This window comes from Pinus tabuliformis, chromosome 5_1 (assembly GCF_031772625.1).
Source record: "Pinus tabuliformis cultivar Carrire ecotype Pingquan chromosome 5_1, CPIR1, whole genome shotgun sequence".
NCBI lineage: Eukaryota > Viridiplantae > Streptophyta > Pinopsida > Pinales > Pinaceae > Pinus > Pinus tabuliformis.
The window spans coordinates 769,330,829-769,463,420 of NC_142305.1; the positions used below are offsets into that span (position 1 = coordinate 769,330,829).

Below are 132,592 nucleotides of genomic sequence, written 5' to 3' on the forward strand. Positions count from 1 at the left end.
AAGGGTTCAATGGGGACCATAAGGTGGTAACATATCACATTCCACAATTCCCTACTCAAGGATAACATATGACATGGACTTGCTGGGAGTGAGAGATGGCATGCCATGGGATGCCATGTGGGCATTGTGTGGAGTCCATGTGGCAGGACCAGGTGACATGGTAAGAGATCACTTGGCAAATATTCAATCGGCCATATATTTCAATTTGTAAGTTAGATTCGGGTACAATTTGTATCATTAGAAAGGTCTCGGTGAAACAAACATGATGGTTGTGTTAATTTTGGTTTTTTAGAAGTTAGAGAAAGATAAAAAAATTACACCCCATTTCCATAATAGGACTTTTGATATTGGGTCATCATAGTAAACTCCTCCCACTACCCTTAGTGTGGGATACATATGGTAAGGGGTTATGTTACATTGGGAGTTTGTTTTGTCTTCATACCGTAGCCAAAATCATTTGCATTTCTCATTTTATGATCACAAACCATGTCCCCCCAAACTCCCCACTCTTATTACCTCTTGGTTTTCCTAAGAGGGCATTGTATCATTTGTACATGGTTTGATTAGTGGTAGCACCATTAAGTCATCCTTGTTCATAGCATCAAAGAAAATTTATCATAATCTCTCATGGAGTCTTTTTAGGATGACATTGAATCTTGTTACAATATTTTAGCACGTCCATGTGTCATACTTGTCTCGTATTACTGATATTTTACTTTAGATGTCTTGATCCATCTTTGAAAACCTTTTGTTTGAGTAATCAACCACCCCCTTAAAAAATTTTCTTAGACATTTGCAAGTAAACCTTAGATGTTATACTTTGATAAGGGAAGTTGTAAGCCCACCCATTATACCACTTTATTCCCTTCCATTGGTGTGAGTTTCTCTGAGTCACATTACTATTCATAGTGCCTTTATTGAAGACTCATCATTTCCTCAGCATTGTTGGCCCTTCCCTTATCACCTTCAACACATTTATTCGAAGAGAGTGGCTTAGAGGACAATGTAACTTCGATCTAGTTTCTTTATTACGAGGTGCCTCAGATCAAGCAAAGGGACACATCCTTTCCCTTTGGCTTGGTTATTTCCTACATGCTCAACTCTAGCTCATTATTGCATGAGTGAGAATCATATTCTTGATTATTGAGTGCTTCAACAGATTGTACAAGCATTCATTGGGAATGTTTGAGATGTTTCTAGACCTCAGGAGGGAGTTTCCCTTCAAGTAGTCCCCCTCATGATCACTTATCAGCAATTCATGATCTAGCCTCATATGTAGTTCAATAGATTTTCCTGGCTTGATTTAGGTCATTTACAGGGCCCAACGCATGAGTCTCATTTAGTTGACTCATTCAGATCTTCAAATTCCTTGTTTAGTAGGGATTCTCTAGTTGTGATCTCCCTCTCATCATCTTGGGGAAATTTAGTCCTATGTACTCAATGCAACAACATTCATTGTATCAAACATGGCCTTTTTATTATAGACACATTTATATGGGACTCTCTATATCATTGTATCATTGTCTGACCCATTGGAGGAAACCCACTATTTACTATACATTCTTTCACGTAGACATAATTTGTTGGGCACATTATTACTCTTTTTACTCAATTATCTCAGCCTCCCCCAACTCACTGAGATCATGTACACGCCACTTGTAGACTCTTGATTGACAAGTAGGTCTTGCCTCCTCTTGTTGTGTTTCTTCCCTTGGCTGAAGTGGGTTTCTCTCTCTCTATGGTGTCCTATTGTGTCTCGTGAAATGAAAATTACAATGTATTTCAGTCATATGATGTGCTCCTAACACTCATACATTGAGGGGTAATCTATTATTACCTAAAAACTGATCACCTAGCCACATTCTACTATGTTGATCGAAATGCACCATGTATTATGGGTTTTACACATTAAAACCCAATTTCACCATAGAAAATAATTTAGATACTAACTTTTCCTAAGTTATTTCAGTTTAATTAATTTACCCACATGAAAATAACTTAGAAATTCACTTGATTTCATGTTATTTTCATATTTACCCATTTATGTGAAAATTATTAAATTTGTTTTCACTCACACTTCCCATTTCCTTAGGAATAATTAAATAAATCATTATTTATTTATTATTCCTTAATTCTCATAACATTCTCTTGGGAATAATTTATTAAATAATTGTATATAATAATTATTTCTAACCCATTTTACCATTTCACCTATAAATAATTAATAAACTCAATTTGTTTATTAATTATTTCACCCACTTTTATTAATTAACTCAATTAATCATTATTTTTTGAGTTAGTTAACTAAATAAATGTTATTAACCATTTGTTTAATATTTTCCACTCGCCCACGGGGCTTTGGATTGACGGTGAATGGATGCGCTGTTAAGGCACTCCTTGCGATAGGTCACCGGTTCAAATCCCCGTGGGTACTTAGGTTAGTCTTAAACTAGAAAAAAAAGAAATATTTTCCACTCCCAAAAATAATAAAATATTCATAATGGTTATATCTTGCCTTCGTCTAGCAAATGTTTTACTATTTGATTATATTGAGACAAATCTAGCATTTTATTATATAAAGAAAAGTTTTTGTCCACTCTATACACTATGACCATTTTCATCATTGTTACTTGGATCCTATGATATTTGAACTCTCCACTTGAGTTCCCTAGCCTTCTTAACTGTAATTTTGGCCATTGCATACAAGAAAAGGAGAAACCCACTAAATCTTACAGGAGAGCAATACAAAAAACCCTCCCATGGAGGAGGACATATTGGTTTGTGCCATTACTTCTTCTTCTATAAGTTTTTTATTATAAAAATTCTTGTTCATTTGGGCTTACTGTTTTAAATGTGTTCCATTTTCTTTTACAGATTCTATACATCTGATGGGACCAGCCCATGACTTATGGTTTAATCACCACAATAATAATTAACAACAAATGATTTAACCAATGATTATGTGATTAGTTTGGTAATTAAGGGTTAGCGTTGATATTTTGGTTGCATTGGTGATTGTATTGATTAATCTATATGCTGAGAGGACAGTTGTCCTGGCCTCGGGTTTCCTTCCCGCTGTTGGACTAAAACCTGACCCTTTCATTCTTACTCTATCATTTTCGTTCTGCTTTGTTTGGTGTTGAGAGCTCCGCTCATCAGTTCTGTTGATGACTGTAATTGTTTCAAACCGATGCTCCGTTCATGCCATCCTTGGGCTTCTCTGTTGGTAGGTGATATAACTGTGCTCAATGTTTGTATTTACATTCTAGTTAGCTTGACTCTGTAATTTGGTTGTTGGCTTTGTTGTGAGGGTTTCTCTGCTCTCTCGGCGGTCTAGTGCTCCTCTGGTGTCACTATCTCTCCTTCATTCTTAAGGCCTTCTGCTGAGCTTTCTTCAATTGTATTTTCAGCTGTCTGTATGGCTATTTCATCATTTGATTCATCTGCAGTGTATTGTGAACACAGGTCATGGCCTCAAAAGGACCCTTTCCTCTACATTCACTCAACTCTGGCAAGGTATTAACTCGTTCTCTGCTAAATGTTGTATCCACAGTTTTTCTTGTGTGCTAACAGTTACTGCTCCTTGTGAGCAGGGTTTATTTTAATGGCTATGACCCAAATGTGGGTTCCTTCGTCCAGCGCTGACTGATGAACTGGTAAGTTCCCTCGGCTTCTCTTCCCTTACTGTCTGTCACTAATTTTTTTGTTTAATCTATAGTTCAATGATGCTAATGCTTTTGTATTGTCTCTGTGCAGGTTGTTGTGGCCTCTAGTCGGACTACTACTCGGCCCTTCCTCCAAACGGAACCAGTAGGGTCGTTCCCTATTGCGACTTGTTTAGTTGAGGGTTTCCTTAATCGATTCCTCCCGTAGTGTAGTCGGTCATTAGACTAGAAGTTGGGCCTCTGTTGTGTCATCGTCTGGTTGATGGAAAATTGGCCTTTGGGCTCAGTTGTATTTTGATTTCGTTGATTCTTCAGTTGACTGTAATGATTTCAGGGTTATAACCCTAACCCTCGTTTCTCTGTTCTACTCCTGGAGGAGGGTTTGCTCGGCCTTAGGGTCACTGGACTTTAGAACTTGTATTTGTATAGTTTATATGCAGATTTTGATATTGTAATGCTTTCAAAGATGAATGAAAAGAGTTTTTGATGTACAGGGTTACCTCTTTTATGAATGCTCTTCTTTGTGGTTGTATTTTTTTAATTAACGACTTTGGTTGTGGCGCACTCTGGTACTTCTATAGTTTGTCGATGTGACTCAAACTATCTGCTCAGTCTTCGCGTTGATATTATGCCTTTGTCTATCTTCGATTTTGAAATTGTATCTTTGCTTGTCACCTCGTTACTGGAACTTTGTCTCTGTTTATTCTAAAAGGATTTCTGGTAAATTATACAGTTGTCTTTAGTTACAGATGATAGAAATTAGTTAATAAAACAAGTATTGGATAGATGGATTCAGGAATGAAAAATGTCTCTCTTTGTATTACTCTTCTGTGCTGGAATGTCAAACCCCTTACACACTGTGGCACATTGGTTTTGCAATGTTACAATACGGTTATGCAAACTATTTACAATTGTTTCTTCAGTTACACAGTTGATAACTATCTTGCTGTTTTAGTTTTCTCATTCGGTGGAATACATAGATAATATATTTCTTTCTGTTATTCTTTTTTTTAAGTAAATAGTTATAAAATAAATAAAAGAAAGACAAAACAACAGTGTGGTTATAACCACCTCCAACTAACTATGTTGTCCCTAAATACCTATTAACTAATAATGAAATAAAACAAGTTCCTATCTTGTTTTTAATTAGCAAACATAAATGAAATCTAAAAGATGATGAAACTCTCCTCTTTAGCTGAGACCAACACCCAGTCATGGTGCCCTTAGCTGGATGCTCCTGCATCAAGCTCCCGGGGTAAGAAAGATTCATGACTCCCGTCCATGAGCTTCTCGACTGAATAGCCTACCTGCTGTATCTGTCTGGCGCTAAGCCATGAACTGTCCTCAATGGGACGGTTCTTCCACTTGACCAAATATTGTAGATATTCTTTCCACCGAGTTTGCTTGGCCACGTGAGTTTCAAGGATCCTCTCGATCTCAAGCAGCTGAGCGTAAGGCATTTGTCTCATCCAAGTCTCACTTCCTTCCTGTGTGTTCCGTGTAGGCCATGCAGTGTTGTATTCCTCTGGACTGGCAGTATGTGGAAACAGGTCTGCCACATTGAAGATGGGCGAGATGACTATTCCTGGTGGCAGTTGTAATTCATAAGCATTGGCTGAAAATTTCTGGAGAATTTTACAGGGGCTTATATTTTTGTACTTCCGTTTGTTGTATGCATCTCTAGGAAAACGTTCCTTGCACAAATGCATGAGGACTTCATCCCGCACATAAAATTGTACCTCTCGCTATTTCAAATCTTCCTACTTCTTATACTTTTGACTACTATCCTGCAACTTCATTTTTACCTGCTCGTGTATATCAGTCATTGTTTTGGAAAAATCTTCCCCATCAACACTTTGTCTTTCCTACTGTCTTAGATCTCGTAACTCATGCACTCTGCAAGGATGCATGCCATATAAGATCTGGAAATGACTGTAACCCATGCTACGATTAGGCGAGTAGTTGTAAGTGAACTCCACTTGGGCAAGTACTCGATCCCACATTCGTGAATTTTCCTCGATCAAACATCGTAGCAGGTTCCCCAAGCTTCTGTTTACCACCTCTATTTTCCCATTGGTTTTTGGGTGATAAGCAGAGCTAAAAATTAACTGTGTGTCCATATTCTTCCACAAGGTGTGCTAAAAGTGCGTTGTAAACTTCACATCCCTGTCAGAAAGAATGGACTTAGGTAGACCATGTAGCCTGATGATATCTATGAAGAACAAGTGGGCCACGTGAGTGGCATCGCTGGTTTTTCTGCAAGGGATGAAATGTACCATCTTTGAAAACCGATCTACTACTACCATCACTGAATCATAACCCCGTTGCGTCCTTGGTAGACCCAAGACGAAGTCCAAGCTGATTGAGTCCCATGGTCTACTCGGAATGGGCAATGGTGTGTAGAGTCCCATATTCTGACTGTGTCCTTTCGCTAACTGACACACTTTACATCTAGTCACAAATCTCTGCACATCCCTTCGTATTCTTGACCAATAATAAAAATGGCTAAGCTACTCTAATGTCTTGTCTATGCCGAAATGCCTGGCTAGACCTCCACTCTGCTTCTCCCAAATGATATTCTCTCTCATTGAACAATCAGGAATGCATAACTGTCCCCCTTTAAGCAATAACTTCTCCTGCGAGTTATAGTCCAACCATGGATTATTGCTTCTCAGAAAAGGATTCTGATAGGCTTCATAAGCCTCTTTGAAATCCGCATCAGTCTGATACAAGTCTTTCAAATGCTCAAAGCCCAGCACTTGTATCGTACTCTCCTGCAAGATCAAGGCTCTTCTACTCAACGCATCTGCCACCTTGTTGGCCTGCCCACTAATATGTTTCAACATAAAGGTGAAACTCTAGAAATATTCAACACACTTAGCATGCTTGTGATTCAGCTTATGTTGTTGCATTACGTATTGCAGTGCAGAATTATTAGAGAATAAATCAAACTCATTTCCCAACAAATAGTGTCTCCAATGCTTCAGTGCTTGGACGACAACATAGAATTCTTTATCATAAGATGATCACTTATACCTGCTCTCATTCAACTTCTCGCTAAAAAACGCAACAAGTTTGTCTTCTTGGCTAAGTACAGCTCCAATGGTTATACCGCTTGCATCACAACGAACATGAAAAATCTTTTTAAAATCTGGCAATCTCACGATCGGTCTTTCTGTGATCTTCTTCTTCAGTAGCTGAAAACTCCTCTCTGCTCCCTCAGTCCAACGAAAAGGCTGACTTGCCTTCTTTATAGTGTTCAACATAGGTGCACAGATTTCACTAAAATTCTTTATGAATTTATGATAAAAACTTGCCAGTCCATGAAAACTACGTTCCTCAAACAAACTTTTTGGAGATGGCCAGTTGACAATTGCTGCAATATTCTCTGGGTCCATCTTCAAATCATTTTCTACAATCACAAAACCCAGATAAACCAGTTCTTTTTACAGAAAAGTGTATTTTTTCAGATTTTTCAGCAGCTTATTCTGCTGCAATTTTTCTAGCACACTTCAAACATTTTGAAATTGTTCCTCCCTTGTCTTGCTGAAAATTAATATATCATTAAGATACACTATTACAAACTTTCCAATAAATTCTTTCATCATTTCATTCATCAGTCGCATAAAGGTACTGGGTGCATTACTCAGTCTGAATGGCATTACCAGCCACTCATACAGCGCTTCATTGGTCTTGAAGGCTGTCTTCCACTCATCCCCTTCCCTGATTTGAATTTGACGATAACCACTCTTCAGATCAATCTTTGAAACATATGCTGCCCCGCTCAGGCATTCCATCATGTCCTCCATTCGTGGCAGTGGAAATTTGTACCTGATTGTAATCTTGTTGATGGCCCTTGAATCTATGCACATTCGCCATTATCCTCCCTTCTTGGGGCGAGAACTGTTGGAACTGCATAGGGGCTCAAACTCTCCCTTATCAACCCTTTATCCATTAATTCCTACACCTATTTTCTAATTTCATCATTATCTTTAGGGCTCATCTGATATTCTGCCTTGTTTGGTAGCTTTGCTCCAGGTATATAGTTAATATGATGACTTATACTTCTCTTGGGAGGCAACTTATCTGGTATATCGTCCACTACTATATCACTGAATTCCTGCAGCATTTTCTGAATTTCTGCAGGAAAATCAGACACTTATGTGTGTAACAACACTATTTTTTCCCTTCTTACAATAGCGTAGTTCACTTCATTTTCTTCAATCTGCTTCAAAAACTATTTTCCACCCATTAGTAACACTCTCGTCCCGCTTGTTTCTGCTGTCTCCTCCTCCTTGATGGGCACAAGTGTGTGCTTGATCCCATCTTTAACAAACTTATAACAGTTTGTCTTCCCATCATGGACTACCTTCTGGTCATACTGCCATGGCCTCCCTAGCAGTATATGACATACATCCATTGGCATGATATCACAAATAACCTTGTCTTTATACCTGCCAATATGGAACTCAACTTCACATTGTTTGTCAACCAACAGCTGATGGCCATTCTGGAACCAAGATACCTTGTGAGGGGTGGGGTGTTTCAGCCGCTTCAAACCCAACTTCTCTACCATCTCTATGGAAACCAAATTATCTGTGTTCCCACTGTCGATAATCAACTTGCAGCATTTTCCGTGCGACTTACAAACTGTCTGGAATAATTCTTTCCTTTGAGTTTGTTCAGCTGTTTCTTTGGCTGGTTTCAACAATACTTTATTCAGCACTAAGGCTTCCCCTATTTCTAGCACATTTTCTACCTCCTGAGGTGGTGCCTCTGCTTCCTCGGGCTGTGCAACAAACGCTCCTCTTTGACCATCTTGTTCTGCTTCAGGACATTCAAAAGATCTGTGCCCCCACTTGTGGCACCTGTAGCACTAATAGTTAGCTCCTTTGCCTCGGCCATTCCCTCTTCCTCGCTGATATGGCCTGCCACCTCTAGTGTTGTCTCCTTTTTCTACTATCCTTGAAGTTTTGGAACTGCTGCCTTCTTCACTATTGCTAGCAGTTCGTCCTTTGCCATAAGACTGTCCTCTTCCTCTACCGATTCCCTGTCCTCTACTAGCATTTTGTTTTCTGGTGATGTTCTCCTCTGCCTTCATGGCACTCTAGTAGGCTTCCTCTATATTCTTTGGGGAAAGAATGTTGGTTTCATCTAATATTTCCAATCTCAAACCGTTTACGTACCTTGTTGTTTTCTCTGAGGTGTCCTTTATATAACCAGCTCTTAAATTTACCTGGTATAATTCTTCAGTATACTCTCTCACTATCATCCCTTTTTGTTTCAAATTCTGCACTTGTCGATGTAGTGTAATCTGGTAGTCTTTGGGCAGAAATCTGCCTTTCAACTTGGCCACCATCCTGGACCATTTCTTTATTGGCAACTTGTTCATCCTTGTTCTCTCCGCTTGGACACTGTCCCACCACAGGGATGTGTGTCCCTTCAGCTTTGTTGCAGTGAACTTAACTCTCTGATCTTCACTGACCTCTTCACACTCAAAATATTTGTCCAATTCAGTAATCCAATCCAACAGAACTTTTGTGGACAAGATACCGTCATAATTTGGAATTTCTAGTTTAGGCTTTCTACTAGCTAATAGGACCAACCTCAATAATCTCATTTCCGGCCCTTCTTCATCCGATCCATCTATTGTCACTACGGATTCTTCTTCGTTATCATCTCCTACCTCTGGGTCCCTTCTCCTTCCTACTTCAACTGCCTCCAAACGGGCAATAAGGATCCTGATTTCCTCTCGCAATCCTTCCTCTGCTACTCTCTAGGCACCTCTTCCATGACCTCATCTCCCAACCTCCATTTCTCAAGAAAACTCCAAATCCTGCTTTGATACCACTATGATGGGACCGGCCCGTGACTTATGGTTTAATCACCACAATAATAATTAACAACAAATGATTTAATCAACAATTATGTGATTAGTTTGGTAATTAAGGGTTAGCACTAATACTTTGGTTGCATTAATGATTGTATTGATTAATCTGTACACTAAGAGGATAGTTGTCCTGGCCTCAAGTTTCCTTCCCGCTCTTAGACTAAACCCTGACCCTTTCGTTGTTACTCTGTCATTTTCGTTCTGCTTTGTTTGGTGTTGAGAGCTCTGCTCACCGATTCTGTTGATGACTGTAAGTGTTTCAAACCAATGCTCCGTTCACGCCATCTTTGGGCTTCTCTATTGGTAGGTGATATAACTGTGCTTAGTATTTGTATTTACATTCTAGTTAGCTCGACTCTATCATTTGGTTGTTGGCTTTGTTGTGAGGGTTCTTTTCTCTCTCGATGGTCTGGTGCTCTTCTGGTGTCACTGTCTCTCCTTCGTTCTTTATGCATTATAATGAGCTTTCTGCGATGGTATTTTCAGTTGTTTGTATGGTTATTTCGTCATTTGATTCATCTGCAGTGTATTGTGAAAATAGGTTGCAGCATCAAAAGGACCCTTTCCTCTGCATTCACTCAACTCCAGCAAGGTATTAACTCGTTCTCTGCTAAATGTTGTATCCACAGTTTTTCTTGTGTGCTAATAGTTACTGTTCATTGTGAGTAGGGTTTCTTTTAATGGTTGCGACCCAAATGTGGGTTCCTTCGTCTAGCGCTAACTGATGAACTAGTAATTTCCCTCGGCTTCTCTTCCCTTACTGTCTGTCACTAATTTTTTGTTAGTCTACAGTTCAACGATGCTAATGCTTTTGTATTATCTCTGTGCAGGTTGTTGTGGCCTCTAGTCAGACTACTACTCGGCCCTTCCTCCAAACAGAACCGGTAGGGTCATTCCCTATTGCAACTTGTTTAGTTGAGGGTTTCCTTAATCATTTCCTCCCGTAGTGTAGTCGGTCATTAGACTAGAACCTGGGCCTCTGTTGTGTCATTGTCTGGTTGATGGCAAATTGGCCTTTGGGCTCAGTTGTATTTTGATTTCGTTGATTCTTCAGTTGACTGTAATGATTTCAAGGTTATAACCCTAACCCTCATTTCTCTGTTCTACTCCCAGAGGAGGGTTTGCTCGGCCTTAGGGTTGTTGGACTTTAGAACTTGTATTTGTATAGTTTATATGCATATTTTGATATTGTAACGCTTTCAAAGATGAATGAAAAGAGTTTTTGATGTACAGGGTTACCTCTTTTATGAATGCTCTTCTTTGTGGTTGTATTTGTTTAATTAACAGCTTCGGTTGTGGCGCACTCTGGTACTTCTGTAGTTTGTCGATGTGACTGGAACTGTCTGCTCAGTCTTCGCATTGATATTGTGCCTCTATCTGTCTTCGATTTTTGAAATTGTATCTCTGCTTGTCACTTGGTTACTGGAACTTCGTCTCTGTTTATTCTGAAAGGATTTCTGGTAAATTATACAGTTGTCTTTAGTTACAGATGATAGAAATTATTTAATAAAACAAGTATTGGATAGATGGATTCAGGAATGAAAAATATCTCTCTTTGCATTACTCTTCTGTGCTGGAATGTCGAACCCCTTACACACTGTGGTACATTGGTTTTGTAATGTTACAATACAGTTATGCAAACTGTTTGCAGTTGTTTCTTCAGTTTCACAGTTGATAACTATCTTGTTGTTTTAGTTTTCTCGTTCTATGGAATACATAGATAATATATTTCTTTCTGTTGTGTTTTTTTTTAAGTAAATAGCTGTAAAATAAATAAAAGAAAGACAAAACAACAGTTTCACTATAACCACCTCCACCTAACTGTGTTGTCCCTAAATACCTATTAACTGATAATGAAATAAAACAAGTTCTTATCCTATTTTTAATTAGCAAAAATAAATGAAATCTAAAAGATGATGAAACTCTCCTTCTTAGCTGAGACCAACACCCGGTCATGGTGCCCTTAGCAGGATGCTCCTGCATCAACATCTAACACTATTTTCTTATGAATTGTTATTTCTTTGTAGATATGTGTGTGGAACATTAACATAGTTACAATTAGTGTTTCATTATCATCTTTTTTGTTTATCCTAATTTAATCACCAAGAAAAATAAGAGATTTTTTTCTAACCTGTTCGCAAAATTCTAGCTAATAGATACATAAGGTTGTCCATCCTTAAGAACATATATATTACCTAGCGTCCCAGCCACTTTTTTTATTCCTTTTCCCAAGTATTCCTTCCTAATTCTACATCCTTAGAGTTTAATGTGACTTCATGTCCCTTTTCAACCATTTGACTTACACTTAAGATGTTATGCTTTAAATCTTTGACAGCTAGAAAATTAGCAACATCAGCCCTCTTAATATCAAGGTTGGTTTTTCCTTTTGCTATCACATTGGCTGATGTATCATTTCCAAGAATAAATCTGCCATGCTTTAATTCCTTTAGAGAGAAAAATATGCTCTTATCTCATGTCATATGATGAGATCATCCATTGTCTATATGCCATTGATCATATGCATCTTGAACACAAAATACTAAGTCACATTTATCTTGTTATTCTTTCTTTATTTTCCATATATTTGTAATCTAATTTCTGTTAATATTATTTTCTTCTAATTCCTTTTTATTAATGTAAAGGATTTGTTTCTACCTGGTTTTCTTTAAGGGATCAAACAACTTACTTCTACAGTCTTTTTCCATATGCCAAAAATTGTGACATGTATAGTATTTATATAATATGTACGAAGGGGGTAAATGAATTTTGATTTCTGAAAGCATTCTTACCATAACCTATATTTCTACTTTCATATTCATTAATTGATATCTCATATGTTTTTTTGTTGCTATTACTCGACATACTTGGATTTATTACATAATATCTACAACATATAGCCTTGTGTCAAAAATATTGCAAGAAAAGCAGTAGCCATAGAAAACTATTTGATACCTCGGAGTACTTTTCCTTTAAGAAGGGAAAGTTCTAAGTATTTGATTACATTTTATTTTAAGGGTATAAAATATGTGTTAATTTTTCATTCATTCTCTATGGATGTTCAAATTTTTGATATGAATTTTCTTTTGTTGCTGCTGAGTTATATTGTTGTCCTTTTCCTTTCTTTGTTACTGTTTATTTTTCACTTGTTCTTTGTGTTTTTTTGAATGGTTATTATAAAATTTCCCTAGCTAATAATGATTTCCTTTGGAATCATTTTTTTTAGGTCCATTGTCTACTTCAACATAGATGATTAATTCTTTATCTTCAACTTTCTTAGTGCTTGACTCTCCGTCATATCCCAAACTAGTTATGATGAGAGCAGATATTTAATTACTAATAATTCCATCTAGTCTTTTGGTACTCTTCTGATATTTATTTAGTTGATCATTAGCTTTTTTTGGATCATTTCTTAGTGAAACAATGTTAGCTTCTAGTTTCTCGCAATGACCTTCTCGTTCACTTCGCTGGTTAGTCACCGCTTATTCACTCTTTTGACTTCTTCTTGCCGAGACTTCATAATAACAACAATTTTATTTAATTCTTCCAAATCATGATCCTTCTTCTCATAATCCTACAAAAAATCCCTCTATCTTTTATTTTTTTAAGTGAGCCTCTTAATCTCCTCTAGACCAGAGATAAGTTTTCTTCTAAAATATATATCCTCATCAAGATCTTCTTTTGAATCCAATATCTTATCCATAGACATTAGTAGAATCCCTTCGTCATCACTACTAGAAGCACATCTATTATATTCTTTAGATGAAAAGTCACAAAAAATTTTCTTATTTTGCTCATGGGGTGTTCTCATAATTTCTAGATCTCCTTTATTACTACCATTTTTTGAACCTGCATATGAGAATTTAAAAGCAATATGATCAATTATCTTACAATTATCACAAAAAATATCTCACCTATGGATTGCACCGCATTACCATATTATTCAACTCAAGCTTCATCTTAAGAATATGAATTCTTATTTTGATCATCAATAGCTTGGGAACTTATGACAAGAGATTTTCCTTTATTGTCTTATTTGTCATTTGGGCAGTCAAGGCCTTTAATTTTTTTGGTTATTTTTTATTTCCTTATTCATATATACATTGCATCTTATAGCATTTTTTTTGCAATTTCACAATGTCTCACTTTATTAGAGTCTGAAATTGATAGTCCAGTCAAGATAGCCTTCTTGGCTTTTGCATTATATTCATTCTTCTTTCCATCTACTATAAGTAACCATGCATGCAAGAAAACAACCATTAAATACACATTTATTCTACCCTTCTAGATTGTATACCCAATTCATTAAATAATGGTATTCCCTCCCAGGAAAGATAATATTGATTTACCATGGCCCCTTGTGATATATTTGCTTCTAGATTAGGAGTGAGCTCATTTTGAAGATCTGCCTTAACCTCGACCTCATCTTCTAAATTTAACTTTTGTTCTTCTACATCTAATATATTGCTAGTATAATCACAAATTTTGATATGATATGTCTTCTTATCCGGTGACTTCTTATTACTGTTCCTTTTGTTTGCCATTATTCTCTAAATATCTTACTTTCAATTGTTAAATAGATCTTGAAGGAGTCTTTGATACCAATTTATGGAAATATGATTATAATAATAAGGGAGGTGAATCAGTAGAATGGTCAATTTTAACAATTATTATCAATTTACCATATTTCAAACCATTCAGCAATCTCACAAGTATACAACACATAAAACACTACATGTACGTGGAAACCCATAAAGGGAGAAAACCACAAAAAGTATGTATGAATGTTATTGTAGGTTATAACCTACTATTACATAATCTTTTCTAGTTCTAGGTAGAAGGAGACACCCATCCCTTGGATTTACAACCATCCACTTGAACAAAGCACAAACCCCTTTAACTTTTCAGACACCAATGTGAAAGAAGCATCCATTCACTGAACTTTACAAGAACCAACATGAAGGAAGCACCCATTTCCTAGTGTTTATAAGCACCACCCTGAAAGAATCACAAACTCTCTAAGGTTTATAAGAACCAACCTAAACGAAGAACCGACTCCTTATTATGTAGGAGCCAACCTGATTTTCCTGGCCAGTCCCTCTTTCATTAATTTTCAAACTCAAACCCACAAGATTTATTTCCATTTTAAACACTAGACTTGTTAGATTTATGTTTCGTCTCTCACTCAGCTAGATATTTAACTACATCTCACAAATGCTCAGACTATCAACATTTCACTAAATCACATCAATGGGCACTGTCTCTATTCTGCAGACACTATCTCTATTTTGCATCTCTTTTCTCTAGCCTATATCAAATCATAAGTTTTTAGAACTATTACGGCATCTCCTTTCTCTCTTTTGCTATAAAAACCTTGATATTGCATATTTTAACTCTACATGCATTCCATGTTCAGGTCACCTTCGAGGCTTCCTTTATATTTTATCTTATCCTAGATATGAACTATGGTCATTTACATCTTCAGTAGTACATCTTGTTAGCACTCACATATCACATTTCTCATAACCATAGGTTGAACCTTAGCTACCTTATTGTCATCTTATTTGATGGTTTTGGCCCTATGTTTACCATGGGTATCAATCTGTGGTTTTACCCATAGAAATTCTTCTGGACTATATCAACGATCCAACCTCCCTTCTATCCAACCTTTTCTCTCGACTACCTCCTCATTCACATCTCTTCACACGATCCATATTTGACTATATGATCGACTCCCTTGTCTAACAAAAAAAAATTGCAAAAGAGAAAGTGTTGTAGAAAGAAAAATGTCAAGATAATCTTCATAAAATCCTCTTTTGATATTGTCAACTAATACTATCTCTTTGAATGCTTGCTTTTAACAAGAGTTATTGCATATTTTTTCCACCCATTGTACAATTTTTTTTATGCTAGTTATTTGTCTTCAACATTAACTTTTGATCATCAGTGAGTCTATTCATTATTAGGCTAGTTAATCTACTAATATGAAAATGAAATAAAACTTTGACCATCCTCTGACACTTTCCAAGTTATAACAAAATGTGTCTTTAAACGTAAAATTAGTTTCACAACCTCTTCAAATATAATGAGTTAATTTTTCACATGAACTTAGAGAGAGAAAAATTCATATGCCACTCAATATGATAAAAATTAAGAGAAGAAACCAAAAACTGATAATGGAGTTCACCCCTCCTCAACTATGTGTTTGGGCCGTACTCCAATGGCTAGGCTGCTATATTGATTTCAGCAGCAAATGAGCACATTATAATTTGTTTACTCAAAAGTGTCTTGTTTCTCCTACAAAGAAACATTCTACTACAAAGAATTCTCACTTAAAAATATGACTCCCTACAACAATTCATGATGGTGTTGATGGTGCCAGACCTGCCAACATTCAAGGGATCTCCCCAATAAGAAATCCCAACTAGACCTCAAATCGTTTGGAGTAGGAATTCCTTTAATGGGTGGTAGTGTAATGCCTTGGCCATGGTAGCACACAAAGGTAAGTAAGATAACTTTGGGTGAGATCAAGTGTGTGACCCTATGGAGGTTCAAGTGTGATGCATGAATGTTCTAACACATGGAAGGGAAAAGGAAGTGTGCCCCTTAAAATCCTGTAATAATATGCACCTTGAAAGGAACACACGAGCATAATGACATCACAAGCTAAAATGTTGAATAGTCCACAAATAAAGTGATGGGTTAATCCAACAACATGCATCCCACAAAATTCATACAATTGCATACAAATTAATTCATAAGAAAATGCGCAAGTTAAACAACATACATTTCCAAAGCAACCAGAATAGTCGAACTACAATAACAACATATGCATGAAAGCATGTTGGCTCTCATATTATTATTATAAGTGAAATTTCCATCCATACATACACCATTGATGACCACTAGCCCCAATAGTGGAACATTACAGTCAAGAACACCTAATCCTCCAAAGAAGTATACTTGCTCCATGTTATGGAGAAGCCAGGGCTCATGACAATACTCCCAAGCCTTTTCTAAGCCTAAGCCTAGCCAAAATTGTGGCTCCCAAAAGCCCGTTCTATGCGTTATGAGGTTCTATTTATAACAAATGGTGGGGTGACCCGTGACATTCCCCTTTGTGACTCTTTGACTACTCTCATGATTGTTCAACTTCTTTACAAATAATTCATTACATAACATAATGACCTTTCACATTCCACTAATGACACTTGGAATTTCACTTACAACATATTTACAAATAATATTACATTTCCCACATGTAACCATGTAAAACAAAATAGGCTAGAGATATCCTAACAAGAAAAAACACTATGACTCCGAAGTTTTGGGAAAGATAAACTCAGCAAAATCCACTCGGTGCTTCTCAGTCACATACTAATGCCAATATTGGTATTGTGTGATGACGTCCCCAAACTTCTTGATGGTGTCTTTTTGATAGTGGACTCTTGCCTCCATAACATCCAAGTATATGGTCTTGGAACCTGTATCTAACTCGTCCTGAAGCATGCACAACATGGTGTTGACCATGACATGACCACCAATGTTCTTCTACATGTTATGTGCGCTCAACTCTAAGTTTTACCTAGTGGCTTCTCACCTTAGTTGTTCCTTGTACTCATCAATATCTAGTCAGAATTGGTTCTTGGGTCTAGCCTCAGTGAGGGAATTGATTAATGGGATCTTATGTGTTCTCACCATGAAATCTAGATTATTATACAACTGTGCATATGAGGCCTATATGTTGCTGAAAAATGGGGTGATCTTCTCAAAGTTATGGATCAACATCCAGACCTTTGCTTTCTCCATCTCCTCCTATGGCTTCATCTTCTTTGGCAAGTAAAGCAAGGCCCCTTTGTACTGCATTTTCCACTCTCACACATGAGCGATGGCAACATGTATTTTCCTGAGACTTTGAAAAAACTCTTTGCTTCACTATTGTAAGCCATGCATAAGGACAACTTCTTTATGCACGGTGACAAATCCCTCATAGAGCTTCCGCATGGTAGTATCAAGTGTTGATACTTCAACAAGTATCGATTTCCTCATATCTCCTATTGCAGAAACTACACTCTACACTTGAATTTGTTCTAACTCTTGCACGGCAGCCTCCAAGTTCTTCACTAGTTGTTCATTCTAGGATAACAAGAACTTAACATTTGAGTTTATGGCTCCTGCATAGACCAAGTTGGCATCGGCAAGTACAGTTGGATGCTTCCTTGTGTCTGACACTATCACCCTTTCCTTCATGAATGCAGGTGATGCATGATCACCTACAAAGTGCTTCCTTTGCACCCATACAATCTTCTTCTGCAACTCATCAAATGATAGATTCTACACATCCATGACTAGACCATCATCAAGGAGAACAACCTCTCCTTGCTTGCTTGAGACTAGTTCTAACAATGAAGGTGATGGATACTAGGAGATGACCTCCGACATTCTCAACATAAGGTTTGTGTCTTCATTATGTGGCTCTTGTTCCAACTCCATGTATGTCACTTCAATCAGTTGCTCAATCTGATGAGCAAGATCCTGATCTTGTATCTGTTCACCCTCTTCTTCAACTGTTGATTGTTCTGACTCCTCAACCTATATGGGTGTTGTTTGTTCTGTCATCGCACCTTGCCTTTAATCTTCCTCCTGTTTATGATTTTCTTCTCTTTCTCTCCTCCTCATCTCTTGCTATTCCTTCAACTTCTTCTCCATCTCCTACAACTTTAGTTCTACTTCCTACAACCTTTTCTTTACTCTCTTCCTTTTCTCTACTCTCTTTATCTGCTGCTCCCTCTTTGCCTCCACTGCCAAAGCTACTTTTTCCAAGAGAGGATCTACCTTCATCTTTAAGCTTTGTTGTGCCTTTGGATCTTCAATAACCTTCCTTTTTCCCTTGTCCTACACAATACTTGTTCTCACTATTGTTGTTGTTATTGCTTCCTGAGTTGTTGTTGCCAGCAAAGCAAATTTCCAATTTTTTTCTATACTAACTGGCTTGTGGTGTATGGGAGGATTGTAGAAGTACCTCAAAGGGTCCTCCTTGTGCCAGTGAAATGTCCCATGGATACATAGATAATACACATTTTCATAGTGGCTCTTGCAAATACCATCGGGATCATACAGATTAAAGTCTTTAGGTCCCAACTTGAATTTCAATATCTACATAGCTTTGGAATTTGCATCTTTGAAGCTCTTAATCTCATACAATCCAATCCTCAAAGGAAGAGTAGGCCATGGAAATTTCTTCTTCCTATGCAGTCCTACTGATAACCCTGTGGAGAGGTGATATGAGACCACTTGCATTACCATCTTGTCCATGGCATACCTTGGTAGAACATGGAGAGGCTTCTCTATGCAAACACTCTGATGAAGGTTCCACCAGGTGAGGCATACCAATCTAGAATGTTTAGTATCACCTCCATTTCTTCTCCTGACATGCAAGGTGGATCATGCTCAAAGATAAGCTTGTACAACAGGATTATGAAATGTTCAGTTAAACTTGCCATTACTCCTCGGTAGTTGCAGTCAAAAAGTAGCTTGTACTAAATGTTGACAATAGTTAATTTTGGTATCCATGTCCAGCTAATTCTAGGAAACTATTGCTGAGCACAGATTGCATCCAATAAGTATGCAAACATGTAGAATCTCACGTTCTCATCCTTGGGCGGATTCTGAGCCCTAGCCACATAGGTTTTCAACTAATGAGCTAATAAGTCCGAATAGTCGAATGGCCTTCCATCACTCACCAATTGGTCTAGTAAGACTACTCAACCTTCAGGAAAGGTTTTTGTTTTCTCTTTACCATATCTTCGGCATGAAAAGATGATCAAGAACTGATAAGCCTTCCTGAGAGACTTTGTCTTGTAAACATGATTGGGTGTCTATCTGAACTTAGACAGCTCTTTCACCCAACGCTTAATGATATCTCTAGTGTTCACAAACCTATGCGTGGCATAGAAAATGTGTCCATGTGCTTCAATGGCTGAGGTAAATGATACATCTTCTAAAATTTCTCCACCTTGAATGTGGAAATATCTATCCCGCTCTGATGTAGGTAAATTCCAAGTGCGGACAAAAACAAGTCCTCTAGCCCGAGAGAGCGAGTCTAGTCACAAATAGATAATCTATGGAAGATTTCCTTAATCTATAATCAATTAAGAGGGCCTACCTCTTAGAACACTATTTTGCTTGGTGATGATCCAGCTTCCTCACTCTAGCTATCCTTTGTTTCCTTCCTTCGCACACCTGAAACAAGCAAAAAAAAAACGTAATAGCATACAATATTGTATTGAGCCTACTTAATAGGTCAAGGAACATTAAGCCATAAAGATGTAAAATGACACTTCATGTAGGAAATCAATCCATATTTGCATTTATATAAATCGAAAAGAGATTACAACCAGTGCCTCGACATCACTGGTCTCCTCTAATGTACCCAGGTTCCCACACTTCTGCTAGCACTTCATGGACATCCCCAACAATAGATATTTTAAGGCCTCTTTCCCTCTAGTCTCAAATCACACCCAAGCACACTATTCTCCCTCAAACATACACTAGAAAACTTCAAACTATAGATGTCTTGCTGATTATTCTAACTCCAAACTAAAAACTAGCTTTTGCTTGGGAAAAAAAGAGTTTTTTATAGCTTGGATGGATGGGAGATGGTTCCTCTTCTCATGGTAGAAGGCACTATCTCTTGGATTAGTTCCATCCTAATAGGAGAAAGGATCCCAAACTGACCTCCTTGAATCCATCCGACCTAACCATTTACCAGACTTTTGTTACGAAGCTTCTAGAGCTGGAAGCTTCAGCTCCATATTTAAAAAACATTCCAAAAGAGGATCAACGTGACAAAGAAAAGGCTCAGTCGATATGATCAGTGCTAGGGATGGTTCTAATCCTTGCATATCGGTGCAAGGAGGACATAGGTCATTAGCGCCAGTCTTGTAAATTGGGGTAAATAGAAGATTTTTGGGAAATGGCGCAAAAGGGAATTGTTCTGCTAAGGAAGAACGATATAATGGGAGTTTCTTCATGAGAGGAAAGCATGTGGGGTTCATTGTAGAGGTCCTCCAGGATCATAGAACGGGGAGTACAGGGACAGTGAAAAAAATTTGTGTAACATATTCCCCCTAAAGCACAAAGGAAAAACTAGAGCGAGGAGTGAAATGCTTTACAAGTGCATGTGGGGAACTGGAGTTTGTCATCAAAGAACCTGCAAGCAAGCATAGATACATATACATCACTCAAAACTCTAAGTAATAATACATGAATCATGGTATGGACGTAGCCATCCATAGAATGATAATGTTAATGGATCCAAGGCATGGGCGCGACCATCCAGCAGAAAGGATCATAACGAAACCAAGGTATGGTCACAGCTATCCAATAATGAGAAGGATCACATATAACAACTCATGGTATGGTTGCAACCATCCATCTGAAAGAGACATGTATATTAACATGATCATGTCACATCACCTCACAACCTAGACTTGTGTAATCCTAACCCAGGGTCTTGTGCTCTGAATGACCCAATCAAAGTACAAATCCTAACATGTGAATCAATGTGTTGAAGTTGAACATGCTAAGAAGTTGCCTGATTATCGGTCAATGATGTGAACCGTTAACAAGCGCGAGAGAGACCACCAATAATGGCAATGGCTCTGAAGGTACTGGCAGCACAGTTCACAAAATGTGAATAAAGGAACTGATGTCGAACTCCCGGGAAATCACCCGATCTAAATCCAATGATGTAAACCTATTGTCGAGTGCAAAGAGCTTGCCATTAAGGCATGCAAGCTCTAAGGTAGTAGAAGGGAGTCTCGTGGCCAGCTTCCTGCATAATGAGCTAAAGTCAACAGAAAGCGACCATGTCAAAGGAGGGCCATGATGTATCCCACATCATCGACACGAGACAAAGGGATGCAAATGATTTCAGATGATACAGAGAATCAAGAGTAAGTGTAACTGCAAAAGGACTGACTCTTGAACATATCGTCAACACAATTCCAGAGTTTGGCAGTTGCTGGATCCATAGGATCAGTGGTCATGATGATGTGGAAGAGATCAAATGGAAGGAAAAAATGAGCAGCCCATCCTAGGAAGGTCAAGTGAAAAGGAGGATATCCCAACCTAACACGAAGCAGAAAGTGTCATGTTCAAGAGTGAGCTGCCGACACGACTAATTGAATTTCCAAATTTCCCCCCACCATTTCTGTGAGGTACCCCAATTATTTTTTATCGAAAACTTGAAGGGGATATCATGTGCTTTCACTGTAAGTTCATCCTTCAGACGAATCCGATCTAGTAAGTTTAATGAGCCCTAGGAAGGAGAAGCTCATGTTCGTCATGGTGACGAATCCGATGTCGTTTAATGTTTTAACGAGTCCAACAAAGGTGTAACTCGGTATCTTTTTCATGTTTAGAGAGTTTGGAAAAGACACAGAAAATAAAACTCCACATGGTCCCTTGTCATACATTTGTGTCTCTCGAGCCCAAAAAGGTAGAAAACGATACTTGAGAGAACCTCTTGACCATTTAAGTCAAAGAGTACCTTTTTCATAAATAGTTTATCCTGGCCTAAAAAAGGGGGTAAACATATACTGGGTAAATGACGTTTCACATCCTTTAACGAGTTCAAAATGACAAGAGCTTTGCAATATTTTCATGTTTAAAACATCGGAAAAGAGTTGAAAGGGACCTCCCCATTTTATTTTCTTTAACAAGTCAAAAGAGAAAAATACTTGGCGATATTTTCATTTGAGTTTTACAAACCAAGAAAATATCTTAAATGGGACTTGAGTATCATCATCAACAATCTGTCACCTGTTGTTGCACAAGAAAGGTAAATGCGTTATGCAGTTCTGAGGAAAAGTAGGTCAAAAAAACTTTTAAAACCCTAATATTTTCATAAAAATGAATAAAAAGGGGAAACGGTAATTATTTTTTACCATTTACCATTTTACCTTTGTGTGAAGAGCTTTTTACCCTTTTGTGCCCTAGTTTTTCTGGAGAAGATTGTAGGAGATCCGGGAGGTCATTCGCCGAGCCATCAAGTGCAGGTAAGAGCCAAGACCTTAAGCTCCATTTTCATACTATATTTTCCTATTTTTATCCATTTTTTTGGTTTCATGGGGAGCTTCTGGAAAAATAATTTCACCCTCGGTCGGCTGGATTTCCGGGAACAGAATCACGCTGATCAAGGGTGGCTAAAACTGCCAACCGTGTCATCAGTGCCACCATTTTTAAAATAGTCGCATTGTTGTCGTGAGCAAAAATTTACATGTTTTTTTCCAAATTTGACTACTTGGATCCAAATTTCTCTATCAAAAGATGATCATTGACATGATTAAATGGTTTTTGCAGGAAGAAAATCGTTGAAAATGGTGGATTGGAAAGAACGAGAGCATGAGGATATCGATACTAAAGCAATAGTTGATCCAAATTACTTCGAGGCTCTGAGGAACCATGGGCTCCTCAAGTTCTTTCTCACACCAGGGACGTGGGCTCAACCTGAGCTGCTACGATACTTGATTAGTCTTTGGGACATAAATCGGGAAATTTTTATCATCGGTGACCAAGAGCTGGAGTTGGAGACTTCAAATATTTATTTCATTAGAGGACTATCCTGGAGATGGGAACCAGTCAACCTATATGGGTCAAGGCCGATTGGGGCAAGTGTGTCCATGTTACTTGTTGAACATTGCCCAGAAGCTCTCAAATCCAAGAGCGGCAAGATCAAGATCACGACTGTTCGGGATCTTGTGTTGAGAGTGTTACAGTTGACCATAAACAAATTTGGTGGGTCCCAAGTGCTGCATGAGACTAACAAGTCAAAGTTCCTGTATTCTATCAAGTGCATAACACCCACTACTTTTAACTGGGTGGAATCTATGAAAATCAACATGTAGTGCGAGCTATCAAAAGCTAAGGCAGGAAACTTGAATTAGTTTTGCTTTGGGTCTGTGCTAGTGACCTTCTTCCTGGACCGGGTTCCACTGTTCCAATACCAGTTGACTGAGGTGGATCCGACAATACGACAAGACCCACGGATGGTCCGTTGGAGTGAGTTGATGCCTAGGGTTACAGGGGGCAAAACAGATGTCCTACAAGGCCGCGTTCTTCTCATGCCTACGACGATAGCTAATCATAGTGGAGGATTGGCCTCATAGTGGTATTGAATTCTTCAGAGATCCAGATATGCCACTCCTAGAAGGAGAGGATTTTGATGATGGAGGTAAAAACAAACAAGTTTTTAGTTTTTTGATGTTTTTACTATTTTTGAAATATATGTGTTTATGACACTTTGATTTTATGAATGCAGATGTTGGACCAGAACGCCCTTCCAAGATGTTCCCGATTTCCAAGCACTCATTCAGCAGTTTTACATCGCTCCTTATCAGGAGGGGAGTGACAACGAGGAGGAGATTGTGCGGAATCTCGAGGGTTTGACCCATGGGATCCTAGATTATGCTCGAATGGGTGATGTTCCATGCCAATACCAGAGGCATACAGTGGGGGTGTCACGTCGGATCCGCCAACTGTTGGCTCGCATAGTCCGAGCAGTTATATGCTATCATGAGCATCATGATGTTTAGTGCATAGGTCTAGCATTTCATATTTTTTAGACCTACGAGCCACCGAGATATTTCGAACACACATATTATTTTTTGAGGCTTTGATGTATGACAAACATTATTGACACACATATATATGCTATATTTTCCTACTTACTATGATACAAATGATTTGTTTTTTATTTTTACATGTTTCACAAATGTCTATCCAACACATAATTAGCTAATGCATCTGTCAATGTACTCATATGTCTAGGAATATGATGATATGTAATGTAACCAAAATTTCTCTCCAATAGACGAATACGTAGATAGATTCTCAATATCTGAGGGTTTCTAACGAAATATTGTCCGTTGAGTTGAAGGATGACAAGCTATGAATCAAGGTTGATAACTAAATCCCGGATGCCAAGAGCGATATATTCTAATAACAATTCGATAACAACACTATACTCGGCGATGTTATTAGTTGCTTGACCTAGACAAATCCATTGAAGATCAATCAACTCACCATGGAGGTCATAAATGGCCCATGCTGCGGATGATAGGTTCTGGGTACTTTGGCAAGCACCATCAACGAAACCGATGCGAGGAGACACTGACATATGCAAAGCATGCAAACACATAATAAGCAGGAAAGTTGCTTGCAAAACAACACACCAAACCACACTACACAAAAATAAATGACATGCTTATTGTACGAAAGTAACCATGCAAGATGACCTAAGCATATTACTTTTTTAGAGAAAGCCCATTACGGGGCTTGTCTGAGGGATTTCCCTAGTAGTCAATAAGCTCATAGGCCCCTTTTTGTAACATGTGTTTAACAATGTAGGGCCCGTGCCACATGGGTTCGAACTTGCATGCCCCCAGCTTATCATTAGCCTGATCATACAGAAGGACCAAATCGCCTTCGGAAAAAGATCGAGGAAAAACAGACATATCAAAATGGGATTTGAATCATTTTTCTGTGCTGCAATAACCAAAGCAGCAAGATGGTGGGTCTCATCCAGTCATTTTAAATACAAGAGACGCTCTTCCTAATGTGAGGTCTCAGGGAGAAGTTTGACAACTAGTTTAAGGGATGGAATTTCACTTTCAATCGATAAAGATGCTTCCAGACCAGAGAATATCTAGAATGGTGTAAATCCAGTTGCATCCTTGGTCGAGGTTCGATAATCCCACAAAGATGAAAATAGCATGAGATGCCAATTTGACTTGTGCATCCCATTGGTGCACTGAAGCATTGTAACCAAGACTTTATTCATAGGTTCAACTTGGCCATTGGCCTGACGGTAATACGGGGTTGATCCATCGTGGCACAAACCCAACGTAGAAGTCAATTTAGCCATCATGTAATCTCAGAAGTGTGAGCCATGGTCAGTAACAATGGCCTGAGGCACTCCAAACCTGGAAATAACATGATCGAATAGAAATTGAGCCGTCATTTTACCATATGCAGAGTATGTAGGCATTGCTTCAGCCCATTTGGTGAAATAATCCACAGCAACGATAATATAGTCATGCCCCCTAGCCGAACAAGGGTTACACGTCATATAGTCGATGCCCCATTTGTTAAAAGTACCAACGGTAATAACGGGGTATAGGTGAGCGAGTGGGGCTCGTATTTTTCACTAGTAAATTTGGTACTCATGGAGTTTGCGTACAGCAAGGATGCAATCCTTGAAGATGGAGAGCCAGAAGTAACCAACGCAAAGTATTTTTTAGTAGTAGCATATCCAGACATATGACTGCCACATGCCTCAGAATGGAAACCATTTAAAACTCTCTCAGCCTTCTCGAGAGTAAGAAATCAGTGAAGAACTGAATTGACACCGACGCGTTATAAAGTATCTTCAATAATATGGTAGGGTTGGGAGTGATGCGAATGCGTCAGTGATCATCCTTAGTCAATGCAGAATGGAAGGTCGACATCTGGAAATACACGATGATATCAGCGTACCATGGGAGAAGGGTGCTAATCATAAAAAGAGTCTCATCTGGAAGTTGCTCATTGGTGCCAGCAGGAAGAGATGCAGAAGGAAGAGAGTAAATTAATTCAGAAAAAACTAGTGATTTCTTATATTTGGCAGTTGTGAACACGAAATTGAACTCTTGTAGGATAAAAATCCATTAAGAATACTATCCCCCTAGCAAATGACAAGTCAGGATGTAGGTCATGGGGTTGCATTCAGAAATCATAGTGGTAGTGCATAGGAGAATGTAGTGTCAAAATCATTGAATAGCCTGGATGGCAGCCAAAGCCAACTTCTCGACATGAGCATAACGTGTCCCGGTGTCGAGTATAATATGACTAAGGTAGTAAATAACATGTTCATTGCCTTCGTCATCATCTTGTACCAACACCATGGCGATGGTGCTAGAGGCAGCAACGAGATAAATGATGTAATCTCGATGATAATTCGGCGAATGCATCAAAGGAACTTTTGTGAGAATAGCCTTGAGGTTATCGAAAGACTTTTGGGCAATTTCATCCCAAACAAAGGGTGTTCTTTGCTTGAGCAACCAAGTGAACCCTGAAGCTAGCTCAGCATAATTTGGTACAAAACAATGGAAGAAATTTGCTTTTCCTTACAGAGTATGTAGTTGGTGCAACAAAGACGAAGGGGTTAAATGGCCTATGGCCTTGACTTTAAGAGGATCAAGGTGAATGCCTACCTTAGAGACAAAAAATCCAAGGAGTCATTCGAATTCGACGTAGAGGACACACTTATGCAGATTGGGGGGAATGTTGTAGCGTTGAAAGCGAAGAAAAATTTGCTGGAGATGATCAGGGTGATCGAGGCGCTTACGAGAATGAGCGGGAAGGTCATCCAAGTAAGGCTAAATGATGTTGCAGATGTCGTGGAACGCATAAGACATCGATCTCTGAAATGTAGCCCCAACATTTTTAAGGCCAAACGGAAGCTTTTTGTACGCGAAAGTACCCCATGGACAGATGAAGGATGTCTTATCCTGATCAGATGGTGCAATGTTGATCTAGTTGTGGCGATAAAAACCATCCATGAAAGAAAAGAATTAATTCCCAGCACATTCATCAATGATTTGATTAATGAAGGGAGTGGGGTACTTATCCTTTGGACAGGCGTGATCATGGGGGATCCACTGGGGGAGAAATACCATACCATGTGGGTTCATATTGGGGGATATATATTAAGGAAAAAATGGCATAATATATTGGGGGATATATAGGGGGTAAAGGGTTTTTATATTGGAAAGTATAAAAAATGGAGTTCAAAGTTAATGAAAAAATGGATACCTAAAATATCTAGTGGAAGTAGGGGTTTTTTAAATTGGGAAGTTGCATTGGGTTTGTATTGGTATGGGGTTATATAGTATGATTTTTAGGCATATTTCCCAATATGTAGTCAAATTAAGGGTATTGTTTAGTATGCCACGAACGCACGTGATAGGACAAAGGTTCATTAAGTGAAGCCCCTATCGCGCAGGTGCGATTGAGATCATGATAATCAATGCAAACATGGATTGTGCCTTGCTTATTTGTCACCGGTACAATATTTGACACCTAATCCGTAAGAGGGATTGGATAAATGAATCCAACTTTGAGAAGTTTTTCAACTTCACCCTTGATGGCGACCGCTTTTCTAGGGTGCACTGGGAAGAACCGTTGTTGAAAGGGCTTCGCATGAGGATAAGTCGATATTTCATGCACAACTATACTTGGGTCAATGCCAGACATTTCTTCATATGACCATGCAAAAACATCCTGAAACTCTTGGAATAAAAGAGTATAGAGCTTGATCTCTTCTGGAGAACAAGTTACGCCGATATGGATATTTTCAACGACACTAGGCTTGATAGAAATAGAAATTAGCATCATTTGGGTAATGTTACCCATGTTCCCTTCTAACCAAACTTCATGAGTCATGATCAGTGTCTGAAGTGGTAGGGAAGGGAACTGAGAAGAGAACTCCTCGAGACAAGTAGAGAGGACCATCGGGCTAGGCAAGAACGAGGAACAATGATGAGTATTGTTCCAAGGTACTTCTTCTAGAGACATTACTTCCATGATACTCTCATCAGAAAGAAAAGTCTCGGCTAAGGGATCAGAAGACTCTGAAGCACCAAGCCATAGGGATTGAGAATACGCATCAAGAGATGTTTTTGAAACAAGATAATCAGAGGACACTGGAGGTGAAGCCGAAAAAATTTCCACATAATTAATTTCGGCGGGACTTAACGACATTACCTCACCCCATGTGTCAACAAGATCCGGAGAGGGAATGACCCAAGGATTAGACTTGACTGAAATCATGTTAACAGAGGCAACATGAGGAGGTGGGAGTGGAAAGATACCCATCAGAGCAGGATCTTTAAAGAGTCCTACCCCCACACTCTCATAAGGAGAACCGATGTGCTTGACATACGGAATATTGCCATTTGAGGAGGAGGAGGCAAAGAAGGACAGTTGTTCAATTGCGACTATTTTCCCTTGATGGGGGAAAAGAATCACGCGGAACAAGGAGGAGGCTACAACATGCATGGAATGGGTCCAACTTCGTCCGAGTAGAATATTATAATTGAGATTAGCGTCAACGATATCTACCTCGATGTGCACTATATTTCCCTCCAAAGTAATGGCAAGGTTGGGTAAGACACCGAATGGTCGCGAATCACACCCATCAAAAGCTTCCAAAGTGTTAGAGGACTAGTCCAGAGTAGGAGAACCAATTGCCTTCCAACAAGAAACAAACATGATGCAAGTGGATCCACCTTCATCAGTGATGGTTCTGTGAATGGTTTTCTCATTGATGATGACATGAATGAAAAAGGAAATATGATTAGGAAGATGAGGAACATGGTTTTCTAGATAAAAATGTATAAGACTAGAATCAGCAAGATCAATACCCCCAATAGCCAATAGTAATGATTTATGTTGAGACAGACAACTTTGAAGTACCTCGAGGGAAGACATAGCCAATGGCGCCTGAGCCAAATCCTCAACAATAATACAGTTTTGAGTGACGTGAAAGTTGGGATTGTATGAGGACTTTCGCAGCACACCTCGAGAAGGTGGTCGAACGACAGAATCAGGGTTAGGTCGCTCTATATGAAGAGGACCAAAACTTGACGGGGTAGAAGAAGAAGGGGCAACTTCTTTTTCTTTCCCTACCATTGGGGTAGGAGTTTAATAATCTTTTGATCTAGTAGCCACATTAATGGGTGTACTCATCATGAAAACTTGTGAACCTGAGGAAGCAAATGATTGAGGTTGGTCTACCATTTGGGTTTGTTGGGATGGAAATCGATCTTTGAGGACAGCTAGGGTCCCTTTGAGCAAATGACCAACTTCGGATCATCTCGGAAAATCCTTAGTATAGTGGTCCTCTTCACAAATAAGGCACGAATATTTAGGGTTCCATTGGAAAGAATCACCAGCAGATGACTTAGGAGGACCCTGTTTTGGGGTATCGAATTTACCTTTGCCTCTTCCTTTCTTCTTACCTTTTGAGGATTTGTCCACTACAGTAGACTGAATAATGTGGACCTATGAGGTTTTACTAGGGCTAGGTGCATTCTGAGAGAGACTATTTGAAGTAGTGTTTGAGGCCGAATCCTGTTTGGAAGAAGATTTTACAGGGGCATGGGACACTGAACCAATTACTCCATCAACAGGAGGTTTAACCTGTGACTTCGATGTCGTTGAATCAGGTGATGGTCTCGGAGTATCGAGTAATAACTCATACAAAGTCCCAGATTGTGAGTAAACGAGATCTAAGTACTAGGCACGAGCAATGGCTTGCTCCTCCATGACGCAACCACCCATAGCGATATCGCAAGCAAGCGATGAATGATTTGGTGAACCATTCAGTTAGTAATTGATCAACAATCTCTAGTTTGATCATGCAATGCCTACATCTCCATTCATGAATGTGATTAGAGATGTGGGTCGTAGTATTTTGCTTGAGCGATGTAAGCAGATAGGTGTTGGTTTCATAGCAAACCGACAATTGGAAATGCGTGAGGAAAGCCATGGCTAAAGAGTTGAATTCATAATAAGTACTTCGAGGAAGCTCGATGTACCACTCGGCTACAACACCTGTGAGAGCTTGTTGGAAAAGACGAGGATGAATAGAATCATCAACATAAGAATTCAAAGAGCATCAGAGATGATATTTCATCACATGGGCTTGAGGATCTTATTTTTCTTTCCCATCGAACTTTGCACAATCGCTCGGGATCTTGGATGGGACCGGAGGCCAGTAGGACGAATGAAGAATTGGATCATTCGTGAATCAAGACACATCTGGTAACTCTAGTGTAGCCAAGAATGGAAATTGAGAATTGAAAGGAATTGGAGGTTGATAAGCGGTTCCAACTAGAGGAGCCTATCCCTGCTGGTAAGGATTTTGTCCCCATAATGGAGGGTTCTGTCCACAGGGCATTTGATTTTGCCCCCACTATAGGTTACCTTGCCCGTAGGATGAATTTTGACCTTCAAAGCCTTGAAATTGTCTGGTCATAGGTTGTTGATAAGCTTCATATGGGTTAAAAGGCTATTGAGCCTGTTGACCTTGGACATATAGGTTTTGCACCTGCTATCCATGGCCATACGGGATTTGAACTTTTTGGCCACGACATAAGAATTTTGCACCCGCTGTCCTTGGAAAAGAGGATTTTAAACCTGTTGCCCTTAGACATGAGGATTTGGGGCCTACTGCTGCAGACTTGACCCTAACCTTGTCCTTGTAAAGGTTAACCGTTTTGATATGTATATAAGGTTTGTTGTTGCCCAGGTTGGCCTTGCTGTTGCGAGGGCTGATCTTGCGGCTGCAAATGTTATCCCTGCGGCTGCAGAGGTTGGCCTTGTGAAGACATAGGTTGGGAGGCTTGTTGAACATACTGCATTTGCAGCTGCATGGTTTGTTGCAAATACTGCGAGGGTTGCCCCTGCAGTTGTTGCAGTGGTCCTTGTTGTTGCATCGTCAGACCCTGTTGCTACATGGATGGGCCTTATTGCAACGAAGGTTGCCCTTGTTGCTGCAAAGGTTTTCCTTGCTGCTACAAGGGTACTTGGATAGTTCGAAGATTGAAACCTTGAAAATTTCCAAATTGTATCTGGCCATAGCCACTGGGAATGATGATCGGACCAAGCTGAATGTACTATCCAGGTTGAAGGACATAAGGTGGATTTACCATTCCTTGCGAACCATATGGAACATAAGGAGTTTTGTACTGAACCTAAGCCTCATAAGGCTACTAATACTAGAAATTGCTCGACTCAAACAGACCAATGGGATTTTGGACTTGTTTGTAATGGACATTGCTTGATCCAGCAGGACCAGCAGGGTTTTGAATAACACTGGAAGAAGGTTGGTTCACCCCAACCGTGTGTGCATACGATCTACTCACATTAGTTGTGTCTGACACCATAAAGACCTTCAAATTCTTCCCCCCAAGTGGTAGCACAACTTCTGTACTTACGGGAGGGATTGGAGGACTAACAGAGGTAAGACTCGAGATCGTCAGGTGCACTAGATAGGTGACTTGGATTGAAAAGACAAGAGGGTTCAGAATGGTGGGTTGCACCGAGACTGAAGTACTTGCAGAAATCAGTGTCTGTTGGGGGGTCATATTCTAAATGAACAGACCCAGGGTAAGCATAGTTCCAGACACCCAAATAGGATTATGATAGAGTGAAGAGGCACTAGGTGTACCTGAGACCACCTATGCTAAAGTCACATAATTAGGAGGTAAGTTCCAATAAACACTAATGGGAATGATTTCCGTGTAGGGGAAACCTTTAAGAGGAAACTAATCTTCTTCCTCTTTGACAATGTGTAGAGTGGAAACCTCCGAGTGACCTGGAGAGGAGACTGGAAATTCGCCTTCAGGTTCCATGGGTGGAAACAAGCGACAATGAACAACTGAGGACGTTTGAGGGGATAATTATAAGGGAATTCCCAGTTGATCGTAAAGACTGTATGAATGTTGCAGTGATATCACAACATGGTCGAACAAAGGATTCAGAGGATAAACAACTATTCCAAGCTGACAGTCAGGGGTCGGCTGACTCTTGGGAGTCTGGATAGGGTTATCCGGAGATTCCGGGACAATATCAGAAAGTGACCCAGTATTTTATGGAGGTGGAGGATGAGATGACAAAGGTTGAATGCTCAGAACAATTCCAAGTTCAACACCTTGGTCCTCAAGCGACTGCAGTAATTCAGGAAATGGCTCCTCAGACAATCTTTCAAACGGAGGAGAGGAAGAGGAAATAGGTGAACTGGACCATTCAGCCACGAAGGTTGTGCCTCAAATAACAAGAACAGAGAGATAAATTCCAAGGCTTTAAATGTAGTTTAAAATTAATACTCACGATTTGGTCTAGAAAAGACTAACAAGGATGTTATGAGATCATGGGCAACAATTTTTTAAGACACATAAACAAATTGGTGCTCTTTCATGTTTTAAGAGTCAAGACACAAGAAAAGGTGACTCTATCACTATCGATTGAAGTGAGCTCAAAAGGACAAGTGCTCGGAAGATCTTTTAAGCTTAAAGAGTCAAAAATATCAAATGACTACTCAGGATGATCTAGATAAAAAGGATTACCAGGTACCGTGAACTGCAGAATACCTCCTGGCGAACTGAGAAGTACGGGCAGGCAATCTCCCCGAATGTTGTGTTTGGTGTATCACGTTTACAAGGAAGCAAACTCGGCTTCCTATGGATAAAGGATTGTAGCCTAGTGGGGTCTCCCTTTATATACTTGACAGTACGGGGAGCACAAGTCCGTACTAGCGTTGTCTAGTGCCAAAGCGAATGACAACTACTAGGTTTAAAGATGTCGGAACACATATCTAGCCTAGACCTTCTAGATGTGATTGTTAGATTTCAAATGTGCCTTAGGTTAATTGAGTTAATTTTAAAGTTTATCTTGAATTATTTCTTGGTTTTCGGGCCTTAGCGATGTGACTCGAAAAATCCTATATGCAGCTAAATGAGACAAGGTCCTTTCAATTCGATGAATTGTTTACACTAGAGAGGTTAGAAAACACAATCAAATGCAAACAACCAAGCAACTAAAAGCAAAATGATTTTTTCACTACTTTTCTTTTTGAAAACAAAATAATGAAAAAAAAAAGAACTCTTCCCAATTCCTATTTTCCTAACAAGTGCACTTCAAGCGGTCCTTTCAAAGGTAGAGAGAATTCTTTTTCTTTCAAATAGAAATGCAACTCTAGTCTTCAATGATGCTAACTAACATAACATATTGATGAAGCAAACTACAATTGTATACTCTTCATGAAATGACAAAAATAATTTTTCTTTAAAACACTTCAATGAAAATGTTTTCGAGACAATCAATCCTAAGACAAATGAAAAGACACAAAAATAACTTCTTCCAAACCAATGACGCAATGACTCTACCAAAAACAAGACAAGCAATGTGATCTATTCTGGAAAAGAGATGTTTAAACAATCAAATGAAACTTTTCAAACTTGAATGATGGAGATCAAAGCAATAAGAGGACCACAAACGAAATGCAAGGAGTAAATTCACCAACAACTTGACTCACTGAGTTCATAATCAGCGGGATGGATGAGAACCTAGATGTCCTAGAGCCATTAACCATCCAAAGACTTAAGAAATCAAGTAAAAGAAGGAAAACCAACAAGCACATAAAACAAGCCAAGCCAAGCTTTCCGGTCAGGGAGAAATAGCCTAAAACTAGCTAAGACGCAAAATAAGGAGAGAAAGACACACTGGTTGAGATTTGGGGTAAACCCTAATCTCCATCTATAAGCATAGGAGTGTCTTCCAAACTGACAACATGTGCTAGAGTGGGGTCGGCATGACTGCTTTTGAGAAACTCGATTTGATTGGCGCAAATGTTTTAGAAAAAACCGCGCTAGCCCAAGATTCAAAGGAAAAATAAAAATTTCCTCAGGTAAAAACCAGACTTGCTAATGTAAATTTCACACTCAGAGCAATAAACTAGGCAAAGCAGAAAATACTAGAGGGAAATGGTGATACTAGAAAAGTTCACACAAAATCATGAAATTACAATCAATCAAACAGAAGGATTGGATCCCTAATGGAGTCACCAATTTGTGATGCACGTAAATTCTAAGTGCGGACACAAACAATTCCTCTAGCCTGAGAGAGTGGGTCTAGTCACAAATAGAGAATCTATGGAAGATTTCCTTAAGCTAGAATCAATTAAGAGGGCCTACCTCTTAGAACACTATTTTTCTTGGTGATGATCCTGCTTCCTCGCTCCAGCTATCCTTCATTTCCTTCCTTTGCACACCTGAAACAAGCAAACCATAGAAAACAACAAATGTAATAGCATACAATATTGTATTCAGCCTACTTAACAGGTCAAGGAACATTAAGCCATAAAGTTGTAAAATGTTGGGCGTGGGATCCCCCAAGCCAAGTTTTGGGGCTTAAAGCCCAGATTTTGACCAAATCTTATGTAAAGACTCCACGTTTTTTGGGCGTAGAGCGCGAAGATTGTAAATGAGTCATAGGGTTGTCCACACTCATTTTTGTAATGTAATGTTGGATTTAGAAATCTACCCATGGTCTGTGGACCATGGGATTGTATAAATAGAGCGAAGCTCTAAGTTGTAAATCAACGAAGAACCAATGGAAGTAATAGAAGAAGAATTGAGTCTTATCTAAGGGTAGAGTCGAGTCTTTGGGTCATAGAGTAGGAGAAGGCTCTGTAGCTGAGTTCGTAGAGGCCTCGTATTCCACAGCTGAGTGCACAGAGGCCTCATAGTCCACAGCTAAGTGCGCGGACCCCTACAACGGAGTGCACAGGGTGGGTTGAGTCTGTAACATTTGGAGAAGTAATAAAGAGAAGTTTTACATCATTTATGTGTATCTTTTTCCTATTTTATGCATTGGATGTATCAGATATAAATTGCACTTCTATTGTTTATTTGATGCGCGAACTTATATGAATGTGTTGATAAAGTGAATATAAGATAAAGTACCTATTTACGTGAAGATAACTAATTGTTATAAGTAGATAAGTAAGCTATGCAGTGTAACTTGGGGAAGTAGCATAGATCGCTGCTAGGATAACGTGAAATAAACTCAGCTCCTGGTGAGGGTTGCGCGAATGCAATTATAACAAATCGTGGAGGCCTTGCAGGTCAAGATAGTGCACAAAGTGACCTACGCGAAGGTATTTACAGTTGGAATAAACTGACCCCTCAGACATCTCAAGGGTGCGGAAGCTTGATTCCAGCATCCACCCATACTGCTTCGGGTGAGACCTCAGTCCGTGCTCCATGGATTGTTGCCAAAAAGGCAAGTAGTATAGGGAGTTTTTTGGCTAATTAAATATGAACCTGGGTCAGGCACCCTCAAGCCAACAAATGCTTCTGTTGCTGGGACTGGAATCTGCATAGAGATGTCTGATGTCATATCATTGGAATCCAACTAAGAAGGAAATTGAAGGTTAGTTGGACAGAAGAGTTCACGAGTTCGTGGCGTAGGAGAACAAGAATCCGCGACTGACAAAAGAAGAGTGATTAGACTGCTACCTGTACACAGAGATCCACGAAATATTTTTGGCATCTTTCCCTACTAAGTTGTATGAGTGGATCGTGAAGCTAGAAGATAGCCAAGGAAGGTTGAAACTTGACAATCCTATTGTGTGGACCCCAAGGTTGGTGCATAGATTGGAAGCATCAGAGGATAAGATCATGCATGTTGTTGATCACTGGCTCGATCGAATTATAGGAGAATTCATTATTGAGTTCACGGTAGATACTTCAGCCAGCTATAGCGAAGTGGAGTGACACATTCTCAAATGACCACGAGGTAAGTATGTAAAGTCTCTGAATACTTGCATTAAAATTCTACTTTGTGAAAATAGGGTTATGTAATTACCTTGATGTCCGGAGCTACACGAATTGGAAAAACCTGCAGAAACAAAGGAAGTAACGGACCAGAGAATAGCCCTTTGATTTCACCTTTGTGAGGGGACGAGGAAGAGCTCGCGAAGGTATCGCCGTGAAGTGCGATCAATTTGATAACGCAGAGGATTACATGCATACCACCCCCACCCACACCACCACTAGTTTCACCCCCTTCACCTCCATCTTCACCAGTACCATCTCCACTACGACCGTGAGTCAATATGGAAAGCGCGATAAAATTGCCTGTGTTGAAGGGAGTAGGAAATGAAGATTTAGACCAGTTTTGGTTCATGATAAGAGCCATATGGGAAGTGCAGGTAGTTAAAGATGATAATATAAAGAAAGCAACACTGGTTAGCGCTTTACAGGATCACGCGTTGACCTGGTATGTTAAGCATTTTAATGACAATCTGAATGCGGGAATCACGCATATCCAAATTGCACCAAATAGAGAATTTAGTAGGCTAAAGTCAAAAGCGGAGTCGATCATTGGATTCAAAGAGTTCACAATGCTACCAGGTGAGACTCCTTGGGAGCTGGATTAGAGACTGAAGTGTACGATTTGCGAAGCTAATATGACTTTGGCAGATGGACAACACTGCGAGGTTTGTAGCATTGCTAACGCTGCATTTGAGGAATGTGTTGTCGCAACAGAGGTTAATGACTCATGCAGAGGCCTTGGAGATCATGAAGAGGCTGCATGAAACCCTGATGTAGGATCCTAACTTGGGAGTTCAACAGAACCACGCGCAGCTGAAAAAATTATGCCTAGAGATGCAGAGATTGAAATAGGACAGGATAGCCTGACTAGAAGTGCGCGAAGAGGTGTGGTGCATAAAATGCAAGGGTCAGGGTCATGATAAGGACCACTGCCCTATGTTCACGAATTACCTCATAGTAGGAGGACTAATGTCATTAAAGCTAGAAGTGCAAGTAGGACCTAGTACGACACCTACCTCGTGGTGCACAATTTGTCAAATAGGAGGAAAGCATGCTACAGACAACTGCCATTTGTTACAGAAGTACATGCATAATTCACAATGGTTGTTCTATAATTTTTGTAGATTGGTTGAACACGATGAGTGAGCTTGTAGAAGCTATGAGATGATGATGGATAGAACTCCCACCTATAGATTTCAGGCTGAAATATGGCCCCTAGACCACAGCACAGGAGTGGTGCGAACCAGATTTCACGAGCGCAGACGAGGCCGATGTGGAGGAGGACCTGGAAGAGGTTGCGACAGCTGATATGCTACAATTATGGAGGGCCAAGACATTATGCCCATGATTGTATGAATGCAACGCGTCCATCATGTCTATATTGTACCCTGTTTGATCATGAGATAGAAGATTTTCCTATGCTGATAGCTAGGATATGCGGCAAGGGAGCGCTACCACCTCCCCCGACTCAGAACCTACAAATGATGAGGTCTGAGCTATGCAAGGAAGATCCAAATGTGAACATTGTGCTCCGAAGTGGAATCGTGATAGGAGATGGTAAAGGAAAACAACCCAAAGATATTACTTGGGTTCATAAGGCTCTAACGAAAGAAGCAGAGTTTGATTTGGAGCACGCTAAGGAAACCTTCATGGAAGCTAAGAAGAGCTTCACTGATGTCTCCACTTCAGAAATCAAAGATAAACCGGAGTCGGAAATGGACCCATCTATGCTTATGACATTCCTGGAAACATGCATGAAGCTACTATGCGACAGTAAGGCTGTAAAAGGATTCAAGGAACTCATTAACAGATGCGTTGGGACTGCGCCAAGAGAACCATGCGTAGTCTGGAAGATTGGAAAACACAAGACTAGGACAGGGAGAGAAATGAGGCTAACTGCGCAGATTGGAGAATATGAGATGGACCAAGTAATTCTGGACTTAGGATCAGATGTGAACGTTCTGCTGAAGCAGACATGGGAGTGCATGGGGAGGCCTACACTGTAATGGTCTCCTATTCAACTATGAATGGAAAACTAGCAGAAGATAATACCCATGGGGTGATTGCAGGGAATCACCATGGATATTGAGGGAGCGAGTGCACTAGTAGACTTTGAAGTAATAGAAATTGTTGATGACAACAATCCCTACCCTGCACTCTTAGGAATTGATTGGGCCACTGACATGAATAGTGCGATTAATCTAAAAAAGCGCAAGATGATTTTTGAGAAGAAGTCTCTGCGCTTAGTTATACCCTTGGACCCCACGGAAGGATTGTGCTACACTGAGTCAGTGAGCGACTATGAAAGTGACGATGATTTTGACTGCATATACAAGATAACTACGTGAGAGAAAGATTGGGTAAAACCCACCGCGGATGGATGGATCTAATCAGACTGCGAAAGCTACTATACGTCGGATTCGGATGAGGAGATAGAACGATGGCAGAACGGGTTACATGAGGTAACCATGCTGAACTATAATATGATGACAAGATTATTGCACTGCATATCAACAAAAGTAAGGGATCTGCCTACTTATGATGGGTTAAGTGAGGTAGATATTTTCCTAGATAAGTTTGAAAGGGAGGTGTCAGAAGAGCAACGTTTCCAGGCCTTGAATTGGGTATTTCATGCTATGCCTGTGAGGTGGTGGGGTGCACACAGAGGGAGCTTTGAGGACTGGTGCGAATGCAGGATAATGGTGCACACATGGTTTGGGAAGCCTAGAGTACGATTGACAGATAAATGCAATGGGCAGGATAAACCACGTGCACATCTAGCCAGATGGATGCCGACATATGGAAAACAACCTATGTGGATTCACATGAGCTTCGCGTTGGGAAATATGGTCAATAAGCATGTGTTGTTGGGGCAAATGTGTGAACGACTCCTCAAGTTAGAATGACAGACTGTGGAGAGAATGAGTGCACAGAAGCTTATCCACGTGAAAGCATTTAACGAGGTGTGCAGAGTGCTGAACAAGGTATATAATGCGCAGCGAAGTGATTGGGACCTGCGCGTACCAGCAGTTTTATGGGCTTACAGGGTGATGTGGAAGAAACTGATAGACAAAATGCCTTCTAGGCTATCCTATGGAGTGAACATTGTAATGTTGATGGAGTCTATCATGCCTCTTTTGCGCATAGCAGTGCCCACGGATATGACGGATCGTGGAGCCTTGGAAGAAGGGATCATGTAGCTGGACAAATAAGAACGCTTAGGACCTGATGAAGAGATCCAACAGGGTGATCTTAGGCCTCAAAAACTCATGAAGGAAAAAGTTCAGTTGAGGGAGAAATGTGCCATGGCGAAAGAAGAAGTTAAGAAGCTTGAGGAAGGAATAAGGAAGGACTTTCTTGATAAGAAAACCATGGTGATAAAATAGGATGTGCACGATTACATTGACAACTTTGGGGACTACTACCAAGAGTTGATCAGTGTGATGCCTTGTATTAGGCCATATACTACTAAAGGGATGATCCAGGTGGCTCTAGAGACACACATAGGATAAAGAGGGCTTATACAATCTCAAAAGTAAAAGTGTTTGGATTATGCTCGAACTAGGTTCATGTTAAAGATCTCGTCGTCATGATCGCGGTGGTGTGAAAGGTTCATCAATCCTAGTCCGGATGAGGAAGATAGAGGTAGTCAAACTTTTAGTTGACTTTTGCTAACTAGGAAAGTTAATGGAGACACAATTTGGACTTTTTCTGGCAGACAATATCCAACCAACTCCGGCCAGATTCTAGGTGAAATTTTCGCCTTGTTAGAATGACTCCTTCGGCCAAATTTTGAAATTTTGAAATTTTCCCTTATTATATTAAAAAATAAAATTGTATATATAAAAGAAGGGGAGGTGGTGGGCCACCACCCCAACCACCCCATGCCTCTCCCTCAAACCACATAACCAAATTAATATTAAATATGGCTTGGCAGCCATCACCACCCCAAGCCTCCAACCGACTCCCGCACATATATCATATGGTTAACATTAAAGGGACATTAATGCGGAACACAACATAATGGTTATAACTTGAAACAAACTCCACAAAAAAAAAATGCACTGCCTCAGATCATTTTAACAAGAACCAGTTTTCGCAGGGGCGGGATTTGATCCCCCAACCCCTACACCTCCATTTGTCCACCTTAACCAACGTGCCACAAAGGCACTCTTGTTAAATCTACCACATCTATCATACAAACTGATTTCATTTCTGCAGTATAGGAAGCATGGAGGAGCAAGATCACAGCATGGATTTAGAGATAGAGGATGTAGAACTTTGACATGCATTTCGAGGCAGAATATTATTTGACGCTTGAAGATTCTCCGGGGAGGTAAAAATTCCTTTATCATAGTGTAACCAAGTTTACAGTCAATTTTCACAGATTTTTGCAGGGAATGCTATGGGGAGGTCAGATTCACCTTTTGAGCAACAGATTTGCAAATTCCCATTAGAGGAGAATCTTTGAGGGAATCTTCCAGATTCCTTGGACGTTGAAATTCGCTAGAGTCAGAATGTAGCCAACTTCATACTCATTTTTCTCAGAATTCCACAAGGAACCTAATGGCGCAACCAGAATTTTGACCTGAGCAACAAATTTCTAGAGGACACGGAGGAGGGAATCTTTAAGGAATCTAGGGGGAAATCTAAAAGATTCCTTGAGCCCCAGATTCACACTTTCTCATAATTTAGAAATTGGACAGTCGATTTTGCACTATTCGATGCCACAAATCTGATGGTGTGTTCATATTTTTCATTTTCTCATTCTATTTTTTGGTCACTTTTCTAAGTGGAATGTAGGTGTCAGCATTCATTGCGAGCAGCCATTTTCATGCGATTAGATGCCATGAGATCGATGATCCAAGCAACTTCAGCAATTTGACATCCACTTATTTAGATGGCCCTTGGCTGTGATGATTGATGTGGGATCCTGTTTCTTACTCGTTTTCATGATTCCTGCTTGATGTGATGCAGAATCATATGTGGGATGTACTTGCTGTCATGATTCGTCATGTTGTGTTTTGATATCACTTTGTTGTATGTTGATGGGATACTCATGTGTCACCATGCATGTTTGCATTGAGATCCCTTTTATGCCATGTTGGCGAGATGCTTATCTGGCATGAGTTTGTGTCATACTGTTAGGAGTCCTTTTGATTGAGAGTTCATGTAGCGGAACATATCTTGGAGACACTCCTGTGTGAGGGAATTTCCTTGTATGATAACAACATCACCTCTTATGTACATCATCACTATTTACAACACTTAATGCAGCAGCTACACCATCTTGACACCGGGGCCTAAAGACGTAGTCCCTCTTGGATGACCTCCATTATTAACGTCTTGTTATTTGATGTGTTGATGATTGACATGTTCCTCTTCTTTATAGCATGCACATGTATTCATTTATGTTTCTTTTAAAAATGAAATTTAACACATCACGAAAGTAAAAGGTCTTGGAAGAGTCCTTTGTCACACCCAAACCTGGATCAAGTGGTATCAAAGCGGTCTTTGCGTGGATGTGAATTGCAAGTGTGAACAATGGAACATGCAACGACAAAGGATGAGAAAGTGATGTATGAGACCATGCTCAAAAATTCCAGAAGGGTAGAAATAACATATGAAACTCTACAAAAAGAGATAGAGGAAAAGGAGCGATTGCAGCTTCAGTTGCAAGCCATGGAAGAGACCTTGGGAGAACTGAAGCAAAACAAACATGATATTCAAACAGAGAATGTTGAATTGAAGAGGCATCTACATGAAGAGAAAGAGGAGAAACATAGTTTTCTACGACAACTGCAAGTAAAGGATGAGGCCTTGGAAAAGCTATAGTGTGACCCATGTGAGGTAAAATGTAATTCTCTGAATTGGTGTATGTTTCCTGATGATGATTTTGCTATTTTTGAAAATCATACCACAGGGATTGGCTCTAAACTATTGAAGAGAATGGGGTATGAAGGAAAAGGCTTGGGCATTAATGGCCAAGGCATTTTCAACCCCATCAAAGTAGAAGAATTACCCTGTCAGGCAGGACTTATGTACGTCAGAAAGGAAGTTGGGGAATGCGCCGAGACAACTAGCGAACGACCACCAACAAATGATGAGAAGCCCTCATCAGTTCTTTCCAAATCGACAAAGGAGGTAAAAGATGTTGATTTCCTTTCGGTTTCATCTTCACATAGTATTATTTCTATTGGGGATTTGGAGATCCCAATTACAGGGACAAAAATGAGGCTCCTTACAAGGACGAGGCAAAAGGAGGAAAAAGAACTCGGTGTTAATAACCAAGGCATAACTCAACCATTAGAGGTTATGCAAAGAACTCAATTTGCAGGCTCGAGATACACTAAAGGAGAATGCTCGAAGGTGTCAGATTCGTTTGAGGCATCGTCGAAATTTTCGAGGAAAAAGAATGATGGGAAAACATCCCCATCATCCCATGGCAGTTTCCATTGCAGGGAAAGAGTTGAGGCAAGCTCTCATTGCCATACTTACACCAAAGACAACAAGGAAAGGTATAACCACTCTTGACATGCGAATGTTCATTTCAATTATGATCATGTTTCTAATGATGAACGTAAAACATGGCATTGAAAAACATGTACCTTTTGTGGATTACATAACCATACATTTTCTAAGTGTTGGAAAATAATGGCAGCACACAAAAGGATGAGGCATGAAAGACCCTCTCAACAGCAGGTAAAGAAACATGTTAAGCAGATCTGGAGTAAGAAAACCTATTTCAGTCATTGTTATAGAAGTTGCCATCAAAGAGCCACATGTTGGAGGCTCCATCCAGAGCAGTCCCTTAAAGACAAAGCGTCGATGCATGAACTAGGTGAAGCAGTTATTTGACAAGAAAAACCGCCACAAGGAGGTGACCCATTCACATTGATAAGTGAAAAATGGTTTCTAGATATGTTAGCTTGTCATAATCATGTTTTTGTAAATCATTTGTTGCATTTTAAAATGTAAAGGTGATAATGTGTTTTCCATCACTTGTTCAGCAATAATGATGTCTGGTCTTATTTCGAGTCGCATGATAAACTCTGGAAGTGATGTCGTGTTTCCATCACTTGTCAGAGAAAAAATAGTGTTTGGAATTATTATTGTAAATCATATGTTGTAGTGAGGATGTGTTTTCCATCACTTGTTGAAGCAAAAATGATATTTCAGCCTTGTTGTCATAGATGGAGTATTGTGTCCATCTTGGTGTAAACTTGACCACTGAGTATTTTTTATAAACTCATGGCAAGTGTGGGATGCTTGGGTCATTAATTGGTCATGAAAGTCAAGCATGTAATTTGAAAAACAATTTACTATAGGTTGCATAGGTTGCAAGTGTCGGCTCATCGCTTAAGGCTCCGAAGAACAGAGGTGAAGGAGATGGAACCGAGGCCTTTCAGGATGCTTGTGATGCAGACAAGGTACATAAAAGTTGTAGATTATTTTTCATGATTTTGGAGGACCAAAATTTCCTCAGTGGGGAGGATTGATCCAGGTGGCTCCAGAGACACACAAGACAAAGAGGGGTTATGAAAGCTCAAAAATAAAAGTGTTTGGATTATCCTCAAACAGGTTCATATTAAAGATCTCGTCGTCATGATCGCAATGGTGCAAACGGTTCGTTAATCTGAGTCCGAATGAGGAAGATAGAGGTAGTCAATGTTTTGGTTGACTTTTACTGACTGGGCAAGTTAATGGAGACACAATTTGGACTTTTTCTGGCAGACAGAATCCAGCCAACTCTGGCTAGATACCAGGTGAAATTTTCGCCTCGTTAAAATGATTCCTTTGGCCAAATTTCAAAATTTTCAAAATTTGCCTTATTATGTTAAAAATTAAAAAATATATATAAAAAAATGGGAGGTGGTGGGCCACCACCCCACGCCTCTCCCTCAAACCACATAACCAAATTATGATTAAATGTGGCTCAGCGGCCATCACCCCACCGAGCCTCCAACCCACTCCCACACATATATCATATTGTTATTAAAGGGACATTAATGCAGAACAAAATGTAACAGTTATAACTCGAAACAAACTCCACCAAAAAAAAATGCACCACCTCAGATCGTTGTAACAAGAACTAGTTTTGGCAGGGGCGGGATTTGATCCCCCGACCCCTGCGCCTCCATTCGTCCACCTTAACCAACATGCCACAAAGGCACTCTTGTTAAATCCGCCATGTCTATCATATAAACTGGCTTCATTTCCGCAGTACAGGAAGCATGGAGGAGAAAGATCGCGGCACAGATTTAGAGACAGAGGATGAAAATCTTTGACACACATTTTGAGGTAGAATATTCTTTGATGCCTGAAGATTCTTCAGGGAGGTAAAAATTCTTTTGATTAGAATGTAACTAATTTTATAGCCAATTTTCACAGATTTTCGCAGGGAGCGCTATGAGGAGGTTAGATTCGCCTTTTGAGCACCATATTTGTAGATTCCTAGTGGAGGAAAATCTTCAAGAATCTTTAAGGGAACCTTCCATATTCCTTGGACGCTGAAATTCGCCAGAGTCAAAATGCAGCCAACTTCATACTCATTTTTCTCAAAATTTCGCAAGGAACTTGATGGCATAGTCGGAATTTTGATCTAAGCAGTAGATTTCCATAGGACACGGAGGAGGGAATCTTTAAGGAATATAGGGGGAATCTAAAAGATTCCTTGAGCCCTAGATTCACACTTTCTTCGAATTCAAAAATTTGATAGTCGATTTTGCACTATTCGATGCCACAAATCTAATGGTGTGTTCAGATTTTTCATTTGCTCATTCTATTTTTCGGCCGCTTTTCTAAGTGGAATGCAGGTGTCAGCATTCATGAGCAAGCATCCATTTTCATGCGATTCGATGCCATGAGATCGATGGTCTGAGTAGCTTCATCAGTTTGACATCCGCTTCTTCAGATGGCCCGTGGCTATGAGGTATACACAGTGTATTCATGTACTTCTTTTTTTATGCATTGTACTACATAGATCCCTGTTTGATGATTGATGTGGGAGATTTTTTCTTACTCGTTTTCATGATTCCTACTTGATGTGATGCATAATCATATGTGGGATGTAGTTGTTGTCATAATTCGTCATGTTGTGTTTTGAGATCACTTTGTCATATGTTGATGGGATACTCATGTGTCGCCATGCATGTTTGCATTGAGATCCCTTTTATGCCATGTTGGCAGGATGCTCATCAGGCATGAGTTTGTGTCATACTAATAGGAATCCTTTTGACTAAGAGTTCCTGTAGTGGAACATCTCTTGGAGCCACTCCTGTGTGAGGGAATTTCGTTGTATGATAACGACATCACCTCTTATGTACATCATCACTATTGACAACACTTAATGCAGTGGCCTACACCATCTTGACACTGGGGCCTGGAGACATGGTCCCTATTGGACGAACTCCATTATCAATGTCTTGTTATTTCATGTGTTGATGATTGACATGTTCCTCTTCTTTACAACATGAACATGTATTCATTTATGTTTCTTTTAAACATGCAATTTAACACATCACGAAAGTAAAAGGTCTTGGAAGGGTACTTCATCACACTAAGACCTGGATCAAGGGATCACCGATGGTGGCACGATACAAATGGAAAAGTTCGCAATACTGATAGTAAAGATAAAAGGCAGACTTTTCCCAAGAAAATTGATTGATAGTCTGTTGAAGCCATATACAAGTGGCCCGACCACTTGACTAACTATGGGAAGCATAGTCTTAGCTCTCCAGGTAGCTAAAAGGAGGAATGGGACTATAAACAGATGTAGGGAATGCAGGAGCAGATACAGGGAAGAAGTTTAGCTACAACAGTCTCTGAATGATGCATCCAGGAGGCACAACTGGAAACTTCTCAGTGTGCTGCCGATCTTGCATCAGTTCAGAAAGAGTTGGGAGGTCTCCACGCAAAGATCTCTACACCAATAGAGTGACTAGAGGGTGAGTCACAATGTTTATGTTGGGGGCCCGTTGGGTGCGGGATCCCGCAAGGTAGTTTTTGGGGATTAAAGTCTAGATTTTGACCAAATCCGATGTAAAGAATCCGTGTTTTGTGGGCGCTGACTGCAAAGATTTTAAATGAGTCATAGGGTTATCCGCCCTCATTTTTGTAATGTAATGTCAGTTTTAGAAATCTACCCATGTTCTGCGGACCATGGGATTGTATAAGTAGAGCGAGGCTCTAAGTTGTAAATCAGCAAAGAATCAATGGAAGTAATAGAAGAATAATTGAGTCTTATCTAAGGGTAGACTCAAGTCTTTGGGTCGTAGAGTAGGAGAAGGCTCTGCAGCTGAGTGTGCAGAGGCCTAGTAGTCTGTAGCTGAGTGCGCGAGCCCTTACAGCTGAGTGCGCAAGGCGGGTCGAGTCTGTAACCTTTGGAGAAGTAATAAAGAGAAGTTTTACATCATTTCTATGTATCCTTTTCCTATTTTGTGCATTGGATGTATCAGATATAAATTTTGCTTCTATTGTTTATTTGATGTGAAAACTTATATGAATGTGTTGATAAAGTGAATATAAGATAAGGTACCTGTTTACGCGAAGATAATTATCTGTTATAAGAAGATAAGTAAGCTACACGGTGTAACATTGGGAAGTAACGTAGATCGCTGCTAGGATAGTGCGAAATCACCTCAGCCCCTGGTGAGGGCTACACGAAGGTGATTATAACAGACCGTGAAGGCCTCACAGGTCAGGATAGTGTGCAAAGTGACCTGCGTGAAGGTATTTATAATTGGAATAAACCTACCCCTCGGACATATCAAGGGTGCGGAAACTTGGTTCCAACATTCCCCCATACTGCTTGGGTGAGACCTCAGTCCATGCTTCATGGGCTGTTGCTGAAAGGGCTAGTAGTACAAGGATTTTTTTGCCTAATTAACTCCAAACCTGGGCCAGGCTCCCTCAAGATAACATAAAATGACACTTCATGTGGGAAATCAATCAATAGTTGCATTTATATAAATCAAAAAGAGATTACAACCGGTGCCTTGACATTGCTAGTCTCCTTCGACGTATCCAGGTTCCCACACTTTTGCTAGCACTTCATGGACAACCCCAACAACAGATATTTTAACGCCTATTACCCTCTTGTCTCAAATCACACCCAAGCACACTATTCTCCCTTAAACATACACCAGAAAACTTCATACTATAGATGTCTTGCTTATTATGCTAACTCCAAACTAAAAACTAGCTTTTGCTTGGGAAAAAGAGAGGTTTTTATAGCTTGGATGAATGGGAGATGGTTCCTCTTCTCATGGGAAAAGGAATTATCTCTTGGATTAGTTCCATCCTAATCGAGGAAAGGAGCCCAAACTGACCTCCTCGACTCCATTCAACCTAACCATTTACCAGACTTCTGTTACGAAGCTTCTAGAGATGGAAGCTTCAACTCCATATTTAAAAAACTTTCGGAAAGAGGATCGACGTGACTGAGAAAGGCCTCAGTAGATTTGATCGGCATTAGGGACAATTGTAATCCCTGCATATCGGTGCGAGGATGACATAGGTCATTAGCACCAGTCTTGTAAACTGGGGTAAACAAAAGATTTTTGGGAAATGGTGCAAAAGGGAATTGTTCTGCTTAGGAAGAAGGACATAATGGGAGTTTCTTCATGAGAGGAAAGCATGTGGGGTTCACAGTAGAGATCCTCTAGGAACATGGAATGGGGAGTACAAGGACAGTGAAAAAATGTTGTGTAACACCCGCGAGCACTAATCATTGTCATAGTCTTTGGGTCTATGTGTAAGACAACCGAACTGATAATGTATGCACATGGGAATGCAGGGTAACTACATGCAACCTTGTAGAAACCTGACCATTGAATACTGATATATACCTGTTAGTCCTCTAAGTTTTCCATGAAGTCCTATGCAAAGGTATCCTTGATTTGCTGCCATGTCAAATTTGTGCCTTTCTCAATGAACATCTGAGTGTCTACATAAACTTGTAAATCAACTGATACCTGCTCACCTACTTCCCCAGTATCACTCTTAGCAGTTTCCTTTAATGCAACTCTCTTGGATGCCATGTTATCTATAACATCTAGAGATATTCTCAACAACTGTTGTACCTATGGAACAAAGAGGACACTCATGGAAAGAAAATGTTAGCTTAGAAACCAAAGCAACTTCAAGACAAGACCAAGCAACAAACTTGGCTCAAGATGGGAAGGAATGCACAATTATGGTTCACAGACATCACTGGCTTCCTATTGGAACTATCCATTGCACAGTCCCAGCAACCAATGGGAAGGCTTGCTGACTAGAACTGTGAAATGTGCAGTTCATTCTGGGCAAAGGTCGGGAGAGACTGCGCATTGTGCAGTCTCTGTTGCCAAGCTAGGAGGTTGGCTCCTGGAAGTGTGCAGTGCATAGTTGGAGTTAGGACAAGACAACCTCTACACAATTCCATAAGCAACGATAGAGGCGTTGAGTTCCCATAATGCATATTGCATGCAAGGAAACACAAGATCCAGGCAAGGGCAGCCCAAAGCTGCCCAAGGGGAGTGTGAAATCGAGTAGATATGAAGGATGGTGTGAGGCTGAGTGCAGATCTGACTAAGTGATTATGCATGCAAGTGAAACAATTGTAGGAATCAATCAAACCAAAGGAAAATGGAGCATGTGAAGGGAGTCACCCCAACAACGACCATTTGTGCAAAAACGGGAAAATACATGCGACACTTGGGAAAGGCAATCTAAAACTTGGAACAACATGTCTACAACCTAAAACAAGTCAAAACGCCAGCATTCATTCAAAGAAACAAGTGAAATGACACTCTCACAAGCTAAACAAGAAAAAGTGAAAGAAAAAGAACCAAAAGAATATAAAAGGAAAATTTACCCGAAAAAGCGATAACAATCGCACAGAATGTTCCTTGATCTCCTCGAAAATTCCAAAGCTCCAAAATCAAATGTGAAAATGAGGTCTGGCAACATCGATTAAACAGATTTGGTCAATTAAAGAGTTTATGACACTAAGGTCAAAAATCAAGGAAAAAGAGACACTTGGCGGCAATTTCCAAAATAACTCAAGTGCCTCCTTTGGCTACTAAAAATAGATCCCTATTTTTTTGGGATGTTTTTTTCTTTTTGCTATCTTATTTTTTCGGGGAAAGATGACATGCATTTCCTAGAGAGATTGCACAGTTAAAAATGGGAGGTAGTAGGGGGATTTTGAGGTGTAAAATGGGCCTCTTAAGGAAATTATAAAATAATAGTGGACATAATAAAATAAGATTAGATTCCATCATCAAATTTTAGAGGGAAAAAAGAAAAAACTATTTTTTCAACTCATATTTTCAACTTACCTCCCTATGGGTTTACTCAAATTTTGAGCAGCAACACTCATTGAATGAAAATTTTGATTCCTCATCCAAGGAGTAGCCATGTTGCATACTTTTGATGGACCTTATTACATGCAAAAATAAAAAATACATGAAAAAACGTTATTGCAATCACATTTTTCGTGTATTTCTCATTTTTCATCTAGCTGGGTCCATCGAAAGTATGAAACATTGGTATGCTTTGGATGAGGAATCAAATTTTGCATCTAATGAGTACTCCTACTCAAAATTTGAATAAAACCTTAGGGAGATAAGTTGAAAATACGAGTTGAAAAAGTAGTTCTATTATTTTTTTGTTTTTTTAACTTCTTACATTTTTACTCCAAAACTGATGAATCATCTCCCAAGGTTGAATTTATCATCTTGAATATTATTGGTTCTTATTAAGTTTATTTAGATCGTACATTTTTCTTAGGAGGCCCATTTTAGACCTCAAAATCTCCCTAATGGACCGAGAAACTCTCTACCTCATCCACTAAGCACCTTCTGAGCATAAGGGAATCTGCGCAATTTCTAGTCTAAGTGGCTTTGGGCTGCCTCTCATTCTCTATGCAATTTCCCATCTCAAGGTTGGTTGTCAACTAGCACTGTGCGATTCTTGAGCTCAAGGCTCACTATCATCTTGCATTGCGCAATTTCCGAGAACAAGGCTGGTTGCCCTCAAGGATTGTGCAATTCTCTATGGCAAGCTTGTAATTGGATGAAAACCAAGTCAAGAGATCGAATTGTGGGTTAGACAGTAAACCAAGTAAGAAAACACAAGCTAAGATACAAATCAAAGCACAAGTACCTAGATCAGTGCAAGATGAGCTTTTGTGATTTAGAAGGTAGGCTTCAAAACAAAGCATGGGAAAACTTTTGGAGGGTGGTTGTAGCTGCTACAACATTGGTGACACACTACTGGAACTCCAACTTTCAATATGGACGTTGTCTCATGCAAAGTGAGTCTAACTCTTTCAGAAGTATTGTTCAGTTCTTCAATTATCATAGCTTCTTCACTAGCTTGAGTTAAAGATGTAGTCCCTACCATTCTATTTATCGGAAACACACATACCAAGCCAATTCAAAATGATTTGTTTCGATTGGGGATGAGGGGTATATAAATGCACAAGAAATATATACTATCAGAGTTTTAGTTTCATCTCTGGTGTTTCTCCCCTATCAAGAGGCCTGAAAAGTACCCCGACGGAGTCACTGCAAGACGATAAGCATCACTCCACTACCAATGAGTCTGGACAGTACCCCAGCAGAGCTACTTTCTTCACCTCTCTGTGTAGGAATCCTTTCTCTTCTTTCACCCTTTATTTTTTTTTTCATTTTTTTCATTTTTCAAAGAACTATGCATAAGGACTTATTTATTTCATGAGGCGGAAGAGGGATCTCGACTTATTGGGAGTAGAAGAGGTTTCCCCTTTAGATCAGGATATTTATATATACCTTCGACATACTTGTTGAGGTTTCCCCCCTCTCGTTTCTCTACTTGACTGAGTTGTCAAGGGTTAACCAAATATAGAAAAATAATTAGAATATGCGGTACTATTAAGAGTGCAAGCATTGTGATTCCACCATGACTCTCTCAAAAAGGAACATATCTTCCATCAAGGTATCATTGACTAGAAGAAATGCAAAATTCACATAAAGAGAGGGAATAGATAAATAACCAAGTGTTGATATTTGTACAAGTTCCTCTTGTATTTCATCCTGCTTGTCTCAAGAATCCAAACATGGCTTCATGCAGAAAAATAAACTACAAGTACGAAATTAAATGATAAAGGAAAGAAGAAAGACAAATAAAAACAAAGTAATCAAATCAAGAAACAAACATGAAAGAAAACACTACTACTAATCCTAAACTAAGTAGAGGATAGGCCAACTGACGTGAAGTGATACTTTCAATGTATCCATCGGCACATTGGTTTGCCCATGTAGGTGGGAGCATCATTGACAAGAAATATATGCAAGAAAACCAACCAACACGAAGGATACAACAATGTAAACCAATACTTCGAAGCTGTTGAAATGTGGCAACAAGAATATTCCAATTTAATTTGTCCTTGAATTAAATTGATAATTGAAATCGAATTTAGTCTTAATAGCTACTCTGAAATAATTAATTTATTTATTTTAAATTAATTAGTTGGAGAAATTCAAGATTAGAAGTCTTTCTGAAGTCATGCAAGAGTTATCCCTTAAATTAAGAAGATAAGATTGAGTTATATTTGAGTTATAATTAGTTAGCTCAGTTTACTAAGTTAAGTCCAGTTAAATTAGTTCCAAACTGTTTGAGGAACTAATAGTGAGTTAACAATCAATTGATGCATTAATGCACTCAACTAGTGCTACTCCAGTTAACTGAAGATTCCCTCATCATAAACTCATGCATGTCTATTCTGAGAAAGACCCAATTGAGATAAATGTTCAAGGATAGTGTACTATCAGTTGTATGTGTTTCCTCATGGAGAAAATGCAGTCAACGATTTATCCTTGAGGATTGCACCGTTTTGAAGAGGTTTTCCACTTGGTAATAGGTGAATCATCCACAAGGAACATCACAAGGAAGTAGGAGCTTGGAGGGTAGAGAGGAAGGTTGGAGAGAAGCCAAGACTTCCTGTGAGCATCTGTGAGGATTGTACTGAGAGCTGGCTAGCTGTGAGAGCTAAGGCTTTGTATAATTCCTATGTATTTCCACCATGTATGATAATACAATACTGTGGGGTTTTTAGCTAAGGCTTTCCCCATAGTATTGTCATGTGTATTGTGCATTGGTTCTTCTTCTTCTAGTTATATTGTTCAGCTCGATCCTTAAGATTCCGCAAATTGATAGTAGAAGTAGGTTATAGTATTCTACTTTGATTTATATTGCATTATCGGGTTAGCCTATCATATAATTTTCTACATGGTATCAGAGCTGGATTTGCAGAATTTTCTACATGGTATCAGAGCTGTGAACAGTATACTAAGAAGAGAATTTGAAGTTTCAAGTTCAGGGTTGTAGGTGCAAATCGAATTCATATCATACTTCAAGGTTGGCCAATGGCATTCTATGGATTGAGACTTGAGTATGCCTTGGAAGGTAGCTTGAATGGCATAGCATGGAAAGATAGAATGGAGGTTGTATTAGAAGACAATGGATTGAAGGAATTCATTGATCAAGAAATCCCAAAGCTAGCTTCAACTAATGCACAAGAGTTGGCTGAGTGGAAGAAGTGTGTGGAAAATGTGAGATAGATCATCCTTGAGGGAGTTCGAGACCATATTGTCTCGAGTCTCCATGGGAAGGATACTCCATTTTCAATGTGGAAGACATTGAAGGACCTCTACCAGATCAGTAGCGACCAGAGGAAATTGGCACTCAAGGATAAGCTTCGAAGAATCAAGATGGAGAAGGGTGATACTATTTCCACATATCTGAACAAGCTCACCACCTGTAGAGATGAGCTTGGCAGTGTGGGAATAACTACTGCCAATGATGATATGGTGAGACTCGCTCTCCTTGGTCTTCCAAAGAGTTGGAATAACTACCAAGACTCTGTGAATGGAAGAGAGAAACTACCCGATTGGGAATGACTGTGGTTGGACCTTATGTAGGAGGAGATCAAGAGGAGCACATGAGATGGTTCTTCATCCAAGGACGATGATGAAGAAAATCTGGCCTTAGAAAGTAAGGCAAGGAAAGGGAAGGGGAAGGCTTCCCATTTCAAATCAAATTCTTCTCACGGAGGGAAGAAGGGTGACATGTCCAAAGTAAGATGCTTTAATTACCACAAGATGGGACATTATGTTACTAATTTCCCATAGAAGAAGTCCAAGAAGGGATCCTTGGAAGGATCGGAAGGTGAGGCATTAGCCTCTGAGTTCGAAATGGACTTAACCCTCATCACATGCATGGTGTCATTGATGATGAAATGTGTTTGGTATCTTGACAGTGGAGCCTCATTCCACATGACCGGTGATAAAAAATTATTCAGTGCCTTGGAGGAGAAACACCTCAAGATACGCATAGAGATGGGTGACAATGGAAGGTATAGTGTTTCAGGAGTGGGCACGGTTGCTTTTCAGAGGGAGCAAGGAGCTCCTCTCACCTTAATAGATGTGATGTATGTGCCTGGACTAAAGAAGAACTTGGTATCGGTCGTGATGTTAGAGGAAAAAGGTTATGATGTTGTCTTCAGTAAAGGAAAGGTGTTCCTAAGACACATAGTCACAAGTCAGAACAAGAGGATAGAGATTCGATTGAATAATATCCATAAACTAGAGGGAGATGATTGTGTAGCATTGATTACGAAAGAAAAATTGGTGCAAAGCCAAGACATTGGCAAGTTGTGGCACAGGCGGTTGGGCCATTTCCATCATGGGGCTTTGAAGATAATGCATCAGATATCTACAGGACTTCCAAAAGGTAAAATTGAGCAATTTGACACATGTAAAGGTTGTACCTTGGGAAAGTACACCAAGTCTTCCTTTCATGATCGAGACAGTCAAGAAGAGGCTATCTTAGAGCGAGTTCATACTGATTTGTGTGGACCATTCTCGATGGCATCCATAGCGAAGCAAAGATATTATGTGCTTTTCATTGATGACTATTCTCGTAAATGCTGGATTTATTTCATGCAGAAGAAAGACCAAACTTTCACAAAGATTTGTGAGTTCAAAGCTTTGGTCAAGAAAGAGTCGAGGAAGAAGATCAAGGCCTTGAGAAGTGACAACAGTGGAGAATATGTCTCTCAAGAGTTTAAGGACTTCTGTGCAATGGAAGGAATTAAACGAGAGTTGACAACACCTCATAACCCACAATAGGATGGGGTGGCCGAGAGGAAGAACATAACTATTGTGGGGGAAGCATGGGAAATGCTACATGACCAAGGCCTACCACTTCACTTGTGGGTTGAGGCATGCAACAGAATGGTCTATTTTCATAATAAAAGCCCACATCACATACTTGGGATGAAGACACCAGAGGAAGCTTTCTCCGGTAAGAGACTAGATGTGGGTCACTTCAAGATCTTTGGCTCATCGGTATATTGCCATGTGACAAAGGATGCACGGAAGAAGCTTCATCCAACAGCAGAGTTGGAAATATTTTTGGGGTACACTGATACACCTTACAACTATTGGGTATGCTTTCCTACCAGTCGGAGGATAGCGGTTCACAGAGATCTCAAGTTTGATGAGCAGAAGGCCATGCGAGTTTCCCTTGAGAGGGAGCTCCCACTACAGGCTATGGAGGAACTATTGGTTCCTAAGGAGGAGGAGCCTTAGACTGATGTGGAGAAGCTGCATGCAGAAGTTCCAGGAGTGGAGACATCCACTCAAGCAGAGTCTTGCAGCGACGGATGGAAGCACACAAGAGAAGCTGAAAGATCGTTGGAGGATGCAAGAGAGAATGTGGGAGCACCATCCGCTTAGCACAGACAAAGGAGGTCACCTGATAGGTACACTAGATGCATGGCCCTTGTTGGAGAATGTGTTGAGACTGAGCCATCTTCCTTTGAGGAAGCAGTGCAGCAGTCGATTTGGGTTGATGTTATGGTGGAGGTGTATGACTCCATAGTTCATAATAGTGTCTGGGACATGGTTCCGAGACTGAAGAATAGGTCAGTTGTGAGTTCTCGTTGGCTTTACAAGTTAAAGCAAGCTGTTGATGGTAGTGTGGAGAAGCATAAGGCAAGATTTGTTTCCAGTGGCTTTCCACAGGTTGAGAGGATCATGTTGCTACAGTATATTTCAACAAAGGAGCAACATGCTGGCATTTTGACAAAGGTATTGTCAAAGTGTAAATTCGAGTTCCAAAGAGACAAGATCGGGGTGGTAGATAATCTCTTTCTTGTTGAGAGGGAGTGTTGAAATGTGGCAACAAGAATATTCCAATTTAATTTGTCCTTGAATTAAAATGTGAATCAAAATCGAATTTAGTCTTAACAGCTACTTGGAAATAATTAATTAATTTATTTTAAATTAATTAGTTGGAGAAATTCAAGATTAGAAGTCTTTCTGAAGTCATGCAAGAGTTATCCCTTAAATTAAGGAGATAAGATTGAATTATATTTGAGTTGTAATTAGTTAACTCAGTTTACTGAGTTAAGTCCAGTTAAATTAGTTCCAAACTGTTTGAGGAACTAATAGTGAGTTAATAGTCATTTGATGCATTAATGCACTCAACTAGTGCTACTCTAGTTAATTGAAGATTCCCTCATCAAAAACTCATGCATGTCTATTCTGAGAAAGACCCAGTTGAGATAAATGTTCAAGGACAATGTACTATCAGTTGTATGTGTTTTCTCATGGAGAAAACTCATGCATGCAGTCAAGGATTTATCCTTGAGGATTGCGTAGTTTTGAAGAGGTTTTCCACTTGTTAATAGGTGAATCATCCACAAGGAACAACACAAGTAAATAGGAGCTTGGAGGGTAGAGAGGAGGGCTGGAGAGAAGCCAAGATTTCCTATGAGCATCTGTGATGATTTTACTGAGAGTTGGCTAGCTATGAGAGCTAAGGCTTTATATAATTCCTATGTATTTCCACCATGTATGATAATACAATATTGTGGGGTTTTTAGCTGAGGCTTTCCCCAAAGTATTTTCATGTGTATTTTTCATTGATTCTTATTCTTCTGGTTATATTGTTCAACTCGATCCTTAAGCTTCCACAAATTGATAGTAGAAGTAGGTTATAGTATTCTACTTTGATTTGTATTGCATTATCGGGTTAACCTATCATAGAATTTTCTACATAAGCTTGAATGCATCCATAAAAAAGTAAAGACGAAAAGCACATGAAAGGCACTCTGCAGGCATACCATAGTGTCATGTTACATTGCGCATGAAAGACAATCATGTACACACCTTTGAACTTGAAAAACGAGAAAACATAAAGAAATAAGAAAAATTTTGTTTCACAACAATGTTTTCTACATATGAATCCTCCAATGCATGAGCAATAGGATCGTGTGATTTTTATGGAGGATGTGAAAACTGTGAAATATACTGATTTTCAGTGTAAACAATAGAGTGATGAGGAGCATGAAAAATTTCAACATATTTCCAAGCAGAAGTGGAACTAACCTTAAGGCTACGGGAATCTGACATAACCATCAGCTCGGGTTGAAGTGCCACGACAGCTTGAGGGGTTTCCACTTCATCAAATTATGGATCATCAAAGACTGGTGGCTTAGAAATATCAACAACGAGCAAATCAAAATCATGATCGGATGAATGAATGAAGGGATCATGACAACCACGATCAAAAAATTCAAGATGATGAATAACGAAATCCTCATGATCTGATGAATCATAAAGAGGGGATGATGAAAAATGACAAATTTCACCCTCTGTGTTTTCAGAAAGGTAAGATGAGAGATTGGCTGGATGAAGGAAGACATATTTATCTTGTCCACAATCAAATGAAAGGCTAGCATCCACGAGTTCTATGAATGATCAGAAGTAGAAAAAACTAGAAATGAATTTCCACAAGATGGAATAGAAATGGAAGAACCATGGAAGATGTCAGGATAAAGTGAACGAGGTATGGATAGAAGGAGTTAATGCTTCACCATAAATTCATGTTTAGAATTTCATACATATCCATAAAAAATAATAGCACAGGTTTGTTGTTCAACACCAACTTCATCCAAAACTTGGTCCTTGTGAACATCACATGTATAATATCTGAGACAGATGAACACAACACACCAAAACCTGGAGTACCGAACAAACCAAAGTATGGAGGCCAAGGAGATGAGACCACACGATAAGCATCGGGCTTGCAGTCCAAATCTGCACAGAAATCCTGAGCAAGTGGGGTAGGAGGAGATGGTGACAGATCAACAAGTGGATTCTCAACTTCTCCCACCTTGACCTGTGGAGCTAGAGCTAATTGATGAGATGGGGATGGAGGGGCACTTGGGATAGAAACCTTGTCCCTCTCATATTTAGAAGCTCAAACAATGAGGTATGTTGGGAGAGGCTCGAAAGAGTCTAACTCATGTGGATTCTCATAAATGTGAACAAGATATTGAAATATTTCCTCCAAAAATTTCCAGTCAACTTCATCTTCAGGAAATTCATAACAATAATGAAGAAAATGATCATGAAAATTCTCAAGAGATTCATCAAGTGATTTTCACATTTTTTTTTTATTAAGTGCTTTACAGTCATAAAGAATGAAATCATGACATAATTCTCTGAACATGTGATCAAAAGAGTGTATAGAGGCTACGGGCAATGTGTGACACCATTTCATTGTGCACCCTTCAAACGTGAAAGCGAACAACCAATAAACAATGTCATCCGAGGGAACATCATGCCTGTCACAAAAGCTATCAAAGGAAATTGTGTTCCTGAACAAGGGTGTTCTATTATCGCCATTAAAATTATATTTGGACAAGTCATCTATAATGCTCGCCGACGCTTCAAAATCAACAGTGTGAGAGAAACATGTCGAGGTTATGATTTCAATAGAAGCCATGAAATATGTGCAAAAATTCAAAGCAAACTTCAAGGGCTCAACTTGTCATCTCTCCCTCCTTGTAGCACCAAAAATGTTGACAGTGTTGGACCCACCAACATTTAGAGGCTATCCCCGATAAGAAGTCCCAACTAGACCTCAAACTATTTGGAGTAGGAATCCAAGTAGTGGGTGGTACTGTAATTCCTTTACTGTGGTAGTGCACAAAGGTAAGTAAGATAACTTTGGGTGAGAGAAAGTGTGTGACCTTGTGGAGAGTCAAGTGTGATGCATGAAGGTTCTAACACATGGAAAGGAAAAGGAAGTGTGCCCTTTAGAAGCCTGTAATAGTACATAGCGTGAAAGGAACACATGAGAAGAATGACATCACAATCTAAATGCGAAATACTCCACAAATTAAAATGATGGGTTAATCCAACAACACACATCCAACAAGATTCATACAATTGCATATAAAGTAGTTCATAAGAAAATGTGTAAGTTAAACAACATACATTGCTAAAGCAACCAGAAGAGTCAAACTACAATAACAACATATGCATGAAAGCATGTTGGCTCGGATATTATTATTATAAGTGAAAGTTCCATCCATAAATACACCATTGACGAACACTAGCCCCAATAGTGGAACATTACAGTCAACAACACTTGATCATCCAAAGAATTATATTTTCTCTACATTGTGGAGAAGCCAACTCTCATCACAATACTCCCAAGCCTTTTCTAAGCCTAATCCTAGCCAAAAACATGGCTCCCAAAAGCACGTTCTATGAGTTATGGGGTTCTATTTATAAAAAGGTGTGGGGTAACCCTTGAAATTACCCTTTGTGACTCTTTGACTACCTTCATGACTCTTCAACTTCTTTACAAATAAGTCATTACTTAACATAATGAACTTTCACATTCCACTAATGACACTTCTAATTTCACTTACAACATATTTACAAATAATATTACATTTTCCACATGTATCCATGTAAGAAAAGATAGGCTAGAGAAAGCCTAACAAGAAAGAGCACTATGACTCTCAAGTTTGGGGAAAGACCAACTCAACAACATCCACTTGGTGCTTCTCGGTCAAATATTGAAGCAAATCTTGGTACTATGTGAAGATGTCCCCAAACTACTTTATGGTATCATTGTGATAGCAGACTCTTTCCTCCATAACATCCGAGTATATGGTCTTGGAACCTTTAGCCACCTCATCCTTAAGCATACACAACATGGTGTTGACCATGACTGAACCACCAATGTACTTCTGCATGTTATGTATTCTCAGCTCCAAGTCTTCCTTGGTGGCCTCTCGCCTTAGCTTCTCCATGTACTAATTGATCTCTAACTGGAGCTAGTTCTTAGGTCTAGCCTTGTTGAGAGAACCAATTGATGGGATCCTATGCGTTCTCACCATGACATCCATATTGTTATACAATCATGCGTATGAGGCCTATATAATTCTTATGAATGGGTCAAGCTTCTCATAGTTTTGGATCAACATCCAAGCCTTTTCTTTCTCCAGCTCTACCTGTAGCTTCATCTTCTTTGGAAAATGAAGCAGGGCACCTTTGTACCGCATTGTCTACTATTGCACATGGGCGATGGCGACATGTATGTTCATGAGAGTTTGAACAAACTCCTTGCTCCATTGTTGTAAGCCATGGATATGAAAAACTGATTTATGCACAATGAAAAATCTATCATAGAGCTTCCGCATGGTAGTCTCAGGTGTTGATACTTCAACAAGTATCACTTTTCCAATCTCTGTTATTACAGAAGCTACACTTTTCTCTTGAAGTTTTTCTTCATCTTGCAATTCAGCCTACAAGTTATTTTCCAGTTGTTCATTCTTGACCAACACAAAATGAACATTTGAGCTTGTAGCTCCTTCATAGGCCAAGCTGGCATCGGTAAGGGCAGCTTGATGCTTCCTTGGGTCTCTCACTATTACCCTTTCCTTCATGAATGCAAGTGATGCGTGATCATGTAGAAAGTGCTTCTGTCTTGCTTGTACAATATTATTCTGCAACTCGTCAAATGATAGATTGTACACATCCATGATTGGATCATCAACAAGGAGAACAACCTCTCCTTGCTCGCTCAGGACTGGTTCTAACACTAGAGGTGGTGGAGACTAAGATACGACCTCCAACACTCTTGGCATAAGGTCCATGTCTTCATTATGTGGTTCTTGTTCCAACTCCATGTATGTCACTTCAATTAGTTTCTCAATCTACTAAGCAAGCTCTCGATCTTGCATTTATTCACCCTCTCCTTCAATTTCCAGTTGTTCCGTTGACTGAACCTATATGGGAATTGTTTTCTCTGTCATCATGCCTTGCCTTTCTTCTTCCTCATTTTTATTCTTCTCTTCTCTTTCTCTCCTCCTCAACTCTTTCTCTTCCTTCAACTTCTTCTCTGTCTCCTGAAACTTTAGTTATGCTTCCTGCAACCTTTTTTCCTCTCTTCCTTCACTCTTCTCCCTTTATGCACTTCTCCCTCTTTGCTTCTGTTGCCAAAGTTGCTTTCTCCAAGAGAGGATCTACCTTCATATTGTAGCTTTTCTTTGCCTCTAGATCCTTAGTAACCTTTCTCTTTCCCTTTTGGTACACTGGGTTTTTACTCATTATTGTTGTTGTTGTTTCTTCCTAACATGTTGTTGCCTGCAGAGTATCCTTCCAAGATGTTTCTATACTGACCGGCTCATGGAGTTTGGAGGCATTGTAGTAGTACCTCCAAGGGTCTTCCTTGTTCTAGTGAAATTTCATGTGGATCCATGGATAATACACCTTCGCACAATTACTCTTACAAATACCATGGGGATGATATAGATTAAAGTATTTGGTTGCGAACTTGAATTTCAATAATTCCTTACCTTCGGCATCTTAATATTTCAAGTTGTTAATCTTGTACAATCTGATATGCAAATGAAGATCATACCATGGTGCTTTCTTCTTCCTATGCAATCCTATTGATAACCTTGTGGAGAGGTTATATGAGACATATTGCTTGACCAACTTGTCTGTGGCATACCTTGGTAGAAAATATGGAGGATTCTCTCTACCAAACACTCTAATGAAGGTGCCATCAAGTGAGGCATACCAATCTACAATGTTTAGTATCACCTCCAATGCTTCTCAAGACATGCACAATGCATAATTCTCAAAGATAAGCTTGTACAACAGGATTATGAAATGGTCAGTTAGCCTTGCCATTACTCATCAGTAGTTGTAGTCGGAAAGAAACTTTCAATAAATGTTGACGATAGTCTCTTTTGGTGTCCATGTCCAGCTCATTCCAGGAAACTGTTGCTAAGCACATATTTCATCCAGTAAGTATGCAGACATGTATAATATTGCTTTCTCATCCTTGGGAAGATTTTGACTCATAGCCACACGGGTTTTCAACTAATGAGCCAACAAGTCTAACCAGTTGAATGGCCTTCCATCACTCACCAACTGGTCTAGTAAGACTACCCAACCTTCAAGAAAGGTGTTGACAAGGTTAATCCTCTTTGCAAACAAAGACAATCCCTCTAGCCCAATGAGTGGGTCTAGCAATTAAAGTGAAAATCAAATAGCCATCTTCCTAGGTTATAATTGAAAAGAAGAACGAAAGAGATGGCCTATCTCATTCTGATGCTAATCCAATTTCCTTTGTTGAGAGCCTCGAGCCACTTGTGTCACGGACTTGTTCCTGCTTCTCTCAACGCTTATGTACCTGTACAAGTGATCAAGAGACAACAAAGCATGCCAAAACCAATAGAAAATCCAATAATAACCTACTTAGAAGATCAAGGAATGTCAAGCTAACACATACATGAACATATATATTTTGGGAATATGAACCAGCAGTTGTATATTATTTAATGAATAAAGGGAAGCTTACAACCATAGCCTTGATGTTCAAAATTCTCTCCTTGAGTGGTATTCCAAGTCCAAGCCAAGAAACTCTCCAAACACTCCTTCTCCAAGTCTAATGAATAGCCTCTAAGCACAACCTCACCATAGGGGTGCAAATGGACATAGACCAGCCCAACCTCTAACCTGACCAACCATTTAGGAATGGGAGAGGATGAATTTATAGACTGGGAGAGTGAGTTATGACTTCTCCAAAGATATGATTAGGCCCAAATCTTAAGGAGGTAGCTCATAGGGACAAGACGATGAGGTCAAGTTAGGACGATTTGACCTCATCTATGCAAAACCACCTCCATCTCGCCACTCTGGAAGCTTCTAGATCACGAATGTTCTCATCCTCTTGGGAAAATTGCATTTTTGGGATCATCACAGGTATTTGAGAAAATAAAGTGATGTCATCACGGGTCTGGCATAGTCCAACATGTGATCATCGAAGTTTTTTGCCTCATAAGAGAGATGATCCTCAAATTAGGGTTAAAGAGCTATTTCCTTCAGGGGAAGCTCAAGGAATTTTCCAATCAATGTATTAGGAAGGCTCTGAACTGCATATATGGATGAGTACACTACGTTATGGTCATATTTCGGGCACTTGAAGGTATGTCATAGGGAAGTGCAGGAGGTGTGACAAAATACTGTGTAACAAAAGGTTTTTGTTTTCTCTTGACCATATATTCAACATGCAAAGATGATCAAGAACTGATAAGACTTCCTGAGATACTTTGTATTGTAAACATGATTGGCTGTATGTATGAAATCTGACGGATATTTCATCCAGTGCTTGATGATATCTCTATTGTACATAAAGATATGGGTGGCATAGAAAAGTGTGTCCATGCACTTCACTCGCTAAGGTAAATGATACATTTGCTAAAAGTTCTCCACCCTGAAGATGGCAAGATCTATCTCGTTGGCACTCCTCAATGTCATAGTCTTTGGATATATATGTGAGACAATCCTGTTGATAATTTCCACACATGGGAAGGCGGCGTACCTACATGCAACCTTCTATAAACCTGACCATTGTATACTAATATATACATGTTGGTCCTCTAAGTCTTCCTTGAAGTCCTCTACAAAGGTATCCTTGATTTGTTGCCATGTCAGTTTTGTGCCTTTCTCAATGAATAACTAAGTGTCTACATAAACTGGTAGACCAACTAATATCTTCTCAACTACTTCCCTAGTGCTATTCTCGATGGTTTCCTTTGATGCATCTCTATTCGATGCCATGTTAACTATAACTATTAGAGATATTCTCAATAGTTGTTGTACTTGTGGGACAGAGAAGACATTCATGGCAAGAAAATTTTAGCTTAGAAACCAAAGAAACTTCAAGACAAGACCAAGCTACAAACCGAGCTTAAGATGGGAAGGACTACACAATTCTAGTTCACACCTTCCTGCTAGAATTATGCATTGCGTAGCCTGAGTAGTCAATGGGAAGGCTTGCTGGCTCGAACTCCACAATGCACAATTCAGTATGGGCAAAGGCCGAGAGGGACTGCACATTGCATGGTCTCAGTGGCCAAGATGGGAGGTGGCTCCTGGAACTATACAATGCATAGTTAGATCTAGGCAAGGACAGCCTCTGTGCAATTGTATAACCCAAGGTAGAGGCCTTGAGCTCCTAGAATGCGTAGTGCATGCAAGGAAACACAAGATCCAGGCAAGGGGAGCCCAGATCTACCCAAGGGGAGTGTGAAATCGAGAAAATATGAAGGATGGTGTGAGGCTGTGTATATATGAATAAATGATGATGCATGCTAGTGAAACAAGTGTAGGAATCAATCAAATCAAAGGAAAACAAAGAATGTGAAGGAAGTCACCGGAACGATGATCGTTGGTGCAAAAAAAGGGAAAATACATGTGACACTTGGGAAAGGGAATCTAAAACTTGGAACAACAATTCTACAAGCTAAAAAAAGTCAGAAAACCAACATAATTCAAATAAAAAAGTTAAACAACACTCTCACAAGCTCAACAAGTAAAAGTGAAAAAAAAGGAGGCAAAGGACTAGAAAAAAAAACTTAACCAGAAAAGTGACGATGATCGCACCGAAGGTTCCTTGATCTCCTAGGGAATGTCAGAGCTCCAAGATTGAATGTGAAAATGAGCTATGGTATCGTTGATTAAATAGATTTGGTCAATTTAGGGTTTATGATGTGAACGTTAAAAATCAAGGAAAAAGAGACACTTGAAGGTAGTTTCCAAAATAACTCAAGTGCTTCCTTCAGGTTGTTAAAAATAGATCCCTAATTTTTAGGGATGATTTTTTTCTTTTTTTTTTTAATTTATTTTTTGGGGAATTTGGCATGAATTGCACAGAGAGATTGCATAGTTCTGGGAGGAACCGAGCAACTCTCTGGCTCATGCACTGAGGAGCTTTTGATAAGAAAGGAATATGTGCAATTTTTGGGATGCCTCTCAGGTTGTATGCAATTTCCCAGCATAAGGCTAGCTGTCAACTAGCACTACACAATTCTTGAGCTCAAGGATCACTGTCAGCTTGGACTATAAAATTCACGAGAGTAAGGTTGGTTGCCATCAATGATTCTGCAGTTCTCTAAGGCAAGCCCAGAAATGGATGAAATCCAATTGAAGAGATCATCTTGTGGGCTAGACAGTAAACCAAGTAAGTAAACAGATGTCCAAATGCAAAGGATGAGGCTCAATCAAAGCACAAGTACCTGGATCAATGCCCGATTAGCTGCTATGATTTAGAAGGGAGGCTTCAAAACGAATCATGGGAAAAAAGTTGGAGGGTGGTTATAGCCACTACAATAGATGGTCAATAGAAAAAGGACACTCTCACAATAGGTCCTTGTACTCCACCTGAAATCAAAAATCAAAAACATACAAGTACTTCACAATGAAGTGTTGAAACGAGCTTCTCTCATAAGAACATTAAGAAAAGACTAAAAATAGTTGCTCTATTGAAGTCAAATTTGTTGTAGATGAAACTGAAAGGCTTCAAAACCTCCAACTAGGCTTTTTCTATAATCAAATATGCCTCTATCTTGCTTCAAAACTCTCTTTGTATTTAGCACTAAATGACTTGACTCTGCAAAAATTCCATCATACAGTGCTCAAATCATAAATCTGAGGCTTCAATTGAGTTTAGGACACTCAAAAACTCTTATCTAGGTTCTTCTTAAGCTCAAAAAGGTTAAGCATTGAGCAAGATATGCTTCTTGCAACCAAGCTCTACTATCTATCCTACAAATTGGTGAAACCTTCTATCTATGTGATGAATTCACACTTTACATAGTCTGCCAAGCGACAATTTTGCCTGGCACCAATGGAATTCCCACCGCAAAAGGGGAAAATCATCGCCTCATTAAAATGTGGTATAACCCCTAAGCGTCAAGTCAGGGTCATGTGGACGCAATATGGCTGAGGGTCAGGGCTAACCTCCCACCCCCACCGGATTAACTCCACCCATCTCGACATATAGTCATGTGATGTCAATATGGTCATTGGTCAGGAATAACCACCTTCCCCCACCAGTTTTAGATCTTGCCTTGTCTATCGTTGGTCACATTTGTCTCTAAGAACCGAGGCCAAGACCTATCCACCCGAACCCTCAACCTACACCTCTACTTTGGTCACGCGGGTAAAGAATAAGGCATATGGATAGGACCTAACTGACCCACCCCACTCCCTTCCATCATGGGTCATGTGGTAAACAACAAGACTAGGTGTTGGGTCTTCCTCCTGCCCCTCTTCACCATAGTCCTCTACCACGGTTCTGTTGACTACATATGGCTTGAGACTGGGGCCAAGCGCCTGCCCCCTCTTCCCAACACTGAAACCATTTGACTTTAAATAAAATTGGTGACCTGTGATTAATAAGAGTCACAGTCATGGTGTGATGATAGCGCGTTAGATTTTTGTGTAGGAGGTTGAGGGGTCGAACCCCTACGAGTTCGGTCAACCCTTATACAATTTTGACCAACCACAGAAGGCCACGTGGCACCTCATAATTCGCCCATATCACAACCAAACCGACCAATAAAAATTAGCATCCCAACCTGTACAGTGCTACCACATCAAATTTACAACTTGCTCGTTAGTGTATGGCCTGCCCAGTCAACAACCCAGTCAACCTTGCAAGTTGACTTTTTAGTTGTTGGGAAAAAACTTCAGAACGTCATAACATTTTCATATGACGTTAGATTGAGGTGATTCAAGCCATGTTGGAATCAAGATGATGAGCACTACAATTTGATGCCAGTTTCTGGAGATTCCAAGCACATTCAGTTTTAAGCCTATCTTTGATCTCTAGATTATGCCTCCCCAATAGGAACTTTTGGACCTCCAAAATTCTATCTTCATTCAACAAAGAAGTGAATAAAAATATCATTTACTTTCCTGATATCAATCCTTCTTTACCTGCCTCAAATGGTGCCTTTGAGCCTTGTTCAAGTTACTCCACATTGACTCTACATGAAGTCCTTATCCTCCTATCAAGAATTGTGACTTATTGTAATTCTTCTAAACATTCAAGAATAACATTTTCAATGGATGGAATATGAACATTCTCCTCATGAACATCTTTATTTGGCTCAAACAATATTCACCTTGAAGTCTCTCTTTGTTGAAACCAAACTTGATCTTCCTCCTAGAAATCATTGGAAATCATAAGCAACTATGCTTGCCATGCATTGCTTTATACTTTGCTTTGCTTTCCTCAAGCTGCATTTGTACTCTTAGATGCACTAGCTGCATTTGTTTAATGACATACTTAGCTTTTTCCACATTTCTATGGTCATTTTCTAAACAATATTTACCAAATATCAAATTCACAAGCAAGCTTCACATAGAAATACTTGTATAGGTGAGTGCTTGACATAATTGTAGACATGTTGGATGAAATGCAAATGCTCATCCCAAAAGTATCATACAAATTGACTTAACAAAAATCCAAAATAACATAACATGCCTAAGAAAATACACTTGTTGCAGATAAGTGATTTGTACATGACTTCACTTTACAAAGTACCCAAATGGGAATATACAACAAGTAGTTACAATTTTACAAAGCAAGCTAAATGTACAAAAAGTTCTACCCATTCTTTTCTTGACTAGGCTTATGGGCTTTATTTCTACACCCACTCTGATTCAAAGGCTTCTTCAGGAACTACATCAGTTTCCAATTTTCCACCTATCACTTCCCTTGCAATGGAGTGCATGACCTTTTTTTCCTTCTTGGGATGAAGTTCCAGATGGAGTTTCCAGCACTTTTCAATCCAGTTCCCATTCATGCTACAATGGGTACAAAAATTCTTATGCTTTCCCATCGACAAGGAAGTCTTCATACTTGGGAGACGTTCATCATATCTTGTCTCAGAGATTTGATCCATTTTTTTACCATCACCTTACGTTTCTCACACTCAGCCACGCAATGGTCAGGTGCATCACAAAATATACAAGGAACCATTTCCCATAAATGATCAAAATCACAAACATTTCTAGAATCCCCATGATGTTTATACCTGTCCTTTGGGTTGTGACCCTGACGAGAAGAACTAGACATGTAATGTCCTATGTAATGTTCATATCTATGTGGAGACAATTTTCCACTATCACTACCACCATGGTGTGTTGTACCATCACTTCATAGGAGCCCCTTTAGCATGAACTCTATACCTGATGATTTCTTTGCCTCAACAATTTTGGAGCACCCTCCAATTTCTTCATGGCCATAACCCAATCCTTCATAACGTGTTCATTCCTTCACTTCAAAAAGATTAACAATACCTTGGCAATTGACTTTGAGGCCCCTTCCATAATAACCCATCTGAGTTAAAAGTTTCATACCGATCCCCTTGGTATGCTTTTCAAAAGCTGTAAAATATGTGTTATCCACATTAACTGAAGGAGTAGAACTAGAAACACTAGTTACCTCCTTTGGCCAACCACCCATCCTTTTCAATTTAGATGTTGATGAAGAAGTAGATAACTTCTTTAGCCAACCACTTTTACGAACTGGCACATAAGAATAATCTTCTAGATGCTGACAAAAATTGCAAGCATCTTTCTCATCATAGGATCCATATCCTGTGTACAGACCATATCCACAGATTGGTTTCATATTTGATGGATTCTTTTTTTCTTCTGTGATAGAACACTCACCAGTCTATTCCTCCGTTATATGTTGCAACTACATGTGCATTTTCCTTTTCTCCTGCTCTGCAGCTTCAAGCAACCTCCTTAGTTCGACATTCCCAATTCGAAGAGATAGATCAATCTCCTCCAACTCTTGAAGTATTTCACACTTCAGTTTCATTCCCATACTTGCAATCTGGTCAGAACCTGCTCAGATACCACATGATATGAAAATGAAATAAAACTTCGACTGCCCTTTAACACTTTGCAAGTTATAACGAAATGGGTCTTTACAGGTAAAATTAGTTTCACAACCGCTTCAAATATGATGAGTTAAGTTTTCACATGAAATTAAAAGAGGAAAAAATTCATATGCAACTCAATATGTTAAACATGAAGAGAAGAAACTAGCAAGTGATAACGGAGTTCACCCCTCCTGGGTTATGTCTTTGGGTCCTACTCCATTGACTAGGCTGTTATATTTATTTCAACAACAAATGAGCACATTACAAGTTCCTGACTCTAGAGTGGCTTGTTTCTCCTACAAAGAAACATTCTCCTACAATGAATTATCACTTAAAAATATGACTCCCTAGATCAAGTCATGATGGTCAATAGAAAAAGGACTCACAATAGGTCCTTGTACTCCACCAGAAATCTAAAAGAATAAGCATACAACTACTTCACAATGAAGTGTTGAAAATAGTTTCTCTGATAAGAAAATTGGGAAAAGACTAAAAATAGTTTCTCTACCAAAGTAACATCTACTGCAGATGAAACTCAAAGGCTAGAAAACCTCCAACTAGGCTCTTTCCATGCTCAAATATACCTCCATCTTGCATCAAAACACACCTTGTCTTTAGCGCTAAAGGAATTGACTCTAAAAAACATTCATCATACAATGCTCAAATCATAAATTTGAGGATCCCATTGAGTTCACAACACTCAAAAACCCCTATCTAGGCCGTTCTTGAGCTCAAAAAATGTTAAAAACGAAGATTGATATGCTTCTTGGAACCAAGCTTTGTTATCTATCCTACAAATTGGAAAAACTTTCTAACTATACAACGAATTCACCCTTTACACAGCCCGTCGAGCGACAATTTCGCTTAGCGCCGATGAGATTCCTGCCACAAAAGGGGCAAATTATTACCTCATTAAAATGCACCATAACCTCTAAGCATAGGGTTAGGGTCACATGGATGCAATATGGGCGAGGGATGGGGCTAACCGCCCACCCATGTCAGCCTCACTCCACCAATCTCGGTATATGGTTGTGTGTTGTCAATATGGACGGGGTTAACTACCCACCCACCCAGTTTTTGCACCTGCCTTGTACATCGTTGGTCACATTTGTCTTCGAGAATCGAGGCCAGAGCCTATCCACTCAACCCCTCCAGCTACGCCTCCGCTCTGATCACATGGGTGAAGTATAAGACTCGGGGTTGGGACTTAACTGCTCCACCCCACTCCCTTCCTACATGGGTCATGTGGTAAATAACAAGATCAGGGGCTAGGACTTCCCTTTGCTCCTCTCCACCACAGTCCTCCACCACAGTTCCATTGACTACATATGGCTTGGGCTGGGGCTAAGCACCCCATCCCCTCCTCCCAACACCAAAACCATTTAACTTTAAATTAGCTATGTGACCTATGGTTAACAAGAACCATAGTCATGGTGTGATGGTAAGGCATTGGATTTTTATGCAGGAGTTAAAGGGGTTGAACCCCTCCCCTCCTAGGCCGGTCACCCCTTATAAAATTTTAACCAACCACGGAGGGCCACGTGGCACCTCATAATTCATGCACATCACAACCAAACTAACCAATTAAAAACTGCCATCCCAACCTATACGATGTTTCCATGTGTCGACATTGGGTTGGTTCATACTATCTACTATTCCTGTTTAGTTAGTTGTTGATGTCAATGTATGTCCTACCCAGTCAGTAGCCCAATCAACCCTGCAAGTTGATTTTTTAGTTTTTGGGAAAAAAACTTCAGAATGTCATTTCCTCTTCATACAACATCAGTTTGAGGTGATTCAAGATGTGTTGGAATTAGGAAGAGGAACACTACGATTTGATGCTAGTTTCAAGATATTCCTAGAACTTTAATTTTTGAGCCTATTTTTTATCTTTAAATCATATACTTAATGGTTTCTTTGGGGATAACCTCCAAAAATATTAATGGGTTTATATGAAGAAGTGTGTTCTTGCTTCTACCAATGAAAATAGATTCCATCATGTGTAATTCTTAAGATAATTATTGATTTTATGTTCCCATCAATCATAAATCTCCTCTAAACCCAACATCTATGTGTGCATGGTCAATAAGGCTTGGGTGTAGGAACTATGAGTAATGAAACCAATGTTGTAATCTAGGGAATTGCAAAGTAGTTACTAGTAGTATCCCATTATAGCAATAGATAAAATTTTACAAATGTTGATACACAGACACATAAATGAGAGAAAGGAGAAGATAACACAAATAATCAGAGACCAACAATATGAATTTTAATATGGCATGGGCACTACAACCTATTTCTCACAATATCTATTACATTGATTCTATGTTTATATTTATGGTTAAATTACAAAATAGTCATAATTTTCTCACTAACTCGTTTGGTCAACATGATTGCATAGTCAATGGACTTGCATTTATGACTAGAGAGTTAACTATAGTCTCACTTGGGTCGACTGTTGAGTGTAATCGACGGAGTTGAGTAATCTTTCCAACAACTGGCATGCACATGAAGTGCAAAGGGGAGGGTCCAATGGGATATTAAATGAAATGATTGGACTAGTAAGCCCACTAAAAGTTATAATAAATATTAATAAAGAATTATGGCATGCATTTAATATGTAGAAATTCTAAATGAACTTATAAACTTCCATTATTTAACTAGATGGTTAATTGTATCAAGAGGGATATATTTGTATAAATATAAATCAAGGTGGACGTGACTATACTAATGAGAATAATTAGACTATGGAATCTAGGTTGTGTGAAGGATTAAGGAGGGAGCTTCCCTTGAAATCCTTTTTGTGTGGGATATTATGCCTTTCTTTAAAAGTGAACAAGACATAATTATGAGATAATTAAGCATGGAAATATTTGTACAATATTGAAGGAAGTAATAAAATATTGAAGAAATGGATAATTAAGTGCATTTAAATAATTTAAACATTGGTTTTTGATTAAAGTGTTGTCGCACCGAGATATTGATTGGTTTGATAATTGATGTTGTGAATAGAATTGTGATTTGAAAAAAATGTAGATTATTCTCAAGAAATCAATATTAAAGAGCACTTATTAGAAGTAAGGTTTGAGATAGCTAGAGTGTCCTTTAAAGTCACCATTCGATAATATGGGGTATCAAAAAAATGGATGGCTCCAAAGCTCCGTGTTGCAATGCCTTAGGGTAAAGGTTGATAGGCCTAATATGACCTCCTACAATCGCTTTCCACCTTCAATCCACCTGCAACATCCTTAACCGTAACGACATGCGGACTAGCTCCATCCTCCATCGATTGTCTGTTTCTGAATACCTAATTCCATTTGCATCTATCGAAATGGACTTAGAACCTGTCGACTATTCTGCCGACTCGAATCCCTACAAGACTATTTGGTTGTGCCCACATGTCGTGTCGGGTTCTAGCTCCTGTTACTCTTTGCCTTTCTCGCGGACTAAACAACTGCCAGTCACAGATCTCCTTGGACCATATGTTCCCTACCTATCGTATTCTACTGCACTGGATGTCTCATCTGGACTAGATGGCCCTCTGCTTTCTCCTATAACGCTCAACCTTATTGTGGCCTATAATGCTCCCTTTCCCACATTTGATTCCCCTCTCCCTACAATTCCCCAGTTCTCTACTCCATCCGGCACCCCCTCGACTATCGAGATCTCACAATCATGGTTATCCTCTACCCATTTTACATCTCCAACGAACGTACCTAACCCTAACCCTACCTACCCACCGTGTGACTTCCCCTTTCATTTAGGATATTTCAGTATCCCAGTCTCTAACCGTCGGAGCACCTCCCATTCATCATAGGTGGTATTTCAAGGAAGTAGGGATCCCTTTTGGGACCACCTGACGGCACCTCAGACCAAAAAAGTGAAGAAAGGAAAGTGTGTCAAAGCAACGGACAAGGACATCAACCTCACGCTGGGGGAAGATCTCACTATGGGCGAGGTGGTGGACACAGCTAATAGGGTTTTGGTGGGGTGTGTAAGGGGACGAACATACATAGCTGAGAGACTTCGCCTCTGGACCATGGGCACACTCTGTAAAGAATTACCATCAATCACACTACTTACCCATGGGTGGTTCGCTCTCAGCTTTCATCAGGATGAATATACAAATTAGATCCTCTTGTGCTATTGGCATATAGAACTTGCCCCGGTGTTGCTTAAATGATGGAGCCCCCTTTTCAACCTAGAAAGGGAGCAACTGGGTGTAGGTCCGATATGGGTTCGTCTTCCAGGGTTTCCGCTACACTTTTGGTCAAAGGATGTTTTTATTCATATTGGTAATGCTCTAGGGACATATCTAGATCATGACAAGACATACGAATCTTCTGGTAACAAATCCATGGCGCGCATCCTGGTTCATCTGGATACTAGGGAAGGATTGGAGGAGAAGATCACCCTACACTGGAGGCATTTTTCTCACAAACAAATCCTTGACTATGAAGGGGTCCCCTTCAGGTGCCGAAGATGTCACAAGGTTGGGCACCTGTACAAGGAATGTCCTCTTGTATTGACATCGGTTTCTCCTTCAGCAAAGGGAAAAAACACCTGTAACTAGATGAACCTCAGGTGGAATATTAGCCTTCTCGCTCTGTCAGTCTGATGGATTTGGATGGGGACACATCTCAGCCAACTTGCACTGTCCAAGTACAACCTTCATCCCCGCCCATGACGAGATCCCAGACTGCTGCGGCGGCTGCTCATTCCATGAGTACACCTCCTCCTCTATGCTCCTCTGTTTCTTATAATTGTAATTTACTGCATTCTTAGTTTTCTTTTGCATCCATCCCTTGTTTGAATTCTACCCCTCTCACTTGCCCTCTCGATCCTCCTCTAGCTATTTTCTCCACCACCCCACCCTCTATCACTAGCGTTGGGCCATCCATTCCATCTGTGCCTTCCACCTCCTCACACTCTCATTCATATAATCTCTAATCCTGGGTCCCTCCTCTACCTGATCCGATTGGATTAGGGATCTCATCTCCTACTGCCGAGACCAAACCCTCTCGGGGGTGACCTTCCAAGATTTCGAAAGCCATTATGCTTGTTGGGGTTTATGTGGCCCTTGGCAGACAGAACACCATTGATAGGGTTCTTAGAGCAAAGAACACCCTTGTGAAGCCCCCCTATGAAGTGGATTTCCTTTAATTACAAGGGTTTATCTAGTTCCTCTAAAAACATTTCTCTCCAAAGGCTCTTGGACACTGAGCCATGTGACATTATATTTCTACAAGAAACCCTGGGGATGGCTCAGCAGATTACCTAGATACTTCACTCGTTGATGCCTGGTTGGTGCTTTCATGCCCTAGATGTGAACGGAAGATCAGGGGGTATTGCATTGGGCATAAATTCCCGCTCCATAAACCCTATTTCTATCTGGGGAGGCCCTGGATTCCTTGGAATGGACATTTTCTCCTCAGAGCTAGGTAAAAATCTCCACATTGTCAACATCTATGATCCTAATCATAATAGGTTGGAATTCTGGAACAACCTATTAGGGCTCTCCTTGTTAAATGACAACAATACTATTCTAGGAGGTGACCTCAAATTCACTATTGGCCATGAAGGATCATGGGGACATCATTCACATATGGATCCTCTCTTAGATCAATTGGATCATTTATTAGAACAACATCACCTTATTGATATCCCTATAAACAGAAAGATGCCCACTTGGCATAATAGGAGAATTGGAGATGCAGCATTGGGAAGAAGATTGGATCGATTCCTCATCAAAGAGGATTTGATTGCTTCTCTCACAAATTACAGACAGTGGGTGGGATTTGGTAGGATCTCTGATCATTCTCCTATCTATCTGGAGCTTGTTGGCTCATCCCAAAAGCCCAAGGCTCCATTCAAGTTCAATTCGACATGGTTAAAGGATCCTGATTATTACAAGCTAGTAACTGAGTATTGGAGAGACCACCCCCCATTAAATGATCACAATCTGACTGGAGATTTCTACCGGAATCTCATGGATCTTAAAAGACTCTCCATACCATGGGAAAAAGCTAAGAAAGCCAGAGATGGTTAGACTCTCTGTGATATAGAACACCATCTTATTGATCTAACTGATGACCAGGGAGGGGGGTACATTACTATTGAAGCAAAAGCCACACTCACTGAGCTAGAGACACAGAGATCCAAGATTCTTCTGGATCGGGAGGAGACATGGAGACTCAAAAGCAGAGCTATTTGGCTACAAGTAGGGGATGACAACACAAAATTCTTTCACAAATTTGCCAAGGGAAGGAGGGCCAATAATACCATATGGAAGATGTGAATTGATCAAGGACAGTCCGCTCATACTTTTCATCAGCTGGCGCATTTGGGGAATACATACTTTCAACAACTCTTCAAAGCTCCCCTTGGAGCTTCACTTGCTGAAATTATTCACATAGCTAGACATTTCCCTAGATTTGTGGAACCATAATCTTTTTTAGAATCTAATCAAACCAGTATCTATGGGAGAACTGGAGAGCACTGTGAAATGGTTCAAGATGGACAAGAGCCTGGGTCCTGACAGTTGGTCAGTGGAATTCTACCTATCTTTCTTCGAGACCATTGGCTCAGACCTTCTCAATGTTATCAAGGAATGCAAAACTTCTGGGAGAATGTATGAAGCCATAAACACTACTTTCATTGCCCTCATACCTAAGGTGGACTCCCCTCAATCTTTCAATGACTTCCAGCCCATCTCCCTTTGCAACTACCTTTATAAGATTATTGCAAAGATCATCGCAAACCACATCAAGCCCATCCTCTCATATAACATATCCTATGAACAATTTGTTTTTCTCCACAATAGATAGATTCACGAAGCCATTGGCACTGCCCAGGAAGCCCTCCACTCAATCAAGATGAAGAATCTGAAAGGAGCCATTCTCAAGATTGATCTCTCAAAGGCTTTTGACCGAGTTAGTTGGCTCTATATCAGGATGTTATTAACCCACCTTGGCTTCCCTATCCCCTTCATCCAATGGATTATGTGTTGTATAACTTCTATCTCTTTCAGCATTCTAATCAATGGATCTGCTTCCAACTTCTTCCATGTTGAGAGGGGTCTCAGGCAGGGCTGCCCACTCTCCCCTCTTCTCTTCCTGATAGTCATGGAGGGATTAAGCAGGCTGATTTCGCATGAGAAAGAGCTGGGAGGTTGCAGGGTCTCAAAATTACGGATCAATGCATCCTCACCCACCTCCTGTTCGTTGATGATGTGCTCATATTTCACATCGGTGGTATTCACGATTTCAATACCCTATCTGATGTAATGCAACTATTTTGTACAGAAACAAGGATGGTTATTAATAGACCAAACTCCACCATTTCCTTCTTGGCTTTCTCTCCACAGGAATATCGATAAGCCTATCTGAAGTTTCCTTTCCAAAGCATTCAACTGGAGGAGGGATTAAAATACTTAGGATTCCACATTAAATCACATGGATACAAAATTTGTTGGCATTGCGGCACTGATTTAGAGCTATGGCACAGGTGTTGTCCTTGATGGCAACTCACTTTGGTGACAGATCTTAGTACAGGCTCTCAGAATTAAGGAAAAATATATATACACAGGTTCACCTAGACGAAGGCATGTATACACGCGGGTTAGACGTTACAAAGGCGCGTATGCGTATACACGCACTTTCACGCAAGGAAAAGCACATATATGTTGGAGAACTTACTTTTGGTCTGTGGTAGTTAGTCCTTGGTATTTGAACCTATGGTTTTGGACCATGGTATCTCGTCAGAAGTGTTGATCCCAAGTATTGGGTCCATGGTATTGTTTTATTATGGTTTTGGACCGTGGTATTGTGAAAGGCCTAAGACTATAAAAGAGGAAGGAGATCATTTGGCAAAGGATCATCTGAATTAATTGAATATCTAATAAGTGCTAGATCTGAAATATTGGTGATTGGGGTTATGGTGCAGATCTGGATCTGAATGAAGGAGGAACCTTAGCGCAAAGAGAAGGATAAGTTCTATTGATGGGCCATAATCTTTAGGCTTGAATGACAGTATCTTTGAATGATTTTGATCTGTTATATGTGGCGCATGCTTGATCTATAAACCTAATAATATGGGTTAATTAGTGTCTAAATATTTGAGTGAATTGTCCTTTATAGATCTATACGCAAGTTCAGTGAAGCGAAGGAGCGTATACACGCTAGTTCAGTGAATAAAAACAGCGTATACGCAGGTTTCTCCAAACACAGAAGCGTATGCACGCAGGTTTTAGGTTATTGAAGTAGCGTATATCTTTTGAGTTGTGATCTAGCTGCTTCTGTTTATTGCTGCAGTGTTTTGCGTTTAGAATTTCGTGTGGGGTTATTGTTACTGTGTTTTGGGTACAACCGTCAGAGAAGTATCTACTTGATTCAGTTCTAATTGGTGAAAAGGAGATTGTTTGATGCAGAATTTTTTTATGATTGATTGATGTTCATGGATCCAGTCTGAAAATTTATGAAACATGGTGCCTGGAAGAAAAAGAAGGTTGTAGCCTTCTGTAGGCCAGCACCTACGTACTAGTTTCTTGGCTAGTACAAGAGCTAAGGGGGTTGTAGCTCCCTTCCAGGAGAAGCTGGAGAACGAGAGAGGGTTGTAGCTCTCTGTAGGTTGTAGCCTGCGTACTGGTAAAGGACTGCACCAGTACATTGTAAAAAGAAGTTTCTAATTAAGAGAAGATAGAGACGAATTGCAGCAAGTGGTTTTCACCCACATTGGGTGTCCACCTTATATCTTGTGTTCTTGTGTGTGATTGTCCTTAGATTTGTTTTACTATTTCTGGTTACTTTTTATTTGATTCTAATACACAGATTAATGATCAACATCTGTAAGATAAATTAAATTATAAGTCTGCATTACATACGCAGGTTTCCCTCTCTTTAGTTGTGTATATACGCGGTTTTATCTAACTGAAGTAGCGTATATGATCTGGGCTTGAAAAAGAAAATAAGTGACTTGATAATACTAATTCACCCCCCCTCTCAGTATTATTTCCAACAATTGGTATCAGAGCAAGTCCTTCTGAAGAAGCTTTATCGCTTGAAGGAAGATCCATCATCTTGAGAAACTACGAGAGAGATGCATCAATCAGGCGACCAATTTTTGATGGGACCAACTGTTGAGTCCCAAACGTGCATCTTCCCTATATACCTTTTCAACCTTCTTTTCCATTTATTTTATCCACCAAGTTGTCAAATCATTGCATATTAGTCTAAAAAGAGCTTATGAAATGGTTTCCTAACTATGTTTATGACTGCTGATTGATTTAGATTTTTGTTCAAGCAGGTGCGGAAACTTGTCACTTTCCGCAGCCAGCTCAAGTTTCCGCAGCCATTTTGTTAAAGACTATGTTACATGTGTCCAATGGAGAATCCGGCCACATGGGCAAGCTACAAATGACATGTACATGGAGCATGTCCCCTCATTTCAGCTGAATCACTCACAAACAACCATGGTCAAAGACGGTCAAAGGAGGGGTCAAACCAAGAGTTTTGCGGTGGCATGGCTCTGTTTTTCCCACGTGAAGGTTTGCGTGGCAAGATCCTCAATTTACGGAGGTGTGCCAACACCTGTGGATCAATCTGTGAACTGAATCAAGCAGCCACCACTCCATGGATTTAACTGTCATAATTACCATACCGCTAGATCTCAGGCCGTGGATATTTACGTGTCTGTTTGGCAGCGTAGAATCTAGGAATTAGTTATAGCATTTTCACTTATAAATAACGCATTATCAAACGCTTGATAGTTAGCTTTTCATATGTAATATTGACTGTGTTTTACGAGCCACTCTACCGTGCTCTGTTTCTATGTTTTACTGCACTTTAATATATGAGAAGACAACATTGTTGAGTTCCATTTGTGACTGAGTATTGATTGGCTGAGGTTGCAGAGGGCCCCAGTACACCAAATCCCTATATCTATTGTATAATTTCTCGCCTTCTTTCATTATGTTACTGCTTTTATAATTAGTTTCCTGTATATATATTTCCTGATGTTTATAACTAACTGTTGTTCATCTTTTCCTTTTATGCTTTCTTATGGTTGCTAGTTGATCAATCTTTGTCTTTCAGGTTCTTGTAGGCAGCCCATGCAGATTACATAGTTCTAATGACTACTGACATGAGATCATCTTGTCCTTTCTGCTGATTCATTTACTGAGTTTTAATTCCAGCATTATCATTTCTTTCAGTTTTGCTTTGCTTATTTACTTTTCTTCCACTTAGATATCATATTACTCATCTGTTTATGATTTCCTTCCTATAGCCAAGCGACTCAATTAGTGAGGAATCTGAATATTATTTGATGTAGTATGCTTTAGTTTGCTTTCCTGCAAGTTAGAGATTAAATTACTTATGTCATTTTCAAGAATTGAAATATGAATGAGTAGTTAAATCTTAGTTTCCTTTTATGCAATTTGATTTCCTGTAATTTAGATATCATATTACTCATCTTGTTTATGATTACTTCCTATAGTCGGAGCGAGTCGAAAGGTGAAGGGTCAGAATGTGGGTTGAAGTAGTGTGATTTAGTTTGCTTTGCTTTCAATCTTTGAGTTGCTTTGAGTTCAGTTTTTTATTTTCTTTTCATATAGCAGTAAGGATACTGGGCCATTGTCACTAGTTCACTATTTTGGTACATTTATTTCCTTTTGAGAATTGATTTCATCACAGTCAGTTTGAAACCTTCTTTTTGAGAACTTTAAAGTTTAGAAAATCATTGTAGAAATCACCATTACCATCCAAAAACTTGACTTTCAGTTTCGCCATCTCACACTAGTGAATCCACAGAAGATAAACCCAAAAACACACCAAAAACTCAAAAACAACAAAGAACTAAGAAATCGGTTATCTTGCATATACAGTGCACTTCACTTCAGCAGTTTACAACTCCCGGATTGACATTTTAAATAGCAATTTAGGACACACTAAATTGACCAAACATTTTGGCACCGTTGCCGGGGGAAGTGAAACTAGGTAGCCAATTTCTTAAAAAAAAAAACAAGAAAATTTCAAGAAAGGAAAATTGATAACCTCTCAAAGTATGCTCTCCTCTTACACCTAGTGTGAACTGGAGGATCAGAAAAGAGAGATTTATTGGTTTAATAATTTCTTGAGTATGCTCTCTTCTTGCACCTAGAGTGACCTGGAAGATCAGAAAGAGAATTATTAGCCCGACTTGAAGAAAAATAAAAAATGACATGCATAGAGCAAGAGATTCTAGGGGAAGGTTTCTAGCTAGGGCCAAGAGTTCGATTTTTACAACTCCATCTACTTCAAGGAATAGACAAGAGACACCTCCATCATCTCCAACTCACACTCCTAGCCTTAGGATTCCTGGAATTCAACAGGCAGTGGTTGAATTAGGAGACTCTCCCACACCATCCATCGAATCTAAATTAGGAAAAGATCCTTTCTTTCCTTCTATAGGGAGACACATTGTAGTTGAAGAAGTAGAATCACCTGAAGAAGAAGAGGGAGAAATTCCTCCTCGTTCGCCATTAGTAGAAGAACCAAAGGACTCTGAAGTCTCTGAGGAAACTATCATGGCAGAGGAAGTAGTAAACGAATTCGGTAGAGGCAGAGGTAGAGGAGGAGGAGGAAACAATGGAGGAGGTAGAGGTAACAATGGGGGAAATAGGGATGGAGATAACTCATTCGGATTTCCTATAGTCGATGAGGATTCTCGAGCAACAATGAAAAACATCTCACCATCTGTCCTCCCAAACTTTCATGGGTTAAAAAATGAGGATCCTGAAGCATTTCTATTTTAGTTTGAGGTCGTATGTCGAACTTATGATTATCTAGAAGACTCTCAGAAACTCAAATTGTTTCCTTCAACATTGAAAGGAGCTGCTTTGAAATGGTTCATGGGATTAGTCACTCAATCCACTAGGACTTGGAATGATATGAAACAAACATTTTTGGATAGATACCTGGACTATTGTATGCCCACCAATCACAAGGATGAGGTATTCAAAATGGTGCAAAGAGAAGATGAAAACTTAGAAGATTTACTTGAAAGATTTCAATACAACCTGAAAAGAGCAAAAATGAATAACTTAGATGAGGAAACCTTGAAAGCCCTTCTATTAAAAGCCATTAGAGATGAATGGATAGATATTTTGAACATGATGGGAAAAGGAGATATATCTCAACTTCCACTTCATGATATAGCAGAGCTATGTGTCCATCTCTCAAGGGGAAAATCTAAAACTGGAAAAGGGCCTAGAGATCCTTCTCTCATTAGAGAAAACAAATATGCAACTGGATCAGTAAATAGGGCTGAGATTAGCAACATGCTTGATGAATTCAAAACTGATATCTTAGGGAGTCTTAGTGAGCAACTAGACACCCTTAAAATACAAAACAAACGGAAAGCAAAAGCTGAAGCTTTGGCCATCTTTTGCCCAAAATGTAGAAAGAAACATGCTCCAAGGGAATGTCCCTTGGATGCAAAAGTTGTAGAAACATGTGTGATTTGTTCAGAAAACCATGAGACCAAGGATTGTCCGTCAATTCCTGGGCTCAAAGCTGTCTTTCAAGAAGATCCAAATAAAATTGAGTCTCTTTGTTTTGTTGCAAGGAGACCTTGGCAGGGGCAACAAAACCAAGGGTTTAATAACTCTATGAACTTTCAAACCCCACCAAATTGGAATCCTTGGCAACAACCTTGGTCCCAACCTCAAAATCCTTTTCAATCATGGGTACAAGGTATGCAAAATCCTTATGGGAGATTTGGTCAATTTTATCAATATCCTCCATCTTTTCAAAACCAACAAGCTCCACAACTTCCAAATCAAAATCCACAACTATCATTGCCATTTCCAAAACAACAACAACCTTCTCAACAGAATCCAAATTCTCAACTCTTGCTTCCATTACAATAGAAGACCAATCAATTACCTTCCTAGCCATTGCCAAACCCCAACAATAAAAACCCTCAAAACGCTTACATGGTATAAGGACAACAATTTCCTACCTATATGATTGTTCCTCTCAATGATGTACAACTCAGATCTGGTAGAGTTTTAGATAAACCTTCTATAGATGCTCAAAAGCAAAGCATTTTTGAGGAAGATTCTCTTCAAGCCAATAAAGGTTCTGAAGCATCTCTTCAAAGCCCAAGCATTCAAAAAGAAAAAGAAAAAGAGTCAACCCCCACAACTCCTATAGTTGAGCAACCTGCATCTTCATCCACGCCTCCTTTTCCTGAAAGACTACAAATTTACAAAGGGGTGGAAAACAAATATTGTTCCCTGACTATGATTTCCTAGATGAATTAAAGAATGTCTGTATCAAGATTCCCTTGTTACAAGCCATTAGAGAGATTCCTATTCTAGCAAAAACAATAAAGGAGTTGAGTCTTAAAATACCAGGAAGGAAACTGAGAGATACAAGAAGAATCCACCTGGTAGGAAAAATTGCGGATATCATGATGGGAAAATTACTATGCAGAAGTATGTAGATCCCGGTAGTCCAATTGTCAAAACACATATCAATGGGGTAGAAATTCCAAATACTTTGATTGATTTAGGGGTTGCTCTCAACATTATGAGTAGACAGACTATGGAACAGCTGAAACTTCCTGATCTTCTTTTTACACCTACTTTACTGCAACTTGCAGATCGATCAATTATCAAACCAGATGGTGTATTAGAAGACATTTCAATCTCCTTAGACTCTTGGGAATATCCAGTAGATTTTACGATTTTAACTCCCAAGAGTAATTTAGGAGGACACCCTCTCATCTTAGGAAGACATTCGCTAGCCACAACTGATGCTTTTATCAGTTGTAGGTCTGGGGATATGTATATTTCTGATGGTAATTCGAAAAAAAAATTCAATATGTATCCTCCAGCAAAAGCAATTACAGAAATAGGAGATAATGAGTGGGTTGATGATGAGGATACTATACAACCTGTCTTTACCATTTCTGAAATCAGTGAAGATAGTCAAATTCTGAACACATTAGAAAACTTTGAAACATCTTCAGAATATGACCACACACAATTTCAGTTAGATTCTGACATTGAGTATCTATCATCTAGACAAATGTCTCTTTTCTCTATGGAAGAGTTTGGTAGTTCCGCCATTGAGATATTTCCAGGTAAAACATTGAATATCAACAAAAACTTGGAAAAATCACAACAAGGAGACCTAACCAAAATCTTGCAAAAACATTCTACTGCATTTGCATGGGAGTATACCGATATGAAAGGTATTGACCCTAAGACTTGCATTCATCACATCTATATTGAGGAAAACAGTAGACCAATCAGACAACCTCAGAGAAGGATGAATCCAAACCTTAGGGAGATAGTGAAAGAAGAGCTCCAAAAACTACTCAATGTAAACTTCATTTATCCAATTTCAGATAGCCGATAGGTTTCTCCTTTGGTTATAGTACCTAAAAAGAATGGTAAATGGAGGGTATGCATTAATTACAGGGAATTGAACAAAGAAACTTTGAAGGATCACTTTCCTTTACCTTTATCGATTAGGTATTAGATACTTTAGCAGGCAAAAAGTATTTTTCATTTTTGGATGGTTTTAGTGGCTATAATCAGATTCAGGTAGCACCTGAAGATCAAGACAAGACCACATTTACCTGTCCATGGGGATCTTTTGCTTACCGAGTACTTCCTTTTGGATTATGTAATGCACCCGCAACATTTCAAAGGACAGTACTAGGAATCTTTTCTGATCTAATCCATGATTGTGTAGAGGTTTATATGGATGATTTTACAGTTTATGGTAATTCATTTGAAGAGGCATTAGAGAAATTGGAAAAAGTCCTTATAAGGTGTAAAGAAACAAACCTTTCATTGAGTCATGAAAAATTCTTTATGATGTTTACTGAAGGTGTTGTTTTGGGACATCATATTTCGGGGGATGGGATTAAAGTTGATAGATCAAAAGTTGAATCCATCTCCAAGTTGCCTATTCCAAATTGTCAGAAAGATGTTAGAAGTTTTCTTGGATTTACTGGATACTATAGAAGATTTATGGAAAACTTCACCAAAATAGCATCTCCACTCTTCAAATTACTTATGAAAGACTGTGAATTCAAATGGGATCCTGATTGTCAATCTGCACTTGAAACTTTGAAAACAAGAATATCTAAAGCACCCATTTTGAGAGGGCCAAATTGGAAACTTCCTTTCCATATTTCTACAGATGCTTCAGATACAGCTCTAGGAGCTGTATTGGGTCAAAAGGATTTAGTTCCTTATGCCATTTACTACACCAGTAAAAATTTTACTCTCACCGAGTTAAACTATACTGTGACTGAAAAAGAGTTCTTAGTTGTTGTTCATGCAATCAATAAGTTTAGACATTATATAACAGGCTATGAAACTTTTGTCCATACTGATCATTCTGCAATTAGATATCTAATGAAAAAACCTGTTACTAATGGCAGAGTTACAAGATGGCTCTTACTTTTATAAGAATTCAATATTACTGTGTTGGATAGACCAGGGAAAAAAAATACAGTAGCTGATTTCTTGTCTAGAATCCAAAATACTAACGAAGATTCTCTTGTAGAGGATAAGTTTCCAGGTGAATATTTATTTGTAGTAACTACTAAGACTCCTTGGTATGCAGATATTGCTAACTATTTGGTTACGAGGAAGCTACCTCCACATTTATTTCCTAGTGAAAAAAGAAGAATTATTCAGGAGAGTTCGAATTATTCATGGATTTCTAATGAATTGTTTAAGAAAGGGCTAGATTGTGTGATCAGAAGATGTGTTCGGGAAGATGAAATGCCTGACATCCTTAAGGCATGTCATGATGAACCATGCGGTGGACACTTTGCTAAAAAAGGACTGCCTATAAAATCCTTTCTTTAGGATATTATTGGCCTTCCCTCTTCAAAGATACAAAACAATATGTCAGAAGGTGTGACAGCTGCCAAAGAGTTGGGAGACCGACTCTTTCAAATGAAATGCCATTACAACCATAGGTACTCATCGAATCCTTTGAAAATGGGCTTTATATTTAATTGGACCCATTAATCCACCATCTAAACAGAAGAAGTATATATTGGTATGCACTAATTATGTCACTAAATGGGTAGAAGCCAAAGCATCGCCTTCTACTACTGAAAATTCAGTTGTTTATTTTCTTTATGAGGATATTTTTACTCGTTTTGGTGTCCTAAGAGAAATTGTGACAGATCAGGGAAGTCAATTTACATCTAACTTGATGGAGAAGCTTATGGAAGAATACAAAATCAAGTACGGAAAATCTACTCCTTATCATCCGCAAGCAAATGGCCAAGTGGAGTCTACAAACAAAGTTCTTGAGAGCATCATCACCAAAACTGTCCATCTACACAGAAGAGATTGGGCAGAGAGGCTTCCTGAAGCCTTGTGGGCCTACAGAACTACATGGAGGAACACAACAGGGAATTCTCCCTATGAACTTGTTTATGGGAAAGAAGTCCTGCTCCCCATTGAATTTCAAGTCAAGACTTTCAAGATGGCAGTTCAGTTGGGGATGAATCTATCAAAAGCCCAAAAGCACAGAATGGAGAAGCTGAATGAGCTAGATGAGATCAGACAAGAAGCAATTCTGAGAACTGATCTAGTTCAACATCAAAGAGCTAAGTGCCATGACAGGTACATCAAAGAGAAAAAGTTTCAAGAGGGAGATTGGGCACTACTGTTTGATTCCAAGTTTAAATACTTCAAAGGTAAATTTCAGACTCATTGGCTTGGGCCATATGAGATTGACAAAGTCTTTAGCAATGGAGCAGTAAGAATCAAGACCATTGATGAATTTCAAACTCCTCTCATTGTGAATGGCCACCGATTGAAAATTTATCATAAGCCACTCTCAAAAGAGGAATTTGTCAAAATGTTTCAAGAGAATTCTGCAATAAGGCTGGTGAAGAAGAATTCTTCTTCCCCACCAGCCTAGCCTTTGTTTCTTTCAGTTAAAAATAATAATAATAATAATAATAATTTGTATAAGACTGAAAACCAATCACAGATTGGTGGTCTTATACAGAAAATGTAGAGTGAAAATCAGGGACACCTGACACTCTACATTTTCCAAAAAAAAAAAAAAAAATATTCTCTCCTTTTTTCCATCTTCATTCCACCTCATCTTCCATTCCACTCCATCTCCATCTCATTTTCATTTCACTTCACTCCGCTTGACTTTCACTCCATTCCACTCATTTCATCAATAAAAGTCCCTTTTAGGACTATTTTCACTCAGTTAGTTATTATCTAACTATCTTTGTTCAGCTAAGAGGGTGTTGTGCAGTTTCCGCAGCTGGTATCTGTTTCCGCAGCCAGAAGCAGTTTCCGCAGCCACCACTCTGTTTTTCAAATTCACGGTCAAAATGTTAGTGCAATAATCATGAAAATGCAAGTGTAATTGAGCATATGCTATGAAGACATGGAGCATCTCCAAGACATCAAGGAAGAGCAGTTGGATAAAAGCTATGAGCAAGAAATGACAAGGTTCCCAAAGGTATGAGAATTTTTTTTTAATCAAATAGCAATTAAAGTCATGATTATGCATAGTTATCAAACCATAAAAGCTCTACTATGTGAAATGATCGGTACGATAGCTCCATTACCCACTCCCATTCCACGATATTATTCTGCACACCATGCATTCATTTCTTAACGGTCTCATGATTGATTTTCAGGTTTGAACTCATAGTCGATTGCACTTTCATTTACCACCTATACTCATGAGATGTGATCTATCCCATTACGGCTCCTCTCCACCGCATTTTCCACAGCCATCCATTAAAACATGTAATATTTTGTACACAGTCGTTTACTTCAAAAATCTCGACCTCACTCCATTCCCTTACCATTCTATTAAGGCCATCCTCTTCACATACATCCGCATTTCATCTTGTGAACTCATTTGCGGCTGCTCATCCTCTGTTCCACCTATAATCCCGAAGCATTCCCATTACCTGCTATCCACCTACCGATTGCAACCATTGCATTTTACCATAAACCCTGCAACCGAGCCACCTTCCCTCTGCTAAACCCTTACACGCAATTGAATTTTCAGCTAAAATTCAAAACAAAGGAAGGAATGGGAAAATTACTAAGGGAAAAACGAAAAGGACCGAAATATTTAGAAGGTTACCCACAAGCAAAAGATTTGCTGAAGAAATCCAAATGGTTACGCTTCATCCAAAAGTTTAAGGGCTATAATAAAGAGGTAACCAAAGCTTTTGCACGGTATTTTGATGGCCAAATGGTGGAGATTGGAGACTTGAAGCTCACGGTGACTGAAACAACAGTAGCAGCTGCCACAGGCTTACCCCAGGAAGGTGAATGATGGTTCAAAAACAAAAGCGTGGACGAACAGGCATGGAGAATTATGTTAAGAAACCTAGGTATGGACACCACTGTGTTTACGAAAGGAATTCCTGTTCATGCATTGAAAGAAGATTGGGCCAGTCTGTTGTTAGTTATCCAAAAATTTATCACTTGCGAAGGACACTTTGGTTCAATGTATATGTACCATGCTAGACTGTTGATGAATTTATTAGAGATTCAAACTCTTAATTTGCCTTATTTCTTACTGTTGAGTTTGAAAAAGATGAGTATTACAGTCCAAAAACACATAGGAAATATAGAACCTCATTTATATCATCATGGACTTATAAAGATTCTCATTGAGGACCAACTAAAGAAAAACAAAGATACCTGGGAACAATTCTTGATAAGAAACTACTTTCAAGAGCCATCTGAGGCATTTGAAAGTATTACACCAAAGACACCAAGAAAGAGTAGGAGAAAAGAAAAGAGTGCCATAGTCCAAGACTCTCCTACTACAGAAACTCAAGAAGTTGGTCAAAAAGAAAAAGATAACAGAACTAAGGACAAGAAACAGAAAAAAGTGAAAGGAAAAAGAACCATACAAGAAGTCTACCAATCACCTAAGCCATCTATAGAGGAAGATTATCAAACACTGTCGGAGAGATTAGTGCATCTTCAAGAACAGGCTGCTATAGCAAAGAAAAAGGAAAAAGGGAAACAAAGCATACAAGAAGGAAGTACTAGTCCACCATACTTAAGGAGAAGCACCAGGCTAAGAGGGAAGGGGAGTAAAACACAAGTAAAACGGCCCCACTTCATTGACTTGGGTGGGGAAACACCCGAGAAACCTCCAGCTAGCCGTAGTCCACCTCGTCCTCAACCAAGTATTGAAACTAGTCCTCCACATATTGATGAAAGCCCTTCTCGGCCAAAGCTAGAGAGCAGTCCTCCTCCTCCACAAGATTTTGAACTCAGTCCAAGAAAGACACTTGAAATAGATCCCAGTCAACAGGAGGTATATGACTACCTGGAATCTTTAGAAAAATTAGCTACAGGTCCGAGTACCACTCTGCCCCACATGACACCAGATGCACAAGTTCAATCCTTAAAGCAGGAAGTATTTGAATTAGAGGTTCTAAACAGGCATATCAAGCAAGAAAATGAAGCACTCAAGGATCAAAGCAAAGTAGATAAAATTATTCATGATAACACTATGCTTCATTTGGGACTATGGCAAAAGAAAAACAAGAAACTAAAGAAAAAGTGCAGAAAGTTGAGCAGAGAATTGATCAATCTCAAATTCAGATGTCTAATAAGGAAACCCAGGATGGTGGTAGCACCAAAGAAGAAGAAAAGAGGGCTAGATGTCCTAGTAGAGGCTTTGGAACATATGGATTAGAGGGGAATGACTAAATTTTGGTTGCATGAGGACATGCAACACCTTCACAGTGGGGGTATGTTGAGTCCCAAACCTGCATCTTCCCTATATACCTTTTCAGCCTTCTTTTCCATTTATTTGATCCACCAAGCTGTCAAATCATTGCATATTAGTCTAAAAAGAGCTTATGAAATGGTTTCCTAACTATGTTTATGGCTGCTGTTTGATTTAGATTTTTGTTCAAGCAGCTGCGGAAACTTGTCACTTTCCGCAGCCAGCTCAAGTTTCCGCAGCCATTTTGTTAAAGACTATGTTACAGGTGTCCAATGGAGAATCCGGCCACATGGGCAAGCTGCAAATGACATGTACATGGAGCGTGTCCCCTCAGTTCAGCCGAATCACTCACAAACAGCCATGGTCAAAGACGGTCAAAGGAGGGGTCAAACCAAGAGTTTTGCGGTGGCACGGCTCTGTTTTGCCCACGTGAAGGTTTGCGTGGCAAGATCCTCAATTTCCGGAGGTGTGCCAACACCTGTGGATCAATCCGTGAACTGAATCGAGCAGCCACCACTCCATGGATTTAACTGTCATAATTACCATACCGCTAGATCTCAGGCCGTGGAGATTTACGTGTCTGTTTGGCAGCGTAGAATCTAGGAATTAGTTATAGCATTTTCACTTATAAATAACGCGTTATCAAATGCTTGACAGTTAGCTTTTCATATGTAATATTGACTGTGTTTTACGAGCCATTGTACCGTGCTTTGTTTCTATGTTTTACTGCACTTTAATATATGAGAAGACAACATTGTTGAGTTCCATTTGTGACTGAGTATTGATTGGTTGAGGTTGCAGAGGGCCCATGTACACCAAAGCCCTGTATCTATTGTATAATTTCTCGCCTTCTTTCATTATGTTACTGCTTTTATAATTAGTTGCTTGTATATATATTTCCTGATGTTTATAACTAACTGATGTTCATCTTTTCCTTTTATGCTTTCTTATGGTTGCTAGCTAATCAGTCTTTGTCTTTCAGGTTCTTGTAGGCAGCCCGGGCAAACTACATAGTTCTAATGACTACTGACATGAGATCATCTTGTCCTTTCTGTTGATTCATCTACTGAGTTTTAATTCCAGCATTATCATTTCTTTCAGTTTTTCTTTTCTTATTTACTTTTCTTCCACTTAGATATCATATTACTCATCTGTTTATGATTTCCTTCCTATAGCCAAACGACTCAATTAGTGAGGAATCAAAATATTATTTGATGTAGTATGATTTAGTTTGCTTTCCTGCAAGTTAGAGATTAAATTACTTATGTCATTTTCAAGAATTGAAATATGAATGAGTAGTTAAATCTTAGTTTCCTTTTATGTAATTTGATTTCCTGCAATTTAGATATCATATTACTCAGCTTGTTTATGATTACTGCCTATAGCCGGAGCGAGTCGAAAGGTGAAGGGTCAGAATGTGGGTTGAAGTAGTGTGAATTAGTTTGCTTTGCTTTCAGTCTTTGAGTTGCTTTGAGTTCAGTTTTTTATTTTCTTTTCATACAGAAGTAAGGATACTGGACCATTGTCACTAGTTCACTATTTTGGTACATTTATTTCCTTTTAAGAATCGATTTCATCACAGTCAGTTTGAAACCTTCTTTTTGAGAACTTTAAAGTTTGGAAAATCATTGTAGAAATCACCATTACCATCCACACTTGACTTTCAATTTCGCCATCTCACACTAGGGAATCCACAGAAGATAAACCCAAAAACAAACCAAAAACTCAAAAATGACAAAGAACTAAGAAATCGGTTATCTTGCATATACAGTGCACTTCACTTCAGCAGTTTACGACTCTCGGATTGACATTTTAAATAGCAATTTAGGACACACTAAATTGACCAAACACCAACTTTGTTTATTGGAAGGTAAGAGTTACAGCCTATCTTCAATCTCTTGGTATAGAAGTCTGGGATATCATAGATACAGGGTACACTTTTTCTTCAGCAACTCCTACAGATCCGGCTAGTAAGAAGCAATATGAAACAAATGCAAAGGCTGTCAATACTCTATTAGGATGTATATCTCAATCAAAATTCGTCAAGGTTATGCAGTATAAATCCACAAAAGAAATATGGAACAAGATTGTTCTAAGCTATGAAGGAGATGAACACATAAAATGAGCAAAACTTCAAACCCTCAGAATTCAGTATGAAAATCTCAGAATGCACAATGATGAAAGTGTGGCTAACTATTTCCTTCGTGTAGATGAGATTGTTAATTGTATGAAAAACTTGGGTGAAGAAATAAAAGAGGCTGTTGTTGTTGAAAAGGTTTTAAGATCTTTGTCCCCTAGGTTTGAATCTAAAGTTTCTGCAATAGAAGAAAAAGAGAATCTACGAAACCTTACTATGTCACAGCTGCACGGAATTCTGACTGCTTATGAAATGAGGAAAGGAGGACCATCAGACAGGAGAGAAGCTGCTTTCAAGGCTTCAGGAAAAGGAGATTACTATGAGTTAGGACACGTGTCAGAAGAAGAGGAAGAATCAAATTTTGTCAAGAACCTTCAACGAGGTGCTGGAAGATTCAGAGGTTAGTTACCTTTCAAATGCTTTGCTTGTGGAAGAGTCGATCACTATGCTACCGAATGTCCTCATAAGGATAATATTGACAAGGGTAAGGAACCTGGTAGATGAAACAAGAAACAGAGTGTAAATAAGAAAAGCTATTACACTCATGAAGATAGTGATGGACTTTCAAATAGTGACGAAGATGAACAAGGTAATAAACATAAAATTTTAATGGCTTTTGAAGATGATGATTTTGTGGATGCTATAGATGAAGAAAGTCTTTATGAAGAGATTTCTAGACTCAAAATCTGTTTAGAAGAGAAGAATGTGATCATAGATACTCTACAATTCCAACTTGCTGAAAAGGAAAAACATCATGAAAAGTTAGAATGTGAAATTGTGGGACTGAGAAAAGAGATTGAGAAAACAAAAGCTCTTAATCTTAGATTTGTTAAAGGATCTGACACGTTAGATGAGATTATCAAAGTGCAGCGCTCTCCACTAATCAAGACAGGTCTGGGATATAATGAAGAAACAACTCAAGCGCAGAAACCATCTACCTCCAAGAGTTATCTTGATGCTGCAAGGAGAAGTGAACAAAGACCCAATGGAAATCACCAGGTAAATCGGGGGAAATCTACTTTAAGGACAAATAGAAGCTACAACCAGCCACAGGTAAAACCTTCTCAAGTTGCCTCAAGAAAGGATGTCAATAGGAACTACAATCAACTGGCTGGTAGATTTGATAATCACATGAGTTTCTTCAATGGCCAATGCTTTTCTTGTCATAACTTTAGTCACAAAACAGCTCAATGTGTTGCCTATAAGACAATCATGACTAGAGAATCTCATAAACAGAGGAGTATGACTGGGATCATGAAAATGGCTTACAACAACTTCTCTGCTCTTGAAAATGAAATAGAATGTTCTATTTGTAACAATTTCGGTCATGAAGATTCTGAATGCAGGAGCAGGTTTCGGCAGACAACTCAGAAGGAGCAAGCCTCAAGTGCCAAATCATGGAGAATAAAAGAACCCCAACCAGAAAGATGTGGTATAGCCTTATATGCGGAAGGGCAAGAAAATCAATGGTACATCGATAGTGGATGTTTGAAACATATGACAGGTGATAAAGAAAAACTTCAGTCATATAGTGCCTTAGAGAAGGAGAAGAAGGTTTCTTTTGGAAATGACACCCCTGCTCTCATAAAAGGTAAAGGTTATGTTCAGTTGAAAGAAAGGGTCAAAGCTGGAAATGTCATGTATGTTGATGGCTTAAAGCATAATCTATTAAGTGTCAGCCATATGTGTGATCAAGGAACTGAGGTAATATTTCGATCAAATGGATGTAGTGTTCGTGATCTTGATACAAGAAAAACAGTGATCAAAGGCGTAAGGACTCCAAATAATTTATACATATTTAAAGAAGGACAACATCAATGCTATCTGAGCAAGAATGATGAACACTGGCTATGGCACAGAATATTGGGGCATCTTAGTTTCTCACAGATAAGGAAAGCATGCAAATACCAGGTCGTTCATGGTCTTCTAGACATCATAATCCCAGACAATACAATATGCAAATCATGTCAGTTTGGTAAGCAAACCAGAACTAACTTCCCTGACAAGGAAGGATCAGCCAGCAGGCCGCTTGAACTTGTCCATACTGATGTATGCGGTCCAACTAGGAAAAGTTCACCTCGAGGAGAAGAATACTTTATATTATTCATTGATGACTATTCCAGGATGTGTTGGATAGGACTTATGAAGCACAAAGACGAAGTCTTTGAAAAGTTCAAATCATTCAAAGCCTTGGTGGAGAACGAATCAGATCTCATAATCAAATGCCTCAGGTCTGATCGAGGAGGAGAATTTACCTTGAATGAATTTTTCGATTTTTGTGAAGAACATGGAATAAGAAGGAAATTCTCAACAGCTAGGACTCCTCAGCAAAATGGAGTAGTGGAAAGGATGAACAGAATCGTTCAACAAATGGCTCGTGCAATGCTTGATGAGTTTGGAACTCCCTCAACTTTCTGGGGTGAAGCCGCATTTGCTACAGTTGTTATTCTCAACAAGACAAATGTCCGGGTGAACAACACTCAAACTCCTCATGAGCTCTGGTATGGTGAGACTCCTTTGGTAAAATATTTCAAAATTTTTGGAAGCAAACGCTATATTAAAAATAATGATGAAAATCTTGGCAAGTTTGAACCTAGAGCAGATGAAGGCATTCTCCTTGGTTATTCTCCCCACAGCAAAGCATATAAGTGTTACAACAAAAGACTTGGAAGAATTGTTACAGCATTGATGTAGTGGTTGATAAAGAAGGAAACATTCCTAGGCAAGTGAATTCTGAAGATTTTGAAGATGATGAGGACTATCCTTCAACATCAAATCAGAACTATGATGAAGAAGAAGCTCAAGAGGTACCAGAAGAACAGATAAGGATAGAAGATAAGACTCCATCTAAGTACGTTCAGAAGAATCATTGAGAATCTCAAATTTTGGGGCAAGAAGAGGCAGGTATACAAACAAGAAGAACAATTGCAAAAGCTTCAAGCTATTTGGCTTTGCTCTCCTCCACTGAACCACAAAATGTAAAAGAGGCATGAAAGGATGAATGCTGGGTCAAGGCAATGGATGAAGAACTTGAGCAGATCGAAAAGAATAAGACTTGGGAGTTGGTTCCTAGACCAAAAGATAAGAATGTCATAGGGACAAAATGGATCTTTAAAAACAAGTTGAATGAAAATGGGGAAGTGATTAGAAACAAGGCCAGACTTATCTGTGAAGGGCATGCTCAACAAGAAGGAATAGACTTTTAAGAAAAATTTTCTCTCGTTCCTAGACTTGAGGCCATCAGAATGTTCCTTGCTCTCTCTAGCTTTCAGAAGTTCAAAGTATTTCAAATGGAAGTGAAATCAGCGTTTCTGAATGGAGACTTAGAAGAAGAAGTGTACATTGAGCAACCAGATGGTTTCATTCTTAGGAATGATCCAAATCTTGTATGCAGACTAAAAAAGGCTCTCTATGGTCTTAAACAGGCTCCAAGGGCTTGGTACTACTGTTTGGACAAATATCTTCATCAACAAGGTTTTTCAAAAGGATCAGCAGATAACAATCTTTATATAAAAATTGAAAATGACAAATTGCTAATACTTGTTATGTATGTAGATGATATTATCTTTGGCAACAATGAAGAAGCTATGAGTCAAAGCTTTGCCTTGGTGATGCAGAAAGAATTCGAAATGTCTTTTCTTGGAGAACTGACATATTTTCTTGGATTGCAAATCCAACAAAATGAAGGCGATATCTTTTTGTCTCAAACCAAGTATCTCAAGAAGATCTTGAAGAAATATGGCATGGAAGATGCAAAACTAGTATGTACCCCTATGGTTAGAGGATGTAGCCTTAGTGCAAATGATGAATCAGCAGCAGTGCATAAACCAACCTATAGATCCATGATTGGAAGTCTGCTTTATCTGACAGGTACCCGACCTGACATCGTGCATGCAGTGGGAATGGTTGGAAGATTTCAGGCAAATCCAAAGGAAACTCATCTTCAGGCAGTGAAGAGAATTTTCAAGTATCTTCAAGGAACTCAAAACTATGGCTTATGGTATCCTACAGATACAGATCTCATTCTTCATGCTTATATAGATGCAGATTGGGCTGAAAGCGTGGATGACAGAAAGAGCACAAGTGGTGGTGCATTCTTTATGGGATCCAGATTAGTATCTTGGTTAAGCAAGAAACATATTTCGATTGCTTTATCTACAGCTGAAGCGGAATATGTGGTCGCCGCATCTTGCTGCACTCAACTCCTTTAGATGATGCAAACCTTGCAGGATTTTTAAATCACTTGTACACCACCTATCTCCATCTTATGTAATAATACAAGTGCAATCAGCATTTCAAAGAACCCAGTCATGCATTCAAAGACCAAGCACATACCTATCAAATATCATTTTCTCCGGGAACAAGTGCTGGAACAAAAGGTCAAGCTGCAGTATGTTCCATCTAAGGATCAAGTTGCCGATATACTCACCAAACCACTACCCAGGGAAGCTTTTGAATACCTCAGACAGAAGCTGGGAGTAGTTAATGCATCATCTTGCTATTAAAACTTGTCTGTTTCAGAGAAAAATGGGTGTACGCGAGTTTACTAAGGAGGATCCACGTACATACGCTGGTATGTGCAGAGACAGTCGCGTCTATGGAGGCTTGATGGATATCAGTAGGGATAGGCTCTAGTTGAAGATAGTCTGATATGGGTCTGACAGAGACCATCTGGCACAGGTTCAGGGGGAGTGGATAAACTTCTAATGATGCATTGTTGGCATTATCTTAGAAGCTTTTGGTTCTAGTTCACAGTTGTTGTTGGTTTCAGGTGGAACAAAGGCAGAGGGAGAACAGAAGGAAATCTTGGTTGCTGATCTGAATGGTGATTGACAGATGCTGCTGATATCAGTTATTGGTGACTTTCATAAGTCTTGTTCTAGATATTTCGTCTCTATGTCATGTATCTCTTTTGTGGTTTCAAGGTCATGTAACGACCTATTTTATTTTCCCCACTATTCCTGGGATGAAGATGTAATGTACTTGGTTGTCATATGTAAATCTCTAATGTATCCCCACTTGGTTGGGTGGATGATCCCCACTTGGTTAGGTGAAGGATGTATGTATTGAGTCTTTTGGTAATAGGAAGGTCCTTTATGATGTATAAGTCATGATTCTTCTTGAAGAATATAATTTTGCAGATCTTGCCTACAGTCAAGGGGAGCATGGTCAGCGCAGCAGAGCAGAGATTTTAGCATGTACTCAGGGAGAGCACAACCCTTTGCCCTTGATGACAAAGGGGGAGAATGACTTTGAGGATCTTGGGGTTGCCATCAAGTCCAAAGGGGGAGATTGTTGGCATTGTGGCACTGATTTAGAGCTATGGCACAGGTTTTGTTCTTGATGGCAACTCACTTTGGTGATAGATCTCAGTACAGGCTCTCAAAATGAAGGAAAAAGATATATACACAGGTTCACCTATACGAAGGCGCGTATACACGCGGGTTAGACATTACAAAGGCGCGTATGTGTATACATGCACTTTCACGCAAGGAAAAGCGCGTATATGTTGGAGAACTTACTTTTGGTCCGTGGTAGTTAGTCCTTGGTATTTGAACCGATGGTTTTGGACCATGGTATCTCGACAGAAGTGTTGATCCCAAGTATTGGGTCCATGGTATTGTTTTATTATGGTTTTGGACCGTGGTATTGTGAAAGGCCTGAGACTATAAAAGAGGAAGGAGATCATTTGGCAAAGGATCATCTGAATTAATTGAATATCTAATAAGTGCTAGATCTGAAATATTGGTGATTGGGGTTATGGTGCGGATCTGGATCTGAATGAAGGAGGAACCTTAGCGCAAAGAGAAGGAAAAGTTCTATTGATGGGTCATAATCTTTAGGCTTGAATGATAGTATCTTTGCATGATTTTGATATGTTATATGTGGCGCATGGTTGATCTATAAATCTGATAATCTGGGTTAATTAGTGTCTGAATATTTGAAAGAGTGAATTATCCTCTATAGATCTGTACGTAGGTTCAGTGAAGCGAAGGAGCATATACACGCTGGTTCAGTGAATAAAAACAGTGTATACAGAGGTTTCTCCAAACATAGAAGCGTATGCACGCAAGTTTCAGGTTATTGAAGTAGCGTATATATTTTGAGTTGTGATCTAGTTGCTTCTGTTTATTGCTGCAGTGTTCTAGGTTCAGAATTTGGTGTGTGGTTACTGTTACTGTATTTTGGGTACAGCCGTCAGAGAAGTATCTACTTGATTCAGTTCTAATTGGTGAAAAGGAGATTGTTTGATGCAGAAATTTTTGATGATTGATTGATTTTCATGGATCCAGTCTGAAAATTTATGAAACGTGGTCCCTGGAAGAAAGAGAAGGTTGTAGCCTTCTGTAGGCCAGCACCTACGTACTAGTATCTTGGCTAGTGCAAGAGCTAAGGGGGTTGTAGCTCCCTTCCAAGAGAAGCTGGAGAACGAGAGAGGGTTGTAGCTCTCTGCAGGTTGCAGCCTGTGTACTGGTAAAGGATTGCACCAGTACATTGTAAAATGAAGTTTCTAATTAAAAGAAGATAGAGACGAATTGCAGCAGGTGGTTTTCACCCACATTGGGTTTCCACCTTATATCTTGTGTTCTTGTGTGTGATTTTCCTCAGATCTGTTTTACTATTTCTGGTTACTATTTATTTGATTCTAATACACAGATTAATGATCAACATCTGTAAGATAAATTAAATTATAAGTCTGCATTGCATACGCGGGTTTCCTTCTCTATAGTTGCGTATGTACATGGTTTTATCTAACTAAAGTAGCGTATATGATCTGGGCTTGAAAAAGAAAATAAGTGACTTCATAATATTGATTCACCCCCCTCCGAGTATTATTTCCAACAAAATTGTCAACTGGACCTGAATGGTGTCTAAGGTAGAAAAAAGGATGACCAACTAGAACCATCAATTCCTATCCAGAGCTGGGCGATTGGTGCTCATCAAATATGTTCTAGAAGCCACTTTGATTTACTAGATGTCACTTGCCTGGATTCCACAAGGCATCCTCTCTAGAATACAAAGAATTTGCTGCAATTTCCTCTTGAAGGGGCACAAGGAGGGAATGCCTTTTCCCTGGGTAAAATGGAGCCGCATTGCTTTGCCAAAAAAATGGGGGGGATGGGGCCTCAAGGATCTCCCAGCCTTTGCACATGCATTGGCTGCCAAATTGGGATGGCTCCTTCTAAAGACAAAAAGTCTGTGGACAGAAGTGGTCACTTATAAATACAATTGGCCACAAAATCTCATGGATTGGGTTCGATTACCAACTTGGAACAAACATGGTATATCAGTCATTTGGAAGGTTGTCCTACAAACTCTCCCCACCATCAGGAGTGGATTAACCTGGCACATAAAAAATGGCACAACAATTTGCATTGGGGTTGACCCATGGATCGGATGCGGCAATCTATACCATCTACTCTAGCACTGATTGCTTTTCTTAATAGCAGGGGCATCTACTCAATTGCACACATTGTGGACCAACCGAACTCGTCCATTTACCTACAAGCATGGAAGTCTGCAGATAATATAGGCATCCCAGATCAGTGGACATAGAACTGGAGGAATTACAGTACTGCATTATCTTAATTGCATGTTCGAATAAGGGATGACGATGACGATCTGATTTGGAACCTGGCAGCACATGGGGCATATTCACCAAAAGAGGGATACCCCATTATCCACGCTGCTCACAAACCCAATGTACTGGAAAGTTGGTGGCAAGGGATCTGGAAACTCAAGGCACCACCTCGTACATGGCTCTTCATGTGGAACATCATCATGAACAAGACTCCTACAGGCACTAATCTGATGAAAAGATCATTTTTGGGTCCATATTGGTGTGTCATCTGTCAACAGGAGGAGGAATCAAATGATCATTTATTCCTAAACTACACAACCTCTCGTCATATTTGGGTGCAAGTGCTTTCCTCACTGAACATCACACAGCGCTGGGAAGGAAAAAACATCAAGGAGGCATGGAACAGTTGGTGGAATGCTTCCTCCAACATGAAAACTCGCAATCTTACATTGATCATATGCTGAAATATATGGTTAAGCAGAAACAAAATCATCTTTAAAAATATGCAAATCTGGTGGCCGCTAATTATTACTAGGATTTGCAACAGCTTCAATGAAATTCCTGAGGATGAACAACCCTCCCCTGCTCGATCTATCATTCCCGAAGTTATTGACCACGAACATCCATGGGCCTACTTTGACAGCTCCGCCCAAGAACAGGGGTGTGGGGGGGTCTCCTACTTCACCTATCTGATACGAATTCCTTCTGAGTTCGTATGGGCCTAGGCTCTGGCACTAATAACTTTGCAGAGCTCATCTCACCCCGTCATCTATTATATTTTGCACTAAATCATAATTGTAGACACATTCAGATCTTTGGGATTCTAATATTGTTATCAATTGGTTCAATTGCACATCTGCATGCCATGTAAATTTTCTTAGGAACATTTTGGATGATGCATTGTTATTAAAACCACAATTTGATCAAATTACATGTATTCATATCTACAGAGAGCGCAACAAAATTGTGGATTAGCTTTCAAAAGAGGCAACACATCAACCTAGGGGTGAATGGCTAATACAGGAACAAAGATAGGAAGAGGCCTACCAGTATTACCACAAGCCATATATAGATGCAGCAGGGGGCCGATAGGCCCTAATTATCATAGATTACATGATGCATAACACAACAGAAAATTATAGCAAAACATTTTTTGAATTTTCTAAATTTTTTGTATAAATTTTACTGAACTTTGAAGGTACACCCTGAATGGGTACTCATGTACAGGCTTTTATATTTTTGATGACTACAGTCATAGATATAGCATATGCCACAGTCATCTACACCATGTAATTTTCCACTCATAATAGAAAATTATGATTTTTCCAAGGGGAAAAAGTTAAAGTGTCTTTATCCATGAAAATATCTTAAGCATAATGGAAAGAGGATGCTTGTCTAGGGAGCTAGAGTCATATGGACTCCTCAAAGTTATCAGTTAGGTGATTGCAACCATGAAAGTATGGAAATTAACCATGATAAAATAATAGATAAATTGAAGGAATTTGGGTAACAATCTCCTTCAGGAACTAATTACATCAATTATGATATGATTAATTTTGAATGCATGGTTGATGTTTATACCCAAGGAGGGTATGGTCAAGGTAGAAAACGACCATAACTAAAGATTTAGTAACATATTGGCAATGTGTGCATGCATTGAGTTGCCATAATGAACATCAATTAAATAAGTGAGCAATACACTCATGAGATAAGTTTTGTTTGATAAACATTGAGAAGATGCATGAATATGTGGGATGCATGAAGTAAATGCAATGCTCAAATTAGGTGGATGAGGCTATGAGCATTGGCCAAACAACTTTAATTATGAACGTGAGATTTCATTATGAATGGCTTTTTTCTTGGGTCATATGAGTAATCATGAAAACTTTAATGTGTGAGTGCATGCCTATCATTTATACTCAAGGGAGTTTGAGAAAGGTAAGAAACTTGTATGAAAAAGATGTTGAAATTTTTGTAATCCCTATGCTCGATGCATTGAATGGGTGCATGCATGTAGGAGACAAACATTTGGATGAATCAAATGACATGCAAGAAATAATTTTCAATGCCCACAAGGGAATTTTTTAGTACTGAAATGAGTGGTGTGGGTCCCTCGCCCACAAAAGAAAAATGGAAAACTAATTAAGCATGAATTTCTAATATATGTATCTCAAAGGAGAGAGTCAATATGAAACCCTAAACTTTGAATAACCTTTGGTTTGTTGCAATAATCTAATTATTTTATGGTTTGCCTAGAGTGATGGTAATGTATAAATATGTAATGAAATTACGGTTTCCTTCCCGTTTATGTAGTATTCAGTGAAAAGTAATTGAATTGTTGTGTGTGGCAATTTTGAACTCATTTTAGGGGTTGTTATAAATAGTATACTAGAAGGATTTTATGCATGAATACTAATATAGCTTGGTTGATTGAAAGTACATATTGTAGGTAGAAAGGCCTTGAATTTGACCACAATGAATATTTGGTGCAACCACATGCAAGGAACGAAAACATTACAAGAAGAGTCTCATATATGGTTAAATATGGCTTCTATATGAAGCAAGTTTGGTAAAAAGAAATTTCTAATTGAACTAATTATGACTAGATCCCATGGAAATTGTATGCATGTGAGAAGTGTGTCTATCCAAGAGAGATAAATGATAGCTATGAAACTAGAAAGATAAAGAAAAAAACCACTCTATTGAAATTGATTTCCATGAATTATGTTAGGTAAGATATGATGTGCTATATTAGAAAAATACAAAAAAATATCGTGGTTGTAAAAATCTGTGTCTCTTCAACCTTCCTATGCAATAAATCTTGGGAAAGACGGATTAAATAAATAAAATAGTTCTTGGTATAATGAGCTCGAGCCTAAAAATTTAGAAGGGCCTTGTAACCTAAAAAAATGAGTATTAGCCCATTGGGTGGGAATTTTCCATTTCTTTGTGATCAGCTCTTTGAGCCAAGAATGGGTAGCCACATAAGTAGACCAGAAATGGCATCGCATGGGTCATTGGAACATGCGACAGTGTACGGTGCCATGATCCGTTGACTTGATTCCTAACTAAGCATGGGCATCAACTACTTCCGGATGTGGGTTGGTTTTTAGGCATCCATTCACGCATTGAAGAGTTTGATGGTTGGGACAAGCTGGTGCGTAGGCGTTGCGCCATGGGAAGGGTCGAAGGCCCATGGTGGTGCACTAGTATCTTGTCCTAATGCACCACGGGGTTCTGAGGAGATCCTTATAATATGTGAATGGTGCCCAAACGACGAGAGTTTTGAGAGTTTTGGTGTCATCCATGTGGATTGCGATGGGAATAATTCCAGCCGGGTTTAGCGAATGGAATAATAGTGATGACAACGACGAGTGCAACAAAGAAATTCCGAGTCAAGAGATGTGGTATTGGGTCTTTGGGCCAGTGTTGTTTGACTCGAAAAAATTCCGTTGCCAATGAGGGAGAGCCATATAATCATTAAGTAGTAAGTAGGTTGGATCAAAACCTCATAGGGAGTTTTTGAAGATATCTTAAAAAAATTATATACAACCTAATCAAAACATTAAATATTTTTTAGGTATAAAATCGAGGTTTGCCCTCCAATATCTATATATATATATGTTTCGATTAGGTTTGTATACAATTATATATATATATATAATTAATTAATTATGTTATTAGTCAAAATGTATTTTTTCAAATCAAAATTACGTGGAAAAAATAACAAATTGTTTCAAACTGTTTGTAGATAATTTAATATCTAAATCTATAATATATATAACGAACAATTGCTCCAAAAGGTACAAAGAGACGTCGATAGGTTTTTCAATTGAAAAAATTGTACTTTAGTTCTCATAATTAAGCAAATATATTAAATTTAATTTTTTTAGTGTATTTTTTTAATGTTTGTAAAATTATGTTTTTGGTTTCAAAATTTAAGTAAATGTTAATTTTGTTTTCAACTTTAATTTATTTATATTAGCATTTCTCCTCTAGATATTAGGATATAGCATATTAATTATAACATGTAACATAGCAATTAAGATTTGATCATTTGACAATGTTTATTTACAATATCAAGTTGTCAAAACATCTTATAAAGTTACTTGTGGCATGTACATATAAAAAACAATTCAATAACTACATATGTTCATCTCAGCTAAGTTCGCCACCATATCGAAATCTGGATAAAGAACTTTATCTATGGAAAGAAATCCAGAGTCAATTTTGTATGTAAAATGGTGAGTGGGGAAAGACAATTTATAATGGAACCAGGCAATCATAAAATAATAAATAAGAAAGTAGTTGTTGGAAAATTGCCTATTAAATTAAATCAATTTTCTTAACTTACTAGTTGGAGGCATCTCTCAAACTTTATTCTCTTGTGAGTCAAGTAAGATCTATTGGCACCAATGCAATGTGATAGAAGGAAAAAAGCCCTAGGGAGACTTAACTATTTAGATGCAACAAAAATGCCTAAAAGGGCATGACTAATAGAACATTGTACCATGAAGATTGGCACGAGATGGAGCAATGGAAAGATAGAGTTTATATCCAAGTCTATTTGTATTTACTAAAAATATGATAAGCAAGAAGGAAAGAATTACCCAAATGTAGGAATATATATATATATATATATTAAATGCAAAATATGGGGTTCACAATACTAAGCTTCTCTTAGAGAAAGCAATGGTTGGCATGAAGTCATAATAGTATCGAATTGTGTGGTGGTTGATATCTATGTTTTGGAAAACATTTTCTTTACTTGAAATTGAGTTGAGTAAAGATGTTTGAATTAAAGTTGGACTCCAGCACACTTGTTTAGGATTCCTTTACAGTTGGGATTTGACAAACTGTAAAATTTCACATGAAAACTCTTTTTCAAAAGTGGAGAAAGATGTTGCTATCTTATCTACAACTTTATCTTTGATATTTCTTCTTTCCCACTAATTTAGGATCTCAAATAGAGTTGAAACTATCCTCAAGATTGAAGAGTTGTAGAAGGGATGCTTTTCCTTCTTTTATGTGCTCCTCAACACTCAAGTGCAGCAATGGCAATAGGAATCAAGCATGTCTCTAGACCAAATTGCAATGCTAAAAGAACTAACGGCTAGACACTTCACTTTTGGGAGAGGGTTTTAGTATTGGCTAAGGGACACCCAAAATTTGAGGTCGCTTGCCAACATTAGAATATTTATGGAAAAACATAGTCTAGTAATCTAGGTAGAATTAAAGGGTGATAGGTTATGAATTTCTTCCAGAGATTGAGGCTTAAGGCTTGCAATTGGAAGTTTGACCATCAAATGGAAAAACTTAAGATCAAGTAAATGCACTATGATATTAACACATATTTGACTACGTAAATATGTGTTTTTGTGTTTTATAGATGTTTTTTCACTCCAACAACTTTGAATTCAAAAAATAAACAGAACACTCATTTTTTTACCTTCTGTAGAAATTGTAGTAAAATACAAAAACCTCATCCTCTGTTATTTTCCACATATTCTAGGTTTTCTCACTTCAACAACTTTGAATTCAAGAACTAAACATAACTGCTATTTTTACCATGTGTAGGAATTGTAGTAAAATACAACCTCCTCCTCTATTATTAATTTTCCACATATGGTATATTCTTTTCATTGAGAAAGAGGAAAAAAATATGAATTTAGGCTTCTGTGATCCATAACTTATATGCTAAGAAATCTTTCGGTGATGATCACATCAGAGAAAATTTTCTTTGATGTGATTATCACCAAAAGATTTCTTAGCATACAAGGAACACAAATATTTGACATAGTACGTTTTTTAACATCCTTGTGTTTTAGAAATATTAACAATGAAAAAAGATAACAATTGTAATTTGATTAATGTAATGGGTTAACTCAATCAATATGAATGATTGTTTTAAAATAGATTGAGTAATGACACCTTTGGTTCTAGTCTCATTGAGATTTAGTCAAGAATATTCCAACTAAGTTAAGCCACTATCTATCTAAATATTGCTGGGAAAAAGGGGGAATGGAACTATCTTTGTTTTCCCTACCAATGTTTGAAAGTGTTTGGTTAACACGATCATTCATTATCCATGGTCTTCAATATCCCAGGTCTTCCTACAATAGTTTGACAAGTTAAGGTGCATCAATAACATTTGTGTTATGACACAAGTAAATAAGCTCCAGCTGAACACTAAATTGGAATCCTATGTATTCGAGTAATAAATGGAAGCCTAATTTTCCATGAAAAGGGAAAAATGTTTATATGAGAAAGACACCATTTAAGACATTTGCATCACTGTATATCCTCATTGCACATGATTTGGATGATCTCTTCCCTTATCTTTAGCTCCAGCCTTCTACTGTGCATTATTCTGATTCCCATTAGTGGTTTTCTAATGTAGCTTGGAAATTCAATCCTTCCTAATCCTTCCTTTGGATAGCTTTCTTCTCTTATGTGTTCAACTCCAAGCTTTTGTTGTCCATCATTCCAATTCCCACAAGTTATTTTCTAATGCAAGCTTTTATATGTTGTTTTCTAACCCATTATCTTCCGTATCAAGATGGCTTGAAGCTTCCAAATGCCAAGCATCTTAATGTTTGTCTCGTAGTCTATTTATGGAAGCCTTGCAAAAACTCAATATAGGATTGTAGAGAAGATCTTTTACCATGATTTACTTGAATTTCGACCATACATAAATATTGATTCATGTTGGGTTCAATTCAATGCTCTTGACTCATGAAATTGAAGTAATCCAAACCTTCTTTCGCTAGGCCTCAGATTTTGAGCCAAAAATTTATTTAGGTTTATTTATAATTAATTGAGGATAGAAGTAGAGATTAATGTGATTTGGATTTATGCCTATGTTGGACAAACTCATGTGCATTACCTACAAAACTTCAGCCCCAGTTGGGTGCCTACTACCGAGAAGTCAACCCAATCCACTCTAACCCAACTAGTGAATTATGCATCCACGACATGCAATGTAGCCCTAGAATTCACCCATTTAGCTTCTTGGCATCTAATTCTCTCTCCGTGTCCAAAACCTTGACTTGGTGGACACCATCCTCAGTCTCCACCCCATTAGTCTTATGCTTCCTCACATCCATGATAGCCACATCCTTAAACAACCCAATATCAATAGCACCAGACACCATATGATACCCACATCACTGAAGTTCACTGGATAGATCATGCGGCATTACGAAACTAGCCAATAAGGCTACATTCTTAAGCCCCAAAACACACTTCCCTTACATTTCATTTTCTGTAAACTGCAACCAAATTAAACCTTCTACATTTTCTCCCGCAATCCTTCCTCACATGGTTTCCTTTTGGTCTGAAGTCCCTTTATCTCCAAAGGTAAACCTTTCGACAGATGAATTCCAAGGGAAGTACATAGAGAAAGAATTTGATACAAGACCTTATTTATATAAAATATTAGGGACATAGATAGGTTCAATGACAAGCCCAAGTAGACCATATGGAGCTACACCTTATAGAAATGAGCCTGTTTGTACCTTTCCATACCTACTAAATGAAACAAGCAATGATAAACTCAATGAACATTTATTTATTGGTAGCACTTAAAAAGGGGAATGCATAGTAATTTCTAGGTCATTCATCACATATGCCCTGGAAATAAATGAAGAAACTAAAAATTCCCTCATTATCAACCTTTTGAACAAGAAGATCGCTATGTCTTCAAAAAAACAAGATTCATTTACAACAACAAAAAAAAACAAAGCATACCTGAAGGTGATATGTGCCTTCACTACTGTTACATTCTGGAACCCATTTCCAGGATTTAGATAAAGGATATTGTCCACTAAGGTTCCTAAAGTGGAAGTATTTGTAGAGACATATGCGATGTTGTATGGGCATTGACCACTAGATTTGGAACATTTATTTTGTAAATCTCACAGAGTATTATCACAAGTTACTGAATTTCTTGTCTGTGAGCTCGATGGATTGTAAGTTTGCAAATTGATATTGATATCCTATTGAAATCAAAATTGAATATCAGTGAAAGAAAGTCTAATTCAAAATTTAGGTATACAAACAAATTTGTCTTTTGCTAAGGAGCTTCATATCAAGGGAACACATTAAAGCACAATCAAGAAAGAATCAACATGCAACAAAAACATTTCCATTTTCAAGCAATCCTCATGGAAATGTAGAAAAATTCTTCACGGTTCCCATTGATTCCAGCACGTTTCCAATTTTTTTGACCTCACAAGATGATTTGGAGACCTCCAAACACCCCACAAAAGTAAAAAATATGAGTAGGAAACATTTATGGTGTAGAAGCAGGATTGATGACCACATTTGAGTTGGAACAACACTAGAAAGAGGGCAATTTTATTGCACTTTTATCCTACTTCACAAGATATTTGAGTTGTAATGTAGTCAGAAATTGTTTTACATGTTGCACTAGCATTGAAGACGAGTTGCTTTTCCTGACAAATAAGAATACAAGTGCATTTAACATTTCGACAAAATTTTGTCCTTATGAAAGGAATTTGTCATTATGCCACAATAAATAAGGGTTTGAAAGTCCAATTTGCTACGTATGCCAACCAATTTCGACATTCATCGCTACAAAACATAGATTGATGAAAAATGATGTTAATACAAGAATGTATGAGCTTGGTGGTATTAGCATGATCTCTCCAATTACAGATATGATGTTCAAATCATTATGCTTCCACGATGTTACTAGGATTGTGCAAGTTGAAGTAATAACCTGTAATATAGTTGCTTAAAATTTAATCATTTTGCATTACACCATGTAACATTTTACAATGTTGCAAACCTTGGCACTAGAAAAAAATTTCCAGGAGTCATCAACATGGGAAAACAACAAAATGGGGAAAATAGTCAAAACTTGTCTGGCATAAACTCATATCAGAAAAATAAGCTTGGCAACTTGAAAAACTTGGAAAAATTTAGAAAGATCAGGAAAAATCCAATATGTTTATATCTCAATTGTTAATCAGTGCTATCCAATATGGAGTAGGTTACTAACTTCTATACTTTTGGAGTGGTTCCCTGTTAAATCTGAGATTTATCACAATAATTAGTATTAAAAATTTGTGACTAGAAGCCTATATCTCCAGGTAAATTATATTAAAGTCTTCTAAGTAGATTTTCTTCAAATCCCTAAAGCTAGGTCATCAACTAGTTCAAGAAAAGATGGTTAAAATTTTAGTTCGAACTGATTGACAGAATCCTGTTTCAATCATCAGGTTAATCAAATACTGTTATTGTACTCTAACCAGCGTGTGAAGTGGCTCTTATACATATGTTTTACCCTTCTGTCTCTCAAGTAATAAAATGTTTTCAATTGAAATGAGTTGTTAAATGTTTGACATTTTGGAATCAACAACATTCTCTGGTTGGGGGCCCATTAAAGAAAACAACATCAAACCAACCAAATTACCCTGTCAAGTTTAAGAATCAATGTCAATAGTATATATCCTTTTGACCTCTCTTCTTCTGCCATGCAAAAGGAAAGACTCTTGCTTGTCTTTGAAGATGTATCTTGCACTTCAGCTATTGATAAATTATTGCAAACACTAAAGAAAATGATTGATTTTCAATACATGAAAAGTTGTGGAATGGGACACGTCTGACCACCAAGACACAATCAAATACCCTCATTAATTTTTATTTTGAGTTGGTGAAGATCAGGGATCAAATATGACTCCATGCTTATTATGCACCCACAATCTGCTACTCTAGAAATCAACACTCGCCACTTATCATCATAATTTTTTGACCCTCAAAAAATATCTTCAAAATAGTTCACAACCATTTCTAGATTCATTATTTGCATCAACACCATGCTTATGGAAAAAACAAACTCATGGACACAAAAACCCATCCCTGAAATATCATCATGCATGTGATTTGTCTGTTTGGCCTCAGAAACTATTGTCTAAGTAGATTTGACCAACAGTCCAATTTAACATAATTGTTGATAAGAAGAATAAATCAAAAGATTAAGGTAAAACTAGTAAGTATAATAGGGGAAAGATGAAAATATATTAAGGTAAAACTAGTAAGTATAACAGGGGAAAGATGAAAATACAATACATACTAATCCATAGTAAGGTGCAGAAGTAGGAGCACACTCCTGGCAATCACAAGGCACCCAGAACAAATCACTGCCAGTATCAAGTGCTACAAGTAAGGTTACGTTGGGAGTGCCCACTTGAACCATGGTGTAGAACAAACTGCCAAGACCATAGAACAAGGAGTCAAGAGCCTAATGATTGAATTACAGTAACATGGGGCTTTAATAATTTTGAACTTCAGAAAAACCTTCCAAAACTACGAGTATCAACACATATAAGTTTATTTTGGGTTCATTCTAAATTGATATGCAATATAATTAATAAACAAGGAGGCATAACTTACTATCCCAACTGTGAAAATGAGTTTGTCATGTTCCCTGCTAAAAATGTAAGGGGCGGGTAGTCATCCAATGTACAATAATTGTGAGCAGAGTCATGATGATACAATGCTTTGTAATACTCATTGCTTCCCTCCATAGGCCAACCATCTGTATCTAATCCATGTTTCCAAGCCATCCACTCTTTTACTTCATGAGAAAATTTATGATACATCTGCAAACTGTAGGATTGCCCATTTGAATACCGAAAGCCAAGAGCTATAAAGAATTACATGTGATAAATAAAGCCCAAATTTTGGTTTTCCACGATGAAAATAAAAGTACAACACATGTGCACAAAATTTGAGCCAACAGAGTGCCTTGTTAATGCTAACTGGGTGTCACTCTTAATGACAACAATCTTATTCTACCCTGTTCTTGTTGTTGTGTAGGGTAGATTGCACTAGTGTTGGTAGCAGTTGGAATGTGGTTTTCATCTCGATAGATATGTCTTCCTTTCCCTTCCTCTTTGGAAAATAAAGGAATGCTAACAAGCTATTGCTAAAAATTCAATCATGATTTCCCATAAATAGTTTTTTTGGAATGGGATGCTTCCCAGATCAAAAAGGCCATGACCCAACATCATACATGCCTAAATCAGTTACTCCCTGAGATGTATGATCCTAGCTATGCTTAGAGTCACATTCCTTCTGGTGGAAGTAGCATTGATCAACTTATGTTAAGGCAAGAAGGTATTAGGCATGACTCCCAGCCACATCATCATCCACTAATCAGTTTCCCTTGCCATTGCAATGACAATTTATTGACGAAAGACGTGTGAGTGGAGTTTGGGCTATCGATGAGTCTGGTGAGTTTGTACAAACACAAGCACCTACCCTGCATACCTTGATTTATACCAGCCGCATCAGCAGATACTGAATACACAACCACAACACTCACAATTATTAAATTTCAATCTCCAAGCAACTTAGCATCTAATGCAGAAATAAAGTATCCTCACCTATTTGAGCGGGTTGAGCTTCATGATCATAACATTGAAGGTTGATCATTGCATGGTATGCATGATCCCAACTTGTCAAGGCTTACTGATTTTCCTTTGATGAACATGGACTTCACACATCCTCTTAAACAAGCTCTAGAACACAGGGTGCAGGAAAGGTATAATGCTACACGTTTGGCAAGACAGGATGAACAATTCCATTCAGAAATTATGTACAATTCTCGACCTCTTCCAATGGCCTTCCATGGTATAAAATCTAAAATGGGATTTGAGAGAAACCATCCAACACACAATCGTCTAATCTTTTGCCAAGTATTGAAACCTGATACATCTATTGCAAAGTGCAAACTGCCCATTTTGCAAAGCATAATGGCACTTGTTAGTTTCACCAATGTATCTAGTACAAAACATTGAAATCCTAGCTTAAATCCACTAGTTCATTCATTTTATTTTTTGTTAAATTCAAGCACAAATTCACAGAAATATCAACTCAAATTCACAAGTTAACTCAATGTCTATATAGGATATGTGAGGATTTGGAAATAATGCCACCTCCCCTACCAATGCATTCACCAGGGCAAGTGCAAAAATGTAATAGTAAAAGGGAAGAATATATGCGAACTGTAGTTGGACAAATGGCTCCACCCCATCGACAAGTGTAACAGTACATCCACCCGCCACTACATCCACCTACAAATTGGCGACATCCTCCAACAAGCATAACATTGAGTGGTTTTGGTGTCCCAGTAAAATATTGTCTATCTTTCAACCTTCCACGAGATATATCCCAGAAGAAATACACACCCGAAGGAGACAAATGTCGTTGTCATAGCATGGGACAGATGTCATCCCAAAGACAAAAAGGTAGATAAAGGTTGGCCTCACCATTTTCAAGAAGAGATGCCTATCAATCTAATAAAAGGTTAAGTAAGATAAATTAAGGAGTCCCAATTAATTAGACAATAATATTTTGATTTGAGCTAGCAGATGAGAGGGTAGGGTCCTAATGCCAAGAATCAATTATCTTTGTAGTGATATATGGACTTTGGGTGCCATGTCATATGTTACATGTCAAATGCATGGCAATACTAACATGGCACTAGTACAAAATCTTCTGAGAACCACATCTTGGTGTCTTGAACTCAAAATGGGTTGAGGTTTATATCATTTGGAAGCTCTTGCTAAATAGAAGATGATTGAATCTTTAGAGACGAGTTTTGATTTGAGTTAAAGAAGCAAAAGTTTGATAACCCTTACCTCCTTAAGATGACCTATGGGGTTGGGTGTGTTATAGTAGGTACCTTAGTTCATGCAAATACATTTCTTTTTGATGGAAGATTGTGTTCCATTACTGAAATCAATAAACATTGCCATCAAATATTATTTTGAAATGTTGAAGTCTCTAACCTAACTCTTATCTACATCCATCCTAAAATATTCAAACATTCTAGCCATGTAATAAAAAATATGTATTAATTAGTCTTGGACATTTTCAATACAATAGAGGACAGTAACTATTGATGTGATTATTGAAAGCTAGGAGGGCTTTTGGTAATTCTCAAATCTTGTATAAGTTCTCTTATTAACTTCAATCCTACATCAATTTTAAAGTTTATGTTTCCTTACTTTTGGGATGTAATGTATTTTGATGTTGGATTTGGGTTCTCTCCTCATACAAACTCCATGTTATTCCAAATACAAACTCTATATTATTTAAGTATGTTACATTTTAATAAAGGAAAATTATATTTTTTATTTCTATTTATAACTTGGAAAAAATAAAATATACCAACACTCAAATTCAATAAAATACTCACTTGAAAACAATCATGGACCTCTTTAATAGAGTCATACAATGCATTGCAAGCTATTTTTAATCCAACTCCTTAATTTGCTCAAAAATCATAAAACATGTGACTTAGTGAGTACTAACCACAATCCTTTTCTCAAATTGACCTTATAGGAATGCAAACATGATCTTGAAAATGCTTAATTAGTGCTACTTTGGTAGCCTCTGTGATACATGGGTGAATACCAATGCTACAAACTCATGAATTCAATATGTTTTTAAGAACATGAGTATGTTTGCTTCTAGATTCGTGAGGATCTTATTGTTATTTTTTTACTATCATTTTCATATAAGCATTTAATGATTTTTTCTTTTAAGAAAGATTGAATTTATATATATATAAACTTCGAAAATAATTTTTTTCCCTAGATTTATATATTTAAAAGTAAGTTTTGAGAATATTTTTCATTTTCAGATTTGTATTTTAAATAAGTAAACTATATTAGTAATTGTTAGTTGAGCTAAAAAGGAAATCTATTTTTAATTTTGATAAACATTTAAAACCATTTATTTATCATATTTTTTAAGTACACACGATAAATAAATATTATATACATTTAATCATTCACATTTTACTTTTTATTGTTAACCAAATTAATTTACAATTATTAAAAAATAAAAATTTAATAAATTTTAATAAATGATGATTAATGTCTAAAAAAATGATAATGGTCTATCTAAACGGAAGAAAATAAGCTATTAACTAAACCTCTTTAATATTTTATGTTTATGATAAAAAATAAGTAACATAAATATTCAAATATCACAATAATTTCACTTAAAAATGAAATTGTTTTATATGAATAATTATTTATTTAATTTTATATTAACAAAAAAATATTTTATTATTAATATTAAAAACAGTTGATTTTATAAAAAAATTATACATATATTCCTTGTACCCACCTATAATGATATATTTATTTTCCATCAACAATACTCTATGAAAATTTATATTTTTTATTTGATGCGTATTTTTAACATATCACTTTTTAATTTAAAAGTGATATATATATATATATAGCTTTTTAATACTCTTACAACATGTGTATTTATAAGAAAAATACTTTATGCATATTTATATTCCCATGCCTTTCTCATATATCTCTGTTTTCTTAAAAAGGCATAATGACACGAATGGTTCAATGCATTGTGGAGATAAAATGATACAATTTTCAGTAGTGGACGAGAAAGCTGTAATTTATATCCATACTTGATAGACTTTTGATAATATTTAGAAGAGCTGGAGATTATTATATTCCAGCAGAGCAAAGCAAAAACAAACAAATCGAAGATGGGAAAGCAAAGAATACATGGAGGACCCGTGCATAGGGGCCACCCGGTGGAAATGGGTCGGCCACTGATTCCATGGAAACCGATGTTCACTTGCTCCCGTCTTCATCACCTGTTACAATATGTTAACGGCGAAAGGCGTCCGGACGTTGTGGGTTCCATCCGCCCAAGTGATGGACCCAAACGCGTATCCCTTGCTGGCCTTTCCGCTAGCCGTAAACATCACGCTGTATGTTATCTTGTCAGAAGTCCCCGAGAAAGCGAGCTGGCTCGGCGACACTTTCACATCTAATTCCTGGGGCGAATCTACGGTTACTTTGTAGACGGATCCAGAGGCGGATCCTATGTTTGTCAGTGTCCTCTTGACAGATCTGGTAGACTTCAAGCCCGAGATGGCGATGGTCGGATAGTTCATGTCGCTGATCATCTCTTCCCTGGCCTCCGACGAGCAGTTGAAGGCCTGGTTACCCGACACGGAAGCGATCTGTGATGCTTTGAATCCCAAGTTGCAGAGAAACAGCAGGTAGTCGTCCACGGTTGTGTCGTAAACGAGGCCCGGATTTAGTGCTCTCACAGGGCTCACTTCCCCGGCTCCCATGTCAAAAGGGCAAGCGCCTATGTTGGAATCGTTTGTCACTGGGTTGCCGACATTGTTCATGGAAGTGGCTGCCATGACACAATATCATTACAATTACAGAGCTTGTCAGTATTCCTCGAGTTTCTGTTGGTGGCAGACCACCTCTGCAGATTTTCAGATTCACTATAATGTTTTTTCAAACAAATATTCAATTGAACTACTATAGATTCACGACGGTTCATTCAAAGAAATATTTAATTCAATTATTTGTGTGAGAAAAGCTAATTTCAACCACTGGTTCTCTCGACTCATCCCATTCGTGTTGCCAATGTCAAAGATTTATGTCAGCATTATCAACTTACACTGCCATGAAAGAGACCTGTCATTCATCTAATGTAAAATCGACATCATAATCGTCAATGTTGCAAGATCTCGATGTGCTATCTTAATCTTGATGTAATGTGTGAAAAGAGAAAGTTGATATATCAACTACTCTCTGTGGTTGTCAATGTCAAAGATGTATGACAGCCTTGATGCATATTAGTGTGGGAATCAGTGCAGGGACGGTTGGTTGTATCTTACAACTGGATGAAAGATGTGGAAATTGCCATTTCAAGGATGAAAACAAAGACAAAAATTACATACACCATGTATTCACTTCTCACACAAAGCAAACATCTAACATGTATTTCACACCTCTTCTCATCTACAAGTCTACATCTATAAATGGAAAGTTTCATAAAGCTTAATTTAAAAGGACATGGACATGGATGTATTTCACACCTCTTCTCATCTACACGTCTACACCTATAAATGGAAAGTTTCATAAAAGCTTAATTTAAAAGGACATGGACATGTCATTAATATAAGGTAAGTTTGTCCGGAAAAAAAAAATAAGAACATTCATATATGGTTTGTTTTTCGTTTATATTTTTTTTATGAGATTAGCAAAATTTCAACTTTAATGATGGACAGACAGGGTTATACATCATATTAGGCTTTAAAATGAGCCTCTCAGCTTAATATAGGTATAAATTTTTTTATGAGTAAATATTGTTTAAATGTTTTGTATAGTTATTTAATTTTTTTATTTTTAAATTTTTGTTTTATTTTATTTATTTTTATTTTAATCTAGCAAAATTTAAATTTTAATGACTCATTACACATCATAATAGACTATAGAATAAACCTCTCAGCTCAACAAATCCCATCTTAAAAATGAAAAAACAAACCAATTGAAAAATAAAATGAAGTTATTTTCCTACGACATGAACTCAGAATCCTGGCAATCCATTACCGTTATTTCGCTAAAATCAATGCAAATGAATATACACTTTCATTGTCAGATGAAATGAACTCAGACTCTCTGCAGTCCATTACCTCTTTGGGCTAAAATCAGCACAAATGAACACACACTTTCATGGTCTATATTGGATGGTTGACATTTGTGTATTCAATGTTGCTATCATTTTTATTTTTCCATCATATAATCTGGACTTTTTCTTACAAAAGCCATGAAGAATATTTGAAAAACTGAATTAAAATTAAATGACTGGGCAGTCATATAACTTGGATAGGCTTAGGATATTCTATGGGAGTAAAAAAACCATTATAATAATAGTGTCAGTAGGAATTCAAATATTAAGGTTGGAAGTGAGTTGTTCACTAAATAATTTTTTAATAATGTAAATAATTTTTATTTATAAAATACAAATGGCTTAATATATTTAATTACAAGTATTTAATCATAATCTTTTATTTTCAAACAATAAATTTAATATATTTTCTATTAAATCTTAAAACTCGTAATATTTATAAAAAAGTCTCTAAACTATATATCAACAAAATTAATTTAATTTAATACTAATTAACCATTTTCTTTTTAAACTTAAAAGTTTCTCTCAGTTGTAAAATATATGGATGAACCAGATTAATGTTTGCATTTAAAATGAAGAGTCGACATTCAGTTTTTGGAATTTATAGATGAATAAAATTAAGAACTATTTCCAAAATAGTGAGTTTGTAATGAATTTTGGAAGATACATTTACGTAAGGTTCTTATTAATTATTTGAAAAACTAGTTTTAATTTGATTTTCAAATATAAATATATTAGGATATTTTTAAAAAAATATTATATTTTTTGAAATTTGTACAAAAAAATTTTGAATGAAAAATTATTTTGTTTATTCTCATATATTTATTTTGAATTTAAATTTTCAACCACAATTGATATTTTTTATTAAAGAAAATAAAATAATTCTTACTAATAAATTTGGATGAAATGAATATCAATAATTTTAGATAATTCAAAATAAAGAATTATATTAATACCTTTTGAGATTTATTTTCGACAAATTAAAAACTTATTTTACTTAGATATAAAAATTAGGTTAGTGTCTTTGTCGTTTGGTGAGTCGTTCTGTATGATTTTTTTTAAAATATTAAGGAATAATAATGCATTTTAAATATTAAAAAAATATATAAAATTTATTTTACATACAAAAGTATAAATTGAGAATATTTATATGTGAGAGAGATTCTAAAATATAAAATATTAAATGAAAGGTGTTTAATTTCAGGATTCTAAAATATTAAATGAAATGTGTTTAATTTCGGGAAAGTGGTTTCACACGTAGAACGACTAGCATTCACGGGCCAAATGAATTAAAAAAGAGCTCGTGTGAGGGTCTTACCAGTGGTGATGAGTGCCGACCTAATGGCAGCGGCGCTCCATGTGGGATTGACAGCTTTCAAGAGTGCGGCTGTCCCGCTCACATGAGGAGCAGCCATGGATGTTCCAGACACCAATGCATAGTACGAAGGCTTTTCCCCGGCCGGAATATCCGAAGACTGGTTAGTCGGTATCCAAGCTGCGAGTATGTTCACCCCCGGCGCGGTTATGTCCGGCTGCAGCAACCCACAATTATAATATAAATAGAGGACGCCCGTGTTCAGGGAAGGACTGAATTGACAGTTTTATAATTAGAAGTCCAACCTTGAGGATGCTTTCAGTGAACACGCCGGGACCCCTCGACGAGAAATAGGGAACAACTGGGGCGGGCTTGTAATTCGGAACTGCCACAGTCCTGAGAATTGTCGCTACAGGGGCACTGAGACATCCAGACAAATGTTAGGAGCTAAATATGAAGCAAAACCTTTGGAAAAAACCAGAAGTCAGAGTATGGATTGCAAAGGATCCAGAAAGTACAGTACCTTTGAGATTTTATATAAGAGAAAATCTCCGATCCATCTTGATCGCTGACTGTAGTTAAGGGAAATGAACCATAGTTGGAAGATACAGATTTTCCCATGCTGTCGACCAGAACCATCCCTCTGCCTTCTGCGCCCTGGACTGTAGCTTTTCTCATTCGTCTAGAGATGGAAGTGTCGCTGCTTGAACATACCACAATCTTTCCTCTTGCCTTTGCGGGATCCAGAGATCCAGGATAACAATTACTGTTAATACCCACGACGAATGTAACATTTCTGTTAAATCTAAATTTATTTTAATTAACTTAAATTCATCTTCAAGATAAATCAAATGTATAAAAATATAAATACAACGTTGTGAGAAATTTTCAATGCATAAACAAATTTTGAAGGCATAAATTGTAATAAGGCATAAAATATAGTTTTAATATTCATATAATGAATCATATTTGTTGATATTTGTTGGTTCGAAATGCTTAGATTTAAAAATTTTCTATAATTTATATCTACTAACAGTTAACTTAAAAAATCACATTTCAGAAAATTTGATAAAAACTTAATTTAAAAAATCATTTGAGAAAATTCGATAAAAAACCCAATTCAAAGAGACTGTAATCTTATTTATCTAAAAGATTTTGGAGAAATGATGAGAAATGGATTACCTTGCATCATCAGTGCTGCTGCCGTTTGAAGCGATGTCTCGTGCGTTGACAATAGGATACATCTCCGTACGGCTAAGATTTGAAAAATTTATGGCTTCACCCTGGTATACAAGTCAGTTAATGTGTGGTCTAAAACAGGAAATTCTAATTGTAATCATTAGCCTGCAACTGCTCACCTTGAATATTTTCCCATTTCCCAAAATTATGTCTGATTCGAAGTCTCTGTCGATCGTTGTTGCAGCGACCGTGAAAATCCAGGGAGCGGTGTTTACTACTGTATTTGCGTCGGGACCATCGTTCCCTGCCGAGCATACCACCAGTATTCCGTTCTGGGCCGCGTGAAACGATCCTATCGAAATTGGGTCGGTGAGGAAATCTAACTGGAAGACTGAAGCGGTTCCAAGTGACATGGATATTATATCCACCCCATCCTTCACAGCATCGTCCAGTCCCGCTAGAATGTCGGATCCAAGACAACCCTGATCAGAGCAGACTTTATAGACTGCGATTCTGGCAGTGGGAGATCCTCCTCTTGCAGATCCTTTGGCAAGCCCGTAATAATCGGCTTCCGGGACCACACTGCCTGCTGCAGTTGAGGCTGTGTGTGTTCCATGCCCCTGGCTGTCTCTCGCTGACAATGGCTGCTCCCTCCGTGCCTTATCCGTCCCTGCTCCTGAACCACCATTTCCTTTGTAATAGCGTGCGCCGATTATTTTTCTGTTTGTACATGATCAGATACAAATCAAGATTTTTAATGAGATAATTGCGGTCTTCTGCATGTCTAACGTTACATTAGCAACTATAAATGGGAATTGATTCGTCATTAACATTGACCTAGATTGATTGCTCTTTCATCTTGACTTATTATTTCATCTTGACTTATTAGGATTGCAGAGGATTAGGGTTGAATTCAGGTTTTTAACTCCCCCAATTGTTCATGTTGATAGTGGTTTAGGTGAAGATTCTGTTTTATGCGGTTTATATTAAAAATCATATTTTGTTAGGATTATATGGAAGATAGCCTCTTACAATCATGTTAAAAATTATATTTTGTTAGGATTATATGGAAGATAGCCTCATACAATCACTAAAGGAGTTATAATAAAGAGGAAAGACACTAAGTATCTCTGGCAAAGCGTGACTGAATAAGACTAAAAACAGGAATTGAAAAGAAAAGACAGGAATTGTTGCCATGTTTAAAAAAGTTCAGGCAGCAGAAGTCTAGCAGAAAACAAAAAAGAAATCAAAATTGATTGGTGTAGCTTGGAACTTACTATGTCTACTATATTTACTGATGCCCTAACTTTGAGTTTCATTCCGTAAATAATAGATGAAAAAGTTATAGACAAAGTAGCAAAAACTACAATTTCCAAAAAAAACATACGAAATAAATTTGATGCAAGGGAAAATAACATGCGGCAGCCAGATGCCCCAACTCTGAAAGAGTAATTACAATTTCTAATACATATATCAGATTTGTTTTTTGCTCACACTAACACGACCATATGGACTTGGTGACTGCATGGTCATCACTGTATATAATTATTCGAGTCATAAACTGAATTGAGTTTCGAAGTGCTGAAATCGGCCCGCGGATTTGACTACCCCGATGTATAGATCTGCAGCTTTCTTGAAGAGCCATGGATACTGAATAGGGTTGAAAGTGCTGAGGGGGTTGGATTGGATGACCACGCTGTACAAATCTGGAACATTTTGGAAGGAAGACTGGTTGCAGATCGAGGCACTGCACAATTTACTTGCAATGTTTTGGAAGATGAATGGACTGGTTGCCTATCAAGACACCACACAATTGACTTAAACTAAGCATTCATAAATCTAATGAAGACCTATCGATTAACAGAACTGGACATTGCAAAGTATTTGAAAGGTCATGGAGTAATTTGATTAAAGTTTCTAATAACAATGGATAAAATTTAGGGTGTAGATGCTACAGAAGATAAAATGGTACAAAACCTTAAAGCAACAATCTGAATTATGGATCTTTCAAATTTAACTTTAGATTGACGTAAAGGAACAATCTGAACTACAGATCATTCAAATTTAGGGTAGACAGAAAACAAAAAGCTACAAATCTCAATTGTAGATTCAGGTAATTGAACAATCTGAACTATGGATCTTTCAAATCTGGGGTGAAGAGAAGATAAAAAACAACAAATTTTAACTTTAGATTGGCCATTGTAGGATATAGGACATGGATTTGATGGCCTCGGTGTATAAAGCTGCAGCCTTTTAGATGAAACATGGACACTGAATTCAGCTGAAAGGAGCTAGGGGCGCGGATTTGATGGCCACGCTAATCAGCAATAACATTTGGGAAGAATAATGAACTAGCTGCGCAAGGCTACACAACTGAATTACACTAAGTGCCTTAATCTGATGAATGGAAATTGGTCAATAGGACTGAACACTGCAAAGTATTTGAAGGATAGTGAATAATTTGATTAAGGATTTTGATAACTACCAATACGATTCAGTTTGGAACGAAGATAAAAAGCTCAATTCTCAAATTCGGATTGAGATGAAGGAAGATTTTGAACTAGGTATATTTCAAATGACATTTACTTGATTTAAAAGCTTCGTATTCCTACCTGTATAAATTTGGGTTGGAGGGGAAAAAGCATGATATATTGATCTATACATGAGATTACATGAGCTTTACTGCCCCTAGGAAATGAGGTTTCTGAAAATTTTTAACTATTAGACTTCCAAACGAGATTTACATAATTAAAAATCCTAAACACTTCTCGTAGGGATTGAGGGGAAGAAAAATACGATAAAAAAGCTTCTAAGTTTCTAACCACTGCCTGAAAGATTTAGGGTGGACATGAGAGGCCAGAACTATTGATCTTTAAAACTGGATTTACATGAGCTTTACTACTTGTAGGAATTGAAGTGAAGGAAAAATCTGAACTATCAATCTTTCATATGAGATTTATATAACTAAAAGTATGGATCACTACCTGTAGGGAATTGAGGGGAAGCGAAAACTTTGATCCAATGATCTTCCCAATGAGATATATTAGTGTAAGTAAAACTTTTGAAGACTACGGTCAAAACTTGGTTGAGAGGAAAACCTGGAAACTTTTAATGACTATCTATGATGGTCAATCTACTTGATTAAAACTTTTCAATAACAAACCCATGATTACAGTTATCAATAACAAACCTATGATAGAGTGTAGAGAAGGTAATTCTAATATTTACCAAATGATTAACGCTTTTTAGGGTGTAGAACAATTACAAGACTAAAACTCCCACCTTTGAATCGACCTTCAAATTGAGGTGGGCGAAGAACATTGAAAAAGAAAAAACAAATAACCTCTCAGATGAACCTAACAAACATAACACAACACAGGTGGGATTGCAAGGATTAGTTGTAAATAGATTCTAAACACCAAAATATACCAAAATTTTCAAATTGAGATGGGCTAAGAACATTGAAAAAGAAAAAAACAAATAATCTCTCAGATGAACATAACAAACATAACACAACACAGGTGAGATTGCAAAGATTATTTGCAAATAGATTGCAAAGATTATTTGCAAATAGATTCTAAACACCAAAATATACCAAAATTTTAGGAGCTGGAATGGGTGATGAGACTTGCTTTCATCCTCTACATTACAGGCTTATGGGTTATGGGTGATTTTCATTAATTTACATAGAGTAAAGAGTAAATCACGCCTCCATAGTCCAAAAAAATCAAACTTTTCTTATCCCTTTAATGTCTTGATAGAGACATGACAGGTTGAAGAATTACAGACCTATTGCATTTGAAATCCTGTCCTGCAGTGCATACTCCTTTCCACCGAGAAGGAACTGGACCAATCCCGGCATCGTTGAAACTTGGCGACTCAGGCCAAACGCCTGTGTATTTGGCCTACGTTAAATTTTTAGGAAGCAAAACACATTCTCCTCTTCGAAGTAAACGCATTAATTACAGGAAAAAGAAAACCATTAAAGCAGTTTGTCCAAAGCCTGTATATTTGACCCATGTTAAAATTTTTAGGAAGCAAAACACATTCTCCTCTTCGAAGTAAACGCATTAATTACAGGAAAAAGAAAACCATTAAAGCAGTTCGTCCTGGACAAACTGTATGCCCATAAACCCCAACCCTAATATATAGTAGGACCGCTAATATATGAGACCGTGAACGAACACTATTAATTTCACCAAAAACAAAATCAAAACTCGGACTAAACTAAAGAATATACACAATATGTATACAACCTGTATCAATCATGCCAATTATGGAGTCCCCAGTAGCAGTATAAGAAGGTGTCGCCAAGCCAGATTCAGAATGCAGGAAGTCCCAGGAACGCGTGGTGTGCAGCTGGAGCAATGGATCAGGGAAAACTGATACGACCCCAGCTTTTCCTGATAGAAACGGTCAGCACCATCAAGTACAATATCACATTTAAAACAATTCTATGCCATACATCCAATCCCTTAATGGCACACAAACAGGTCCAAATTTGACGAAGTACCAGAAATAGCAGTTGCTTGGTCCTTGGACATAACTGCAGAGAAGCCTGTGAAAGCATGGCTATAGCTATAAACGAGCGATAAATGCGCATCCTGGTCACTGCACGCCATCAGATGATAAAGTTAGCACTGAAATTTGCAAATAAAAAACAGTACTGTTAAATCACACAGGTGCCACAGTTAAAACCGCTTCATACCTTCCTAGCACAGAGGAAAGTAGTTCCACATGGCTACTAACTATGAAATCCCTTTCGCCGCCACGGGAGCTGCCCATGTAAACAATGTAAACCTGCACATTGGCACACAAGATAAACATGACATACAAATCCTGGATATTACAAATTTGAGTTTGTGCAGAAAGCACAAATATTATATGAGAATTTGTGGAATTAATACCTGTTCATCATCACCATTGATCCTGCAGCCCAGCAGCGTTACAAGTAACGTGATAACCAGCAACAAGTTGTTGATAGTCATCGTTCGGATTCTATTAAAGATCCTTCTGTAATTGAAGGATCCCAACTTCCTTAAATCAATACCAGTACCACTAAGGTAGTAGTGATGAAATCGGATTTTTAAATTAAATTTTCTGCTGCTGCTGCTGCTGTGTTGAAAGCGTGTCGATGGATGGAAGGGCCCACTGGGAATGAGTGATTGAGCGTTACAGCCTGACAAAGCAGAATAAACCGGATGGTGGGTACTAGGGATCTCCTGTATTCTACTGTATTTCTTTCTTTCTTTTAGCAAAGGATATTATTCTCAATCAACTGGTCAAGACTATCTTGTTTTCTAAAATAATGACTCAGCTTTCACTCATGTGACAGCCATCATTACAAGTTTTGGATCTTATTGCATATGATTCTGAGATTATTTGTCACTAATCAATACTAAATATCATCAAAATAAATGGGGCGTCCACATTGAAAAAGGAGGTCTTCATCATGATAAAGAGAGATTTGTCTTTTAAATATTTGACATCTGTTTCTTGTATTGGCCCTAAAGTTAATAAAAATGTGTGGCCAAACTTTAGCCCTCAAATTTATATAAATCACAAGATGCAGAGCCTCTGGGCTGTAATATTGAAGAGCATCTTTCAAAACACTGTGGAGAAGCCTTCTCGCTACCAAAAAGCAAGATACCAATCCCCTAACAACACGCATATCTCCATTCCTATGTTGCAAGCATAACTTGTACAGTACTTAATTTGAGGACCTTTCATTTCCACCATTTTTTCTTTTACATCAAAGTTCGAGTCACTAGCATGAATTAAATATATATTCCAAAAATGACCACTAACTCCTCAAGTATAAGACATAATCCTTTATACCTAGGCACCGGTCTTAAATCAATAATTTGAAGACTTTCTTGTTCACATGCACAGCTACTTACTGAATGATATTTTAACATGAAAGATACTAATTGCGACTTGCAACATTACTTTGTCATATTCTAACTTCTCATCAAAGAGCTTAGTGGATGTATCATATGGACACTACATTTTATAATTTACATGGAATGAAATGCATTTCATCACAAATAAAAGCAAGTGATTGGTGCATAAATTTATATTAATTTAAAAATATAGTTCTTATATAGATTTATCTTAATCATTGATCTACTCGGAACGGATAGAGATCGAATTTTTTGACATGAAATTTTTTAGAGTATTATATATATATATATATTGATGGATCAAAATTTACTTAGGCATAAAGTAGTGAGACTACTTAAAATGTTTTAATTACAAAAAAAATATTTTTTTTTCAATTACTTTATATAATGTACATATATAGTTATTTTTTAACTTTATTTTTCATATGTACATTGAAATATTTTATTTATTTAACTTTATTTTTCACATGTACATTGAAATATTTTATTTATGGTTGACAGTGAGAGTGACAGAGATATTTATGTCGTAAGGCATTCCCCTCTGAGAAGAAATCACTGAGCTACCACTCTACTCTATTTGGCACGGTCGATCTTGTGTGTTAGACGATTCAAATATTATCCACCATCGATGCAAGTTTTGGTAGTTTTGGTAGTTTTGGTTGTTTTGGTTGGTTAGGGTATGTTAATTACTCGTTAATTATTACTCTTTCTTCCAAGCCTTTGCATATTTGATGCGCGGGGATCCTTTCAGAGTATTTTCAGTGGATGTAGAGGGTGAATTGTCTGGCAAGCTAGGCTCATACAAATAGGAATGCCTTGTTCGTGTGGACCCGACCGGTGGAGCTTGAAGCCAAAGGAGGCATTTCAGGACTCGACTGGTGGAGCTTGAAGCCGAAGGAGGCATTTCAGAATCCATGAAGCCGACCTGCCTCAGATAAAGGGACTTCAAAGCTCGCTAAAGTGTAAGGACAAGGTCTTCATGCTCGTTATAGCCTCTTTATCAAATTTCTAGGTTAAATTTCCTTGGTGTCAATACGAGAGAAATACAAGGTTATTATCTCTTCTCTTTGGCTTTACCAAATAATTCATTATTTGGTTTCTTTCTTCCTTGGTATTACTATTATTTGGTTTTTCAAATGGAATAAGATTTTTATATTGGTTGGTATAGATAAGGTTCTACCAAGAAATCAAAGAAGAAATACATATGTTTCCTATGTCTTGTAGCTCTCTCTGCAACACAAAAACAATTATCAAAATCCATTCTTCTTGGAATCCAATCAACTACTAGCACATATATTGCTACACTTGTTGACAAGGAGCCCAGCGAAATGAAAGATTTGAAGCGTGCTTTAGCGGACTCTTTCTACAATACTGACAGGGGACTGAGTGATAGCTGTGAAACAAGGGCTGGAATTGTAGAGTTAATTACCTGACTCCAACACCTACAACAACTCTCAATCTCCTCAATGGAAAATGGATCCTAGCGTGATTCTTCACACAATTCTTCACACAACTTAGTTTTTTTCATTTTATGAAAATTTATCTTGAATGTTAACAAAAACATAAACATAACCAGGGGACTACCTATTTTTTACCCTTTTTGTTTTGAAATTGCCTTCATTATTTACTATCAATATTATATTCATATTATACCCAAAAACCCTTTAGGTCATTTTTGTACCTTGTTTACCCTTTCTGGTAAATTTAAAATACTGACATTTCTGATTTTGCAGTTACACATCCTTCTTTGAGCTATTCTCATTGCTTGCTACAGGGACTTTTCCATTGGTGAAGGTTTAGAAAATTTCACAAAAAAATTGCTTCCGCAACTCTTAGAGTGGAGAATTCCATGCAATTTGTAGGACCTTTGGCTACCACATCCTTTAGTACAAATCTAATTTTCGAAGTGTGGAGTCCCAAGCGAGTGCAGGTTTGATTCATTTCAAATATGTTGAAATTTTATGTCTTTTAAGCTCCGTTTTGCATGCTTATTCAATGGAACACTAATGTCTAGAAACAATCAGTTTAGTTTTCTCGATAGATCTACAAATACAAAAATTAAGGTTTACATGTTCAAACAAGTTGTACTCTTTGCATATTTCTTTAGCATAGGATTCCTTCAGATTGACTACCCTAGGTTGAAGAAGCCCAATATGGGGCATCTTCAATCTGACTTGGACCTAGCGTTAGGAAAATTTTGTATAGAACTTATTATTGTTTCACCTTTACCAAATGGAACACTCTGAAGTTTTGCATAATCTTGTGACGAAATTAGCACCAGTGAAGAATCAAAATGTATGTTGTCATTAAAAATGAATGAATGATTTCCATCCTAAAATGAATGGACTGAAAATGATTCATGATTTTTGGAAGAAGAGGGACTAGAAGATTCAACGTTATGGTAAGATTGGCATGACATCAAAGAAGGCTTGTGGAAAGAACCTTCAAGTAATGAGGAATCAAGGGGTTGGGACAGTCCGATAATTGCATCCCAGACATCAGGTCGGTCAATGGGTACAACAATGTCGATGTAGTAGAGGTGGGAAGTGTATCTGTTTTGAAATGAGGAATTTTTATGTGATGGTGTGGCCAACTGTGTGTGTGGTGATCAATTGCAGAATGTAGAATATATGATTAACAACCAAAAAAACTATAATGAGTGGCATTATATTACCAAAAAACTTTGAATCATAACCCTATATAACCATTCCATCAATAATGTTGTCATTAAAAATGAATGAATGATGTCCATCCTTAAGTGAATGGCCTAAAAATGATCCATGATTGCTCGAAGAAGAGGGATTGGAAGAGTCAATGCTATGGTAAGTTTGGCATGGCATCAAAGAAGGCTTGTGGAAAGAACCTTCAGGTAATGAGGAATCAAGTGGTTGGGGTAGTCCAATAATCACATCCCAAGCATTAGGCTGGTCAATCGGCACAAGGATGTTGATGTAGTAGAGGTGGGAGGTGTATCTATTTTGAAATGAGGAATATCTATGTGATGGTGTGGCAAGCTGTCACTATGGTGATAAATTGTAGAATGTAGCATATGTGATGAAAAATAAAAAAACTATAATGAGTGGCATTATATTACCAAAAAACTTTGAAGCATGGCCCTACATAACCATTCCATCAACAATGTTGTCATTAAAAATGAATGAATGATGTCCATCCTAAAATGATTGGCCTGAAAATGATCTGTGATTGTTAGAAGAAGACCTGGGACTGGAAGAGTCAACGATGCAATAAGATTGGCATGGCATAAAAGAATGCCTGTGGAAAGAATCTTCAAGTAATGATGAATCAAGGGGTTGGGGTAGTCTGATAATCACATCCCAAACATCAAGTCGATCAATGGGTACAACGATGTCGATGTAGTAGAGGTGCGAAGTGTATATGTTTTGAAATGAGGACTCTTTGTGTGATGGTGTGGCAAGCTGCCACTATGGTGACCAATTGCACAATGTAGCATATATGATGAACAACCAAAAAACTATAATGAGTGGCATTATATTACCAAAAAAATTTGAAGTATAGCCCTACATAACCATTCCATCAAAAATGTTGTCATTAAAATGGAATGAATGATGTCTATCATGAAATGAGTGGCTTGAAAATGATCCATGATTGTTGGAAGAAGAGGGACTGGAAGAGTAAATGTTGTGGTAAGATTGGCATGGAATCAAAGAAGGCTTGTGGAAAGAACCTTTAGGTAATGAGGAATAAAGGGGTTGGGGAAGTCTGATAATCACATCCCAAACATCAGGTCAGTCAATAGGTACAATGATGTAAATGTAGTAGAGCTAGGAAGTGTATATGTTTTGAAATGAGGACTCTCTGTGTGATGGTGTGTTAAGCTGCCACTATGCTGATCAATTGTAGAATGTAGCATATATGATGAATAAACAAAAACCTATAATGAGTGGCATTATATTACCAAAAAAAATTGAAGCATAGCCCTACATAACGATTCCATAAACAAATCCCAGATTTCCACAACTTGAAAATCAGATGCACTCTAAGTGCGTTGTAGTGCAAGTATTGCCAAACATACATATTACAAGTCTAAAGAACATAATTTAAGAAGCTAGCATCCCATGCATAATCTCAAGCCTTGCCAAACATAAGCATAAAGAACAAAATTTAATAAGCTAGTGTCCCAAGCATAAGCTATCAAAAATAAAATCCAAGATAAAAATCACAATCATCATTTTTCCCAAGAAAAACCTTATAGGGAAACCCAAGCACACTTCAATTACAGCACCTAACCCTTGTCATCATATCAAGTGAGACACACAACATAAGAAGCAAGCTAGTATAATCAACCCTAATAACTCTTCAGAACTTCTGGATGAAAAAAAATAAAAGCCAAAATAATAATAGAAATAATCTTTTTTCCCAAGTAAACCTAGTAGGAAAACCCAAGCACACTACAATTATAACACTTGACCCTTGTCGTCGCATTGAGCAACACAACATAAAAAGCCAGCTAAGAGAATCAACCCTCATAACTCCTCAAAACTCTTGAATGAAGGTCAAAGAACTCATCTACTAAGCTAAAAATCACAATCATCAGTTCCATTCTAGACACAATGAGTTCTAAACATAAAAAGAACTCACCTACTGAGCTAACAATCACAATCATCAATTCCACCCCAGAAACAAACTTTCAACTAGAAATTCCAATCATACATTGTTGAGGTGGGAAGAGCATTAAGCCATCCACTAAGGTTCTATCGTCACTATGTTGAAGCAAGATGCAAGTCTGCCAGTTCATTGCAACACAAGCATTTCCAAATTTTCAAATTACAAGTACAAATTACCCAAAAAAGAAAGAAAGAAGCCATGTATTCAACAATAAAAAAGTGAGAATAAAAGGATAGACATGACTATCACAAGCCCCTAATCTAAAGACATACCTGGCATTCTCAGACATCTAACCAAAAGATCTTTCATTTCATCCAGCAATCAAGTTGGGTAAAATTTACCCACTATTTCTTACCAAATAGTGCCATCTTTATATCCTTTTATTAACTAAATCCAACAATCAAGCAAATTTCTCTACAACATTTCCAACAAGGCTCAAGAATGCTTTAAAACATCCATCATGTTCCATTCTGGATGTGCTACATCCCACTGCATGGCTTCAGTTTTGAAAGGGACGAAGCTAGATGCCAATCCATTGCAATTCCTTACTTAAAACACTTTCCAAAATGACCAAAATATTTACCAATCTCTCTTCTTCCAACAAAAAAGGATTAAAAATATATAGTCCCTCTTTTGAGGCTTACATAAATTATTCAAATGCACAAAATATCTACTGATTACATAAATTATACAATGTACAATAAAAAGAAACAAAAAACCAAAAACAAAACTCACAGCCAAATGTTTTGCATAGAATAGGTGCAAAACTATAAATCTTATTCTTGATATTTATGAAAGAAAGGTTGTCGAGCCACACAATATTTGGTTTTGAGTTGGATACAATAACATACTCATGGGTAATAACATAATCTCTCATTCCAGTGACTGTGATTTTAGAGTCTTTTTGTGTAGTCTTCTTACATTAACATTTGTTTAGGTGAATTTGTTTTCCCATATTAATAATTTTTATTCTAATATGAAACTACTTTACAACCAGGTTACTCGATCATCCAAAGGATATGAAAACATTTAGCCATATGGGGGACAAAGTGGAGCAAGCTAGTGAAGGTAACATCCTTTTCTATCTAGGTTAAAAATGAGGTGCAAGCAAATTGATTGGTGGTTTTCAAACAAACCAGAGCCACAGTTTGTTCGGCATGGTGAACTTTAGTTGATTTCTAGTTTAACAGAATTTTGCATGAAATGAGAGCAATTTTATTCAAAATTTTCTAACATCCCATGTAAATCTCCCTAGCTAAAATGAAAACTTTGATGTCTAAGTGATTTTGTAAAACCCCCTTCTCATTCCTTGTCTTGTGTCCAAATTCCCCACAATGGATGTGTATGTCTTTCGCACTAGGTGAGTCAAGGATTACTTGAACCTAATAAGAGCTATAATTATCACAAGCTATCGATCTGGAAGGTATAAGTGGATATTTCTCAAAACCAAAAATCTTGTGCATAATATAATAATATTTGTGTCATTTATCCTTCACATAGAGATTGATACATATTGAAATGTCAAGCGATGGGCTTCAAAGGACTTAAGATCAACTGGAGAACGATGAGAGGGCAACTAGGGGGAGCATGCCAAAATATATATATATATATCGATGCTTTCCCGACCTTGCTCCTAGAGTGAAAAAATATTATGAAAAGCTATCCAAAATGTACTCGAGTCATTGAAGTTAAAATATTGGGTGAACCTTTCAAGATTTTGTTTGGGTGTGGTTTGTGTAAAAATTTTAGGAACATTGTTGGACACAAGAAGTTGAGATTATCGCTGGACAACCTAGTCTTGAAAATACCTCTACACAAGAACCTCAAAGTATGACCTTGGTTTCTGATGTTTTTGACTAATTGTTTTTCTATTTGATAGGCACTACCAATACATGGCCAAGTGCTAATACTGATAATGCAAGCCTTTATAAGAATCCTCTGCCATCAAAATCCATTGATAAGTTTACCTCAGAATCTTTTACAAGACAAAAAGATTTTCTGGAAGAAATTTAAACTGAAGGGTTTAGATATGTGTCAATATCCAGAAATAGAAATGGTGAAGCTTCCATAACTTATATGCATGCTACAGAAATTGAAGCTCTTATGCCAAAGCTTTTGCATGTTGACTACTATATGGAATCAACGATACAAGAATTAGTAGTGAAAGAGAGTGTGGAACCTGATTATTGTTTTCAGGTTAAAGATTTTGTCTTAGGTAGAAAAGGTTATGGATCAATGAAGTTTTTAGGAAACATATGTTAGATGCCTTGACTTGGAGAGTATTATTCAATTCAGCAAGTGTGAGATCCTTGTGTACATGGATGAAAGCAAAACACCTCCAATAGGCCAGGGCCTAAACAAGTTCGCAAAAATATAATTAATAAATGTGAAATGCAAGGAAAAAAAGATAGGTGAAGAGTTCTTAGAAGACCTTGAGGTGGAAAATTTTGAGAAAAGGTTAAAAGAAATAACTGAAGAGCAGGGTGCCCACTTTATTTCATGTAATGCTAGCAAGGGATAATGGAAATTCCAAGTAAAACATTCTACTAGATATTGCGTGGATGGGTTTGACAACAAGTGACAAAGAATCACTTGTGAAGCCTAGTAACAACTCTACATCTAAACATATATTCTAGGGGTTGAGTTGCATATACTTGTTCTGATATTCTACTATTTTGTGATTATAGTACCTTGGCCCCTGGCTATATTAGGAAGCACAATTGATTTGATGTCTGACTTGTTGTGTGTATGGAGTTTGTTGTAATGGGAAAGACATTGCCATATGGGGTGCATTCAACTTGCATCTTGTGACATGATTCATCATTGCACAACATCTTCTGCAAGTTGACATTGCCATATGGGGTGCATTCAACTTGCATCTTGTGACAAGATTCATCATTGAGCAACATCCCTTGCAAGCTATTTTTGTTATTTTGCATATAGTTGAGCCAATGTTAATGTCTCTACTTCGAAGACATTATTTTTACCATACATGTTATTTATGTTGATTGTGTTTTGGTCTAATGTTCAATCTCTCCATATGTAAGGATTGCTCACATTTGGCTATAATTTTCACATAATTCATAGATATAACTTTCCATAATTTGTTTACAGAATGGTAATGACAGTTTTTTCAGTGATAAGCCTCCCAATTTCCCCATAAAGGATCATGTAGGTGCGCTCTGGAAAATGGCAACGAAACCCATGCCCATACTTTTGGTAACAGTGTGATCGTCTGATTTCTCTGCAATATTCATGGCTTACAAGATTTTCAATCATTTGAACAAACATTAAGTATCAAATATAAATGTCAATATGAATTTTCATTTTACAATTATAAGTTTCAAAATTTCCATATTTATTTTTGACATTACGGTCATATTGCTATTGTTTAAATTGGTTCATCTGTTGTTAACTGGAACACTGTTACCTATATTGATGAAGCATTTTTTTCTTAATTTATTTACATAGGTAGAGTGCCCCTATTTTCCATTTCCCTATACAGAACTTGAGTCACATCTTCTTTCTTTTATGCTACTCTTTCCTAGCCTTACGTCGTTTCCTTTGGAACATCTGGTGCAATTGCTAGTTTAACTTCTCCTTAGTGTGGGAACTAAGAGTGAGATTATTGATGCTTTATTATACTTTTAATTAAACAAGCCAAACAAATATATTCATTTTTGTTTTTTATAATATGTGATATATATATTATATATATATATATATATATATATATATATATATATATATATATATATATATATATATATGGATGGATCAATTCTCCTTGATATCGTTAGAGTTAGATATTTCCTTAAAATATATATCTATATAATTAATATTAATATAAAATTAATATATATAAATACTTTTAAAATAAAAAATATTTTTTTACATTATATTATATTATAAAAAAAATATTCATTAAATATTAATATATAATGGAAATAAATGTACTTACATTACATTATGAGATACATAATATTTTATAATTGTAAAAAAGTATAATATAAAATAAATAACTTTAAATTATAATATATAACGAAGAAGTAGTTCCAAGGGATAGTTTAGTTGGTTGATTCTTGTTAATCCTCGAGGCCCTTGGGGTTAGGCCTTGCTAATTTAATTGAAAGATATATCCCTTCAAGTTGAAATTAAATGATCCTTTCTAATATCAACATTTTATAACTAAATTAATCAACTAATTATTATTTAACATACTCATTTACATAAATCAACTTCTATTTGAATCAAGATTTTCCATGAGATTTTCCATGAGGTTAAGAAATTTCACGATTGGATATAATGATTCTCATAAACATACTCATTTACATAAAAATCAACTTCTATTTGGAATCAAGATTTTCCATGAGGTTAAGAAATTTCACGATTGGATATAATGATTCTCAAATCTTATGGGTGTGACATTGTTTAAAAGTTTAAGATAAGATTAATTAATTAAAAATTTAATTTACCTTTTAAGTTATGCTTTCTTACTAATACCACACTATAAATTAACCTGTTTTAGACTTGATGTCATTGTGAGCTTTTATCGTATTTAAAATTTAAAAATTTCGTATTCATTTAATGGTGATCTAAATTAATGTAAAAGCTCTGTTAAAAAATGGAAATGTTATTTTTGACATTTAACATTTTAACCTTGACATATATGCTAATCACTATAATTTCAATGGACATAAAATGTGTAATAAATAATCACCGAACTTTCAAATGCATATTCCAAATATGATATTTGCGCAATAAATTAGCATAAACACCATATCAATGAAATATAAAACTAACATTAAATTATACATTTTGATATATATATTCTATAATTTAATAGGGTATAAATTAATTCATAATCTATTTTATTTACGTAATCAATCTATGAAAAAAATAATTACATTAAAAATTATTTCATAAAAATAAATATTCATTAACTATTTAATAACCCTATCATATATAATTTCAACAAATACAAAATTACCTTATTACAAAGAAAGCATATATAAATTAATAATTTATTTCAAAATAACGATGAAAGTTACCTATCACATATTAAATAATACAATACACAATATCAAAAATATTACCATTATCAACATTAAATGATTTTGTTGATATATTATTAATATATTATAAATTATAAATAATATGCCCAATATAATAAACCATATTATGCTAGTGAAAACATCACATATAATGGTTTTACATTATATGATTATAAGAATGTAATATTTCTTAATTTTTTTAATCTTTTAAGTCGTCAAGTTAAATTTAATTTTCCAATTGGTTAATAATTTATTACTTTTATTTGTGTATATATCAATATATATTTATTTTAAGTATGGATTTAGCTATTTTCAAAATGCAATAATTTTTTATATATATATATATATTTTGTATATATCAATATATATCTATTTCAAGTATGGATTTAGCATGTGTTAAAAGTGCAATCTTTTTCTTAATATA

General features: G+C 37.9%; 1 protein-coding gene and 1 pseudogene across 1 annotated transcript; both read right to left on the reverse strand.

Annotated features, from left to right (window-relative positions):
- Nucleotides 1-67,895: 67,895 nt before the first annotated feature.
- LOC149167198 (aspartic proteinase-like protein 1) lies at nucleotides 67,896-108,306 on the reverse strand (annotated as a pseudogene).
- Nucleotides 108,307-111,953: 3,647 nt separating this feature from the next.
- LOC149167199 (CO(2)-response secreted protease-like) lies at nucleotides 111,954-121,653 on the reverse strand. Its single transcript, XM_089432898.1, has 11 exons — nucleotides 121,472-121,653; nucleotides 121,273-121,364; nucleotides 121,078-121,175; nucleotides 120,821-120,967; nucleotides 120,354-120,456; nucleotides 116,744-117,284; nucleotides 116,568-116,668; nucleotides 115,909-116,151; nucleotides 115,691-115,805; nucleotides 115,389-115,602; nucleotides 111,954-112,783 (listed from the first exon to the last, which is right to left on the reverse strand). Exons 1-11 carry the CDS (start codon nucleotides 121,550-121,552, stop codon nucleotides 112,233-112,235), a joined length of 2,286 nt encoding a protein of 761 aa, XP_089289024.1. The 5' UTR covers nucleotides 121,553-121,653; the 3' UTR covers nucleotides 111,954-112,232.
- Between the last annotated feature and the right edge of the window lie 10,939 nt (nucleotides 121,654-132,592).

Bases quoted from the DNA above. Each gene is read 5' to 3' on its own strand.
- LOC149167199 (XM_089432898.1), bottom strand. From the start codon at position 121,552: ATGACTATCAACAACTTGTTGCTGGTTATCACGTTACTTGTAACGCTG. The intron at 121,176-121,272 runs GTATGAAGCGGT...GATGGCGTGCAG, and splicing joins CTTTCCTCTGTGCTAGGAAG to TGACCAGGATGCGCATTTAT. The intron at 115,806-115,908 runs GTACTGTACTTT...TGGATGTCTCAG, and splicing joins TCTTATATAAAATCTCAAAG to TGCCCCTGTAGCGACAATTC.